Source organism: Tenrec ecaudatus, chromosome 18 (assembly GCF_050624435.1).
Source record: "Tenrec ecaudatus isolate mTenEca1 chromosome 18, mTenEca1.hap1, whole genome shotgun sequence".
NCBI classification, from domain to species: Eukaryota; Metazoa; Chordata; class Mammalia; order Afrosoricida; family Tenrecidae; genus Tenrec; species Tenrec ecaudatus.
Genome location: NC_134547.1, coordinates 22079244 through 22218668, shown reverse-complemented (window position 1 = coordinate 22218668; position 139425 = coordinate 22079244). Strand labels below are relative to the sequence as shown.

General features: G+C 52.3%; 7 protein-coding genes and 1 pseudogene across 8 annotated transcripts in view; 4 read left to right on the top strand and 4 right to left on the bottom strand.

Annotated features, from left to right (window-relative positions):
* Positions 1–5720: 5720 nt before the first annotated feature.
* LOC142432294 (ADP/ATP translocase 2 pseudogene) lies at positions 5721–6571 on the top strand (annotated as a pseudogene).
* Positions 6572–25339: 18768 nt separating this feature from the next.
* On the top strand, positions 25340–26950 carry COX7A1 (cytochrome c oxidase subunit 7A1). Its single transcript, XM_075536986.1, has 4 exons — positions 25340–25451; positions 26307–26393; positions 26529–26613; positions 26819–26950. Exons 1-4 carry the CDS (start codon positions 25437–25439, stop codon positions 26872–26874), a joined length of 243 nt encoding a protein of 80 aa, XP_075393101.1. The 5' UTR covers positions 25340–25436; the 3' UTR covers positions 26875–26950.
* Positions 26951–27543: 593 nt separating this feature from the next.
* Positions 27544–36039, bottom strand: CAPNS1 (calpain small subunit 1). The gene is made up of 11 exons (XM_075536296.1): positions 35907–36039; positions 34939–35197; positions 32902–32935; positions 32584–32673; positions 32356–32413; positions 32197–32261; positions 29782–29850; positions 29585–29663; positions 29321–29437; positions 28431–28489; positions 27544–28043 (listed from the first exon to the last, which is right to left on the bottom strand). Exons 2-11 carry the CDS (start codon positions 35178–35180, stop codon positions 28017–28019), a joined length of 840 nt encoding a protein of 279 aa, XP_075392411.1. The 5' UTR covers positions 35181–35197; positions 35907–36039; the 3' UTR covers positions 27544–28016.
* Positions 36040–51062: 15023 nt separating this feature from the next.
* TBCB (tubulin folding cofactor B) lies at positions 51063–59369 on the bottom strand. Its single transcript, XM_075536337.1, has 6 exons — positions 59001–59369; positions 58542–58685; positions 56703–56799; positions 55886–56077; positions 51744–51816; positions 51063–51605 (listed from the first exon to the last, which is right to left on the bottom strand). Exons 1-6 carry the CDS (start codon positions 59112–59114, stop codon positions 51491–51493), a joined length of 735 nt encoding a protein of 244 aa, XP_075392452.1. The 5' UTR covers positions 59115–59369; the 3' UTR covers positions 51063–51490.
* Positions 59370–59453: 84 nt separating this feature from the next.
* Positions 59454–60895, top strand: POLR2I (RNA polymerase II subunit I). Its single transcript, XM_075536340.1, has 6 exons — positions 59454–59769; positions 59852–59906; positions 60091–60164; positions 60257–60331; positions 60411–60462; positions 60673–60895. The coding sequence occupies exons 1-6, from the start codon at positions 59711–59713 to the stop codon at positions 60733–60735; spliced, it is 378 nt and encodes a 125-aa protein (XP_075392455.1). The 5' UTR covers positions 59454–59710; the 3' UTR covers positions 60736–60895.
* On the bottom strand, positions 60853–62829 carry OVOL3 (ovo like zinc finger 3). Its single transcript, XM_075536339.1, has 4 exons — positions 62736–62829; positions 62579–62655; positions 61537–61738; positions 60853–61061 (listed from the first exon to the last, which is right to left on the bottom strand). The coding sequence occupies exons 1-4, from the start codon at positions 62827–62829 to the stop codon at positions 60853–60855; spliced, it is 582 nt and encodes a 193-aa protein (XP_075392454.1).
* A 5000-nt stretch (positions 62830–67829) lies between these two features.
* On the bottom strand, positions 67830–109921 carry WDR62 (WD repeat domain 62). Of its 2 annotated transcripts, none has more exons than XM_075536596.1 (32): positions 109381–109921; positions 106757–106848; positions 104479–104541; positions 100317–100374; positions 99942–100112; positions 99114–99251; positions 98676–98858; positions 97036–97196; positions 95231–95420; positions 88096–88233; positions 86910–87088; positions 85603–85694; positions 83971–84096; positions 79678–79745; positions 79476–79597; positions 78827–78902; positions 77549–77660; positions 77396–77459; positions 76829–76948; positions 75772–75905; positions 74273–74325; positions 72049–72267; positions 71561–71685; positions 71190–71293; positions 70836–70946; positions 70462–70596; positions 70107–70221; positions 69884–70007; positions 69735–69795; positions 69027–69635; positions 68261–68406; positions 67830–68179 (listed from the first exon to the last, which is right to left on the bottom strand). In XM_075536596.1, the coding sequence occupies exons 1-32, from the start codon at positions 109543–109545 to the stop codon at positions 67907–67909; spliced, it is 4527 nt and encodes a 1508-aa protein (XP_075392711.1). In that variant the 5' UTR covers positions 109546–109921; the 3' UTR covers positions 67830–67906. The 2 variants fall into 2 exon arrangements, with proteins under 2 accessions (XP_075392711.1, XP_075392712.1); XM_075536597.1 differs by having other exon boundaries at positions 69884–69992.
* A 22199-nt stretch (positions 109922–132120) lies between these two features.
* The window catches only part of CLIP3 (CAP-Gly domain containing linker protein 3), an 11022-nt gene continuing 3717 nt past the window's right edge, over positions 132121–139425 (top strand). The window contains exons 1-9 of the mRNA XM_075538057.1: positions 132121–132279; positions 132558–132796; positions 135354–135493; positions 135576–135669; positions 135853–136014; positions 136301–136419; positions 137115–137351; positions 138714–138849; positions 139011–139139. Coding sequence (XP_075394172.1) covers positions 132616–132796; positions 135354–135493; positions 135576–135669; positions 135853–136014; positions 136301–136419; positions 137115–137351; positions 138714–138849; positions 139011–139139 — 1198 coding nt within the window. The 5' untranslated portion in view covers positions 132121–132279; positions 132558–132615. The remainder of the gene's footprint in view (positions 132280–132557; positions 132797–135353; positions 135494–135575; positions 135670–135852; positions 136015–136300; positions 136420–137114; positions 137352–138713; positions 138850–139010; positions 139140–139425) is intronic.

Below are 139425 nucleotides of genomic sequence, written 5' to 3'. Positions count from 1 at the left end.
CAGAATGGCAAGACAGACTGGCCTTTGTGAGCGGTATCCAGGAGAGCAGGTTCTTCTGGTTCTAGAACAGGCCTTTGACAAGATCACCCAGGTGATCCTGATGAGTAGGTCTGGGGGGCTGCTTACGATGGGGAGTCTGATCAGGGTGAAAAGGCAAATTCTCAGTAGGAATGAACCTGTTCCCAAATCACTAGAGCTTTGTCACCCAACGAACCAGCTCAGACAGCTCCACTCTACATGGACCTGCGTCTACCACGGACCCTGCAGGAAATGTAGACGCAGGCTCGTCCAATTACAGGCTTAAGAAGATAATCGCTAATCGTGCTTCAAAAATGCACAATTGTAGTCATGCCAACTTTGCAAAGTCAGTTGAAGATGCCGAAAAGATCACTCCACCAGGGTGTCCACTTCTCAGCTTACCAGAGTTGAACATTTTAAAGGGTTAAACATCATTGATAAAACGGAAACTTTTTGTGTCCCCCATTGGCTCTACTATGAAGGTTCTAGGGGGCCTGCATGAGCAGGCCTGGCGGGATAGTAGGTTACTTGCTTGTCTGTCAAGTGTAAGGTCAGCTGTTCGATATCACCAGCCAGATGAGCTACAGTGTCAGAAACTTATAAAAGTTTCTACCCTGTCCTAGAGGGTCTCCATATGTCAGAATGGATTTCATGACTTTGAGTCTGGTTGGTTGGTTTGGAGATGGCTTACACTTACTTGACTGCTTGTCCTAAGTTGACTGCAACTCTAGCTCACCCAGTTGCTCATGATGATAAGTCTGTAAGTCGGCTTCCATGAAGATAAAAACAAACAAACAAACAACAACAACAAAGTCATCAAGCCAATTCTGAAACTCCTTTGGGTTTCCAAGACTATTTCTGAGACTGTAATTGCTACCAAGACTGTAACTGTTTCTGAAGGAGAACGCCCAGCCTTTCTTCCACTGAAGCTGCTGGTTTTGAACTGCCAACCATGCAGATTGCAGCCCAACGCATAACCACGACACCAGGGCTCCCCTAAATATTAAAGCCAAGAAAACTCTGTGAAGCAGTTCTGCTCTGCACCACTTGGGGTGCTAAAGAGTGTAGATGAAGTCAGTCGGCTACTGACAATGGTGATCCAATACCAGTAACAACGTTGCAATGTCCCCTGATGTCTTGATGTTTCCTTTCTTTATTCCTGTTTTTATCCTCATTCAGCATGCATTTTTTTTTTGATGTTTCAACAACTAAAACTAATTGGGGTTTTTTATGATCACTTTATTGGGGGTTCTTATAACTCTTGTTACAAACCACACACCAGTTGTATCCGACATATTCTTACATATATTCCATTGTTCTTTTCTAGACATTTACTTTCCATTGAGCCCTTGGGATCAGCTCCTCTTTTTTCCCTCCCTCTTCCCCCGCCTCCCACCCTCCTGGCCCCTTGATAGACTGTAGATTGTTAATTGTTTTCTTTTTTTGTTGTTGTTAATTATTTTCAAATGTCACATGTCTCCCTTCTCCTCTGGTTTCTACTGTTCTTCCCCCTGGATAGGGGGTGTGTGGTTATGTGTCATTCATTGTCATCGGTGACCCCCCTCCCTCCCCACCTTTCCCCCCTTCCCCCTGCCCTTTTGTTATCTCCATTCCCATTCCCGTTCCTGGGTTCCAGGTGTTGTGAGTTTGATCTCTTGCCTATACCTATGTACATGCTCCTGTTCAGTCTAGATTGGGAAGTGTTTGTATACTAACCTGCACTGAAGTGCAGTGGTCACGTGCTGGGGCGTGACCTGCAAGGTCAGCAGTTGGAAACCACCCACTGCTCCATTGGAGAAGGACTGGGTTTTCTACTCCTGTAAAGAATTACAGCCGCTCTCACTGGTCGCGCCCTCACTCTCTCTCAGCTCCTCAGCTCCTCTGCCGTCCTCACTCCCCTTTCTCCTTGTCCTCCTTCCCCTCCCCCTCTCCACGTGGACCATCAGGCGGGGCTGAGGTGAGCATGCTGCTAAGAAATGTGTCTGACTCCATTATTGCAATAGCTTTTCTCTCTCTCATGCTCTCGATGACTTCAATATAATATTTATATGTCTCAGAAAAAAGAAACAATTATGGCCTTGGAAGCCCACAGGGACTGCTCTGCATCGTCATGTAGGGTCACTATGAGTCAGCATTGGCTCAATGGCAGTGAGCGTCTCTCATAGTTAAAACACAAATACACATACATCGAGACTGAGAGTGCTCTGTGTCTTTATATAAAGCTTGTCCATAGTTTATCAGGCCTCCTTTTCTTTGCTCAATTCATAGCTTCATACAGATTGAACACTTACGCTTCGGTAAAGTCCTCGCCTTCAGTTTGCATCAGCCTCGCCATTTTGCCTTGGTACTCGCAATGGCATTCACTGCCTCAAGGGCTCCTTTCCCGTGATTGGTTGCACCAGTATCACTTCCCCTGGAAGGTCTCCATTTTATCACTGCACCCACTTTCATCATTTCTATCGCGAAAGTTCACCGTCACCAGGCCATTCCGGCTGCCTTTCTTTAGGGTCCCAAACAGCAACGGGGTGAACAGCCCCACAGTCAGCTGTCTCTTCTGTAGCTTCCTTCTGGTAGATGCAAACTTACTTTCAATGTTTTCATTCCCACGCCCTCAGCCCAGCTCTTCATCTGCGTAGGCCAATGCCCTCTTTTTATTGTCGCTGTTGTGAAATGTCACGTGGTGTTGTCGCTGGGAGGAAAGGAGGCACTACAACGACAAGAAGCGAAAAACAACGGGAGGCACAGGGAATCCAGGGTGGATGATACCTTCAGGACCAGGGGTGTTGAGGGACGATGCTGGGAGAGTGGAGGGTGAGTGGGTTGGAACTGATTACAAGGATCCACATGTGACCTCCTCCCTGGGAGAGGGACAGCAGAGAAGGGGGGGGGAAGGGAGACTCCGGATAGGGCAAGATATGACAAAATAACAATGTATAAATTACCAAGGGCACATGAGGGAGGGGGGAAAGAGGAGGGAGGGGGAAAAAAAAAGAGGACCTGATGCAAAGGGCTTAAGTGGAGAGCAAATGCTTTGAGAATGATTGGGGCAGGGAATGTATGGATGTGCTTTATACAATTGATGTATGTATATGTATGGATTGTGATAAGAGTTGTATGAGTCCCTAATAAAATGTAAAAAAAGAAAAGAGGAGAAAAAAATGATTAGGGAAAAGAATGTACAGACGTGCTTTATACAATTGATGTATGTATATGTATGGACTGTGTTAAGAAATGTATGAGCCCCTAATAAATTGTTTTAAAAAAAAAAAGAAGCGAAAAACAGATGTGCAGCAACCAGTCACTAACAGGCTTGGAAAGTGGTGATGTGATGTGGGGTGGCTATTTGCAGAATGGTTATGGACGACGGGAGAGCTAGCGGTAAAGAATTACTTGATACAATTACTCAAGGTCGATACTCAAGGTCGATACACTGTGTACTTGATTTGAGACATCCCATTAACCTCCCTGGCGGTCTAATTATGTCAGCAATTTTGTATACCCTGTACCGGGGTACATTGTTTTACATAAAATGTGTTGTTTTATATTGTAGGCCTGAAATTCTTAAGACATTACTCATTTTAATCTCACTAGTGGACATTCTAGGTATGATCAACTTTAACCCTATAACACTGAGCGTGATGTTTTTGTAACATTTAATTATAACATTTATTATAAATCCATGGATGAATGGGACCATTTGGTTACATTTTAAAAACATTGGAATTTTTATATTTTTAAAATATATTTTGGTTGTTATATATATTGATAACTATGAAAGTAAAGAATAACAACAATTTTTTTCCTGAAATTAAAAATTCAGGCACTATAGGGTTAATACGCAGTTAACATTTACCCTGGGATTCCGCCAGGGAGGTTAAGGGACCAAAAACCACAGTCTCCTGTCATCAAGTCGATCCACGGCTGTGCATCTTTAGGGGAACAGATTGCCTTTTCTTTCTCCCATGGAGCAGCTGATGGGTTTGAACGGTTGACCCGGGGTTAGCCGCCCAGGGTTACCAGACAGCTCTGCCAGGGCTCCGTATTAGGCAACTAGTAGGAAGAATCCAAGCCTCTGAAATGTGGCGCTGGAGAAAGATAGTGAATGTCTCCTGGACTGCTAGAGGACAAACTGAAATCTGTAAGAAGTAAGGCCAGAGTGCGCCTCAGAGGCGAGCCTGGTAAGAGTTCATCTGACATGCTTTGGACATCTTGTCAGGAGAAGGATGTCAAAAAATTATGTATGTCATTCCAGTCATTTATTTCAAAACAAAGAAGGATTCCTAGTTATGACCTGGCAGGTATTGGGAGTATGGATGAAACTGCCAAGACTTTTGATCTTCCAAGCAACAGAACTGTGGCAAGTTTAGGAGAAAAACCATTTTTCTCAAAACCACAGGAAATGAAAAAAACAAACACTTTACAGTTGTTCTATCATGTTTGGCTAATGGAACTAAGCTGCATCCTGTCATTATTTTTATAAGAAAGACCTTGCCTAAAAAGATCAATTTCCCACCAAGAATTACTGCGTGTGCACATGTTAAAGGCTGGATGGATGAAGACGGAACAAAAAAATGACTGGAAGAAATTTGGAACCGACGACCAGGAGCAGCCTTAAAGAAAAAGCCATCGTTACTTGTTTGGCATATATTCAGAGCCCACCTATCGAATGACATTAAAAAAATGGCAAAATGTAGTAAAGTTACTTTAGCCGTTATTCCAGGTGGGCTTACATCTATACTGCAGCCTCTGGATGTATCTTTGCATAAAGCCTTTTAAAGACCGTGTGCGAAGGATGTGGCATGAATGGATGTCATCTGGACAAGCCCGACTAACAAAAGGAGGAAATCTCATGAAGCCTGACATAGAGGTAATAGCAAAGTGGGTTCGAGATGCTTGGGAAGACATTCCAGAGACATGGTGCCACGTGCCTTCCAGAAATGTAGTATTAGTAATGCTATGGATGGCAGTGAAGACTGCGCTTTGTATGAAAATGACAGCAGTGATGGTGATGACGGCGATCTCAGTGAGGACAGCGTCTATGGTGACCTCACACCAGCTGAAGCTCTGCACTGGGATACGGATGATGATGAGGAATCCAGTTTTGAAGGATTTTAACTACATTTTAGCTTGGTTGCTGATTGAGCTCAGGGAATAGTACTCTTAAGGTATCATTGTTGATACCTTATTGTTTTTGTTGAACCTATTTTCCATTACTGTGCTGGTTTACTAATGTTAGACGACTTGTTGACCTTTTATTTATGTTTTTTATTTAAAATAAATATTTAAATACATTACCCCACTGATGTCTCAACTTTTAGTAATTTTATTTTCATTTGTTTTGATTCTTGAAACTCACTAATGGCTTCTGCATTGTCCACCCTAGGCTTATACTTGAGTCAATCAGTTTTTCTGGTTTCCCAGGTAATAATTAGGTGCCTCGGCTTATACTCGAGTCGGCTTATATTCAAGTGTATACGGTACGTATCCCTAAAAGGCAGTGATGAACATATGAAGCACATCGCTACATAGGAAGAACTGGAGGAAATCATGCTAAGCAAAGTAAGCCAAGCACAAAAGGACAAGTACAAGAGTTCCGCTGAGGTAAGCATTAAAAAAAAATGCAAAAAGGCCCCAGAGCCCCGGAGTCAAAGCCGGTTCCTGTTCCATCTGAGCGGTCGCCCATCGCCTCATTCTCTTCCAACATGACGGGTGCCGCTGTGTCCTTTGCCAAGGACTTCTTGGCAGGTGGAGTGGCCGCAGCCGTCTCCAAGACAGCAGTAGCGCCCATCGAACGGGTCAAGCTGCTGCTGCGGGTACAAGGGCATCGTCGACTGTGTGGTTCGTGTCCCCAAGGAGCAGGGAGTCCTGTCCTTCGGGCGTGGTAACCTGGCCAATGCCATCCGATACTTCCCCGCCCAGGCTCTCCACTTTGCCTTCAAAGATAAATACGAGCAGATCCTCCTGGGTGGTGTGGACAAGAGGACCCAGTTCTGGCGCTACTTTGCAGGGAAGCTGGCATCGGGCGGTGCAGCGGGGGCCACATCTTTGTGCCTTGTGCACCCGCTTGATTTTGCCCGTACCCGTCTAGCAGCTGATGTGGGCAAAGCCGGCGCCGATCGGGAGCTGAAAGGCCTCGGTGACTGCCTGGTTCAGATCCCCAAGTCTGCTGGGATGAGGGGCCTGTCTCAGGGCTTCCCCGTGTCTGTGCAGGGGATGATCACCTACCTGGCTGCGGACTTCGGCACCATGGCACCGCAAAGGGAATGCTTCCGGATCCCAAGAACAGCCACATCTTCGACGGCTGGATGATGGCACGGTCCATGGCTGGGTGACTTCCTACCCATGTGACACCGTTCTCGGCCCAGTGAGGATGCAGTCGGGGCGCAAAGGGACTGATATCATGGACACCGGCCCGCTGGACTGCTGGAGGAAGATCGCTGGGATGAAGGCAGCAAAGTGTTCTTCAAGAGCGCCTGGTCCAATGTGCTCAGAGGCATGGGTGGTGCCTTTGTGCTGGTCTTGTACGATGAAATCAAGAAGTACACATAAGTTATTTCCTGGTGGGTTTCCCCCGTGAATGGGCATGTTGTGTTATATAACATATCTCAGGCATTCTTGGCAGACGGTTGGCAGTCTAGATCAATGGCAACTACCTACTGATTGAAAATGGGAAGCAATAATATTCACCCGACCAGTTTTCTCTTAAAGCCATTTCCACGATGATCATGATGATGATGGGACTCAATTCTATTTTTTATTTCAGTCACTCCTAATAAATAAACAAATTTGAAGAAATAAAAAATATCTGAAACGCCAAAAAAAAAAGGCCAAAAGGGCACAGGGAAAAAACTACTGTACACAAACATTCCTGGGGTGAGGACCAGGTAGTATGGCAGGGGCCAGACCAAATCCAGGGATACATATGATAGCCAACTAAAAAGGAGGGGCAAAAAGGGGGCTGAAAGAAATGGGTAGCAGGGGACAGGGCACTAATCCACCCAAGGGGAGGGTATTGCTTTTATCTCCACAGGGAAAGAGGGACCAGACTTCAAACCAGTGCTCCAAGATGTGAATGCAACATGCAGGCGTGGAGTAGGGAACCAGTGGAGAGGTCTGAGGGGCCACCCCAATCCCAACTATGTGGATACTTGCTCCTGCCCCCAGAAGAATTTATCTCAGAGGACAGCACTGAAGCTGCAGCTCAGAGAGAGGGACATGTCTGATCAGAGCACATGGGAGCAATTGAAGGGGGAGGAAGAGAGAGTGGAGCACATCCTGGCCCACCAAGCCTTGAGGACGATATCTCCACTCAGAGCAGCCAATCCACAGAGAAGATAATATGGCCGGCCCCACTATAGCCACAACATCCCTATCTGATCCATAGCCCTACAGGGGAAAACACTGGAGATACAGTGTGGGAATTTCACCGGATCCGATCCCACCACACTGAGGCAAAACACTAAGGGCGTGCAAGAGAACAGCAAGGGGAACAGAGCAACGAAGTCCCCAAGGAATACCAAAAATAGACTGTGGGGCCAGGGCTTGCCATCCCATCAGACTTGACTAGAAAACACTCCTAAAGACCAACAAACAGTCTTTGAACTAACTACAAGCTTTTCTTTCTTGTTGTTGTTGTGTTGGGGTTTTTTTGCCATTGGATTTTTGTTGTTGTTGTTTTGTTTTCTTTTGTTGCTTGGTTTTGCTTTGTCTTGTTTTTGTGCATGTTATTATCTCTACAGGTCTGTCTAAGTAAGACAGGCTGGATGAACAATCCAGAGGAGAAAACAATGGGACCGACAGTTCTGGGGGGGATATAGGGGGGGGAGATAGGGGGGAAGGAAGTGGTGTTAACAAACCCAGGGACAAGGGAACAACAAGTGATCCAAATTGGCAGTGAGAAGGGTGTAGGAGGCCTGGTACAGTGTAATCAAGGGTAATGTAACCAAGAGGAACCCAAATGAAGGTTGAGCATGATAGTGGGACAAGAGGAAAGTGAAATGAAATAGAGGAAAGAGCTAGGAGGCAAAGGGCATATATAGAGGTCTAAATATATGTACATATGTAAATATACTTACATATATGAGGATGGGGAAATAGATCTATGTGCATATATTTATAGGTTTAGTATTAAGGTAGCAGAAGAACATTGGGCCTCCACTCAAGTACTCCCTCAATGCAAGAATACTTTGTTCTATTAAATTGGCATTCTATGATGCCCACCTTCCCGACACAACCGCTGAAGACAAAGTGGGTACATAAGCAAATGTGGTGAAGAAAGATGATGGTGCCCGTATATCAAAATATATAGCGTCTAGGGTCTAAAAGGCTTGAAGGTAAACAAGTGGCCATTTAGCTGAGAAGCAACTAAGCCCACATGCAAGAAACACACCAGCCTGTGCAATCACGAGGTGTCGAAGGGATCAGGTATCAGGCATCAAAGAACAAAAAATCATATCATTGTGAATGAGGGGGAGTGTGGAGTGGGGACCCAAAGCCCATCTGTAGACCACTGGACATCCCCTTACAGAAGGGTCGCAGGGAGACCAGCCAGTTAGGGTGCAGTGTAGCAACGATGAAACATACAACTTTCCTCTATGCTTCCTCCCCCACTATCATGATCCCAGTTCTACCTTACAAATCCGGCTAGACCAGAGGATGTACACTGGTACAGATAGGAACTGGAAACAGGGAATCCAGGATGGATGATCCCCTTAGGACCAGTGCTGGGAGTGGTGATACCTCAAAGGTGGAGGGAGGTGGGGTAGAAAGTGGGAACCGATTACAAGGATCTACATATAACCTCCTCCCTGGTGAATGAACAACAGAAAAGTGTGTGAAGGGAGATGTCGGACAGTGTAAGATATGACAAAATAAAAATTTATAAATTATCAAGGGCTCATGAGGAGGGGGAAGTGGGGAGGGATGGGGAAATGAGGAGGTGATATCAAGGGCTCAAGTAGAAAGCAAGAAATGTACACATGTGTTTGACACAATGGATGGATGGATTGTGCTAAGAGTTGTACGAGCCCCCAATAAAATGATTTTTTTAAAAGAGTCAACAATGATTGACCCTTAAACTTGCTTAAATTTGTCAGTAATAAATAAATAAAGTTTAGTTATGATGTCAGAAAAAATGATGCGTAAAGAACTCCAAACCCTGCCCCTGCATACAAGCCATGACAATAACTGACCCAAATAGCCAAGCTCTATTTTCAATAAGCAAAAGAGCCCACAATCTAAGTGTTCATCAAGAGATGAATGGACAAATGAAATGTGGTCTATGCATACAGCAGAATATTTTTAAGACATAAAGATGAGTCCTGACAGGGTAGTTGGTTCTGCATTGGGCTGCTAATCACAATGTCAGCAGTTCAAAACCACCAACCCTCTGTGGAAGAAAGATGGGGCTTTCTATTACCATCAAGATGGGCAGTCTCAGAAACCTACAGGGACAGCTCTGGGGTCTCTATACCTATACGTCTTGGTATCAATTTGATGGCAGTAAGTTTTAGAGTGAAAAAAAGAAATGAAGTTTTGCTATAATATATGAGCCAACATGGATAAGCCCTGAAAACTTTATGCTCAGTGACATGTCAGACGCAAAAGGACTTGTCTTGCATACAAGATTGCATACAAGATTCCATTTAGGGGGTCAGAGCAGAGACCCAAAGCCCATCTGTAGACGGTGGAACAATCCCCCACAGAGGAGCTACTGGGAAGGGGTGAGTCAACCAGGATGCAGTAAAGCACCGATGGAACACACAATATTCCTCTGGTTCCTTGAGGCCTCCTCACCCCCCACTACCATGACCCCAGTCCTGCTTCTCAATTGAGACTAGACCAGAGCATGTGCACAGGTATAGAAACGAGACAGGGGCGCACAACACATGAACTCCAGGAGCAGGAGTGGGACTAGTGATAAGGGGGTAGGGAGGGTAGGGATAAGGGGGTAGGGAGGGTAGGGATAAGGGGGTAGGGAGGGTAGGGATAAGGGGGTAGGAGAGGAAGGGAAAAGGGGGAACTGATCGTAATGATTAACCACACACCCCTCTCCAGGGGGGAGAACAACAGAAAACATGGGGGAAGGGAGACCGTGGTCGGTGTGAGATATGAAAATAATACTGATTTATAATCTATCAAGGGGGTATAATGGTGGGGTGGAGGAAATATATGAAAATGATCATTTACAATCTACCAAGGGGTGTGAGGGGAAGTGGGGAAGGGAAGGGGGAAAATGAGGAGCTGACAACTAGGGCTCAATAGAAAGTAAATGTCTAGAAATGAGTGAAGGCAACATGTGTACAAACATGCCTGATGCGATCAGTGTATGGATTGTAGCAAGAGTTGTAAGAATCCCCAATAAAAAGGTCTTTTAATAATAAAGAAAGATTCCATTTATATATAATATCCAGAACAGAGAATGAAATCCACAGAGACAGAATGCAGATTAATGGAGGCGAGGTGTTCAGGGAAAGGAAGTGACTGCTAAGGGGAATCGGGCTTTCCTTTTGAGTCGATGAACATGTTTTCCAACCTTTGTGATAGTGCAGAGCACATCCGGTGAAGTCGTTTCCTTCATGGGGCTCTTTGCCTTGGTCCTTTGGCAAAACGACTTGAGAGATTTTTGCCCTAACCCCTGGGGAGATTTATCCTCGTCCTCATTATTTACATTACGGGATCAGTTATCTATTCACATGTTCTGCATAAGCTGTAAACAGCTTGAGATTGGATGCTTTTTGTCTGGTCCTAGGCCTGTAGCCAGGAACCCTGGTAGGGTAGTGGGTTACATGTTGGGCTGTTCACCTCAAGGTCAGCAGTTCAAAACCAATAGCTGTTCCCTGGGAGAAAAATGAGGCTTTCCACTGCCTTACAGAGTCACCGCCTTGGAAACTGCAAAGACAGTAGTACCCTGTCCTACAGGGGCTGCTATGAGTCAGAATGACCCCATGGCCGGGAGCTGGAGTGTCCCTTTTAGGGCACTTGCCGGTAGAGGTCAATATACTTAATGCTAACCAGGCGACTACAGGCTGCGGCAGTTAGATTTTAGGTCAACCTGCAGTTATCTGTCAGTCAGGTCACAACCTGCTGATGCCTCCTGGGAGGGGTGGCCTTTTGATGAGAGAGACACTGGGGACCCCTCCCCCTCTCTCTGCCCCTTCGTTCCTGCTTGCTGGAACCCTGTGCCTGCCTGTGGCACCCATCCTAAGAGTTGTCAATGCCCTGCCGCGTTTCTACTGGCCTTAGGTCCAATCATCTCGGCATCCGCCAGCCTGTGATCTTCCTGCATCCTGCCTCATCTTTCGGCACGGTTGTCGTGAAATCACATGAATCGGGCGAGGACTCCAGCTAGCACGGGGCCCATGGACTCAAGCTGGACTTGGCTGGGATGCGTTCTTGATAGAAGATGACCCGATAGAAAGCTCTTTCTTATAGACAGATTTGCGTGTCACTGGTTTTGTTTCCCTAGACCACCAGCCTCAGACAATTGCCTACTATGTAAGCAGAGCGTCTATTGCCTACCAAGTGGATGGCCTTTTGTAACTTTAGTTACTCAACTTCAAGGCCATGCCTTGAACTTGACCAGAAGTTTGCTTAACTCCACAGAGGCAGGCAGGCACACACAGAAGACGACAGAGAGAGAAGAAACCGAGAAGGCAAGGAACCTCCGGAAGAGCTCTTAACAAGTTGAGGGCAAAAGGAGCCCTGTGGCTGACTCTGGTGGTGGCTGGGAACGCAGCTGAGCGAGCTGAACGGAATGGCCACACTGACTGTGAGCAGCTGCCTTAGCAGAGGAGAGGCTGGAGCACAGAGACCAAAGACAAGGCCAAGAGGGGCTGTGCACAGCCTGAAAGGAGTCCCGAGGAGGCCGGGAGCAGCGCAGGCCTGCCCAGCTGACTGTGAACTCAACAGCCAAAGGGGCCTGCTTGCGTCCACAACCAAGGGGAGACAGCCTTCCAGGAAGAAGGGAGACTTGGCCCGTGTACTTCCTGGTCCTGATTCGAACTGAGCCTGCTGATCCTGATCCTGAGTTGTACCCTTAACAAGCCATTGAATGGTCAGTGTGGTCTGTGGGTTCGCTGTGGCCATTGCAAAGAGTTATCCACCCCAGTAGAGAAGAGAGACTGGCATGGGGAGAACACTTGAAGTCAGACGTGGTTCAAGAGAGTGGGGGAGGTGAAGAATGTCTGGCTTCCGCTGCATAGAAGTCATTACCCCTCTGGGAGGGACTGGTCTATCCTGACAACGGGTTCAAAGGATGCGCGACTAAGTCTCGCTGTCCTTGTCTCCTCCCCCACCCCCCACCTGCCGTCCTTGCTTCCGAGGAGCATTCTGGTTGTACTTTTGCCAACACCGATCTGTTTGTTCTTCTGGCGGTCCACAGAACTTTCAACATTCTTTACCGGCACCATGACTCAAATGCATTGATTCCTTGCTGGTCTTTTATATTCATGGTCCAACTTGCAATGTGGGATCCTGGCGTGGGGAAAACTCACGCAACGTGAATGTGAACGTAGGCTGGACTTTAGTCAACAGCAATCCAATGTCAGCCAAAGGGGAAATGGAGACGAAGAATTACTACAACCTTTGCAACTTTTAAGTAAGTTTAAAACTAGTCACACCAAGTGTAATTGAAGGGGGTGGGGTGGGGGTGGGCTCTGAGATATTCCTTTTGACATCTCAGTCAGAAAAAAATAAAGCAAAACAGTTGAAAACACACTTGTGTTAGTCTGGGTACTTTAGAGAAACAAATACACAGGAACTCATGTATAAGAGCGAGTTTTATGTAAAGGTTAAGTGCACATCAAGAAAACATCCCAACCCAGTGCTGCCCAAGCCCACAAGTCCAATGTTAACCCATATGTCCAACACCAACCCACAAAGTCCTCCTCCATTTCACAAAACAGAGGCAATGATGTTGACTGCAGGAGGAAAGGCTAGTCAGTGAATGTGTAAGCATCTCAGCACTGCCAAGGGTCTCCTTATGGCACCCAGGGCTGGACCAGGGTAGGTCCATGTGGCTTCTCCTCTGGAATGTCTTGCAGGAAGTGAGCCTTGCAAGCTGAAGGAGGGAACTGGCTAAGGCAGCTGCACCCTGGTCTGACCATCAGAAAGCAAGAGACCCAAGAACTAGAAAGGCAAGGCTCACCGAGCCATTTATCTCTCCGCTCTTCAATGAACCCCACATGTGTTTACTGGCCAGGTTGGCACAATCAACTACCTCAACACTTCATTGCCACAGATATGGGGGTGCCAGCAAATCTGGAAACTCCATATGCTGGGATGCTGTACGCCTCGGAAGGACACACACCTACCAAGAAATGGGGAAGCTGTGCGTTTTATGGACTGGTATGTGAACTCTATGTTGATATCGCTGCCTAACATTAAACCCTCCATCACTGTTAGCTACTGTTATCCCATCAGAATACTCCCCTTCTGAAAGCAGGGATGTTTTCCTCTTTTATTCCCTGATGAAAAGGTGAAGTGTCTAGAACGATGCTTGGTGCATAGTAAGTGCCCAGAAAATGTAATTTTTCACAATGGAAAAAATTCAAAGTACAGAGCAATTTGAATAATGAGCCTCCTCTCAGTTAACTTGCTTCATTTATACTCCCACCTGCTTCCTCCCCCTGATGCATTTTAAATTAAATCCCAGGCATTATATTATTTCTTCCATAAATACTTCATCGTGTATCTCTAAAGAGATCAATATAACTTTATTACCATACCTAAACAACTATCATTCATTCCTTTTTTTTAAGCATTCATTTCTTTTTTTTTTTTTTTTTTTTTTTTTTTTTTTTAAACATTTTATTAGGGGCTCATGCAACACTTATCACAATCCATACATAGACATACATCAATTGTATAAAGCACATCTGTACATATTTTGCCCTAATCATTTTCTTTTTTTTTTTTTCTTTTACATTTTATTAGGGACTCCAACAACTCTTACCACAATCCATACATATACATACATCAATTGTACAAAGCACACCCATACACTCCCTGTCCCAATCACTCTCAAGGCATTTGCTCTTCACCTAAGCCCCTTGCATCAGGTCCTCCTTTTTTTCCCCCCCTCCCTCCCTTTTCCCCCCTCCCACATATGCCCTTGGTAATTTATACCTCGTTATTTTGTCATATCTTGCCCTATTCGGGGTCTCCCTTCCCCCCTTCTCTGCTGTCCCTCTCCCAGGGAAGAGGTCACATGTGGCTCCTTGTAATCAGTTTCCCCTTTCCAACCCACTCACCCTCCACTCTCCCAGCATCGTCCCTCACTCCCTTGGTCCTGGAGGTATCATCCACCCTGGATTCCCTGTCTCTCCAATCCTCCTATGTACCAGTGTACAGCCTCTGTCCTATCCAGCCCTGCAAGGTAGAATTCGGATCATGGTAGTTGGGGGGAGGAAGCATCCAGGATCTGGGGGAAAGCTGTGTTCTTCATCGATACTACCTCACACCCTAATTAACCCATCTCCTCTCCTAAGCCCCTCTATGAGGGGATCTCCATTGGCTGACACTTGGGCCTTGGGTCTCCACTCTGCACGTCCCCCTTCATTTAATATAATATATATATACACATACATATATACATATACACATAAATACACATACATACACACACTTATATTTTTTTTTTTTGCATGATGCCTTATATCTGGTCCCTTGGGCACCTCGTGATCGCACTGGCCGGTGTGCTTCTTCCATGTGGGCTTATTTGTTTCTGAGCGAGATGGCCGCTTGTTCACCTTCAAGCCTTTAAGACCCCAGACACTATCTCTTTTGATAGCCGGGCACCATCAGCTTTCTTCACCACATTTGCTTATGCACCCATTTGTCTTCAGCGATCCTATCATGGAGGTGTGCAGTCAATGATATGATTTTTTGTTCTTTGATGCCTGGTAACTGATCCCTTTGGGACCACTCGATCACACAGGCTGGTGTGTTCTTCCATGTGGACTTTGTTGCTTCTGAGCTAGATGGCCGCTTGTTTATCTTCAAGCCTTTAAGACCCCAGTCACTATCTCTTTTGATAGCCGGGCACCATCAGCTTTCTTCACCACATTTACTTGTTCACCCATGTAAGCATTCATTTCTTAACACAATCAAATATTCAATCAGGGTTTACATTTCTCTACTAGGCCACATGTATTTGCTATATATTATTTTATGAAAATAGTCTTATTAGTTTACAATCCACACATCATACAATTTAACAATTCAATCATGTTGAGAAGAGTTGCATAATCATCAGGGCCACGTGTCTTCTAATAATTTTACGTGCTCATTTTGCTTTGTTTTTACATAGTTTGTTCAAACCAGGATTAAGATATTGTTGAAGAAATTGTTGGAAACAATGTCAAGGGGGGAATTATCTTTATATGACAGGGGATTTGTTTAGATTCTGTTTGGTCTCTATAGACACAAATATCCCTGGAGGCGGCGGGGAGGGGCGGGGTGGGGAAACACAAAAGTGATTGATGCTCCAGACAGAAACTCAGAGTCCCAGAGGGAGGAAGACGCTTCACCCTTGGTGGTGGAGTCAGGGGTTTGCACTGTCTACTCATCTAAAGGTTGCTGACTTAAATCCACCCAGTGGCACCCCGGAAGACAGGCCTGGCTCTCTGCTGCCATCAAGATTACAGGGCGGGCGCAAACAAAGCCCATGGGGCAGGTCTGTTCTGTCACACATGGGGTCTCGGGTGTGGCCACAGGTATAGTTGTCAACTGCACCCTGAATCCTAAACATGTGCATTTATAATCTTTTCCGGTACAAGATGTGGTACAAGTTCCATATCTGCCACAGGGTGGCGACAGAATGACACCAAAAATTGGTTCTGGACCCTGGAAAAATACCTGAAGGCTCTCCTCCCACCACCCATGGCCTTGGTAGTGAGCCTGCAAGGCAGAGTTGAACTGCCCCCGGTGGTAAATCTTTATCTTAGGGGAAAAAAACAAAAATAAACAAAACTCTTTATTGTGGTTTAAATAAAAGTTTCTCAAAAATACCTCAGTGTCATGGAGTCAGTTCCACCTCACAGTGACCCTGTAGGAGAGAGAACAGTCCCCTAAGGCTTCTGAGCATTGGCTTGTAACCTGTATGGTGGGCATTTCCCGGCAACCCACAGGAGGTCACCATGAGTCAGTATTGACTTGAGGGCAGCGAGTTTATTTGGTTTTGAGGTTTCTGAGGCTGTAAAGCCTCATCTTTTCCCTGTGGAGCGGCTGTTGGGTTTGAACCTCTGACCTTGTGGTTAGCAGCCCACAACCCCACCAGAGACCCTCCTATTTACTAGAAAACAACAAAAAAAGAAACACCAAAAAATACACATTGGATGAGTATAACAAATTGCACAAGACCTCCTTAAAGTGTTGAAAAGCAAGGATGTTACTTTGAGGACTGAGGTGCGCCTGACCCGAGCCTTGGTCTTTTCAATTGTCTCGTGCATGTGAAAGTTGGACCTTGAATAAGGAAGACCAAAGCAGCATCGATGCGCTTTAATTGTGGTGCTGACGGAGAATGTTCAAAGTACCATGGGCTGCCAAAAGAACAGACAGATCTGTCTTGGAAGAAGCACAGCCAGAAGGCAAGGGTGGCAAGACTTCGTCTCACATACTTTGGACATGTTGTCAGGAGGGACTAGTCCCTGGAGAAGGACGTCATTCTTGGTAAAGTAGAGGGCTAGTGACAAAGAGGAAGGCGCTTGACCAAATGCATCAACACAGTGGCTGCACCAAGGGGCTCAAAAGTCAGAACAATTGAGAGGATGGCACAGGACAGGGCAGTGTGTCATTCTGTTGCATTTAGGGTCGCTCTAAGTCAGAATGGGCTCAATGGCACCTAATAACAACAAGTGAAATCTAATAGCATGATGGAGCATGAACCTGCCTGCTGTGTGCTCCTGTCTCCCACCACCACCCCTTCACCCTAAGGCAGATCCTCCGCTGCCTGATCTTCCTTCTATGAACATGGGTGTCAGAGAAAGGCGAGGCCGGCACCCATATCCCATAGCCTAAGACACCCTTCCCATATTGACATGCCATGACTGACTCAGTGGTGAGTGTCTGGCAGGTCTTTCCTCCAGGCCCCTGGCTCTTCTTGGCACAGAGGTTGCATGGCCCTGGAAGGCAGACCCCTGGGAAGGAGAGATACCTTGCTCAGCTTGTCTGTCTTTGACCAGGGCACGGTGAGTTGGTCCAGTGGTTGATGAGGTGGAAGTTATGGGAGTCAGCAGCCAGTTGCAGGGAAGGTCTCCTTCGTGGTTGGGACTGTCCTCACCCCATAAGTATCCCTTGCTCAGCATTCAATAGGACAACATTAAACAGCCATTACGTAACTGCCAGACCAGGAAGACTCAGTGGCCCAGCCCAGTTGACCTAGCCGTGTATTTGGGTAACACCAAATTCAATCCATGACAAGGTCCAGGTCAAAGCCTCACTGCCACGGAGTAGCTTCTGACCCATAGTGACCCTTGTTGCGAGGTCCTGCCCATTACGTTAGCTGCTTCTGCTAAGAAGACACTCCTTTGCCTGTCTCCCCCATGCTGGTATCCATTCCTAGCGAGCTTGCTGCTCTCTTCCCTAAGCCTTCCTGGAGCAGATGGAGATGATGACAGGAGACAGGCAGAAGCCTGGGCACATGCAGAGCCCTCCCTGGGGAAGCCCAGCAATATCTAGAAGGTGGTCACCACCAGGAGAAGCACTGCGCATCTACTGTTAGTGATTGGGAGGGGCCCAATCAGAGAATATTAGAGAACATCGTCAGAGAACAAATCTTTATGGAGTCCATCCCTGTGCCAGGTACTAGGAATCCACTGGAATCTAAAGTCAATAGGTAGAGAAAGAGCTACACTGCCTCTCTCCACAGGGTGGAGGTTGATTGTGGAGGTGGGGGTAGACCTGGAGAAGCAAAGACAATTGCTAGGCTGTGGAGTTACTCTGTGTGCGTGTATCCTTTATGCAGAACCAGCTAGGTGGATTAACAATAAACCAAAAGAGATTACTCAGTTACTGCCATTGAGTCGATTCTGAGCCATAGAGACTATAGAGGACAGAGTGGAACTGCCCCCTGTGTGTTCCTTAAGGCTGGAAATATTTCTAGTAGAAGACATCTTTCTCCCCAGGAGCAGCTGATGGGTTTGAATTGCTGACATTATGGTTGAACTGCCAGATTAGCAGTACAAAGTCTCATTCGCACCCCAGCCCTACCAGGACTTACAGATCTTCCAAAAACCCTTTTCCCTTCGTAAATGAGTAACTGAATTGTTTGTCTCTACTGATCAATTAGCAATAAAGTATTTATTACCCGTATTGTGGTGTTTCTGCCCTTCCCCCGAACCCCTGAACTTTGGACTACCCTTAGCCTGAGTCAGCACACTTCCTTTGTTTTGTTTTTTTAATTTAATCACTTTATTGGGGGCTCGTGCAACTCTTATCACAATCCATACATACATTCATTGTGTCAAGCACATTTGCACATTTGTTGCCATCATCAATCTCCAAACATTTGCTTTCTACTTGAGCTCTTGGTATCAGCTCCTCATTTTTCCTCCTCCCTCCCCGCTCCCCCATCCCTCATGAACCCTTGATAATTTATAAATTATTATTTTGTCATATCTTACACTGTCTGACATCTCCCTGGCCTTCACCCACCTTACTGTTGTCCGTCCCCCAGGGAGGAGGTTATATGCAGATCCTTGTCATTGGTTCCCCCCTTTCCACCCCACCCTCCCTCCACCCTCCTGGTATCACCATTCTTATCACTGGTCCTGATGGGATCATCTGCCCTGGATTCCCTGTGTTTCCAGTTCCTATCTGTACCAGTGTACATCCTCTGGTCTAGATGGATTTGTAAAGTGGAATTGGGATCATGATAGTGGGCGGGGGGAGGAAGCATTTAGGAACTAGAGGAAAGTTGTATGTTTCATCATTGCTACCCTGAACCCTGACTGACTCATCTCCTCCCCGCAACCTTTCCATAAGAGGATGTCCAGTTGCCTACAGATGGGATTTGGTCATTCACAATGATATGATTTTTTTGTTCTTTGATGCCTGATACCTTTGACTCCTTGTGATCACACAGGCTGGTGTGCTTCTTGCATGTGGGCTTTGTTTCTTCTCAGCTAGATGGCCGCTTGTTTACTTTCAAGCCTTTAAGACCCCAGACACTATATATTTTGATAGCTGGGCACCATCAGCTTTCTTCACCACATTTGCTTATGTGCCCGCTTAAGTGTGTCGGGACACACTTCCCTTCTTTAAGGGTCTCTTTAGAGAGCCCACCAGCTGTCCCTCGGGAGAAAGATGAGGCAGTAGTTCGTTCCCATAAAGATTTACAGACTCCGACACTCTCTGGGGCAGTTCTACTCTGTCCCATAGGGTGACTATGAGTCAAAATCTACAGGATGGCAGCGGGTTGGCTTTTGATCCCGAGAAAAGGCTGGCCTATGTGGAAAAATGAAGACTGTCACCTTTTCATCCCACTTTTCCCACACCTGACCTTTTATTTCTTTTCCTGTTGTCTATGCTCAGTCTCTGTAAAAGAAAGAAAATTCCCCCAAATTCTTGAGATGCTTACTGAGCTTATGATCTGACTGATTTATAGCCTTGATGTTTATGGCCTATGTCTGGGGCGTCATCTCTTTTAACATGTAGATAATACTCCGGTCTTCCTGGGGTGTGATCTGGAGACTGTATGCACGACGCAAACACTGACCTCTTGTTGAGATCAGAACAATGAATTAGAAATAGCTGCAAATCTATGCAGAGAGACCAGAAAAGAGACTGGTGCAATGGTGTAATGAGGAGAAGATGTGGTGGCTGAGACTAGGTGGTGGGAAGAGAGGGAGGAGTGAGTGGAAGTTAGTGACCCAGAGTTCCCATTGGGAACGGAGACCTAGGGAGCATGCTGAAGTTGGAAGCAATTGCTACACCGAACCTTCCTCTATGAGTGTCAAACTTCAATACTACAAGAACAAGGCTGTCGGAAACTGAGGACTGGGAAAAGAGTGTATGCGGGAAAATTCTTTATTCTCTTAAGAAGCCTGGGTGGAGGGAGGCCTTCACATTTGTGAGATAAGTCCCAATCACATTCTCATAAGATTAATCCACACAGCCTCCCTCCCATAATAGTGCTACCTCTTCCAAGCACATGGCTGATTGCTGTCAGGTTACTCCTCCAATGAACTCAGGGACCTCCAGGGTTAGGGCACAGCCCACCGTGTTACTATATATATGGTTACCTGTAATTAGGGAGGCTTGTATGTACCAAAACTATATAAATTGATGTAAGAATAATTTTTTTCTCTCTCTTGGACCTGCTTCCAGATACCATGGAGGTGAGCACCCCCAAAACTTTTGTCTGCCTCTTAATTTCCTCCCTTTAATTACACAATAGTCCCTTAGGACCCATCCGGATGTGGGCTGGATCCCACACAAAGCTAGGAATGTGATTGAGTGAAATATGTGGTATAAGAGGGATCGGTAGCAATACAAGGACAGATAAATCCCTCAGGATCAATAATGAGAGTAGCAATACCAGGAGGATAGGGAAAGGTAGAAGGAGAAAGGGGGAACCGATCACAATGACCAATATATAACCCCCTCCCAAGGGGACGGACAACAGAAAAATGGATGAAGGGAGCCAGTGGTTGGTGTAAGATATGAAAAATAAATTAGTAAATTATCAAGGAGTCATGAGGAAGGAGGGAGGGGGAAATGAGCTGATACCAAGGGCTCAAGTAGAAAGAGAATGTCTTGTGGGGTGGGGGGATAGGGGGTGTAAGGAAGTGCTGTTAACAAACACAGGGACAAGGGAAAAACATGGGACCCAAAATGGTAGAGAGGGGGGAGTGGCAGGCCTGGTGGGGAATGATCAAGGGTAAGGTTGCGTAGAGAAGAGGTATACTCTAGCCCAGGTGGCGATGAAGCATGGTAGTAGGGCAGGAGGAAAGTCAAGGGAGATGGAGGAAAGAGCTAGGAGTCAAAGGGCATTTATGAAGGTCTAGACAAAGACATGTACATGCAAATATATATAGGAGGTTCGGGAAATAGATCTTTGTGTCTATATTTATAGGTTAAGCATTAAGGTGGCGGAAGAACCTTGAGCTTCTACTCAAACACTCCCTCAATGCATGAATACTTTCTTTTATTAAATTGGAACTCTATGATGCTCACTCTCCCGACACAACGGCTGGAGCCAAAGTGGGTGAACAAGTAAATGTGGTGAAGAAAGCTGATGGTGCCCGGCTATCCAAAGAGATAGTGACTGGGGTCTTAAAGGCTTGAAGATAAACAAGCGGCCATCTAGCTCAGAAGCAACAAAGTCCACATGGAAGAACACACCAGCCTGTGTGATCGAGTGGTCCTGAAGGGATCAGTTACCAGGCATCAAAGAACAAAAAATCATATCATTGACTGCACACCTCCATGATAGGATCGCTGAAGACAAATGGGTGCATAAGCAAATGTGGTGAAGAAAGATGATGGTGCCCGGCTATCAAAAGAGATAGTGTCTGGGGTCTTAAAGGCTTGAAGGTGAACAAGCGGCCATCTAGCTCAGAAGCAAAAAAGCCCACATGGAAGAAGCACACCGGCCAGTGCGATCACGAGGTGCCAAGGGACCAGGTATAAGGCATCATGCAAAAAAAAAAAAGATATATGTGTGTGTATGTATGTGTATATGTATGTATGTATATATATATATATATATATACCATATTAAATGAAGGGGGAAGTGCGGAGTGGAGACCCAAGGCCCAAGTGTCGGCCAATGGAGATCCCCTCATAGAGGGATTTAGGAGAGGAGATGGGTTAATTAGGGTGCAAGGTAGTACTGATGAAGAACACAGCTTTCCCCCAGATCCTGGATGCTTCCTCCCCCCAACTACCATGATCCGATTTCTACCTTGCAGGGCTGGATAGGGCAGAGGTTGTACACTGGTACATATGGGGGCTGGAGGCACAGGGAATCCAGGGTGGATGATACCTTCAGGACCAAGGGTGTGAGGGGCGATGCTGGGAGAGTGGAGGGTGAGTGGGTTGGAAAGGGGGAACTGATTACAAAGGATCCACATGTGACCTCTTCCCTGGGAGAGGGACAGCAGAGAAAGGGGGGAGGGGAGACTCCGGATAGGGCAAGATATGACAAAATAATGATGTATAAATTACCAAGGGCACATGAGGGAGGGGGGAGAGGGGAGGGAGGGGGAAAAAAAAGAGGACCTGATGCAAAGGGCTTAAGTGGAGAGCAAATGCTTTGAGAATGATTGGGGCAGGGAATGTATGGATGTGCTTTATACAATTGATGTATGTATATGTATGGACTGTGTTAAGAGTTGTATGAGCCCCTAATAAATTGTTTTTAAAAAAAAGAAAGAGAATGTTTTGAAAATGATGATGGCAGCAAATGTACAAATGTGATTGACACAAATGGGTATGTGTGTTTTTAAAGAGGGATTGGTAGCCACAGAAATGCACAGCCTTATACCAATTAGCACTTACTGTATAATAAACCAATTAGCATTTACTGTATAATAAACCACCCCAACTTGGTGTCTTAAAATAAGAAACATCTATTATTCTCAGTAGGAGAAAGGCGTGGCTGTCTGCTTCTGTAAAAGATCCACAGCCTTGGAGACACTCTGGGGCAGTTCTTTGTCCTGTAAGGTCCCCACGAGTCAGCTTTGACTCGGTGGCAGTGGGTTTGCGTTGGGTTTTATGATTGCCGGTGAATTGGTGGGTTGGCTGGGTAATTCTTCTGGTCTGACACAGCTGAGCTCGGATCTCCTCGGAGGCTTTCATTCACACGTTCGCGGTTGACATGTTACTTGGAGCAATGGGGAATGCTGGGCCATGTGCCTGGACTTATTTACGCAGTGGGGCCACAGGGTTTCCAAGAGCAGCAAGAGAGGGCAAGCCCCGATGCATTAGCATTTCTAGAGCTATCAGGGTCACATTAGCTAAGTTCCTAATGCTTTTGACCCCAATGAGACATATGGCCAAGTGCAGACTAAAGGGGGGCGGAAGGCAGGCAAGCTGAAAAATCGCATTGCAAAGGAGTGTGGACAATGGGAGAGGAGGTGGCTTGGATCAATTTTGCAATCAGCCACTCCCTAGTTTTAGAAGAGAAGTCGATCTACAGCTCCAGCTCATCATTGTCCTCTAGGAACGACAGTCTAGTGTTTGTTAGTTTGACATTAGTATTTCTCAAGTAAGCAACTGCAAGGTTAGCAGTTGAAACCCACCAGCGGTCGGGTTGAGACGAGCTTCTCCTATAGAGAAATTTAAAGCTTCAGAAGCACTATACTGGATCTCTGCTCATCAGAACAGACTCAATGACTGTGGGCTTGGTTTAACCAAAGGTTAGTGGTTCTAACCCACCCAGAAGAGGCTCGGAAAACTAGTCTGGCCGTGTACTCTGAAAGAAAGACTAGCTGGCCATGTCTCAAGAAAGGGGTTGGAAAGGAGTCAGGCAAGCATTGGACACCTATGGGAAATCCAGAACTGAGCAAGCGCAGACTATGGTCGCTTAGGCACAACCTTTCTCAGGTTGTGAAGGTCAACCTTTCTCAGGTCAATGTCACGGTTGCATGCCTAATGGTGCCCCCTCAGGAGGGTGGGATGGGATAAAAGCAGGGCCCAAGGGCAGGCCTCTTTCAGCACTATGGTTCTGTCCTTCTGTTTGGCACTCCGTTCAAGTGCTTTTTCCAGCTCTCCTGTAGCAGCCTCTTGAGTCTCCAACTCTAGCACCTCACTGCGTGGCTGTGCATGCTTTCCAGAGACAGGTGTACTGTCTGAGACGATAGTACCTGAAATTTTTTCTTCCCTCATAAAAATTACTTGGATTTACAAAAGCGCTTCTGCCACATGAATTCTTTCAGCGTTGAGAAGCAAGGACCAATGTAAACCACCCCAGAAACCTGACCAAACGATACGGCAACTGTGCCTAACCTACTGTGCTCAGCCTTGGTTGCCTTAGAATCACTTGGGGATGGATATATAAATTCCCCAACTCCAATGACAACTACGAATATCCAAGTTTTGAATCAGAGTCTCAGGGGGGTGGGACTCGGGATTTTCTTCTTCTTCAAGCTTCCCAGGTAACTCTCATGTGCTGCCAAGTCTGCGAAGAGCTGCATTCTCACACACCTCCAGCACCCCCTGCTCACTGCCACCCAGTCGCTTCTGCCCGCATAGAACTGGGCAGAGCTACAAGTGTGCGTCTGAGGCCGTCGTAACTCGCTATGAGAGTAGAAAGCCCTGTTTGTCTTCCTCTGAGCCACTCAGAAGTTTTGAACTGCGGAACTTGTGGTTAGGGGCCAAATGGGTAACCCACTACATCATCAGGACTCTTTTTCAGTACAAGTTATCATAATTTGGATATAAAGACTGATATAAAGTTTGATTTCTCGAACCAATAAAAAAAATTTAGTGTTTTTTTTTGCTGTTATGATGCAATTCAGTTGTAGGTTGTTGGATTTTTCTTTGCAAGCCTTGTTAGACGTTAACTAATATGAAATATGAAATGTGGGATACGCTTGAAAGGACACTTGGATACGAGAAGATGAGAAAGATGGAAACAAACACCCTCTAGAATGCTGATGAGTGAAGCAGGTGAGGCACGTGGGTGCCCGTTCTCTCCGCCTTTCCCCGGTTTGAAAATTGTCCACGATAAAACGAAAAGTAAATGGAAACAAATTTAATAATCATTTATAAATTAATGTGTAATTTAGATACATTACAAATTTTATAATGTATATAAAATATAAATTAATAATATGGCCCGTGTCGCTAAAAGGAAAATTACTAAGAAAATTACGGTTCCCCTTCTTCCTCTCCAACCAGTAACTGGGCCAACTCAGCCAGGGCTCTGAGTTCTCAACAAAAGTGTGGGTTCGCTCTGACTCCCCAGGTTACAAATATGGAAACTGCCCCGGTCATCAGGAGTCGGACCTCCTTACTCGGACGCTCGCTCACGCTGTCCCACCCGGGGTGGGGGGGAGAATGGGGAGGGGGCTCAGAGAGAACCGCTGGGGGCCGTTTGGGTGGTTGTGCGCGCGCGCGCGTTCGAGAAATCAAACTTTATATCTAAATGGCAAACTTCATGGGAAGAGAAAGGACACTGGCCAAACCTGGGTGCTCCCGGCCTAACGGCGGGTTTCCCTGGGGAGCAGCCGTTAACGAGCCCCGTGACCGGCCAGCTGCGCAGTTCCCGGGCCGCGGGGCCGGCGGAGGAGCGGCCAGAGGAGTGACAGCCAGACCGGCCGTCCAATGGGGAGGCTCCCTCGTCGCCCCGCCCCCGCCAGGGCCCCGCCCCTGGCCCCGCCCCGCCCCGCCAGCTGTCGCGGCCTGGGATTGCGCGCGCCCTGTGTCCTTGGGAGGAGAGGGGAGGTGACTCCGGCGGAGGAGGACGAGCCATGAGGGTCCTGCGGGTGAGGGAACCCACGGGCCGGTCCAGAGCCCCCCGCCCGCAAGGCTTTGCCCCAATATGAGGCTCCCTAAACACCCCGGGGTCTGGGTTATTGGAATGCGAGTCGCTTTCGGGCCCAGGGCACCCCTTTCTCCTTCTCGAACTTTCTGATACAGCCGCGGAGCCCTATCAGGGCCCAAAGGCATCAGTGGGAACCTGTATCCATTAATCAAGGGGTGCCTTAATAGCAATTTGGGAGCTAGGCAGTGGGCGCTCAATCTCCCCTCCCCCCAGGTTTACTCCCCAAACAAACCTAGGTCATTGCCCGAGTTGATTCTGACCCGGGGCAACCCTGGGACAGAACGGCCCTTTTGGGTTTCTAGGATGGTAAATCTTGGCAGAGCAGAAAACCGAAAGCCCCGATTCCCCCCAAACTTCTGAGGTGGCTGGGATATCCCCTGAGGATTCCAGATCCAGATCCAGTGGCCGTCCGAAAGCCTGCGATCTACTTAATAGACCAGGGGACCCTTTTCTTCAAAACCGGCTGGAGGCTCCAGCACCCCACCCCACCCCAGAACTTGCATCTTCCTTCTCGGTTCGCTGCTCTTACCTGGTAACCTCCAGGCCAGACACTCCAGGCGAGGGTGCCCTTCAAGATGAGCCTTTGTGGCCAGGAGCCCCCTCCCCTCACCTCCTGTGAGCCGTTGGGAACTGGCCCCCAGGAGCCCCCTCCCTCACCTCCTGCGAGCCGTTGGGAACTGGCCCCCAGGAGCCCCCTCCCTCACCACCTGCTAGCCGTTGGTAACTGGCCCCCACTGGCCCCACTTCGGACGCTGCCCCTAGAGCGTCAGCACCCACCCATATTCTCCCTGCGCAGGTCTCCCAAGCGCTGGTTCGCTCCTTTAGCGCCACAGCCCGGAACCGCTTGGAGAACCGAGTGGCCGACAAGCAGAAACTTTTCCAGGTGGGCTGAGGGGATTGATGGAGGAGAGGACCGTCCCCCCCACCCCCCAGTGGTGGGTTAGGGAGGTGAAGGCCACTTTCTGTCTACTGATAACCCTGCCCCTTTCTCATTCCACAACCCCTTCTATGTATGTAGGCAGACAATGACCTCCCAGTGCACTTGAAAGGAGGGGGAACTGACCAAATCCTGTACCGACTGACAATGGCACTGTGCCTGGGGGGTGAGTACAGGCCGACTGGAAGCATGCTGAGGGGCCAGGTGGGGGCTGCCTAGGGCTTGGGCCTGGGTTCTGCAGTTCAACACCAGGTTGGTGCTGGAGAATCATAGTTTGGGGTGGGGGAAAATCCCAAGATGGGGTTCTGGTAGGGGCTTCAGTTCTCACTTCCCATCCTCCTCCCCTGCCCACCTCCTTGCACCCTCCACAGGCACCTGCTACTCCCTGTACTGCCTCGCCTGGGCCGCCTTCCCCCAGAAGAAGTGAGACTGAGCAGCGAGGAGGATCCGAGCGACCTGGGCAGCATCACATCAATAAATATACCCACTTTTTGGGGTCCCTATCCCAGCTCTTGTCTCTGTGTGTGTGTGTGCACGTGCATGCTATGTCCCAAAGGCACCCTCTCACCAGTCCCTCACCCTGTCCCCAAGGAATTGCTGCCTGCCATCCCTCCCTTAGGGGCTATGAACCCCATGGCAGCTCCATAGTGAGTGTGGTGGGGTTCTCCAGTGGACAGTGGGATGGCAGCCCCTCGGTCTCCTGAGGATCATGGGTGGGAAGAGCCAGGTTATGTAAGGTCTAGGTTAAAGGCAGAAACACCAAGAGCAGACAGACTCAAGGACAGCAGCTGAGCAAGACAAGAGTCGGGGGTGGAGGGGGGGCAGGGGCAGAGAGACAGGAGTGGCACCAAGACTTCCTACCAGCCCAGATTCTGGGGGCAGAAGTAGATTGCCTGGCCTGTCCCCATCCCAGACAACCCCAGACCCAGGGTCTCTGAGGGATCTTGCTCAACTGGAATCCAGTAGGAGGGAACAAAGCCTAGGTGAGCAAAGAAAGGGATGTGGAACAGACATGGAGCCAGGTAAAGCCACCCCAACACCCAGGGCCCAGACTCCAAGCCTAGACCAGCCCTGGACTCTCAGAACAGGAGGCAGATTCCACAGAGCAACAAAAGACCTGCTTTATTTCCAAAACCTAGCAGGCTGAGAGCAGAACGCAGATGAAGGCGCAGGGCTGTGGGCGTGGGCATGACGCTGAGTGGTGGTGACGGGGTGGGCAGGGATTCTCCCAGAACTGAGAGAAGGGCCCTTGGGGTGTTTAAGCAACACAGGTGTTGGGCTTGGCACTGGGTGCGTGTGGAGGTTATGGAGTGGGTGTGGCATCGGGCACAGGGGTGGGGAGACTGACCCAGGGGGCAGGGAGTGTCTTAGAACTAGGTAACTCAGGCATGAGGCCCTGGCTGTGGTCTGAGAAGCTGGTGTCAAGGGCTAGGAGGTATGAGGAAGCCGGTGGGTCTCCGGACCCATGGATACGTGACTGCACGCAGGTCAGCCCTGGGAAAGACCCAGGCAGGGGTCCAAGATGGCTCCTCCAGCGAGGCGATGAGGGAGGAGGTCTGGGGTTCCCATTCAGGAATACATAGTCAGCTGCAGCCACTGCAGGGAAGAAGGCAGACAGTGAAGGAGACCCTCCCCAAACAAACTCGCTGGCGTTGAATCGATGGCGACCCTGTTGGGTATTGTAGAACTGCCCCTGTGGGTTTCTGAGACTGTCAATCTGTACAGAAGTAGAAAGCCTCATCTTACTCCCGCAGAGTGACTGGTGGTTTTGAACTGCTGACTTGTGGTTATCAGCTTAACACATAATCCACTATGCCACCAGGGATCCTGTGAAGGATGAGGGACCCTGAAATATCAGAACCCCTTCTCTGCTTTTTCCACCCAGAGGATGTTGGGAATTGGAGTAGAGACAGGGTGGGGCCAAGCCTAGGACAGGGGTGGGGTGCCCGTTAGTCACTGACACCCAGAGAGGAGGGTCCTTACCTCTTGGATGTTCACCTGGATTTGTCCAGTTCCATCTTTGTCAAGAGATTTAAAGGCACCTGGAAAAAAGGGGGAGGAGAGGAAAGACTAGGTTTTTAGGATATGCTTTGAACTGAGCCTTTCTACTCCTATGAAAACGTACCCTCTTGAAAACCCCTGAGGGCAGTTCTACCCTGTCCCAGGGGGTTGCTGTGAGTCTAAGTCAGAATCTAAATGGCAGTGAGTTTGGGATTTGGAGATACTTCCTGGCTTGAGTCATCAGGATCCCTGAGCTATGCTGCCTCCTACCGCTCTCAAAGCTCCAGCTGTTTGCTTTCCTGCCCCATCCCCTCCACCCCTAGGCCAAACAGGTTGCAGGTAGAAGGTTCTGGAGGCCCCTAGCGTCTGACAGGCCCCTTACTCCTGCCCTCAGGTGTCCACACATAGACAGTGGGCCCCGTTGCTGGAACTCAGAACCGCTCCCAGGTCCACAGCTTTCCACCTCACCCTGTCGGCGCTCTTCTTTAAATGCCTTACAGCCCAAGAAAAGCACCACCTCCGCTTTGCCTTCTGGGCCTCGCCGGACCCCTCACTCTGGCTGGAGCATCTCCCAGCACGCAGCCACGAGCTGTCCCCACTAAATGCTGACCACCCCACACCCCAGCCCCAGTCACTGCCTCTAGGCTTCCCCCATCCCATCAAGGACCAGTGACTACCTGCCAGTCACTGTCTGGTGATTTCTCTCCCCTCCACTGGACTGTGAGCTCCATGAGGGAAGGAACTGGGGTTGTCTTGGTCACCCGCAGTGCCCCTAGCCTTGCTCACGTCAGTCTCAGGCTCAGACTCAGGCAAGACCTGGGCCACTGAAGTTGAGCCAACCCCACTGTGGGAAGAGCTAGGGCACCACTCACGGAACATGGCATCCAGTCTGACGAGGCAGCTGATGAAGTTGTCAAAATCCATGTTCCCGGCCTCATCCGAGTAGCGCCGAATGATCATGTTGTAGAGATGTTCGTTCAGATGGAAGCCTGAAAATAGTTCAGCCCTCAGGGAAGGGGGGTGGGGAAGCTGAGGCCCCTACCACTCTTGTTCCCCAGATCCAGGCTCAGACCAGCTCAGTGGGATCTGCTTCCTCAGTCCCAACACCAGCTCCCTCACGTCCCCACCAGCCATACCTGCTGCCTCAAAAGCCCCTGGGAGTTCGCTGCTACAGATGGTCCCTGAGTGGTCGACATCAAAGCGTTTGTATATGGTCTGCAGGGGGCAGGGACAGAGACACAGCAGGGATCAACTAAGCACCGCAGAGCGTGTGAGGTGTCTCTGTGGCTCCTGGGTTTGAGTGCCTGGAGCTTCAGAAGATGCCACCACGCACCTGCCACTTCTTGATGTTGTTCCACAGGTACTTGAATTCCTCGAAGCCCAACTTGCCTGTGGTATCACTCTGGTGGGATGCTGTTAAGAACAATGTGACAACTACAGCCCGATGCGTACACTCCACGGACCACTGCACACACGATGATGGTGAGAGCCTAGCAGGGGAACCTGGGCCAAGAAACACCAGCTCCTGTTCCATCCTCCCCGAGCCACCTGGAGTGCGACTTTATTTTTCATGTGTCCATACACCAAATTCACTGCCACGGAGTCAGTTGTGACTCATAGATGACTCACTATAGGGCAGCCGTCCTTATACTACAGCCTGCGGGCCACATGTGGCCCACCGAGGACATTTATCCGGCCCACCGGGTGTTTTTGCCCCATGTGTTTTTTTACTTCAAAATAAGGTATGTGCAGTATGCATAGGAATTTGTTCATAGTTGTTTTTTTTATAGTCTGGCCCTCCAACGGGTCTGAGGGACAGTGAACTGGCCCCCTGTTTAAAAAGTTTGAGGACCCTGAGATAGGGTTTCTGAGCTGTACATCTTTATGGGAGCAGGGTAGCCTCATCCCTCTTTGGAAGAGCGGCTGGTGGGATTGAACCACCGCCCTTTTGTTTGGCAGTCCAAGGCTTACCCAATAATAAAGGCTCTCTACTTACCAGGCTGAAGTAACTCACTCCTGATTCTAGTCCTTTTGAATTTTTTGTCATTGTGTTTTTCTTTGGATTACAAAAAATAAAAAAGCCCAATAATTCCTCACCTGAAGGGAGCTGCTAATCATTTATAAATTTATTGACAGTGAAAACTCCTGCATTTAAAAACAGCACTTGAGGAGAAAGTAACACAGCACCCCTGTATCTTTCCTTTGGGTCCATGAGAAAATACATATTGGGGAGAGGGGGGCCTCAACAGTTTGTGGATGCACAATCTTCTTAGTATGATTGAACTATTAAATGCACATATTATGAAATGTGAATCATATGCCAATAAAACGATTTGTTTAAAGTTTCCTTTCCTTCCTTTTTTCTACAAACTTTCTGGAGCCCCCCCTTGCTGAGTGCTTCAGGTTAGCTCCCTTTAAAAAATCTTCATTTCAGTAGAAACCTCTTTTCTTTTTAAAACACGTTCCTCACAATCTCAATTTCATAAATGTTGGAACACATGGCAGTCTTAGAACTCTACAGAGAAACAAAAAAGGGGCTTCTTTTAAAAAAATTCATTTTTCAAATGCCTTCACCTTTTCAATTCATGTTTACAGGAACTTTGTGGAGGCCTGCCCCCACCCCCAAGGTGACCGTAAGGACTTGCTGGGTGTGTGATAAAAATGAAATAAGATGGTGGCAGAAAGTCCTTGGCTCGGGGGCTGCCACTTGCGAAGTTCTCAATAAACAGAAAAAAAACAATGGCCAAGTACAATGTGCTAAGCTCCTTAGGAACATCGCCTACCCTACCTACCTTTATTTCTCACGGAGAAAGAAACAGAGTCAGAGATGACCCGTCTGCCTAAGAGCAAAGCAACAGTGCGTGGGAAGAGCGCAAGTTACTATCTGCACGGTGCGGCAGGAGCCCCGGCAGCGGTCATGGCCTGGGCTGTGAGCCCAAAGATCAGCGGCTGAAAACATTAGCTGCTCTTCGCGGGAAAGATGATCCTTCTAGGCCATAAACTCACCGGGGCAGTTCTATCCTATGGGGGCGCTAGGAGTCGGCACTGACTCGATGGCAGCAGAGTTTGGTTTACGCCCTGTGCTGCAGGAGCCCCAGCAGCGTAGTGAGTGATGCGCGGGGCTCTTCACAGGGAGCCCCAGCTCAGGATCGCCAATATTAGCTCCATTTCAGCAAGGTACAGAAAGGTCAGGGGCCTTGATTTAGGAGACCAGCTGAGGTTATTTAGACCTACGCAGCGCACGTGTGGGCACATGACAGCTATGTCTGAGAATATTGGCCCGTGTGCTGCGTGTGTGCCCCAGACCAGCCGGTGTGCACATGCCTCCGTCCACCTACGGTCATGACTGTGGGCGACTTGGGTGGTTGAATCCGTGGACATGCGTGCATGTGGCCACATTCATGGAATCTACCCGATTGAATTCGCAGCCCCGAAACACCTCAGTCCTCCAAATTCCTATCGTGTCACTTAATCTTTATAAGCTTGGGACACACGACTGCCTCTCTGAGCCTTTCTTCATATACAAACGGACTATCATAAAGGTACACGACAGGCTCGCTGTAAAAGCAAAGCTAATGGAAGACATGCCCAGCAGTGACAGATGTTATTTCGTGTCACCACGCCCGCAGTTCTGAGGGACGAATGACCAAGTCTGAAAGCGTGACAGCTGTACCCTTATCTGTCACGGTCCCTCTTAGAAAACCCCCTCTTCACCCGGGGCCTCCTCCGTACTGCCCCCCAAGGATACATCCATCACGGCCACCATGCTGCGACACGTGTCAAGGCCAAATCCATCCGTCTTCAGATCGGGATCTGTAAGGGACCAGGTGAAGGTCAGAGCCAGCGGCGGCAGCCACCACGGGCCCCCAGCCCCGAGCAGCCCTTTGCCTCCACTCCGGCCACTCACGGCGGGTCACAATTTTGTTGAGAATGTTCATGAGCTCGGTGGCGCTGACCTCCATGTCCTGAGAAGAGACGTTCAGATCAGGGGGGACGAAAAGCGGTCGTGGGGCCAAGGCGGTCAGGAGCGAGGACGGGCACTTTGAGGGTTACAGGTGCGCACACCTGCGCGCAAGGGGCAGCCCACAGAAGGCCTGGGAGGGTTTGGGGAGGGACCGGCCGCTGGGCTACTTACATCTCCAGCCAACTGGTTAAACAGTCTCCGGAACTGGCGGACCTCCTCGCTCTCATTGGCCTCAATGTTGGAGTAATGGGTGCGCGGGGGCTGAGGAGGGGCGGAAAAATCCCTCAGAACAAGCGGGGTGGGGGAGGCCCAGGCTCCAGGGTGGGTGGGGAAGTGAGGCTGGGCGGGCGGCAGGGTGATAGAAGATAGGGGGAGATGGCCAATGTATGGGGGGCAAGGGGACCCGACAAGAACTTTTCATGGAAGCGAGTTTTTAAGAGGGGGGGCGGGCTTTTCCAACGGGGCACAGATGGAGCTGGGGGAGCTCACCGGAGGTTCCGGGTTGTACTGCGCAGCCGCATCGCTGAGGAGAAACACGCGGGTTAGTGCCAGGGGGTGGGGCTCCCAACGGGCAGCGCCCGCAGAACCGCCAGCGCCCGGAATCTCAACCCCCAACCCAGGCTAGCAGCCATCCTAACGGGGTTCTCTGCCCATCTCAGTCGTCCTTGTCCTCACCTGTCCTTGTCCTTGCTACTGTGACCACCGTCCTTCTTTCCTTCCATCAGGTCAACCCCATCCAACAGGATGCCACCTCCCACGCCCACCGAGAGCCTCACTCCTTCCCCGGCGCACCTCCCAATGGTAGATTCCAGAATCACTTAGGCCCCACCCAATTCTCAGCCCAGAATCCTGCCCAGACGCAATAGACCCCGCCCCCTTAAGAGACTTGGGGCCCCAACCTCCTTAGGTCCTATCTGCCGAGCATCCTTCCTTAATATTGTCCACCTCAGCTCCATAAAGTAGCGCTCACAGTCCATGGTGTAACCCACTGCCGAGGAGTGGATTCTCACCCAGTGATGGCCAACCTGTATAGGAGCAGACTGGTGTGCGGTGCCGCTGAGTTGGTTCGACCCACTGCCACCCGCTAGGCACAACAGAAGGAAACACCGCCGGGTCCGGCGCATCTTCCCAATTGTGCCTAAACTTGAGCCCATTCTTGCAGCCACTGTGTCTCCATCTCATCTCTTTTTCACATCACATGATGTCCTTCTCCAGGGGCTGGTCTCTCCTAACGACATGTCCAAAGTGTGTAAGATGAAGTCTCGCCATCCTTGCCTCTGAGGCGCCCTCTGACCATACTTCTTACGAGGCAGATCGGTTTGTCCTTTTCGCAGTCCGTGGTCCTTTGAGCATTCTTCACTGGCACCACGATTCAAAAGCATCGATTCTTCTCCGATCTTCCTAACTCAATGTCCAGCTTTAGCAAGCGTGGGACCCGGTCAAAAACTGGGTCACATCCTTGCTGCGACTTCAGTACGCTAAAGAGGTCTTAAGCAGCAGATCTACTTAATCTCATGAGTCTCTTGTTCTCTGACTTGCTTCCATGAGCACTGATGGTGGATCCAAGCAAGGCAAAATCCTTGACAACGTCAACCTTTTCTCCATTTACCATGATGTTCCCTATGGGTCCAGCTGTGAGGATTTGGGTCCTCTTTTATATTGAGTTGTCATCCATTCTGAAGGCCGCTCTTCATCAGCAAGTACTTCAAGTCCTCCTCACTTCCCAGCAAGCAAGGTTGTGTCATCCAGCATCACACCGCATTCTTCTTCAGATCGCCTCATCTTTTTCCCATGGAGAGACTGCTGGGTTTGAACCACCAACCTTGCCGCCAGCACCCTAACGCCAAACCCACAAATGAGGGGCAAAGGTTCATTATTGGGGCTTTGCCGACAACCTGCCAGAAGGAGTCCCGATGGCCTTGTCGGGTAAGCACTGCTCTGGTTCAAACCCACTAGTTGCCCTGTGGGAGAAAAACGAGGTTGTCGGTTCTGTAAAGATTACAGCAGTGGCCGCAGGATGTTTGAGGCCATCGACTGGATGGCAGTGGGCTTTTGTGAAGACAGCCTGCCCAACCCACACCAGGGCGTTGCTTCTCTTTAATCCAGGTGATTTCCAGCTAGCCCCTGCCTCTTCAAGATCCATTTCCACTATCTGTAGCAGTCCTTGGGCGCCTTAATGCCATGATGCTTAGTGCCATGCAAAGTGGTTAGAAGAAAGAAGGACTTTCTACTCCCGTAGTGAGTTACTGCCTCGGAAACGCTGTGAGTCGGAATCTCTCGCTCAGTGGCGGTGCGTTTGGTTTGTTTTATCAGGCTTTGGCCTCTCCAGGAGCCCAACTAACTCCTCCAGGATCGGCCCCCCTAGGAATGCAGGGCGGTGCCCACTCCAAGCCCCGCCCACTCCAAGCCCCGCCCCAGCCCCTCTGGGGCCAGCGCCCGGGCCAGGCTCCGCCCCCGGCGTCCAGCCCCGGAGTGTGAGCCACCCGGCCTTGAAATTTGGGTTCCCCCTCCCAGGCCCAGTGTTACCTGATGGCGCTTATGACCCCGCCCAGGATACGCATGGCCGTTCCTCCGCCGCCGCCGCCGCCTCCTCCGCCGCCGCCGCCGGCCCCGCTGATCAGCCCCCCGAGCACGTTGCCCAGGCCGCCCCCGCCGCCGCCGCCCCCGCCGCCGGCCCCGCTGACCAGGCCTCCCAGCACGTTGCCCAGGCCCCCGCCGCCCCCGCCGCCGCCGCCGCCGCCCTTCAGGAACGAGTTGACCAGGAACATGGCTGCGCCTTGGACTCCTGAGGAGGAAAGAGGCTCAAGTGGCCGCTCGCCCCGGAATCCACCGGCCCCCCCCATTTCCCCCCCAAGAAAAGCACTTCCGGAAACTGGCACTAGGGGCGCGGGTGGCCCTGGGCCTGGGACTTGGGAGACCCGCTGGGATGGGTCTGGGCTCGTGGGGAGAAAGTGACAGGGCCGGAGGGATGAGGTTTGAAGCCCTCTCGGATCTAAGGGGCCCCTGCGTGGATCTGAGGGTCCTGGATCGAGGCCACGCACGGACATCATTAAGGGCCCGCGTCCGGAGTCGGTGGGGGCGTCCCTGGCTTCTCTGACCGCTTGACACTTGAGCTCAACTCTCCGGAAGTCCCCGGCCCGCAGGCCCCCAAAGCGCAGGGGCGAAGTTCGTCCGGGATCTCGGGTCTAAGCTCCTCAGTGGGAGCCTCGGGGCTCAGGATAACGGGATCCCCAGTGCAACGGGAGGCACGGATCTAGGACCGTGATCCCGAGGCTCCGGGGCAGAATTTTCCAGGAACCGCTCGTATCTACGGGCTTTAGTGTGTGATCCTGAGATCGGGGATCCCGGGGGTCAGTATAACGGGGTCCCGCCTGGGAATCCTGAGAACCGAAAGTGCTGGGTCTGGGGACCCCTGGGGCCAGTAGGGTCTAGTCCGGCCTGAGGACCTTGGGGACCGGGATTAGAGTGCGGGGGAGGGCTGGCTGGGCGCTCACCGCCTGGTTCTCGCGTCCGACGGTCAGTCCGTCTGCTGCTCCCGGGCCTCCCGCAGCCTGGGCTCCCGAGGGCGGGGCCCGTGACTCAGGGGCTCCCGGGGCTCCGGCTCCTGGCCCAGCGGGCATTCGCGCGGTCCTAGTGCCGGCTCGGCCCCTGCGCCTGCGCACTCCGGGTCGGCTCCAATAACAGGATGCGGATCCTGCGACTCCACCCTGCCGGTTTCCTTAGCCCTAGGTTGCAGCCCTGTCTGGGCTTGATCGGGCGTGCGGTCTTTCCCGGTCTCCACTGACGGAGTAGGGCTCCGAGGAGACCTGGGGAATCACGAGACCACCAAGCCGCGGTGCAGTCGTGTGATGTTCTTTTTAAGCACAGGTGTGTCTCAGATGAGATTTGGGGTCTATTTGTAAAGGCACACGGTCCCTAAGCCGGCCTGGACAGGACATTTAGAGACCCCGACCTCTATGTGACTCACACACTGGGGTGAAGCGCTGGCATTTGTGGCTTATTTGGATTTCCTGGGCTGTTGCGACACGTTGGGTTGCTGACCGTAAGAGTAGCAGTTCAAAACCACCAGCTGCTAAATGAGAAAAACTCAGGCTGTCTACACGCCCGTAAAGATGGGGGCAATTCTCTGCTGCCCTGTAGGGTCGCAATCCACAGTGAGGTTTTTTGTTTTATCTTGTTTCCCTTGCTCTGCTTCCTGTTTTCAGCAGGTGCGTCCCCAGCACTTTGTCAGGGCTCCTCCGTGAAAGTGCACTCTGACCCCCCTGGAGGTCTGACTCTGGGCCTCTACCCTGGAAGAGTTTGAATTCTGCTCCACCCCTCCCTATCTGTGCCATCCCCAAACTGCCATGCAATCTTTGAGCGGTGTTCTCATCTGTAAAGTGGGAGTTTGCCTTGTCCCTCCAATGCCACACCGCCCCAGACCCTTCTGGAATTAAGCCTCGCTGTCTGCAACCCACTGGATTCCTCAGCCAATGGACTTGCATCAGTACCAGGAAAAGTAATGTCAAAAACCTCGTCAACACCTTACGCGGCATCATCTCATTTGCTCTCATAACTTCACCCCATTTTAGAGAGACGGTAACGGACAGACTTCTCGCCTGTGCCTTTCACCACGCCCCTGATGCATTAAATCCATTCATGTGGCTAACAGGATAGCAACTCCAGAAGCAAGGTCATAAGGAGGCAGATCTGCGGGGCAGCGAATGCCTCCAGAGGGCTTGTTTGGGTGGAGCTGGGCCAGGGCCATTAGTTCCGGAAAGCCCTGTGTCTCTGAGGCAGGAACTCACAGGAGAGAAAATGGATGCTCCGAAAGGCAGATTCATTGGCCTGAGGTCACAGAGGGTGGCAGAACCTGGGCTTGGGTGATGACAAATCTTTCGGTGGTGACTCATCTGGATGCCCTCTCACCACACCCTCCCTGTCATTGTTTCCCTTTCAGAGCAGCTTCTGTTCCCTGCCCTCTCTTTCGGCTCACAGGCCTTTGCTGCATCGGTGTCTCCACCTGGCACACCTGCCTTTGGTAGCTACTCAGGCTCTGGGAATCAGTTCGAGGTCGCCTCTTCCAGGAAGCCACCCCTGACCTCCACTCCAGTGCACTCGAGGTGAGGCTTCCAGTTATACACTCTCCTTGTTAAGGCACTCATAGCTGATGGGCCCAAGAACACTCTCTCCCTGGCCAGCCCCAATTCTCAGGCCTTGGTCCTCCTGTGCCTCACTCAAGCTATTGGGGATATGTCTGTCTGTTTCTCTCGCTCTCTCTCTCTCTCTCTCTCTCTCTCACACACACACACACACAAATTCTAGCTCTCTCTCACACACACAAATTCCAGCACACACACACACACACACACACACACACACATTCCAGCTCTAAGCTCTCAGTATCCAAATTAGTATCTTCGGCCTTGACATTTCCCCTGAACTCTAGTCTCCGTACATCCTGCTCCCTAGCTTTAGCCTCTCTCAATCTCCAGGCATTCTAATCGAAGCTCCCAACCTTCTCCCTCCCTAACTCACCTCAACAGGGCAGCTCTGTCCTGTTGTGTTTAGCAGCGATCACGTTGGTTCCGACTCACAGGGATCCTACACCATTCCCTTAATTACTCTTATGTCTGTGTCCACTGTTACAGCTACCCTCATTCCACCCTGTTGGGGATCTTCTTTTTGCTGCCCCTCGTCCAAGCATCATGCCCTTTTCAAAGGACTGGTCTTTCTTAGTAACATGTCCAAAGTACAGGAGATAAATGAGAGGTAAACTGAGGCACGAGGACAAAGAAAGAAAGAAAAAAGTTAAGAGACTGTAACAGCTCCTTCCGGACGAGGTTCTGTGGTCTAGCAAGTAGCCCAGGAAAGTCCTGCCCAGTGAGGAGAGTGGTGGGTTTTTAAAGGAGGGACAGAGGGTCCCGTTGGGGAGGGGTTGGGGATTTTCCACTGCTGCCCTGTTTTTCCTCAGTCTAATTGTCCAGCCGTTGTAGGTGCGGAGGAAAGACGGTTATTCCTGGAGCCAGTTGGGATTCCTGGTACGTGTAGGGAGAAGGGTGGAGGCCCTGACAGCCTGTCCCTGACCCATCAATAAACTCGCCATCCTTGCCTCTAGTGAGCACGCCGGCTGAACTTCTTCCAGACAGATTTGTTTGTTCCTTTGCCGGTCCTTTCAATAGTCCTCACCAGCACCCCAATCCAAATGCACGGAGTCTTCTTCAGTCTTCCGCATCCAGTGTCCCACTTTCACGTGCATCAGAGGGGACTCAAAGCACCTAGCTCTGAATGACAAGCCAAGCCCCGGGGTTTGCAGGACTGCCTGCTTTTACACCCACTCTAGCTTGGCAGCAAACTCTGCTACCTCTACTTCGAACTCTTCTCCGCTGCCTACGTCTTCTCCCCCCACAGCAACGTGTGTAGGTCTCTGTCCTCACGTCCAGGCTCCCCACGTCACACAGCCAGATGGAGCCTGGCAGCACCTGGGTCAGGCTGGGGTCCTGCTGGCTGAGCCCTCCCCAAGCTGCACCTCCACCTAGTGATCAGGTTCTGTCACCGCTCTACCCTCATCACCTCTCCCTGGGAAAAGTGAGAAGAGGCCCTTCTAACCATGTGAACGCAGACAAAGCTCAGACAAAACTCACACGTATTGCCATCAAGTCACTGCTGATTCACAGCAACTCTGTCGAGTAGGGTCGAACTGCCCCTGTGGGTTTCCCACACGGTCACCTTTCGCAGGAGTAGACAGTCCGGTCTTTTTCCTCTGGAGTGTATGGTAGCTGTTGGTTTCAAACTGCTAACCTTTTGGATCATAGGCCAACAAGTAACCTACCCCACTGCCATCACATGGACTCTGATTCACCATAATGCCCCAACAGGCCCTCTTCTTTACTAAGGGGAGGGCCATTACTGCACTACCATCGAGGTCCCGCCCGTCCCCATGGTCCCCATGGTCCCCATGGTCCTGCCTCACTGTCTAGTGCACTCAGGAGCATCCTCTCACATCGCTGGCTTACCACCTCGCTATTCCTACCCTGTTCTTCCCATTTATCACCTGCAACACACTACTAACAGACTGTTTATCTTATGTCTAAGGTGACTCTAAATGTTACCCTTCCTGCGAGTTCTTTTGTCGTATTCAATGCTGTCAATCCAGTCCCTAAAACAGTGCCCAGCGCAGAGGAACCACAAAACCAAGTCCACTGCTTCAGACTCCATTTGGACTCACAGTGGCCCTCCTGGTCAGGGTAGACCTGCTTCTGAGGATTTCTGCGGCTTTGAACCTTTACAGGAGCCGAGAGCCTCATCTTTCTCTCAAAAGATGCACAATAAATGTGCCTGGAATGAAGACGTTCTTTTAATTTTTATTTTTTACATTTTATTAGGGGCTCATACAACTCATCACAATCCATACAGATGCATACATCAATTGTATAAAGCACATCCGTACATTCTTTACCCTAATCATTCTCAAAGCATTTGCTCTCCACTTAAGCCCTCTGCATCAGGTCCTCTTTTTTTCCCCTCCCTCCCCGCTCCCCCCTCCCTCATAAGCCCTTGATAATTTATAGATTGTTATTTTGTCATATCTTGCCCTGTCCGGAGTCTCCCTTCCCCCCTTCTCTGCCGCCCGTCTCCCAGGGAGGAGGTCACATGTGGATCCTTGTAATCAGTTCCCCCTTTCCAACCCACTCACCCTCCACTCTCCCAGCATCACCCATCACACCCCTGGTCCTGAAGGTATCGTCCACCCTGGATTCCCTGTGCCTCCAGCTCCCATATGCACCAGTGTACATCCTCTGCCCTATCCAGTCCTGCAAGGTAGAATTCGGATCATGGTAGCTGGGTGGGAGGAAGCATCCAGGATCTGGGGGAAAGCTGTGTTCTTCATTGGTACTACATCGCACCCTGACTGACCCATCTCCTCTCCTAAATCCCTCTATGAGGGGATCTCCAGTGGCCGACAAATGGGCTTTGGGTCTCCACTCTGCACTTCCCCCTTCATTCACTATGGTATATATATATATATATTGCATGATGCCTTATACCTGGTCCCTTTGGTACCTCGTGATCACACAGGCTGGTGAACTTCTTCCATGTGGGCTTTATTGCTTCTGAGCTTGATGGCCGCTTGTTCACCTTCAAGCCTTTTAAGACCCCAGACACTATCTCTTTCGATAGCCGGGCACCATCAGCTTTCTTCGCCACATTTGCTTATGCACCCGTTTGTCTTCGGCGATCGTATCATGGAGGTGTGCAGCCAATGATATGATTGTTGGTTCTTTGATGCCTGATAACTGATCCCTTCGGGACCACGCAATCACACAGGCTGGTGTGTTCTTCCATGTGGGCTTCGTTGCTTCTGAGCTAGATGACCGCTTGTTTATCTTCAACCCTTTAAGACCCCAGACACTATCTCTTTTGATAGCTGGGCACCATCAGCTTTCAATGAACACGTTCTTGTGACCATTCTGACTGAATTTTCGGCACTACCAGTGACCACAGCACACCTAGCCTGTTCTGGCTGATATACATAGTGGAGTTATTGTACACAGCTCGTAAGTGCCAGATTCAGGACTTGAACCCAGGAAGGCTGGCTTTATAGCTGACCTCCCCCTTTAAAATATTTTAATAGAAATTTTTGTTATTATTTTTCCCTTTGGTCCATTTTTTATAATCATGTGACTTTCTTATGTTAAAAATACTATACATATGAAATAAAAGGAACAAGTAGAAAGGTGCATGATCGTCATGGTGATACAGCTATCTGAGTCTTTGCCCAGTTCTCTTTGCACATACATGTTTATATTATTGGGGCTCTTACAGTGCTTATCACAATCCATACATAGATCCATGTGTCAGGCACATCTGTACATATGTTGCCATCATCTTTTCCAAAACGTTTTCTACTTGTGCCCTTGGTATCAGCTCATTTTTCCCCTCCCTCCCCATGAACACTTGATCATTTATATATATATATTTTTTCATGTCTTGCATCGACTGCTGTCTCCCTTCACCCACTTTTCTGTTGTCTGTCCCCCTGGGAGGGTGGCCACACATCGATTATTATGACCAGTTCCCCCTTACTCCCCTGCCCCCTTCCCTTGCCCTCCTAGTGTCGATACTCCCCTCAATGATCCTGAGGGGTTTATCTGACCTGGATTCTGTGTGGCTTGAGCTCTTATCTGTACCAGTGTACCTGTCTGCTCCTGTAGAGATGGACAGAGTCACAGAGACCCCACCCAGGGTCACGATGAGTTGGAATTGACTTGATGGTGGTGGTTTTTGCCCATAGTTTTGCATTACCTAGTTGGAGTCCTAAAAAGGGACTTCAAAAAGTTCATGGAAAAAACATCATGGAAAGATAAGAGCATGAATCCTTTTTAGACTGGCTTCTTTCACTTAGCATACATGCTTAAGAGCCTTCCGTGTCTTTGTGTCTTAATATTGCGGTTCTTTGTATAACGTCCATATATGTACCACAGCTTATTTCCAGTAACCTATTGAAGAATAGCTTGATTAGTTCCAAGTTGAGGCTGCTGAAAGTTAAGCTACACATGCCAACATTTGTGTGCGGGCTTTTGTGGGGACATGAGTTTTCCATTCATGGGGGTAAAATCATGGAGACGCACAAATGCTGGATTGTATGCAACGCTTTGTAAGAAATGACCAGATTGTTTTCCAAAGTGACTGTACCACCTGCACTGCCACCAGCAGCACCCGTGGGCTCCGGCCGCTCTCCAGCTTGCGGTGTTTGATGGGCTCGTGTTTGGGGTCTGAGCTATTCTAGCAGGGGGAGTGGTATCTCAGTTGTTAGCGTTTGCAATTCTCTAGTGAACTACGATGTTGAAGGTTGTTTCATCCACTTATTTGTCCTCTGTCTTTTGGGGTCACAGTGTTTGGTTAAGGTTATCTGGCACCCAAGATTCATTTGTGAGCTCCACAGAGGAAGTCAACCTTCTGTCCCTTAATTTCCCTGTGTCCTTAATAGAGGAACAGAGAGAAACTGGTTACCAGAGTGTGGTGGAGAGGTCATTGGCGTGCATAGGAGAGCAAAGCGATCAGCTCCACTTGCAGGGTTAAAACCTTGTCAGTTGATGCCCCTCTGATGCATGTTGGGCCTGATCCGGTTTTCAACAGTTCCTGTGTTTTGTTCCATATTGGGGCTATCTGAGCTATATTTTGTCATTGAGGCTAACCCTCTTGAATTTGTGTTATATGTTTTTCAGTATGTGAAACCGAGGATTGATGAACCTATAGCGGCAGCAAGTAGAATAAGGGTTCCTGGGGGAGCGCAGTGGGGGGGGTGAGGGTATAAAAGGGAGCTGATCTCAAGGAGTCAAGAAGGGAGAGAATGTTTAGAAACTGACTGTGGTGGCCACTGGAGAACACTGCTTCGTGGGGTTCAACTATGGAATGCTATCTGAATTAGCTCCCAATACAATGATTTTGGGGGGGTGAAAAAATACTATTTGGCCAGTTTTTAAACAGCTCACCCTTTTAATCTTTACAATTTGCTAGTTATCCAATTCCCTTGAGGAATCCTCAGCACGTCCTGCTTGCATCCCCTACCAGTCACTGGGTGGGAATACAAAGACTAAGAGCTAAAGAGCCCCAGGCACTTCACTGCACCCACGCGGACCACTGCCTGAGCTGTCCTCTTGAACCTTGAGCTTTGCAAAGCTGGTCCCTAAAAGCCACTTTTGAGTAAATCTGGGCTGTTTGTCAGTTAAGCTACACAGGCCTACAGAAATCGGTAGGACCCGTTTGCTCTGGATGTTAGGCTCTTTTGAAAAGTTTAATCTGTTTACAGAGATACACTCCTTTCAGTTCATTTCTATAACCACTCCAAAAATCAGGCTGAGCGCTTTGGGCAGATCAAGAATTATTTTATGAATCAAGAGAAAATTGTATACACCATGCTTATAATCAAACTGCCAACTCCCACCCCACTTGCTATCAAGAAAATCTTTTTAGAAACTAGGTTCTCAGAGGAGACTGATCTCACCTTGAGTTAGGTTAGCCTTTGGGGAAACCAACGATTTCTCCAGTGTGGCCTTTCCCTGCACTTCCACTGATTGAAGATCACAGACGCAGGTGTTGGAGCAGAAGACACGCTGTGTCAGTCTGGGCACATTCGAGAAACAAATCCACAGAAACACATGTATAAGAGAAAGGTTTATATAAAGGGTAAGTGCACATCAAGAAAACATCCCAACCCAGTGCTGTCCAAGCCCACAAATCCAACATTAGCCCATATGTCCGACACCAATTCTCAAAGTCCTCCTCCATCTCACAAAACACACGTTGACGGTGACTGCTGGGAGGAAAGCTGAGTCAGTGAATGTGTAAGCATCTCAGCGCTGGCAGGGGTCTCCACACGGCTGCTCCAGCACCCAGGGCTGCATCGGGGTAGGTCCATGTGGCTTCTCCTCAGGGAAGTCTTGCAGGAAGTGAGCTTGCCAGCTGAAGCAGGGAACTGGCTAAGGCAGCTGCACGCTGGTGCGACCATCAGAAAGCAAGAGACCCGAGAACTAGAAAGGCGAGACTCACTGAGCCATTTATCCCTCCGCTCTCCAATTAACCCCACCTGTGTTTATCGGCCAGGTTGGCACAATAACTAACTACCTCACACACCTATGAAGTTGATCAGAGGATTTCTGTGAAAATTTATGATCAGAAGAGAAAAGATGAGGGCATCCTAAGACCTTAAGTGGCTGACACCTGTCTTTCTGAGAAACTGAAGTGAATCATGACTATTGGTGGGAGGGCCGTGTGCCTTTGGGAAGAAGCCTTAGCATGGCCTACACAGATCTCCAACAGCAGAGGTGCAACCTGTAGTATATTGCTACTCATGTATCTCTTAGAAACCTCAACTGAATTTTTCTTCTGTATTTGGTCTTTCAGGAGTTTGTCCTCAGGAAGAGAGTGGATGAGTGTGCAGAAAGATACACACAGAACCGGGGAACCCAAATGGGTGTTTACCAAAAGTAGCCAATCAGACGCGTTACCCGTTTAAGTTAAAGGTGAGGGTCACACAGTAGCACCACCATGTAAAAATCCCGGAACCAATCCATCACCTTTTACAACCTGCGATTTTGGATGTGCACATTCCAATCACGGGCCTTTGCCTGCTTTTACAGAGCTGCCTGCCACAGGGATGAACTGACACGCGGCCAATCTCGGTTCACACTTCCCTTTGTTCTCCATCACATGTAAGGAGCCCCTCCTCCAGGATGATGGTCTTTGTTTTGCCTTTGTCCCATTTAACAGAAGTGTCTTTATAAAAGGTTGACTCTTGGGTCTTTTTTTAAAAAATCACTCTCAGACACGATAAACTTGGTTTTCATGGCATTAGTGTGTGGGTGGAGTAGGATGGGGAAGTCGGAGGCTCGATACGTATTGTGTGGGTTGTCTTTTCATATCGTAACAATGGTATGGAGGTCCTCTGGCTTTGTCAGGGAGACCGAGGAGCATCATTGTCTGCATCCGCCCAAGGCCAGTTCCTCTGAGGGCAGAGCAGACAGGCCTCCACTCTCCTGTTGGCTTGTTCTCCCAATTCTGATACTGAAAGTTCCTCCCACAGCACTTTTGTTTTGTGGCCTAACATTTGTGCTTCGTTTGTGTCTACATGTTTGTGCTGAGGTCGGGTTGGTCGATTGTGTTATTTAACTCTTATGTGTGCTGATTTCCCCCCCTAGTAGTTCTTTAAGAACCGTGGTATATTAAAGCCTCCCACTGTTATTGTACAGTCATTGATTTCTGTCTTCAATTCTGTTTATCTATTTTGAGGAGCCTTAATGGCACTGTTGTGTACATGCTGGATCACAAGGTCAGTAGTTCAAAGCCACTGGCTTCTCTCTGTTCCTGTTGAGGCTTACAGCCTTGGACATCCCATATAGGGCTCCTATGAATTAGAATATACTCAATGTACACACACACAATTTTCTTGTTCAATTGACTCTACTCATTATATAATATCCTTGTCTCTTTTGTTAATTCATCATTTTATTAGGGGCTCATACAACTCTTATCACAATCCATACATACATCAATTGTGTAAAGTACATTTGGACATTCATTGTCCTCATCATTCGCAAAACATTTGCTCTCCACTTAAGCCCTGGCATCAGGTCCTCATTTTCCCCCTCCATCCCCGCTCCCCCCTCCCTCATGAACCCTTGATAATTTATAAATTATTTTGTCATATCTTGCCCTGTCCGACGTCTCCCTTTATCCACTTTTCTGTTGTCCATCGCCCAGGGAGGAGGTCACATGTAGATCCTTGTAATCGGTTCCCCCTTTCCAATCCACCCTCCCTCCAAGTTCCCAGTATCGCCACTCACAGCACTGGTCCTGAAGGTATCATCCACCCTGGATTCCCTGTGTTTCCAGTTCCTATCTCTACTAGTGTCCGCCCTCTGGTTTAGCCAGACTTGCGAGGTAGATTTGGGATCATGATAGTTGGGGAGGAGGAAGCATTTAGGAAGTAGAGGAAAGTTGTATTTTTCTGGGATTTTTTATAGGTATTTGTGTGTATACACATTAACACATCCTCAAGCTATTGTAGGGCAGGAAAGTACTTGTACATCTCACCAGCAGGCTGAAAACTCAAGGATGACTTAACTTGATGTTCCACAATCTTTTTTTTTTTTAAACATTTTATTAGGGGCTCATACGACTCTTATCACAATCCATACATACATCAATTGTATAAAGCACATCTGTACATTCTTTGCCCTCATCATTTTCAAAGCATTTGCTCGCCACTTAAGCCCTTTGCATCAGGTCCTCTTCACCCCGCCCTCCCCACTCCCTCATGGGCCCTTGATAAATTATCAATTATTTTGTCATGTCTTGCCCTGTCCAACATCTCCCTTTTTGTATTTTTCATTGTTGCTACACTGCACCCTGACTGGCTCGTCTCCTTCCTGAGACCCTTCTGTGAGGGGATCTCCAGTGGCCTACATATGGGCCTTGGGTCTCCACTCCGCACCCCCCTTCATTCACTATGGTAAGATGTTTTGTTCCCTTCATTGTCTCTTAGCCCTTAGCTCTCTCACTACTTTTCTGAGTCCAATAGCCACACAGAATTCACAATATTCACATTTATAGGACTTATTAGGAACGTTACTAGTTAGAGTTTAGGATCAGAAATACTCAGGATGTAGTTCTTCAATCCAGGCAGCCTCTTCTCAGCCATGACAGCAGGCACATCTCTCGGGTCCTGGGCTCCTGCTGGGTTAGTGACAAAGTTCTACGTTCTGCTCTTAAATCTCCACCAGAGGCAACTCGCTCTGTCAGTAAGCTTGGGGCCAAAACCTCAGCTCTGGTTCCAGGGGTCAGCAAACCTAGCTCTCCTGGTTCAGAGTCCAGGCGGCATCCCACCCTGACAGCACGGCCCTTGCCTGAAGGAACTCCACTCATGCAGGGTGAGGGCCGGGAGGCCGCCCTCACGAGTGCGCTTCTGTCTCTGTTGCCATTGCGGGGTCACAATTCTGTCTCTGGGATTGCTGTCCATCCAGGGATTTCAGGTCCGGAGAACATATGCCTCTCCTGGCGTTCTTTCCTGGTGGCGCTGGCATACCCACTTCTGTCTCAGGTGGCAAGTCAACCGCCCCCTTAAGTGTGGTCCTACTCTACAAGGAGAGCGTGCCCCCTGGTGGATATTACCAACCAGCCAGCCAAGCCCCTTTGTGGGCCATAAGCACCGCACGTTTGCATAATGCTACTCCGTCATCTTGCTGAAATTACAGACTATGACTAGCAGGCCCATATCCAGCAATGCACTGCACTGCACGTTCTTTGCTAATTTCCCTTTGGCGGATTGGTTTTTCGTGTTAATTTCACTATATTTTGCTATCTTCATTCATTACAGACAGTAGCCATTAGCAAAATGTCTGATGCAAATATACTTCTCTAGTACACGTTGAATTTTGTCCGGGGTCTTTTAGACATAAAACATACTCAGCTCCATTTACAGCTAAACTCAGTCTTGGCCTTTGTAATTTGTCCCCTACTTTGAGCTTCAGAACGCTGTTTCCCGTGAAGCTAAAGCCAGCCAACCCCACTGCCAGCTAGTCCGTCGACTCGTCACGACAGAGTAGAGCTGCCCGTTTCCAAGGCTCTAGATCTCGACAGAGTAGGAGACCTCAACTTTGGAACCCCCAGTCCAACTCGCACCCCACTGTGCCTCCAAGGCTCCTGGTTCCCCCGGAGAGGCTGTTAAATGTCTTCCAGTGAAAACCTTTCGCTTTACGGTAGCAGAATTCCCCTATGGCATGCATGCTTTACTATCCCCCATCTGAAGTTTATGTGCTCTATCGAGGGGAGTTGTGCATTCAGTCATCGATACGGTGAGCAGTTTGAAGCCCCTGGCCGTTCTGTGGGGAAAAGACGAGGCTTTCCGCTCCGGAAAAATTTACCACCGCAGACACCCCCTGGGTTATCTCTGCTCCGTCCTAAAGGGTCTCTGAGTTAGGGACAAAAACCCTTTCTCCTTTGGAAATACATAACACTGTGGTGGGTTTGTTTATTCTTTTTTAAGACCAGGCTGTGAAGAGAGACAAGGAGGGGTCTTTCCCCTGTAAGATGGGAGTGCCGAGTTGAAAAAAGGTGAGGTGGTCAAGCCAGTTCAGGGGCACAAAATGAGGTAATTTCACCTCTTTTACTTGGCCCAGGTGTGGTCCCCACCCGTTAGGGAGCCTAGGGGTAGGGGGTGGGGGCGCGTGCACCTGCACCTGCCCAGCAGTGCTCTCTGTGGGGTTGGAAGCCACATTCTTGCCCCACAGGGGAAGCGATCCAACCCTCCCCCGCCCCCCTGCCGCCCAGTGTGGCAAACAAAGGTTCTCTCTCTAGGAAATAATGATCCAGGTTGGCGACAGTGCCCAACCCGCCAGCTACTAAGTCCTGCTGGGGCAGCAGCTCCACATTCAGCTGCGGCCTCCGCTAGGCCACCTGAGAGTGTGGAGACATGGGAAGCCAGCTGGCTCGGGCATGAACTGTAGAGAGGGTGGCCCCAGACGGGGCCCAGTAAGAGTAGGCCGGGGAAAGGGCAGGTGGTGGCAGGGCTTGCTGGGCTGGGAGCGTCTAATGTGGGCAACGCAGGACAGAGAGGAGTGGTATAGAATTTTTGTAAGCATGGCTGGCAAGCCGAGCAGGGACTTCCCCATGTGCCTGGCACAGACCCCGGGCATGGGCAGACTTGGTGCCCACCACAAGCGTTCACAGCAGGAACCACGATCAGCACACCCTTTACAGGAATGGGGCAGGGACCCAGAGCAGGCAGCACTTACACGTGCACTCAGCTGGTCTGCGACAGGTGGAATCTGATGCTTCTTCCCCACCAAAACCGGGACACCTTCCTCAACCTACGGAGCTAACCTGTTGGTGAGTAACACGTGAATCAACTCTGATGGAGCCTAGCTCCCGGGGAAGAGCTGGATTCTGCATGTTTGTATTCAGCACCAAACCAAAAACCACACCCACTGCCATTGATCGAGTGGATTCCGACTCATTGTGACCGTATAGGGCAGGGTAGAACTGCCTGTGGGTTTCCTAGACTGTAACTTCACAGGGGTAGAAAGCCTCACCTTTCTTCCGAGACGCGGCTGGTGGTTTCAAACTGCTGACCTTTCAGATAGCAGGCCAACATGTGACCACTACGCCGCCAGGGCTCACCAAGTGGATTCCGAGGCTGTAAATCTTTCTCCCAAGCAGTGCTTATGGGCTTCAGCAGCCGACCTTTAGGTAAACAGCTTAGCACTTAACTCACTGAACCACCAGGGGTGCTTATGCACGGCTTACACCTCTTCTAACAGAGTCCCCCACGATCCCTTCCTTGATGACTTCCCACCCTAATGGAATACCAGTTAGAAACACTTCCAGTTAGAAACAGGAAGGTTCAGTAGTTATCTTTTCACTTGTGCTTTAGACTCCTGCATAGTAGTGTGTTGTTTGTGGGCCTGTCCCAGCAATGAGCTGATGTATAACGGAAGCTTGAAGAACGTGGGGCAAGGCTGTTGGACATTTCATCACTTGGAGGCTGCACTGACCTGGGGATTCATCAAATCCAGGATTGCTCACATTGCCCTCAATGGGTTAAATTCTGGGCAGTTTGGGAGGGGACAAGAGGCAGGAGGATTTCATGGGCCCATCGGCTGCCAATGAGTGGCCTTCAGGCAACCTCTCTGTCATAGGACAGAGTAGAACTGCCCCTTAGGATTTCTGAGACTTTACAAACAGCCAGCCTCACCAACAAGTGGCTGGTGGGCTTGAACTGCTGACCTTGCAGTTAGCAGCCCAATGCTTAACCCATGACAATTTCAGGGCTCCTTCATTTAATGTCCCAGTGGAAGGAAATCCGGAGAGCCTCTTTTCACTCCCTCCCGAGGTTATGGACTTGGGGGCCAGGAGGTGATCGATTCAGGGCAGCCAAGTCCAAGCGTAGGAGGCAGGGTGAGAGGCAGCGTGCCTGGCAGGGTCAGCACCGTATGAAGAACACCTCCCAGACAGGCTTTAAAGACTCTTTAGTGTCAAACGGCGGAGAATCTAGTGTCAGAGTAAGATGTCTTTAAAGGTTTTCTTATCCACAAAATCAAAATCCTAAACAAAAATCCCTGTCCCCAAATTCATCCTGCCAGTGGGGTTTTCCTCCTCCCGCCCAAAGTTGCTAGATCTTTCCCTTCGTTAAGTCGCTTACTGAATTTCAAGACAGTGGCTGCAGGTGGGTGGAGGCCAGAGGCCGTCCTGTGGCTTTGTGAGTGGATTCAGCGAAAGGGGGACGGTCGGAGTTCAATCAATTCACGTGTATATGTGTGGCTCCTCTGTACATATGTGAATGTGTGCACTGACCCCATCTCTGCACTCGCGATCTCTAGACTCTGGGTTTCGGGTATGTCGCTTATGTTAAGAGTGTGTCTGAACGCCTCCATGTCCATTGTGGTGAGTATCAGAGTCCGTGCATCTTGTTCCGGCTCTAAGAAGGGGCTTCCGAGAGCTCATGGAAAAATGGGACAAAAGGCGAGTGGAGTTTTCCAAGAACCTCTGAACGCCCCCTGGCATTTGGGTGTGGCAGTGCTCTCTGGCAGTTCCCGCTCACGTCTCCTCCAGGTCTTCCAACGACGTAACTGGAGCAGTAAAGCAAGACCCCCAATAGTCACCCGTCACAGCCCCGTGCCCCTCCTCCCCCGGAGCTAAGGGAGGACGGAATTATGGCCTATGCAGACACCTTCACGCTCCCCAGGCTGCATGTCCACTTCATAGCCCGAAACCCTTGCCCGTCGATAAATGCCACGCGGAATGATTCAGTGCTGCTTCGGCAGTTGCTGTTGTTTGGACATTTCTTTTATCTTTGACAAGTTCTTTTTCTTAATGCCTTCCCCCCTCCCCCCCACAAAGGTGGCGGCAGAAATGCTTGTTCACAGCCGAATATCGCCCCCCGCCCCCAGGTAAGGTAGTCACCCAGAAACGGACTGTACTTCCTAGCCTCCTTCGCAGCGGCACGTGGCCATGTTGAATACACCCCTTAAATGCAAAGGGTACCCCACTTCTTCCTTCCTCCGGTGGCAGGAATGGATGAAATGGGGCCTGGGAGGAGGAAGAGGAGGAGACTGGTCCCTGACACTGAGGCGTCACGCCATTGGCACTTAATGATCACACGAGACTTCACATGAGAGAAGAATAAACGTTCATCTTGTTGAAGCCACTGTTATCTGGGGCCTCTCTGTAGCAGCAGCAGCAGATTACACGAACTGATAGCAGGACAAACAACTGTTGGTTTGGACCTCCAGCTACGAGCTGGGAGCCAGAGCAGCACTCCGCCCCCCTCTACAACGCCCAGCCTCCCGTTTTGCCCTCACTTACCTAGCTGCTCCCACCTCCTCCCATAATCCTCTCTAAACATTTCCCAAGTGTTCACATATCTAATGCATGTGTCTTAAGAGCTGGGGGCCAGGGAAAAGTAAATAAAATAGAATTGGGATCAGGGAAAAAGGGCTCTTGACACAAACATTGGGGTGGGGGGGTGAGGGGGGGGCGGGACACAGAGGATAAGGAGGCGAGTCAGGAGCTGGAGCTGAGAGGTGACCTTCCTTGGGGGTCACATCTCGTCCAACCCGTAGTCCTCCTCAGGGAAGTCTCCCACCGTCACAGATGATGGCTTCACGAAGGCGCCGTACTTGGCCTGACACTCAAAGTAGCGCTTCCCATTCACGCTGTGGGGCAGTGGAGGGAGCAACGGTCAGCGAGCCTCACACGGTTTTAACCCCCTGACGCTAGGATGGGCAGGCTCACGGCACACAACACAGGTGTACACATACACACACGCACGCTGGGGTGGGAATGGTTGTTACCTGCCATCATTTTTCCCTAGTGGCTCGTCATAGCGGACACCAACCCAGTAGCCAGGCTTGAAATCGGTGAGTCCTGCCCAGGAGAGAAAGCGGAGTGAAACTTCCAGATGCAGACCGTCTCGGGAAATCACCGCTCCTACTTCCTCTGCCAGCACGCAGGGCACTTCCGTGTCCAGCCTCTTCAATGGCCTCGGTGCCCACCCTACCCCCCTTTATCTCCTGAACATCCTCGGCCAGAGGGGTCTTTGTAAAGTCCTAAGGGAGAAAGGGGGACCACTGTCTTGCCCCTAATCTTCCAAAGGTTGTCCATCCCACTCAGCATAAAATCCACAGCATTTACATTCAAAGGGTTTTAGACAAAGGCACCAACACAATTCAGTGATGAAAGAATAGTCTCTTCAATAAATGATCCTGGAACAACTGAGGATGCAAAAGAATGAGATTTACACAAAAGAATGACAATGGATTCCTACCTCACACCACAGGCCTAGAAAGAACCAAAGCTAGAAAGCGCTCAGAAGAAAACAAAGGAGCAGATGCTCAAGACCTTGGACGAGACAATGGCTTCTGAGCTAGGACACCAAAGACCCTAAGCAACGGGAAATACAGGTAGACTGGACTTCCTCGAGCCTAACCGTGGGGCTTCATGGACGTTACAGGAAAATGAAGGCAGCTCCAGAGTGGGAGAAATAGCCGATGAGACATATCCAGAAGGTCCAAAGGACTAGTAGAAATCAACAGTTTATGGCATTCCATGATGCCCACCTTCCCGACACAATCGCTGAAGACAAAGTGGGTGCATAAGCAAATGTGGTGAAGAAAGCTGATGGTGCCTGGCTATCAAAAGATATAGCATCTGGCGTCTTAAAGGCTTGAAGATAAACAAGTGGCCATCTAGCTCAGAAGCAACAAAGCCCACATGGAAGAAGCACACCAGCCTGTGTGATCACGAGGTGTTGATGGGACCAGGTAGCAGGCATCAAAGAACAAAAAATCATATTGTGAATAAGGGGGAGTGCGGGGTGGGGACCCAAAGCTCATCTGTAGGCCACTGGGCATTCCCTTATGGAAGGGTTGCAGGGAGGAGACGAGCCAGTCAGGGTGCAATGTAGCAATGATGAAACATACAACTTTCCTCTAGTTAATGCTTCCTTCCCCCACTATCATGATCCCAAGGGAGGGGAAAAATGAGAAGCTGATACCAAGGGCTCAAGTAGAAAGAATATGTTTTGAGAATGATGATGGTAACAAATGTACAAAAGTGCTGACACAATGGATGGATGGATTGTGATAAGAGTTGTATGAGCTGGGGCAGGGAATGTGTGGATGTGCTTTATACAATTGATGTATGTATATGAATGGCTTGTGACAAGAGTTGTATGAGCCCCTAATAAAATGTAAAAAATGAAAGGGAAAAAAAAAAGAAAATGATTAGGGCAAAGAATGTACAGATGTGCTTTATACAATTGATGTATGTATATGTATGGATTGTGATAAAGAGTTGTATGAGCCCCTAATGTTTAAAAAAAAAGAAAAAAAAAAGAGTTGTATGAGCCCCTCGTAAAATGAAAAAGAAAAAAATCAACAGTTTAAAAAACACACACAAATAATCCCATTTAAAGTAAGGGATATGAGTAAGCATTTCTCCAAAGAAAATCTACAAATAATCCACCAGCATATGAAAAGATGCACAACCTTAGTCATGAGAGTAATGGAAATCAAAACCACAAGGGGTCACCACTTCACAACTTACACACCAAATAGCCCCAAACAAACCAAACCCAACCCCCGGTGTGCAGTCAACTACGCCACAGTGACCCCCCAGGGCAGAAGAGAGCGGCCCCACAGGGTTTCCAGGGCGAATCTTGATGGAAACAGAACGAGGCCCCATCGGCCCCTGGTGGGCTCACCCTGCCATCCCTGGGCAGTCGAGTGCAGCACTTCACCCCTGCACTAGAGGGTTCGCCAGCAGCCATCGCATGGCTGGAAGGTCTGGAGAGCCAATGAGGACAATAGCGGCCACCTCCGGTGCTGGGGGAATGCAGAGTGGGACCACTGCTTCAGAAAACAAGGTCAGAGGGTTACCGTGTGACACAAGGATTTAGCTTCTTAATAAAAAGCCCCCGCCAGGGAGAGTCCATGGCAGCCCTGCAGGAGAGCTGCTCCCTCAAGGTGCCAAGGCTACACAACTTGACAGGAGGGGACGGGTGACAGCCTTTGCTCTCCCTCTCCGCTGAGGAATGAACGGCTGGTGGGCTGGAGCTGCTGAGTCCATGGACAGTAACTCACTCTACCTTTCTCATTTTGGGGGGCACAGAGCGCACACTCACAGCCGCCGGAGTCATCTGAGCCCCCGACAGGAACCACCCAAAGGGCCACCAACTGAGGCCTGAAAATGTGGCCCATCGATTCAATGGGACGCGACTCGGCTCTGAGCACTGACAGGTATTACAACATGCAAGAACCTTGAAAACGGCACACTGAATGACGGGAGTTCGTCACAAAAGGCCACGTCCCGTCATGTATGGTGCTCCATCCGTATGACATGACTAGAACAGGCACGCCCCTCGAGACAGAAAGCAGACTAGTGACTTCCTAGCATTGAGAGAGTTGGCAGGAGGCCTAGTGGTGCTGTTGGGTGAGCAATGCTAACTTATCAAGGTGGAGAGTTCAAACGTAGTTTACGAAGCTACCTGCTCCCGTAAAGATGTACATGAGGTGGCACCAACCTGGTGGCAGTGGGTTTGGTTTGGGTTTCTGGTTGATGGGGGTTGGGGGGGGGGCAAGTAGGAAGTAACAGCTGATGTGTCCAGAGCTTATTTTGGGGGTGATTAAAAAGTGTTTGTAAACTGATTGTGAGGCTGGGTACACCATTCTATGAAAATACTAAAAATTGGATCTACATGTGACCTCCTCCCTGGGGAACAGACAACAGAAAAGTTGGTGAAGGGAGACGCGGGACAGGGCAAGATATGACAAAATGATAATTTATAAATTATCAAAGGCTCATGAGGGAGGGGGGAGCGGAGAGGGAGGGGGAAAAAAAAGAAGACCTGATGCAAAGGGCTTAAGTGAAGAGCAAATGCTTAGAAAATGATGAGGGCAGTGAATGTACATGTACAGATGTGCTTTACACAATTGATGTAGGTATGGATTGTGATCAGTTATATGAGTAATAAAATGTTTTTTAAAAATACTAAAAAAATTAATGAACTGTACACTTTACGTGAGCTGTGTGATCTGTGAATTGTATCTCGATAAAGTTCTTCCCACAAAAAACCCCCAAACCAACAACATTCTACAAGGTCCCCCACTGACTGAAGGGCCCTTCATGGTCTGGCCCTACCCATGTCACCCATCTCAACCCTTGCATCCCTCACCCCCACTAGTCACACTGGCCTCCTTTCCTGGGACCGAACACCCCACCCTTGGTCCTGCCTCCCTCCCAGCTCACATACTTGTGACTCCTTCTGATTGGAACACACTTTCCTATCTTTCTTTTGGTCTACTACTTCTTTTCCTTCAGAGAATACCTCCACTAGATAGTCTGCCTGAGCAGTCACAGGAGGGTCTGATAAACAAACAAACAGAAATCAAACTCCCTGCCAGTGGGTGGATGCCGACTCAGAGCAACCCTGGGGGGCAGGGCAGAGATGATGCTCCTGAGAGTCTCTGAAACAGTAGCTGTGAAAGGGCGTGAGCAAGCCTTGGCCTTGGCTCCAGGAGTGGCTGGTGGTTTCCCACATGGCTGACCTTGAGGACCGCAGGCCAATGTGTAACTACTATGTCACCAGGGCTCCAACTTGCTCTCCTTTCACACATCCACTGGGTGTCCCTCCCCTCTGGCCGTGCTGGCTCCATCCCAGCTCTGATAGCTGTGTGCTGTGCTCTCTCCTCATCAAAGTTCTGATCCAATGAGCCTCAGGTTCCCCACCCAGACCTGCACCCTCTGCTTGTCACCCCCTCCCCAAACCACTCTGCCTGTGCCTCCCGTCTCTGTCCTGAACATTCTAGGCTGGCCCTGCCATCTGGACCCGGATCGCCTTGAAAGCTGGGGCCTTTCAGGACAGGGCACAGTGTGTCTTTGGAACGAATGCATGGGTGGCATCCCGTCTCTACCTTGGGCCCGTGGGGTCACGTACCGACATACATGACCGTGCCCCGGCGAGAGGGCTGGCTGGGCGCCCGCACCTCACAGCGGCTGCCCACACTGATGGCATCAGCCTGGAGCCTCTCCTCTTCCAGGCTCTGGGTGGCCTCGGCCTCCCGCTGGGCCCGCTCCTCTTCATTGTAGCGGCCCAGTTTGCTGCGCTTCAGGAAGGAACGGACAGAGTCTGCGGCAGGGAAGGGGAGAGGGGGTTAGACATGGTCCCTGGCTCCGGCACTGTGGCCTAATGACATCCTGGCCCACCCATTCCTAATGAAACTCTTCAATTCAAGGGTCAGAGAGCTTGCCTAGTGCTCCCGCCATTGCCCCAGGCCGACCTGGGATTCCTTCCCAGAACATGGATTCCAAAGGGCTGAGGGGTGACAACTGCCCCTCCTGTCTTGAAGCGCCCTTCATCTAGCCTCTGAATCCCACTGTCCCAGCTACTCCCCATACACGTGATCTGTCCCCGCATGCCAACACTGGTTACCTGTCTGCTCCACATACCCTACCATCCACCACACGCCATCCCCCAGGTCCTAGACCGCCGCACCCCTCCTCTGCTCTCTCATGCTCCAACATACCCCAATGGCAACATTAGCATCGTGTGCTCAGTCTACGCAAGCCTCCTCCCTGAGACCCCCATCAGTTCATCCCTGTCCCCAAATCCCACCCCACCCATCCTCCCATGCCCGTCTGCCTCAGCTATCCAATCACTAACCTTCCCAACATGCTAGTCTGCTCCCATACAGCCACATGACCACATGCCCTCTGGTCTCCACAAACCCCACCCTTCCCCCTGCACCCTGTACCTTGTCTCTGGTCATAGGCTTCTTGTGAGATCTTGTATTTCTCCACCTTGGACACATCCTCATACTCCCCAAGGCGGGCCCCGCTGTGGTCGATGACCTGTGGTGAAGGGAGGAGAGGTCACTGGGGATGAGGTCTTGCAACTCGGGGAGCAACTCCTGCAGGGCCCTCACTGCCACGTTTCCCACGGGCTTATGAACTCGCCCACATCTATTCCACACAGGCAACAGGGGCTCTTCAGACTCGGCTCAGAGCTATGTCCCTGGCACAACACAGATGCCCAACTCGTCATCCATCGCCGCCAAGCGGCCAGAACTCAGAGCAACCTGAGGGGACAGCGCAGAACGGCTCCCTCTGCTTTCCAAGACTGTCACTCTTGATGGAAGCAGACAGTTTCATGTCTCTCTCTCTCTGAGAGGCTGGTGGGCTGGAATCACCAGCTTTGTGACTGCTGTTGAATCCACTGCACCAACAGGGTTCTTCAGAGGCTCGATCGTTATCCAAAATACGAGAGAGAAAAGAACCCATTCTTCGGGCACACTGGTTCCCAGAGTCAGGCCAACTGAAGTCAAAATGATCGCTTAAGCTGGCCTTCAGGAACATGAATTTGCTCCTGAGGCTGCTTTCTCCAAAATGGGCTTCTTTCTAGGCTTATTGACAGGTTCAACTCATCAATCAGCCAAGCTTCAGAGTTTTCTTTCCATTGGGGGCTGTTCCAAGTGCTGGGGATCTACTCTGGTGTGTGGGTGTTGGAGAGGTCGTTGGGGGGGGGGGAGATCGACAGTACAGCAGTCCAAGGGGAAAATTCATGAGCTCAGGTGGCACAGTCGGTTAGGCATTGGGCTGCTAACTACAAGGTCAGGGGATCAAACACACCAGCTGCTCTGAGGGTGAAAGATGAAGCTTCCTGTTCCCATAACGATTTACAGTCTGGGAAACCCACAGCAGGAATTTCCTGCCCTACAGGGATCCTAAAAGTCAGCACTGACATGAGAGCAAGGAGTTTAAGGAGAAAAAGGCAGAAGGTGTCTTCAGTCTCACAGAACTCGGGGCAAAAATCCCTTAACGTAAAGCTGGGGGCGGGGGAGAACCAGAGGGTAAATATTATCAGTGCTTGGCTTGGAAAATGGCACTAGGATGAGTGGAACGGAGGGGTGAGTGAGGTGGGATAGAAAAAGGAACCATCGTCAACTGACAGAGCCTACCCAACTCATTTTAAAGGTGAGTTACTCATGGGGGTGGGGTGCTCTGAAACGGTATGATCACGATTGTGCAACTCTCCTGGGTATGATCGAACGACTGAATTAGATGCCAGTGATGTGCCAATAAAACTTAAAGAAAAGAACCACCTGGGCTGAGGTAAGAAGAACACAGGCAAAAACCCGGAGGCAGAGGCTGCTGGGATGTCTGAACAGCAGTGCAGCTGGCTGGCTTGCATTGTGAGTACAGAGGCGATATGGGGAACTGACATAAGTGTGCTCCAGTGCATCCCAGCTGCTCCCACCTCAATGCTCCCCTAATCCTCCTCCCACTCTGTTCCCTCCGTGGGGCATGCCCTTCCTGTCACTTCTACCAGAGGTCCCCAGTCCTCACATCTCAGCTCAGACATCCACCCTCCAGGAAGTCCTCCTGGCCTAAGAGCTTCCAGGTGGGGCAGCACTTTCTCTGGGCACCCAGAGCTCCTGGGTTCCCCCAGCTCACTGGGGGCTGTAGCTACCTGGTGATGAGCCTGTCTCTCTCCCTGTGGGCCTGGGGCTCCAAGGGGGCAGGGCCTATCTTGGTTCTAGGGCAGTAAGCATGCGTTGGCTCAATAAGTGAATGGCCAGCAGGTATAGGCTCACGTGGATGCGACACCCATCGTCCACAGGGTAGGAGCCCAAGAGTGCGTCTTCCTGGTCCAGCTTGCTGTAGAACTTGTCGTCAGCGCCATAGAGCTCCAGTTCCATGCACGACGCCGGGGTGCCCACCACCAGCTCCAGTTTACACTGTGGGGCGGGGACTGTGTTAACGGCAGGCCTGGACCAAGTCCTGGCCTAGTACTCCACCCCTCAGGTTCCACCGGGTTCTTTCGGGTTCCCGGTACCTGGCCTCCTGCTCCAATTCTCAGTCACGTCGCCTTCTTCCCGGCCCCACCCCGACTCTCAGTGACTCTGAGTGACCCGGGAGCGGCCCGATTCCCCATTTCGGGAACCTTAGGTTACCTGTGGGCCTCGCACACTTCCCGCATCTCCATCGCCTCTTTGTCCCACCCCTCCAGGCCATGTGCCCCGCCCCCGCCGGGCCCGCCCCCGCGGCCACACCTTGAACTCCGCGATGGTGAGGCTACGACTGTACCGCTTCTCAGAGCGGAAGCTGTTGAGGGTGCTGCTGATGAATACAGTCACCGTGGGCGCCGAGATCCCCGTCACCTCCATCTCTCGCGCCTCCCGGGGCTCCCAGCCCAGCTTAGCCGCCTCACCCCGGCTCCGCAGCTGCAGGCCGTCGCTTCCAGACCGTCAGCCCCGCCCCCTGGCCAGTCTGGCCAATCCGCGCTCTCCCGCGAGGATGCTCAGCCAATCGCCGCCGCCCGGAAGAGCGCCCTGCCGTTTTCGGGGGTGGGCCCAGCCAATCCCGGAGGCCTTCCACGGCTCGCTCTTCTCCAATCGCAACCCTGGAAGGACCTGGGCCGGCGGAGGCTGGAACCCGGCGGGGGGACTGGCCCGCGCGCTCCTCGCCCTTCCCGGTTAGCTTGACGCATGTGCACCCCTGGCGCCAAGTCCACGGCTTCCTCCGCGCGTTACGTCGTAGGGCCGGCTTTGGGAGGCATGCTGTTCCATACACTGGGCATGTGAGGCCGAGGAATTAGTATGCCAAGAGGCCGAAGCAAGTAATTAATTAATTAACCTCCGCTGGGAGCTTGCTCGGGAGGCTCCGCCCCCTTTTGGCGAAGGCACGGGGGCTGCGCCTTCCCGCGACCCGTAGCGCGTCAGAGCCGGCGCAGAAGGGCGGGGCGGGCAGCGCGCGCGTTACTATGGAGCCGGATGGCACTTACGAGCCGGGTTTCGTGGGCATTCGGTTCTGTCAGGAATGGTAAGGCCGGCGGGGGGGGATGGTAACGGGAAGGGAGCCGGAACGGCCCCAGGTCTGAACTTTGACCTCCCCCCCCGCGCAGTAACAACATGCTGTATCCCAAGGAAGACAAAGAGAATCGCATCCTGCTTTACGCGGTTAGTGCGAGCCCTCGGACGGCCCCGCTCCCCGCTCCCCGCCCCGCCCCGCCCCCGCACGGGTGGCCCTCCCCCACGGGAAGCCGATGCCCCGGCCTCGCCCATCCCGAGGGGACCTGCACGCACGGGGCCTCGCTTCCGCCCGCCGTCGGTCACCGCCCCCTCCCCGCCACTCTCCCCCCAGTGCCGCAACTGTGACTACCAGCAAGAGGCCGACAACAGCTGCATCTACGTCAACAAGATCACGCACGAAGTGGAGTGAGTGGCACACGGGGGCGCACGTGGGGGCCGGGAGCGGCGTCGCTGGGAGGCTGGGGAACCTGAGCCTGACCCCCACCCTGCTTGCACAGTGAACTGACCCAGATCATCGCCGACGTGTCCCAGGACCCGACGCTGCCACGGACCGAGGACCACCCGTGCCAGAAGTGAGGGAGGGCCGGGCTTGGGATGGGGCGTGGAGGCTGGGGAGGGCGCCGGCGCTGAAAGGTATCCCTGTGCCTCCAGGTGCGGCCACAAGGAGGCGGTGTTTTTCCAGTCGCACAGCGCCCGGGCCGAGGTGAGTGGCATCTGCCCAGGGCTTGCCCGTCACACCCCTCCCCCCCTCCATCCCCGGTGGGATACCAGGGTTGGTACCCTGTCCTTTCAACTCAAGCCCCCTGGTCCCGCCTCTGCCCAGTATGAAAGGCCCTGCTTCTGACGTTTGGAGGAGGGAAGGGTCGTGGGGGAGGACTTCCCAGTGGGGTGCTAACTGAACCCCGCCCTCCAGGACGCCATGCGACTCTACTACGTGTGCACAGCCCCACACTGTGGTCACCGCTGGACTGAGTGAGCCTTGCCACCTCCACTACCCCCTCCCCGTGTGTTAGATAATAGAGCCGGTTTCTGTGAGTACGTTTCTTGTGTTTATTTATTTGCCCCTGTTGCAGCGGCCCGCAGGCGCACTGGCTCATGCCAGGCGGTGCAGGCCGAGGTGCTGGGCATAGGCGTCGGGTCTCGAGCTGGTGAAGCCGCAGTCCTCACACACGTGCAGCTTCTCGCGGCGCTCGCGGTAGGCGTAGCTGGCCGGCTGCCCGTGCACCTTGGACAGATGGGCCTCCAGCGAGCAGCGCTGTGTAAATGCTTTCCCACAGGCACCACAGCGGAATGGCCGGATCCCTGTCCAGTGGGGCAGGTGGTGACAGGACAGTCAGGAACTGCCTCCAATTCCAAGCTGCCCCACCTTGCTAACCTAAGTCAGGCGGCCAAATATTCTTAGTACCCTCTCAGATGAGTCTGAATCGACTTGGTGGCAGTGCTTTTTATTTTTTGCGCCCACCTGCTACCTGAAGAAACCTGTGTCCCAGCCCCTGCCCCATGGCAGGTCTCCCTCCTACCTGGAAATCTGGATCTGAAGCCAATGGCTAGCAGTCTCAACACTTCCCTCCCTCCTCAGGCCAAGCTCTGCCTCTGCCCTGGGGGCCTCCTTACACCACCAGCTGGGCGTTCGTGGGATACCGGGTCCCACAGCTCATGTTGGCTGTATCTGTGCCCTGTGTACGACAACTCTGGAAACTCCGTGTCCCCCAGCACTCCCCCTCCGTTTGAGTCCGTCCCACCTGGGGCTTTGCTGCCCTTCTTTGCGCCCGCTCACCTGTGTGCGTCCTCATGTGGCGCTTGAGATCGAAGGCATCGTGGAAGCCCTTGCTGCAGTAGTGACACAGGTGGCGGCGTGCCGGGCTGTGGCACTTGAGGTGCCGCGTCAGCATGCGCTGCAGCGGGAAAGCCTTGGGGCACAGCGGACAGCCAAGGGCCCGCGGGGCCCTGGGAGGCGGAGTCATAGTGCCCTGTGTGGGCTGTCGGGGGAGGGACATGCCGGTCAGCCCCTCTGCTGCCCCTGGCCCCCACCCTTTCCGGTACTCCACAGATCAGGGCAGTCTGGGGAGGCTCTTAGTGTGCAGTGCCACCTATAGGGCTTCCCGGACTGTCCCGCCCCCCTGGCCATTGCGCTTTGTTCTCTCTTATCCTCACTAGAGTGTCGTTCAAGAAAGGCGGGGGTGGGGGGGTGGGGAGGGTTTGTCTGCTAAGTACCCAGTCAATAAACAGTGTCATGATGGCAGGCACCGGTGTGCTGGATTGACTCGTTCTTTCTAGCATGCGCACAGCTGACACAGCCCTCCCCCTCTCACACCTGCCCCCTCATCAGGTCTTCTGACAAGCCAGTCACTGGGCTTGAATCCCGTTCTTCTGCCCCGCGGGGCACAACAGTCCACAGCCTCCAACCCTGGGGAAATGGTGCTTGGGAAGGGGCCTCAGACCTCCGTGTGTGCTCACTACTCAGAACGGGAAGGCAGAGGGGCTCATGGGTGGAAAGACCCTGAGGCAGCGGTTCTCAACCTGAGGGTCTCGACCCTTTGGGGGGGGGTACGAATGGCCCTTTCACAGAGGTCGCCTAATACATCCTGCATCTCAGATAGTTATGATTCATAACTAGCAAACTTAGAGTTATGAAGTTGCAACGAGAATAATTTGATGGCTGGGGGTCACCACAACATGAGGAACTGCATTAGGGCCACGGCATTAGGAAGGTTGAGAACCACTGCCCCCAAGGCAAGAGGGCATGCCCCAATCAATCCTAAGAGCATAGGGTGGCCCACTGTGAGCCGAGGGTGAAGCAGCGGGGTGCTACGGGCCACTTGCAGACTCACCGCTGCCCAGGAGTCCCCACAGCTGGAAGCCTGGTGTGCTGGTGGTCCTCCAAGGCTGCTGCAGTCTGAGGAGAGAAGCCAGGTCATGATCGTGAGACTGGGCATGGCCCCAGGCCCACACGCCCTGGCCCAGCGAGGGACCCACCTGGGACATAGGCATCTCCCCGGAGCTGGTCAGGCAGGTGACTCCAGTTGGGTGGCTGTGGACGCCGACTCCTGACCAGAAAGGCACGGGGCATCGCCTCCAGGAAGGGTGAGCTGGCTCCCAGCACACATGGGCTCCTGCCACCACCTGCTACTGGACCTCAGCCCTGGACAGCTACTCCTGCTGGTGAGGGGGGTGCATGGAAGAGCCTCCTTCCCTATGCAAATCCGGTGACAAGCCGGGAAGCCAACTTAACTGGCTCCCCTCACCTTGTGGTGGGGCCCATCCTTTACCCCTCCTGCCCCAGTGGTCTGAGGACAGCCCTTGCTGCCCCTCCCGGCCAGGATGGCAAGGACGTCTGGACAAAAGGGGCTTCAGCAGCTTTTGGAGGGTGAGGCCAGGAGCCTGGGCCCTCTAGGAGCCCCCGTTGACCCCATGTAACTGGCAAGGCAGAGGGGCTGCGTGTTTGGCAGGCAAATGAGGCCACCTGACATCCAACGGCCGGGGAGTGTGCAGGCCGGCCTGCCTGTTTATTCAAATCACAGCAGCTGTCTGGAAGCCAGAGTGGCGGGAGTGGCAGTGATTGCCCTGGTCAGTGTGGCGGGAGCTCTGGGGCCGACAGAGCCAGGTTTCCGGCTGTGCAGCCTTGGGCTGCTCTGGTCTTCAGAAACCTGAGTGCATTGTTCAGGTGTGGTGGGCACTCAAACTCTTGCTAATACCTACTGGCTGCCTGGAGGTCCCCCACACCCTCCTATCCTACTGTGGTCCAGAAACCGTAGGGGGTCCTAGGACCCTGCCCCAGCACTCTGGCCGGGCACAGGGTCCAGACACAGAAGCCAAAAATATCCAAAAGTTGCAGCAGGTCTTGTTTCTACCAACTCTAGGGCAGGAAATAGATGTATGGGCTAGCCAGGTGATAGGACCTCCCCCCTTTTTTTTAACTTTTGGATTGTGAGTTGGGGTGAAGTTTACTGAACAAATCGGTTTTCCACTCAGCAATTTCACATCCTTGATCGTTGATTGCAAGCCCCACAATGTAGCCTCACTGATTCCACTTTCTTCACTTTCTCCTTTACTAACCCTGTCCCCTTCTGAGCACAAATGCTGGATCTATAAGGGTTCGTCCCCCTTAGAGACCTGTGTGCTATGGGACTGAAGGGTGAGCTATGGAGGTGAGTTCATGTCCCTACATGAAGGGTCACTCAGGACTGTACTCTGAGTTCCACCAGGCTTTTTTATTTTATCTTTTAACTGTATGCAGGTTTATTAGAGAAGCGATCGAGTTACAGACCAGCAAGGATAGCGGTTTTCTTCACAGCTATGCTTCTCGGGCTCTTGAGCGTGTGATGTTGCCCCCCGGCCTCAGCCTTTGTGAACCAAGAAGCCAGTTCGCCACTTTGCCTTACAGTTCCAGTGCTGTTCCTCCGCTCTCTCCCATGGTCTCGGTGCTGCCTCCAAGTTCTTCCAGTGACCCACAGGTCCAGTTATTGACCATTATCTTGATAGCTTCAGGTTGTGCAGGGTGGTGAGGTTTTCCCTTTAGAACGGTGCATCCAGTTGGTTGTTCCTGGGACCCTTCCCTATGCCATTAACATGCTTCATTTATTCACCTGACAAATTTTCTGAACTCCAGCTGTGGGCCAGGCATAGGCTCGAAGTGACAAGATGTACAGTGGCCACCTCCGGGTCCTGGGTGGCTTCCCAGGGGTGAGCCTTGAAGCGTGGAGGCACGGGAGGATGTATTCCAGGCCGAGAGCATAGTTTCTACCAAGGCTTGGTGGTGGTGTAAGAATAGTCATTTATTCATCCCCCGAGTGCCCTTGGGAAGCCACAGGCTCTAGTGCCCCGGGCATCTTGCCCAAGAAGCTTGGCTTGTCGTTTTACTTCAGCAGGAGGGCCTGGGCACTTTTACTCACTGAGCCTCAGTTTCTTCATCTGGAAAATAAGTGGGCATGTGGTCTGGGGTGGTTAGGAAGTCTTAAGGGGCAGGCCACTTAGACTAGCAGCTGAGCCTCCTTGGCCCATCTGTAATGGGGCGCTCCAACAGCGCCAGCCCCCAAGGTGGTTGGATTTCACAAGGTCCTAAAGCGTAGTCATGGGCAGGACCTTGCACGCAGGCAGGCACTGGGAAGAAACGGCGTACACGCAGGTTATGAGCCAGCTGCTCTTCTCCAGTGCCCAGTTCTCCCTGCCCACCCTGCACCATCTCTTCTTAGGTGCGGGCTGCTGAAAACACGCCAGGGGAGAGATTGGGTGCTGGGTGTTCCTGTGGCCTGCCCTGCCAGGCTCAGGCAGGTGGCCTGGCACCGGGGCCCTTTGGGAACTCCACAGCCATGGAGGGTGGAAGGGGCATAGGTCAGGGTTTTGAGTCCCCCAATGCCCTCCATGTGCGGTAGCCAGGGGCTGGCTGTTTGCTTCATGAGGGCATAGCTTTCCACAGGGCAACCTTCTCAGAGCTTGCTCCCGTGGGCGCGCCAGCAAGGCCGTCAGGGGCGTGCCCCAGCCCTTGCAGTGTCCCTCTTCCTGCCCCACCAGTGCAGAAGGATCCCTTTGTTCAGCCTGTCCTGAGATAATGTGAGCAACCATTTTTCCCTGGGTCCCTCCACACCAGCAGGAGTTTCCCTACTAACCGGTTTGCATAAAGAGTCTGGTCCTTCCAAGGCTGAATGAAGAAGAGGGAGACAATTTTGTTGGAGCTGTAACGTGTCCAGGACAGGGACGGAAAGTTAGTCTATGCTCCTGTTGCCGGAGACTGAGCAGAAGGATTTGCACCCCCATTTCCTGGTGGTGGCCTTTGCCCCGGGACAACTGCTGGGTGCTGCAACAGCCAGTGCTACAGCTGTGAGGGCACCACTCAGTGACCTTCCCTTCCGGGGAGCCCTGTGGTGTCCTGGGCTAGACTGGCCTGCAGGTCATACCCACCAGCTGCTCCCCAGGAAGACGGGCTTTCTGCTTTGGAGTTAGAGCCTTGGAGAGCAGGTCTCTCTCCGGCACGTCGCGGTGAAGTTGCCTTTGACTGAATGGCAGTGGGTTTGGGTTTTAGAAGACAGGTGTTCGCCATTTGGAGATGAAGTTTTATGACACAGGTCAGAAGTCCAAGGTTGGTCCCTAGGGTGTCCTAGGTACCAGACAACACATCCTGCCTTTGGGGGGGCCTTTCTTGGACAAGGTAGCTTCAATGCATCTAATTAATATGGCCCTTCTAGCCATGGTCTTTTATGGTTCCTAAATAATGATTGGGGGTGACTATGCAAATAAGGTGCTTATAGCCCACCACAAGGATTGGACCATTGGCTGCTACTACAAATGAAACGGACCCACGATGGTGAAAGGCCTGGGTCGTGATTGTGACTGGGCTGTGACTCAGTGGCTTCAGGTCCATCACGCTCCTCCACTTTGCCGGGGGTTATGGCCCCTTTGGGGAGTGAATGGTCCCCTACATGAGGCAGGATTAGGGTGGGATGTGTCTGGGTGTGACTCAGGTCACTATCCTTATTGCAGGTACGCCCTTGCCTTCCTCCTTCAGGGCACACCTGCAGTATGGGAGATCCCCTCAAGGACGTGTGCCACCTGTGCCCAGCAGAGGGCAGAACTTCAAAGAATGGGGTTCAAAGGTAACAGGTGACGCCCACGCAGCCTTTGCAGCTTCCCTGCATGAGTGCTCTGACAAAATTCACGTTCCTGCTTTACATTCAGCAACTGGCTCCGCTTCGTCTGACCTGGTGCTCGGGCCAGCAAGCAGCCCGTTACCCGAGGCACTAGCCCCCACAGCCGTGGGGGACAGCAGCCTCTTGCCGCATCTGCCGAATCCAGTTCCTCGGCCTTGCATCGTTCTGAGTCAGCAGAAGCCACGAGGTGGATGCCTGACCCACAGATTTGGGACCAACCACCTCCACAGCCACACGAACAGTTCCTAGTTCTGAGATGTGGCAGCAGATCACGGAGACAGACAGGAGGGCGCGCACCGAGGAGATGACGATGAGCTGGCCTTCAAGATAGATGGTCAGCAGGACGGCAGGTTGGGAGAGTGGGACACTGAGGATCCCTTTAGCTCCAGACTCAGGCCTCACAGGAGTGTCTTAGAAGGAGGTGTTTAGTGGCCAAACTAGGAGTGGGGCTTCAGGATTGACCTGGGGTGGTGGTTGAAGATGGAGAGCCTCCCAGCAGAGGCTCAACCATTCTGGACTCTCCGGGCTTCCCGAGGCAGAGTGAAGGAGCCTTGAGAATCAACTAACAGAGGTCAAATACCAAGAGATTTCATTTTATAGAAGAAATAGTTCTTGTGAATTTTGTTGGACTTGTCATGAAAGATTCTGCTCTTTGTGGCTCCTCCTATTGCCCTTTCCTCTCCCCATTCCTGTCTTTCCGCCTAACCGTGTTGATTTCCCCCACAGCTCGATGGGGCCATGAGCAAGACACTGTGTTTCTTTGGGACCTGTTTCTGATGGAACTGGAGGCATGGGGGGGTCTAGGTCAAAGCACGCCTTGTGGTAGGGCTGTACTTGTGGCCACAATGGTGCCTTCTTTTTCATAGGACTTGGAATAATGGGGGCTTTTGTGGTCCTGAGGACCCTACTTTGCCCAGGAGCACTGGGTCCCGGCTGGCAGGTTCTGAATCTTGTCTCAGGCACAGTTCTGAGGAGGTTATTCCAGTGGGCTAGACAGCACAGTGGGCGAGCCTGTCTGTCTTCCCTATTTACTCCTGATGCAGCGAGGAGAGCAATAACCTGGGTCACGTAGCATTCAGCAGGGGCCCTGTGCCAGTGCTACGGTGCATTGCGTCACCCGCTGGGTGAGGTCTGGCACAGTGATGACTTGTCTCTGTGGGCTCTTAGGCCTTAGGGGTGGGGAAGTAGGGCCAAGCCCCTCCCTAGAACAGAGCGGAACTTCACTGGGTAAGGCCCCCAATGGCCCTCCATGATTCCCTCGCTGGGCCGGCGATCAGGAATTTGGGAGCCACAGCCCTGGGGTTGTTGCTCCAGCCCCCCAACTTCTTGGGGCAGTTGGTCCCACCTTAGCCACTCTGGAGTCCTGGAATAGGGACAGACCTGGGCACATCACCCACCCTGAATCCACCACCAGGGACGGTTCCCCTAAGCTGTCCATTTATTTGTGGAAAATACATCATCTCATCAGGGGCCAGGGCTGCAGGGGCAGGGCACTGCCAGCCCTCAGTCCGCCCCTGCCCCTGCTCTCCTCCGCACAGCCTGCACCAACAGCTCCGAGTAGTGTTCCAGCAGGGCCTGCAGGTGGGGGCTGGCCAGCGGGCAGAGTGTAGGTGGGGAGGCGGAGGCTGGGCTGGCCAGGGGCAGGGCCTGTGGGGGGGGCATCTCTGGCCCGCCGAGCCAGCTGGCCTCCAGCTGCTGTTGGATCCAGAGGAAGGTGGATGCCAGTGCCGTCTGGGCCTGCTGCTGCTCAGGGCTGACCTGGCCACTGGAGACCACCTGCGAGGGATGCCGGCACTGTCAGGGGCCACCCAGGCCGGGCCCACCCAGCCCAGGTCCGGACCTCCAGGCTCTGCTTACCACGAGGTAGAGGTCCAGGGCCTCTTGAAAGGCAGTCTGCAGCCTGTGCACGACGGGCCCCACACTGCTCAGCTCAAGGGAGGCTGGAGGCAGGCTTCCCGCTGACACTTCACCCTCCTCCCAGGGTCCAGGGCTGCTGAGCGCCTCTGGGGCAAAGAGAGGGGGCTGTGAGGGGCCGCCACATGCCACCTGGTCTGCAAGACCCCAGCTTCCCTCTGCCTGGAGCACCTCACACAGCTCCAAGGCCCCTCCCCAGCCCTCCCTCTGCTCCCGTAGGGCTCGGCTCCTCAGGTCCACGATCCCCCAAGCCTTTTCTCACACGGTCCGTTACAGGGCGGCAGCCACTGCCCCACCTCTCAGCCTGCAGCCTCGTTGCCCTCCGCTTTCTCTCCTTTCTGGCCGGATTTTTGTCTGGGTGTCAGCCCCAACTAAAGACAGCAACCCCGGGGGTGGGGGGAAGGTGGCACACACTTCGGGGCTCTTGTTCACCACCTAGTCCGCCCCATGTCTGGAGGGCCTAGAAGTAAGCCCAGCGTGCACAAAACCCAGGCCCACTGCCATCGAGCCCATTCCAGAGGGCAGGGCAGAACTGGCCCGGTGGGTTCCGGAGGCTGTGCACCTTGATGGACGTGTAACCACCGGGCTGCCTCACTGGACTGTTCAAGGGCACATTTGTTCAGGACAAGTGGCCCGAGTGGTGTATGATACAAGCTTAGAGGACAGTGTCCGGGTGGCGGGGGAGGTAGATGAGAAGGGGGTAACTCACCAGGGGCGGACTCCGGGAGGGAGGCAGGAGTTCCAGGGATTCCCGGCCTGGTCTCTGGAAGCTGGGAGCTACTGGGGTGAGGGGGAAGGTCGAGGGGCTCAGGGGCAGGGATTCTGGGGAGAAAGGAGGCATCCTGAAGCCTGAGGGCACACATGTTCACAGGGCTGGGGGGCAGGACGCTGGCTGCCGGGGCTGCAGCGCAGGGTGGGGTGGATGTCTCCAGTGGAGGTGAGGGCAGCAGGAACCTGTCGCAGATGCTGGAGGACAGGGTCAGTCTCAGGCTGGCACGGGCCTCGTGGTTGCCCCAGGAGTGCTCTTGGCACTCGCTGCCAGCACTGGGTGCTACTGTAGTGGTGAGGCCCTGGAGCTCGTGGCCCAGGGATGCCAGCTCCCCTGTGGAGGGGGGACTTGGCTGTTCCCGGAGGGAAGGGCTGTGCGACATCTTGGCAGGGCAGCTGGCTGTGGCTTCCAGGTACGAGTGAGTACAGGGAACGCAGACACCTTGAGCCAGGACCGGGGTAGGTACAGAAGAGGGCGATAGGGGCTTCTTGTCTGTGGGCAGCACTGATGAGGCGGGGACACAGGGCCCCAGGCCCAAGGGGCACAGGGCTGTAAAGAAAGGAAACAGCTCGGTCGTCTCACACTCCGGGCAGGTGGGGTGGGGGCACTGCCCAGCTGGACACCAAGAGCCCCTGCTGTGTGACTCACTCAGAGGATGCCAGGCCTCCAGGGTCTCTTGGAGCCCTTCCGTCTCCTCCCCTGGGGGGACCTGCAAGCACAAGGCTGAGGTGAGGAGGAGGCCTCCGGGCCAGCAGCCCTGTCCGGAGGAGGGCAGCCCGATTCGATCCGATACTCACGTTAGTCTGCTCTGGGGACGTGTAGCTGGTACCTGCTCTCAGGAATGCTGTGCCAGGTAGGCTGCCCTCCTGGCGCAGGGGCAGCCGGGGAGGAAAGGTGTGGGTGAACCTGTGAGGAGAGAGCCTGCAGGGGAGGGACGCTTGCTCAGCCAGCCCCGGGCGTGGCTAGGAGACGCAGCCCCCCCACCCCCCTCGGGGAACAAGAAGGGCTTCGTAGACCCACCTGGGCGTCTTCTGCAGGCGTGAGAGGAACTGGGCCGAGATGCTCAGCCGGGGATTCAGGAAGAAGTCTTCAGCCTCCGAAGCCTTCACGTCTCTCAGGGGCCTGTGGAAGAGTTCTAGGGGAAGACGAGGGGGCCATCAGAGCCTCCCAACAGCCTGCCCAAGCCTCACGCTGGCCACCAGGCAGGCTCCCAGAAGCCCTCTGCCACAGACAGACAGTGGGGAACCGTGCAGCTGGGTCCAGAAGGCAGAGAGGTGTGCCCTTCCACCCTCACTTGTCTGCCGGGGAGTCACGTGACCCCAGGGATGCCCACGCTGTGTCGCCTGGGCTGAGCCCAGAGAGGAGCAGGGCGTACCCTCAGGGTGGCCGTCGGCCAGTGTCTCGAAGTGGTGCCGGAGGAACTTCTCCTGCTCGGGGGTCTGGGGCAGGGAGCTGTGGGGCAGGCCTGGCGCTTCGGGCAGGGACAGCTCTTCTGCCATGCCCTGGCGTCCTGTGGGTGGAGGAGGGAGGGGAGGACAGGAGAGAAGCTGCCAACTCCATGAGTCACGGAGATGCCACTCTCGACGGTGGCGAGAGCTGGGCCCGCCTGCCCCACACCCTGAGGACAGGCTGGGCTTCCAGAAGTAGGGGTGCTCAGTGGTGAAGGCCAAGCTGGGGTTGACGTGCACCAAGCCTGCGGTTAGAAATGCGGGTTGCCCCCCGACCCTCCGCCATGCATGTGGGGTTCACCTGCTGTGTGGGGCGGCCTCACGTTACATCGAGGGCCTGGGTCAAGCCGAGGAGGGGAGGCGGTGATGTTGGCACTGCTGCCCTCCATGTCCATCCCGGATGCCCCCGAGTCTGGAGGAGCAGAGCAGGGCGCTCACGGGTCCGTAGCTGGGTGCTTCTCGGGTCCCCATTTGGAGTACCGAGATGGTAACAGCACCCCCACTTGCAGGGGTGGAGGCCCCACAATGGAAAACGGTAGTGGTAGTAGGCACTATGTTTCCTGAGCTCCAGGGGACAGTTGACGACCCAGGCTGTCCCAGTGCTCAGGTCGGGGCCTGGCTGGGTGACCACAGGGCCCTGTCCACCCTCACTCACCCTCAGGCAGGCTGTGATCCTGGGAGCCCAGGGAGGAGATTCTGAGATAGGCGTCATCTTGTGGGTCGTCAGGCTCGCCGTCGGCCTCTTTCCCGCAGCGCTTGCTGCAGTAGGGTGGGATACAAAGAGAAACAACACCTCACTGGCTGGCACACAACTGTCACCCCCTCAGAAGTCCCGGGCGCTGCCCACCTCAGCTCTCCTAGCTCCTGGGAAGGAGGCAAACTGAGCCTGCAGCAGGGCCCACGGGGCTGGGCTCCTGCCCTGGCCACACCTCACCACACTGGGGCAAGAGAGCGGTTCTCCCAGGGGCCCCTACCAGCCGACGCTCTCTCCTACTGGGGCTCCCCTGGGTGCACAAAGCCACCCACCTGTCTGTCTCTGTGACCGTCACGGCCGCTTCCAGGGAGCAGACGGTGAGTCCACGGGCCTCACCGTCCCTCTCCAGGGGCAGGAAGGGAGGGCGCTCGCAGCCATTCTCCTGGGGACTCTTGGACTGTCAGTGAAGAAAGCATGGCCACTCTGAGCTGCCAGGGCTTCCAGGTGAGTGCCCGAGACAGTGACCATCACTGTGGACCAGGGCCTGTGCCAGGTGGTTGTGCCACAAGCTCATCTTGTAACCCCCGGCCCTCCAGTTCCCACCCTGAGTTACAAATCAGCAGTGAGTGGGGCTCCCAAACCAGGGGCCAGGCTATCTACTCCCAACTGACTCCCAGATTTTCCCAAAGCTCCCTGTCGTGCTGGGCTCCTGCCCTCCCACCATTGCCTGTAGTCCTCTCTGCGCCCCACACGGAGCCTCCAGCCCTCGGTGGGCAGTATGCAGGGCTGCAGGCCAGGCCGCCCACCCGCCCGCCCGTACCTCGTCCAGCAGGCCCGCCAGGTTCTGTGGCTCCACTACATCCAGGACCGAGTCCCCCAAGCTCTCCGGCTTCATGGGGGTGAAGTAGCAGTCCAGGTCCCGCGCGTCCAGGATAGTCTTGAGGGGCTCCTGGTCAGCCCGCTCTGCCCAGCGGCCGTGGGGCTGGTAGCTGCGCTTGGCATGGAAGGTTGAACCATCGGCCACGTCGTCGTCTCCTAGCTGAGGGAGACTGGGCGGTCAGGGAGTCAGCCAAGCCCTCATCACCTCCAGCAGGGCCAGGGCCCGGCTCAGGCCTCACTCAGTCCGTGGGCTTTACAGGCCCGTGACAGACAAACAGCTCCCACGTCTCGCTCCAGCCCAGACCTGGCCCCGCAGCCAGGCCAGCACATGCGATAACGCCCTCTCTCGGAGGGGCCTGGAGCAGCTGGTGCAGTGTCCCCCCCCCCCGCCCTCAGCCACCCCTTCCCGTTATGCTGACTGCAAACTCAGGATGGTCTTCCATCTCTCTCCCCTCCCCTCTGTCTCTGGTACTTGTCACACATTTCAACAGCATGACCCCCGGGGCGGCCACTCCTCTGCGTCTTCCACCCACTCCTGCCTGGCCCTGCCTCCCACCACGCCTGCTGCTCGAGCCGGTGATCAGCGAGCGTGGCTGGGGAGCACACCCGCCTCCCTTGGAGCCACGTGCCAACTCCTGGCTGGGGACCAGGGCAAAGTACTTCTCTCTCTGGGCCTCGGTGGCCTGAGCTACAAAATGGGGGCCAGAGAAGCCCCTCCACCTTAACAGGGGGTTAAACCCAAACCCACTGCCATCGGGCCCACTGACTCAGAGCGCCCCTCTAAGACGGGGAAGCAGCCAGCCTCTTCTCCCGGCTGCGGAGGGACTGGTGAGTTCCACCTGCTGACCTTGGGCTTAGCATCTCCACGGCAACCCGCCTGCCACCAAGGGTCAGTGGAGCTGGTTGCTGCTAGGTGCCATCGAGTCATAGGGACCATCCTCACAACTGCTCCCATGTCTGAGCCCAGTGTGGCCGCCACTCTGTCTGTCTGTTCATCATCCATCTGGCCATGGGCCTTCCTCTTTCCCACTGCCCCTCTACTTCAGAGTTAGCAAGAGTAAACAAGGACACAGCCTGCAGGGGTGAGGGCTGCTCTCCCCACTGAAGCTAGCTGCATTTTTGAGGCCCGCTGCATGCAGAGGTGGGGGCCCTAGGGTGCACTCCCGGCCCTAAGCTGGGCTGTAGGGGAGGGCATGTCTGATGCCCTTCCTTGAGGAGCTGACATTGAAACGCTAACTTGAGTGTGAGTGCGGATGACTGGGGCAGCATCATGGTGACCACCCACCCAAGGCTTCTCCTGCACGGGAAGCAGGGGTGGTGGGGTGGTCTTTTCTAAGGGACGAGGTCTGACATGGTTCTGGAAACAGACCCTCGAAGCTCGGGCTCGGCATCCTGCTGCCGACCTCACCCACGGGCCCTTGGTCTGCCGTGCCTCTCCGTCACTGTCAGGCCACCATGGTGTCACCTTGGCCTCTTTCCCTCAAGGGGCCATGGTCTCTGAGATCCAACTACCACATTTCCCCGAGGTCCAGCTGCCGCCACCACCTGTCCTGCCTGGATTACCACACAGCCAGTCTCCCTGCTCCCACGTTGTCCCTCGCGGTCAGCAGCCACGGGGGCCTGCTGTCCCCGGGTTAGATCCTCACTCATCCCCGTGGAGGCCCCTCGGCATCCTGCTCTTCCTGAACATGCTAACACTCGGCCTCGGAGGCTGTGCTCAGAGGCTGGCTGGTTGGCCGGGACCCTTCTTGCCCAGGTCTGTAGGCCTCGCTTGCTTGGGCATTCGGTTCAAAGATTCCCCCCAGGAACCTTTTCCCATTCCTTGAGTGCTTTCTTGCCTACCCCCCACTTTCCCCACCCCTCCTTACCCCATCCCACCATAACGCTTGTCAGCTCTCAGTGTACTGAGGGGTTTGCTCACTGAAGGCTGAGGGTCCGCCTTCCTCACTAGCACGTGAGCCTGAAGACGGACGGAGCTGTCTGTCTGCCTTGCTGCCTGCTGCTTCCTCCCAAGGCTACAAGGGCTGGCTTAGACAATGCGCGTGCGGAGAATGACAGGCTGGGGGTGGGGGTGAGCCCAGAGGCAGGGGGTCCTAGGGAGAGCACTAGGGTAGGCATCCCCACACAGCCAGCCCCTGGGTGTCCCGCACTCCTGGCAGACTCACCAGCCGCTTGGCCCACAGGGGCAGCTTGCCATTGGTCAGCAGGCACCGAGGATCTGGGGAGACATACAAAGTCCATGCAAAGGGAACCAACACCTCCCCAACAGGCACCCAGACAATAGGCAGTTCTTCCGAGCGGTAACGCCAGACCTGCCCGAGACCTGCAGAGATGCCTGCCTAGCCTCCCTCGTTCTCCGGGGAAAGTTTAAACCACGGGATCCAATGCTTTAGTCTAGGTCTGGCCACAATTCAAATGAAAATGCTCAGTAATGCCTGATGTCAGCAAAGGTGTGTGGGAGCAGAGAGGCCACTGGGCTAGGCTGTCCCTCGATTTGGGGAGCTTGGTGGATTCTCTTCTAGAAGATGCTCGGACCCCCTGGCCAAGCCATTCACCTCAGCCTCTATCCTGGAGAAATCCCCCACAAACCCCCCACCCCCCCGGAGGAGAGGGGGGCAGAGACGGCACAGCACCGCCATGGGGCTTAGCCCCAACAGTGGGAAAGGAGGGAGGGGGGGCACCCAGCAAGAAATGGTTTACATAAATGACTCTACTGTGTTCCTGGGTAAAAGACGCCTCTGCTTTACACCCACTGCGGAGGAGAGGACTTGGGGCGGGGCAGGAAACTTGAAGATGGGTTCTAGTCTGGCCTCCGGTGCTCCCTGGTTCGCAGAGCCGACCGCTCATCCCAGAGCTGCCCGTGTGCGTCACCGTCCCCATCTCACCCAGCTGAGCTGCCTTGGCAGCAGGACCCACAGGAAGCCGCCAAGGCAAAGTGTCCTCTTGAAGAGAGATTTTCAGAAGAGAGTGTCCCTCCCTTCCACCACGTTCTGGATGCCTGGCGCCTCAAGGGGCAGGCATTTCTAGTGGGGCTGGCCGGGGTTGACTCCCCCGTGCCTGAACAACAGAATCTGCGCTGTCCTCTTGTACTGCACCCTGCTCTCTTAGGGGACACTCCCTCAGGTCAGGCAGCTTGAGAGAAGTGGACTACAGCCTCTTCCTTCAGAGGCGAGCGGACTCAGGCCCAGCCAGAGCGACTGGTTCAGGAAAGGGCGCACAGCTCACCCCAGGAGCATGGGTCACCACTCCAACGCCTTGCTAGAGCCCCTCAGAAAGTGGCATTCCCTTTTCTATGGCATTTCATAAACCCAGAGTGGGGGCCTGGGCGGGGGAACGGGCTTTCTGGGGCCCCAGTAAAGGGAGGGTCTGACTGAGAAAGAAGCTGAGATACAGAAAAGCAGAGCCCAGCAATGGAGAAAACCATACTGCCTCTCCTGGATCCAGCCATGCCTGAAACTGGTCCTTTCAAACTTTAGCTGCATAAACCAATAAAGTCTGGTTCTAGCTTAATCCACTTAGAGTCTGACGACTATGACACTGAAAAGAGTCCTGACTGCTAAGATTATTGAGCTTCCATAGAGGCAAGGCCCAGAATGCAGAACAGGGGGCAAACTCCAGCACGGATCCCTTCCTCAGTGGAAGGCCTGGGTGGGCCCCTTCCCACCTGGATACAAGCTCTCTTTCGATGGTGTCTTCAGCAACGCCTCAGCTTCATACTCTTCCTCCAGGTCATCCTCAGTTGGCTCCCCAGGGCTCAGGGAATGGACATCGCTGGGCATGGAGGTGTATATCTCCTGCCTGAAGCCAAGTCAGGTAAGAAGAGACAGTCAGAGGAGACATGGAGGGACAGGGGTGGGCTCTGGGAGGAGTGAGGGGTGCCGTGGATCGAGTCCTGTTCTGAAACACATTCTTGGCTTCTGTTCAAGACAGTGCTGGCAGGTCTCACCGGCCACAGCCCCATCACCAGAAACACGGTGCAGGAGATGCGGCTCCCTCTCGAGGCACAGCAGGGGGACAGAAAGCACAGCAGAGTAGGGCATGGCCCGGGCTTCTGGGTTCTCGTCCCCAAAGGAGGTGGTAATGTGCCCCGTGGGGGTGCAGGACGCTACAACATGCTTATCATGGGGTGGGGATGGGAGCTGGGCCTGCCTGGAGCCGCAGGGGTGTCCCACTCCCTTGGTGCCTTCGGGTGTGAGACCCCCAATACCACCGCAGGCATGCTGAGTGGCAGGCTGGGCGCCCAGGGAGAGGGGACAGATTCAAAGGCAAGGGAGAAAGAGAAAAACCTAACCCCTCCCCCACACAAAGTCTCTTAGACCCAGTGCCCTGACTGAAACCGCAACTTGAGTTCCATCCACAAGAAACTGGATTTGTGGCGGGTTGGCTTTCAACATTGCTTTCAGTTTGTTTAGAAGACTTAAGGAAAGTCTCTCATTTAAAGAGTAAAAATGTAGAAACCAAGAAATCTCCCCTGTGAAAGAGTGTACCTCTGTGGGGCTCAGGGGGCCCTCTGACCTCGTGGCCCCAGAACCCCAACCCCAACCCCCAAAGTTCACTCAGAGGCTCTCCAGGTCCTTCATGTTCCCGAGTCCAAACCCCATCCTGTGTATAGTCTAAGTCTGTGCCCGGCCCCTCCTCCCACGGCCACCAGTTGGTCAGCTCTGTCCCCTCACACTCTTGGTACGTGGCCAGATGGAGGCGTGGGGGTGGGCTGCCAGGACCTGGGGGCGCTGCTCCACTTGCGGTCCTTCCCGCTCTGCTGCTCGTGGTGGTCTATCTCCAGCAGGTGCTGCTTCATGCAGTTGGTGATCTCTGTGCCCAGGTGCCAGATGAACACGCAGCTGTGGCCCAAAGAGGTGCAGAAGGGCGAGGGGTATGGCGGACATGGCTCGCCCAGGGCACACCTCACTCCCTCCCCAAGGGTGCACTCCCTTCCCTGGTTCAGTGTGGGGACAATAGACGGTGCCATCCTGCACCCCGGGTCTGGGGCCTGGGCCCCCCCTCCACAAACCAGGGCCTGTTCTGGAGGCCACAAGACCCAAGGGGGGGACTGTTGGAAAGGCCGGGGCACACTGGAGGGAGGGGGATTTGCAGGTCACCTCCTGCTCCGACTCCCGCCACACCCTTTTCACAAGAGGCGCAAAGGAAGGCTGACTGTGAGGGGAAATGACTGGCAGCTCTGGACTCTCAGCTCTGGGCTGGGTGTGGCTGCTTCCCAAGGTGGGAGTGGCTTGGAAGCCTCCAGAGAGTTCTCTGCTCAGGGAGGCGGTGCGGCAGGCCTGGCTCACCTGTCCCCAGACGCTGTGATGAGATGGCGACAGTCGTAGGTGAACTTCATGCCGGTGACGATTTCTGAAAGGAGAGGGGAAGCTGCCTGAGTCTGGAGGCAGTGGAGCAGGGCGGGAAGGGCCCAGGCCCAGGCCCGGCAGAGGTCCACCCACCTGAGTGGCCAAACATCTTGGCCACGCACTCGCCGGAGTAAAAGTCAATCATGGAGATGCTTTTGTCCGAGCAGCTGGTGGCCAGGAAGGTGCCTGAAGGGTCCACATGGACCTGTCGGAAGAAGCCCCATGTGGCCTCCCTGGTGCCAGCGGCCTGGCACGGAAGGGACCCGACACCCACCTTCCCCAGGCCACAGCAACTCTAGCCCAGCCTGAATGCTGTGCTGCCCCAGGAACACCTTGGGAAGAGACAGGCTTTAGCTGCACATTATTTGAACAGCTGATGAACCAGGCCGGCCAGCCCAAGGCTGGAGACTGAGCTTGTAACCCCCCCACCCCCCGCCCTGAGGGCGGGGTCCCAAGCCCTCCCCACCTTGTCTGGGGCCACACCAGATGGGGAGTGGTTGGAAGGCGGGGCGGGGGGGTCCAGGCCTCTCTAATTCTTTTCACTTTTAGCCCTCTCCAACCCTTCCCACGACAGCCCACTGCCACTTACAAACGGCAGCCACAGACATCTCCCTGAGGGAGGGAGGGAGGGAGGGAGGGCTTCATAAAGAAAGGTCCTCCCGGCCGGCCGGCCGGCCCCCGGTCTGGCCTTGCTGAGACAGCCTGAGGGGCTGGCCAGTGTGTGTGCCTTTCAGGGCTGTGATCGCTTTTTGTGCCAACATGGCTCCCAGAAAAACATGTGGGCAGAGTGAGCATGTCACTCAGGTCACAGGGCTACAGAGATACATGGCTCTCCTCTTTCTCCGTGGTGACTGGACCAGCACGCTGCTGCCTGAGTTAGCTGCTCTGCGCTCCCTGGGGGCCCAGCCAACCTACGGATCCCGGCAGATCCTGTCACCTTGCTGCGTGTCCCTACATGCCTCTGCTACGCCCCGACATCTCATCTTCCTGCTGTGGCTGCCCCATCTTGTTATGTCTGCCGCTGGCAAACAGACTCCACACCTCCCAGCAGCCACTTTGCTGTCTGCTTCCTTGACCTTGAACCAGCATGCGTTGGCAGGGCCCTCAGTATATTAACTGTCCCACAAGTGAGTTGGACTGAGCCCTGTACTGCTGTGTGGACTAACTAGCAGTTGCATTCTTCCTCGCTGTATAAACCTATCCTCTTATATATATAAAATCTTAAGTGCTCTGGTTTTGTTTCTCTGGAGAACTCTGTCTAACACAAGGGCCAAGTGGCCCGGCAGCTGGGTGCCGAGGACCAAGGTTTGGGGCAGCCAGCGGACCGGGTGGGGGCTCAGTGTGGGGTTCACCCGGGGCCCGGCACCTCACCTTCAACAGCGACCCCTCGTCCCCCTGCGAGCCCTTGTAGCATTTCTTCTGCTTCCCGTTAACAGTGTTGTAGACTCTGCGGAGGGGAGTGCATCATGTGGCCCACGGGGTCCTGACCCACTGCCCTCTTCTCCCCTGGAAGCTCTGGATATCTGTTGGTGCCCCAAGCCTGGCCTGCAACACTGCCTCAGGGTCGGAAGCCCACTGCCTGTCCTCCCCACACCGCGAACTTGCTGCCTGGAGCCCAACAGGAATGCGAGAGGACCGTGACCAGCTTCCCAGTCTCAGCTCACAGGTCTGTTCCTCCAGAAAGATCACTTGATCCCACATGGGTGGCATCAGCTGCCTCCACAGGGCCCCTTAATTCTGAGCTTTCCCCACCCTAGCCTGGCTAGCACCATCTGCTGACCAGATTCGCACCCAGGAAAGGCGGGTGGACTGGCTGAGCTTAGTAGTCACACCTGCTCCTCTCCGTCACCTCATACAGGTTCCCACGGGAGTGGGGAGTCCTCTGCCGACCTCTGGAAGCCTAGAAAGCCGAACTCCCAGGAGACACCCAACTGGGCCCCTCCACCCGCTGGGTCAATTAGACAGATCAGGGGAGGTGGCACCCGCCCCCAGACCAGCCTGGGCCAGGGCACTTCCTCACCTCACGTTACGGTCCTGGCAGGCCACGGCCACGTACTTCTGGGTGATGTCAATGTCCATGTCATACAAAGTGGTCTTCTCGGCCACGTGGTGGGTGCGGACAAAGTGGAGTCCATCCGAGGCCTGATGGGGCAGATGGGGGCTTCAGAGGGCACCCCTGACAGGCTCCCACCTCAGCTCTCAAGTCAGCTGTCCCATCTTACCTGCTGGGCGCTGCGGAAGTAGATGCTCTTGTCTGCCCCGCAGCTGATCATCTGGATGTCCCTGTGGCCTGGGGGAGGAGCACAGGCTGGGGCAGTGGGGCCACTGCAAGGACAACCCCCCAGCTCTCCTGGGAGCCAGGAAGGCCAGGTGAACTATGCGTGAGAGGAGGGTGCCTATGGAGCCTCTGCAGGGCCGCAGAGAAAAGCGAGGGCAGGATCGGGAAGGGGGACTCAAACAGAGCAAGTGGAGCCAGGCAACGGTCAGAGTGGCTGATGGTGCCGCGAGCAATCAGAGCACCCACACACCCTCACCCGGGGCTAGGCCCCAGGCTGGGGGCTACCGGACCACAGCCTCCTCGAGGCTCAGGACCCACCCCCCTGTAAAAGCTTGAACGCAGGCAGACACGCTGGCCTTGTTCCCTGGGGGACAGGGAGCTGGGACTGAGCTCAGCTTGGAGCACACTCTCACTGAAGCTGTTAGATGGCTCTGTGCCTGGCCTTCCCGCCTGAGCGCCTTGATTGCAGTTGTGGTCGGAAGCCCTTGGCCCTGTGGCTGCCATGCGGTAAGTGCTGTCAGCATTCTTGCTTGTGTTATTTGTACTTCTTTATAGAGGAAGAGAACCAGTGTCTTGCAGGGTTGAGGTGAGGGTGAAGCCAGAAGGACGGGCAGACATAGTTTTGGATGTCCCTCCAGCAGGACCCGGCTAGTCTATACCACGCAGAGGCTCGCAGGGAGGGGGTGGCCCGGCGGGGCGAGCAGGCAGCAGTGTTAAAGTTGTCCTGCAGGGTTGGGTGAAAATCTGGCTGCACAGCCTGGGGTAGGAGTTACTGTCCTGGTCTGTCTCTGTGGACGTGGCTCCGGCTTGGGCCCTCACAGAATGATCCTGGAAGTGCTATGCACGCCCTGTGTTGACTTGTTTGGCTGTGTCCCAGGGGTACTCAGGGAAAAAAACTGGAATTTCTTTTCAAAGCTATGTATTTAATTTTTTTTTATAAAACAACCTTTTCACCTTCAAAGTACTCTCCATGACACTTAATGTACATGGCAATTCTGCAATTATAATCTTGGAAATGCTTTTCACACTCATCTGTTTGGATGGCTGAGAGCACTTCCCTCAATGTTTCTTCACCTCTTCTGTTGTCCAATCGCTGTCCTTTCATGTACCTCTGCGTTCTCGGAACGAAAAAGAAGGCCCATGGAATGAGGTCAGGTGAGTAAGGTGTGTGGGGCAGGAGAGGCATGCTGGTTTTTGCCAAAAACTGGTGCCCTGAGATGAGATGGCTGCATGAGGTGGCAGAACCAGTCCCGTCTGCCACAAATGGGGCCTTTTTTTGTTGCACACTGTTACGCAGTCTTTTCAGAACCTCTAACTAGAGCTTGATTAACAGTCTGACCTGGTGGAACGAACTCCAAATGCACTATGTCCCTCACATCCAAAAAACAAATGAGCATCACCTTGATCTTAGATTTCACTTGATGAGCTTGTTTTTGGGGGAGGTGACAATGGCTTCGTTCATGTTTTTGCTTTCAGGGTTGGAAGAACAGCACCATGTCTTGTCACCAGTAATGACCTTGGAAAAGAGTCAGGGTCACTTCAGAGCTGTTCTTTCAAAGCACGGCATGTTTCCCATAGATGCTCTTTTTCCTGGTCCGTCGGAACCCGGCACAAACTTTGAAGCGACCCCTATCATTCCCAAATCTTCCATTAAAATTCACTGAACCGAGCTCCCAGAGAGTCCAGGTAGCTTCCTCAGCTCTGCCATGCTTCATCACTCTTTGAGCAAAACGCATACGTTTGCCAACGTTTTCGCCTGTTCATGAAGTTGACGAACATCCACACAAGGTGTGTCGTGTCTTCAATTGACATCTCACCTCTTTCGACATGAGAAAACCACTTGTACAGTTGAGTGTTTCCCACAGCGCTGTCCTTGTAAGCTGTGTTCAACATCACCACAGTTTCTGCAGCATTTTTCCTGAGCAGGAAACAAAATTGCACAGCCACATGCTGTTCTTTTAAATTGGCCATCACCAAAAATGAGGTTCGATTGAAACTGCTTTTATGAAAAAATTCACTGTGAACAGAGAGAACATTCCCAGGAGACGCCACTGGGTGCACTCGGAGTGAGTTGCTCAATGCTCACCTAGCGGGAAAAATGTGTGCTGTGAACACTCCACCCAGGGGAGCTTTTCCCCATTTTTTTAGGGGGGGTACCCCCTGTATATCACAGAAAAGGGTTGAAGGAGGCTCAGACAGGGTCCGATAGGTCCACGTGTTAAGGACAGCACCAGGGTGAGGCTACACAGCTCCCAGCACGGGCTCAGAGGAGCTGAGCTTAGGCTCTGTACCTCCGACTGGCCGGGGTCTCCATGAAGGGACCGTGCCCTTCAGAAGGTGGCCTGAAGTATCGACTTGTGGACTAACCTCTGCTGGATCGAGACCATTCATTACAGGTGAGAGCCTTGCTGGCTAAATTGCTCGGTGTGAGATCCAGGACTTGATGACCCAAATCCCAGGGAACGGGATCCCTTCAAGAACGTCTGGGAAGTGTTAGCTGACTGGCTGCTGGGCCTTCTCTCACGGCAACATTTCAAACCCAGTGAGCTCACTACCATCTCAGTTAGACAGTAGGAAAGACCCAAGGACATGACACATTCCCACCCACAAGACGACAGGAGACCACTCCCCATGGTCAACAATGTACCGTCAGTGGACGCATCGGGTCCATGAGAAATTCTTGAATTTGGTTTTGACCCCATTCTTGTGCTTTATCGGTGGGCCTTCCCTCCCCTCCCTGCCCCCATCTCCAAATCCTCTCAGGCCAGGGAACAGAATCTTTCCCGTGCTGTGGGGAGCCCTCTGGTTTCCTGGTTGAGCCTGGGCTTCAGAGAAGAACAGTCTTTCGCAAGAGCCTGGGCTCCGCACCTACTGACCGCGTGACTCTGGGCCAGTAGTGCTGCTTCCCTGAGCCTGTTTTTTGGTGGGGTAATAGTTGTTAGCTGGACTGCTAACCCCAAGATCAGCAGTTCAAAACCACCAGCCAGCTCCTCGGGAGAAAGACAAGGTTTTCTACACCTTTAAAGAGTTACGGCCTCACTGGCCACCAGTGGTCCTTCTCCCCCTACGATGCTGTGGAAAACAGGTGGAGGAGAACGTGGAAACAAAGATCAACAAGTACACAGACCTCCTAAAGACCCATGGACCCATGAGCCCAAGAACGACTTAGCCCCTCACTGGCCTGGCTTGCCTTCCTCCTTCACCATCCTGGGACATGGGGACCCAGGTAGTGCAGAAAGTGCCCAGATCAAATGCAGGCCCACAGCGCCCACCTGTGAGGCCTTTCCGTGAAGTTTGCAGCTACTGGCTGGTTAGCTTTTACACAAACAGCCGGAGGAGCCAAACACTACCGCGGCCAGGTCTGCCGGGAACTGAGCTAGAAGACACGGGCAGAACAAGCAAGTGCGCCGGGCACTGCTGTAAGCACTGGCTCAACATCGTGCTTTGCAGCTGTCAGAACAGGCCTGGCGCCGTGCTTCGCCAGGTGCTCCCAGGGCAGAGAGGGGGTGGGGCTCACACGGGCAGGGCCCCAAGCGCCGCCCTCATCGCTCCCCTGTCTGCAATTTAAAACGAATGACCCGAGAAGCAGACAAACAAAAGGAGGAGCAATCTTGGAAACGCAGAGGCAGTTCTACCCCATCCTAGAGCTCGCCATGAGTCAGCTCGATGGCGCTGCCAAAGCAGCTTCCTCCGAAGTCCCCCAGCGGTAAAGTGAGGCAAAGCAGGGCTCTCTGCTGGGAAGAATCCACATCTGGTTACACGGTGCCTGGCACAGAATGGGCCTTCTGCTCAGCCTGGCTCTCTCCAACTGTCCTGTGCCTCTGCCCCTTCACCCCCGACACTCTTGGTGAGGCAGCATCCGAGTGAGGCAGGTGGGAGCGGAAGGCCTGTGAGCTAGCCCTGGCCCCAAAGAACACCAGAAGCCTTGTCATTGTGTCGGCTTCTGGCAAGAGCAGACACTTCACACCAGGACAAGAAGGGCCAGCTTCACCAGGGCTGCCCACACTGGTTGGCAGGGGGGAGCTCTCTGCCTGGGGCCCAGTGGCAACCAAGATTCTGCTGGCCTGAAAAAGGCAGAGCTGAGAGGGGAGACTTCTGAGTTTGAAAAATGTCCATCTTTGGGTCCAGTTGGGCCTGAACCCAGAGCTTGCTCGCACTCCCCTCCTTCCTTGGAGTTGGAGGGCAGGCTTGCTATTGCTCCCTCCGTCCGATCCTCCCAAGAGAGGCCAGGGCTCACCTGCAAACTTGATGGCCGTGATGGAGGAGGAGTGGTCGTCCAGGGTCTGCTCCAGGTTGTAGTTCTTCTCCACATTCAGCACGTGGATCAGTCGGTCACGACTGGCGGAGGCCAGCAAGGTCAGCCCTGCGATGGAGAAGCAGGGCCTGGGTGCCTGGGTGCCCAGAAGTGGCTGCCTTGACCACCACAAGAGCTGCGCCACCAGGCTTTCCTGCCCCAGGAACGACAGCCACCTTGTCCCTGCGCCTGCTCTACAAGGTCTTTCCCTGCATTCTGGGAGGACAGCCTTGGCATTTATAGGGATGCCCCTTACCCACTCACCACCCCCACAGCAGGCATTCTCTAGGGTCCTGCCGAGAAGTCCTAGGCATGCCATGTGAATTCAGCCCCAACAACCTCAGGGTCTCTCCTGAAGCCACTGCCCCTCACTATGTGCTTCTTCCCTGGGCCGGGGTCAAGCTCTGCCAGGGCTCTGCTGACCGCCCACTGGCCTGGACTGTTTCCTTCTGCTGCTGGACTTTCCTGCTGGTGCCCCCAGATGGCGCCCACCCTCTGGCAGGCTCCCGGAAGGGAGGAGCTCAGCAAGGCGCCCTGAACTCGGAGAGTGAGAGAGAAGGCGGCGGGTGGAAGATGAGAAGGAAAAAGGAATGTGGGAGAAGGTCCCTGTTCACTCGTTACCTTCTCCAGGACACAACCCCACATATCCTGCCCCCACGGGACTGTCCAAAGGAAAACCGACGGCAGTCCCACGCCGAGGGAGATTCCACAGAAGGGCGGGCCTGGCTCCTACAGCAGGCCCAAAGCATCCGACATACGCACAGGCTCTGGGGACTACAGAGCCAGGGCAATTCAACGGTGAGCGTGAATTGGGGAAACGGCGGTGGGTGAGAGGGCAACAACACTGGAACGTGGGCCACAGGACGGGTGACCGTGGAGGGCAAAAGTGAAATCCCAACAAAGTTAGATGTGAACAGACGTCCCCGACCCCAGACACACCCACTGACGCTGAGGCGGCATCACCCTGGCAACCTGCTCTTGAATAAACCAGCAAAAGAAAATAAATGGTCGTCCTTGTGCTATCACATATGCACAGGGGCTTCCCTAGTTCATGGAAACATGAAAAGAGAAATGGAATTTTCTTATCAACCTTTTGAAGCCTCCTCGTAGCGTCACAGAGTCTGAGCGGATGTAAATGACAGGAGATTAGAATAAAAAGCTGGAGGACAGGTGACGCGTATGGATGTCCATGGTCGCGGTCTTGCAGCTTCAAACGTTTTCAAAGGGACACCTCTCCTAAACACTGATTATCTAGCCTCCCGGGGGAGCTCAGCTGGCTCATGCACGCCATCCATTTGCCACTGACTTCTGAATCCTCTCGGGCCGGGCATGGAGTTGTTCCAGTTTCTCGGGGATCCTGCCGGTTTCCTGGTGGAGCCTGGACATGGCTTGGGGTGCTGAGGGCCAGCAAGGAGCAGTCCTGCCAAGTGCCTTGCTTTTTGGGGTCCCAGAGCCCACCCCTAGGGACCCTAATTAAACACAGGACTCCCCCACTGTGACCCACAGCCCCACTGGATGCTGTCCACCCCACTCTACCTGGTGTCTTTGCTGGGGGGCCACCTGGCGGAGCCTCACCTGTCTCCGGCTTGGAGTACTCCAGGCACAGCACCTCAGCATCGTGCGCCTCCACCTTGAGCAGCTCATCCATGAAGTGCAGCTCGTGGATCCTGGAGACAGACACTGGCTGCTGCACCCTGTCCACAGCCCACCCCAGCCCTGGGGAGAGGTCCAACCGCTACGGAGGGGACACGGGGACGCCCTGATCCCTGGTGCACTCGTCCGAGGATGCCCAAGCCTATCTTCTCATCAGGAAACCTGCCACCTGAAGGGAGTAGTGCTGAGCCTGGGGGAACCTCCTGACTCCCAGGCCAGAAGCACTCCCAGGGAAGCGCCATCACAGGGAGCGAGAGCTGCCCTCAGGGGAATGAGGACGAGAGCAGGCTGCGCCTGAGATAGGCCCAGGGGCTGAGTGAGGGGTCAGGGGTCAGGCTCAAGGATAGGACCCATGGGTGGGAACATTTGATTCTGATCTCTCTTCCAAAAAAAAGGAAAAAATTCTTAATAAAAAAAGAAAGTCTCAAATCCAGACTTCATTCCCTCCCTGGGATGTCACACACAGGCAACAGGTCAACCAGGGTTTTAACAAGAGATCATGGCCCCCCCTGCTCCTCCACTCTCGGCTTGTGAGATCTTCTTTGCCACTTGACCTCTCGCCTCAGTTAACCCACCAGAAAGTGGAGCTGAGGCGGGGTTCACCCCACAGCACCGTGAGAGGGCAGAGCTCCAGCTGCCCAGCTGGTGGCGCTCAGGGCTGAGCCTGTCAGCATGAGCAGCCTGCGTCACCTCCCACCAGGGCTCTGCCGCGGCTGGGAAACAGCCCAGGCAAAGGCCCAGGGCAGAGGCAGCCCTCTGCTCTTCTCCGACCACGGACCGCGTGGCGACTCGACTCGGCGCCTGCCCCACTGTGGGGCACATACTCTGCAGTCTGCCAGTCCCTCCCTCTCCTAACAGCCCCTACACTATGGGGACCATCGTGCACTTTCATCCTTCCAAACCTCGTCCCTGTGACGGGGCTTAGGCCCGGCCAGCATGTGACATCTCGCGGGCGTCTCTGAAGGCTCGGGAACAGTGGTGCCGCACGGCTAGCAAACACTAGCACGTGCGCTTGCTAGTCCCTTATGTGACCCCACTTTAGTGTCTGCATGCAACAGCCATGGTCTCGGCCCTTCTGGAAGCCCCTCTCAGCTTATGTTCCCAAGGTGGCCGGTTCCTAGACTGTGGCAATCCTGGTGGGCCGCCGGAGGCACCAAAGCTTCCCACCCCCGGAGTGCCCATCCCCAGGCTGGGAGGCACACACTAGACCCCCGCCAAGGCCCACTTGCCTCAGATTGCCGCTTCGGTCGCCTGAAGCCAGGTGCTGGCCATCAGGACTGACCTGCATAACTCGCACCCCGGCTTTCACATCCACAGGCGCCCCGTTCTCGATGCCGCGGTCTGGGAAGTGGGACATGTCTTGCAGGTGCTGGGTGTCATTCTCCACATACAGCACCTTCAGGAGCGTCTGCAGGAAGGAGAGGGCTGTGGTCGGTGCTGCAAGGGGCCTGGACCCTCGGCATGTCCGAGGCTCCCCGGGAGCCAGCCTCCCCTTCTTCACAAGCAACAGAGGGCCAACTGCCAGCTGGGAGCTTCACCATGCAGACAGCCGTTGTTACCCGCTGGCCCTGACAGCGAGTGAAGCCGCGCAATGAGCCAAGCTCTTTCCCACCTCAGCCCCTCTGCACGGGTTGTTCCCTTGGTCGTGAACGTCCTCCCTGGACCAGGCTCTGTATTTCAGCATCACTGCCTCTGGGAAGTTGCCCTGATGTTCACAGGCCCCCGTTTTATCCTCCACTGGCACCCTGCAATGTTCCCCCATGGCACTTATCACACTTATGATGATGCCCAACTTGGACAGTTATCCGTTCACTGTCTGCCTCCCTCGACCCGTGTGTGGAAACCACAAAGGCAGAAGGGTCTTGGTCACGGCCGTATCCCCGGCCTCCTGCACAGCAGAGCACAGCAGAGCAGCTTCCCGCCCTTGGTAAAGCTGTGTGTGGCTAAATGAGTGAGTCAGGCCTCAGTTCCCCAGAGGAGCTCAATCACTGCCCTAGTGACAGCAGCCGTTTCTTCCGCAGTTTTCCACCCAGTTCCCTATTAGAGCTCCTTGGTCAACAGCCCTGCTGTGTGGCAGCTCCCCAGATAGGGACGGTCCCCGCGTGTGGGCCCATGGGATGGTCTCTACAGGAGTTCTGACTTAGACTGGGGGGAACACATCTCTGCTGACAGGGTCAGGCTGCCTGGGTTGGCCTCATCCACCTGTGCCTGGAGCACAATGGAGAGAATGTGGGAGAAGGAGGGAGAGTGGGAGAGGGAAGGAGAAGGAAGCGGTTCACTTTCATTCTGGCTCCTGCCCCTCCGGCAGTTTCACACCTAGGCTCCGTAAGCCGCTCGCTGGGCCCCATTCCTAGTTCAAAGTAGGCTCTCTTGCCTCCTCAGGGAGAGTTCAGAGTTCATGCTGAAGCCACTTACGTTGCTGAAGATGTTTCTCTTCCAGTGAGAATCAGGGCTGGTGTCCATATTCCAGAAACGAATGGTGTTGTCTGAAGAACAAGTCAGAAAAGATCCTGATGGCAGACAAGCCCTCTGATCTTCAAACTCGGGATACACCTACGGTTCCCAGAGAACAAGGCAAAGAGTAGACCATCACAACCACATCAGTGAGCACGACTTGACAGACCGCTGCCGTATGTGGGGGCAGAGGAGGTAAAACGGCAGGGCAGCAGATATAGTATGACATCTATCTTAAGGATACACCCCCAAACCCCACCGATTACTACCATGTATTATCCATGCCCCATTGTTAGAGCAGATTTTAAAACATCCCCACACACACAAATTTTTAAAGGGGAAAGAAAGTTCACTCAAAAATCACTAAGCAATAAAATAAAATAACCTGACGAAGCGCAGCAGAAGGAAAAGAAAGCAGCAGAAATAGCAACGAGACTAGTGAAGAGTTCAAATACTGGCTTTTTCAAAGAAGTAACATCAACTGTTTGGTTTTAAACATGGTGCAAGAGCTAAAGCAGACCAGAAGAACAAAGGCTTACCACATGGAGAACATAAATCAAGAGAGAAAAACTCTAAAAGTAAAAACATTGTGGCTGGAGAGCACAATAAATTGAAATGAAAAAAATTCCCTGGAACAGTTCAATAGCAGATTTGGGCAGACCTGGAGAGCCATCCGCCCCTCCTCGCGCTGAGTGCATTCCACCTCCTCAGGACGCGAGACCCATCAGCCTTGCTCCCTAGGGCCTCCCAGACGGAGCAGACAGCTTCACCTTTCTCTCTCCGCGTGGCTGCTGGGCTTAAACTGCCACCCGTGAGTCACAGAATGAGCCCACAGCGTCTCCGACCACCAGAGTAGCTGGAATGGTTCCATGTCAGGGCCAGGGAAACAACACCAAAGAGAATGAGGAGCGAGCAGAGAGCAAAGCGCCTGTGGTGCTCCACCACGCACAGCGGCCTATGCATTAGGTGTCCCAAGGGGAAGAGTAACTTAAGACATAATGAATGAAAAGTTTCTATAGTAGAATAAACTCAGAGATCCACACCAAGTCATCTTATAACCAAACCACTGAGAGCCAAAGACAGTGAACTTAAAACAGTGAGGAAGAGAGAACTCATCACATACCAAAAAAATCCTCGGCAAGATCAACAGATCCCATGTCGGCCTGGTGGAAATAACGACATACTAGAACCTAACTATGAGGAAATAAAGTTCGCCAGTAAACGCAGCTACATGGGAAAATATAAAAGGGAGTATTACAGTACTTTTGACTTGTAACTCCCAATTCCCTACATGGCTTAAATGGCAAAAACAAAAATAAATTATAAATCTGTGCAACTGCCTAATATATAGAAGTGTAATCTATGGCATCAACAACATCAAGGAGGATAGCAGCAGAGCTTTTGTGTGTTATTGAAGTTAAGTTGGTATCAATTTCAACTAGTTTGCCACAAATTCAGGAGGTCAAATATATTCTCTGTGGGAACTATAAGACAACTTAAAAATACTCAAAAAGGAAGCAAGAAGGGAGCCAAAATAATCAACTACACACAAGGCGGCAGCAATAACAGCAAATGAAGGGTGAAAAACAAAGAAGAAATACAGACACAAATAGCAAACTCGCAGAATTAAGTTTTTCACTGTGAACAATTACTTCAAAAGTAAATGTATTAAATCCCCCAATAAAAAGTCAGAGGACAGCAGATGGATAAAAAGACACATGATCCAATTATATGCGATCTAAAAGAAACTTACGTTAGGATCAAGGAAGTATAAATAAGGGGAAAGAAACCCAATAAAATGATTTGAAAAAAAAGAAAAAGATCCCGCCCTCACCCTCAAAACCCCCCCAAAAACCCCTCAACAAAACTCACTTCCATTGAGTTGACTGACTCATAGCAGCCCTACACAACACGGTGCACTGCACCTGTGGGCTTCCAGACTGGAAATCAGAAGCAGGAAGCCTCCTCTTTCTCCTGTGGAGCAGTTGGTGGTATTGAACCGCTGACCTTGCAGTGAGCAGCCCAATGCATTATCCACCGCACCCACAGCACTCCTCAGAAAAAGCCAGTCCATGCAAACTGCAGGCAAGAGAGAGCTGCGGTCGCTATACTAATATGAGAGACGTATGCAGTATATTGATAAGAAAGGGTCAATTCATCCAACAATAACAACTGTAAGCATTATGCACCATCAACAGAGACTCAAAGTAGATAAACATTGACAAAGGAGGAAATAGACAATTCTACAACAAAAATGAGTTCATATGCCATTTTCAATAATGGACAGAACCAGACAAATCCGTAAGAAAAGAGTTGGCTGATACTGTCAGGAGACCTGGGGGCCCAGCGGTGATATAGTCAGCACTTTACGCCCATCGGTGGCTCCAAGGGAAATGACGAGACTTTCTGCTCCTGCAAAGATGTACCGCCACAGACACCCACTGGGACGGGTTTACTTAGCCCTAGAGGGTGGCTAGGAGTTGGAATCGACTCGATGGCAGTGAGTTGTTTTTCCGGCCATGGAACATAGAACCAACTAGAACTGATCAACATATATAAAACAGGCCAACTCAACAGCAGCAGAATGCACGCTCTTCTCAGGTGCCTACAGAACATCCTCAGGATAGACGATATGTTGGGCCACAAAACACGTCTCTACATGTAAAGAGACTGACATTACACCAAAGATCTTCCCCAACCACAACGAAAGGGAAATCAAAATAAGAAGAGAAAAATTGGAAAATTCACATTTGTGGAAATTAAGCAGCATGCTTTTAAACTGTCAGTGGGTCAAAGGATAAACCACATGACAATTAAAAAAGACTTGGAGAGAAATACAAAAGAAAACACAACATACCAAGATTTATGAGATGTAGTGAAAACAGTGGTCAGAGGAAAATTTACAGCTGTAAATACGTAAAAGCGAAATATATCAAATCAACAACTTCACACCTTATGGAACTAGAAAAAGATGAGCAAATTAAATCCAAAGCTAAGAGAAAAAGGATATAGTAAAAATCAGAGCAGATAAATAAAAGTAGTAGAAAACCAATCGAGACAATGAACGAAGACACAATCACAACTCTTTAGCTAGACTAAGAAACCAACTCAGAATCATAAAGGAGACCAGGCTTATAGGTTTGGCCAGACACATGGGACCCCTGAAGCTATTGCCCTTACCCTTCATGTGTGACTGTCAGACTAAACACCACTTAAGGCCAAAGGGTATCGTCTGTGCAAGGACCATGTTCAGAGGGTTAAAGAACGTAGAGGAGAAGCAGGCACTCGGGGACGAAGTGGGATAGTTGAGGGTACACTGGAGGGCTCGCAACGGCTGACTCCCATCAGATGAACTGTTGCAAAGCGACGAGGGGTTCTGTAAGTAATCCTGTACCTAAGTTGAAGGCGGGAAAGAAGCTTCCTGAAAAAATGGACCAAAGACCTCAATTAAATGTGAGCACTGAGCCATACCGTGCACGAGCGCAACGCTTCACACCCTCGGGTTTGGCCATGATTTCCTACGTGGCAGCAAAGGCACACACGAGACAAGAGCAAATAAGCAGAAACCCGTCAAAATGAAAGGCTTGTGTGGTGGATGGGCATTACCAAGAAAGTGAGAAGATAATCTACAGACTGGGAAAATACATTTGCAAGTCATTTATGAGGGCCTAGTATCCAGAATCTGTTTAAGATCTCTTACATCAAAATGCAGACAATCCCATTAAAAAAAGGACCCCACCAAAAAGGGAATTGCATTTCTCCAAAGATAAATGGAGCTCCAAACACATGTGGAGAATTCCATTATTTTTAAATTCGGTTTTCTACCAATTTTTGAAGGCTTCCCCACCCCCAGGTAGCTACAAAGAAAGCCAACGGGCAAATGAAAAGATGCTTAGTCATTAGTAATTAGGGAGATGCTAATCAAAACCACACTGAAGTTCCACTTCATGCCAACTAGGATACCTTTCATGTTTAAATGGAAAATAAAAAGTGCTGGCCAAAATGCAAACAGTTGGCTCCCTCATCTAGTGCCGGTGGGAATGGAAAGTGGTGCCCTCACTGAGCAAGTCTGAAGTGAGGAAGATGTTCTGGAAGCAGCAGGGACAACTGCCCAACATCATCAATGCACCACGTGCCACTGAATTCTGGACTTTGTGTGCTGTTTTTTAAAAATGAATTTCTTTTAAAACCAGAATTTTAAGTGAAACGCCACAGTAGACGGGACCAAGGAAGGCTATTCCTTGGTGAGATCCAGTGACATCTACAATAGTTTTACAGCACCCTTCAGCATTCTAGGGCCGTATGTCTCCACCTGCCTTCCATTTCTACACTGCTTCTTATAAAACTCCAATTAAGACGATCGGGGCAACCAAAAACCTAGTTCTCAATTTTTATGCCAGGGGAAAATAAAGACAACACTCCAAATTTGTCTATTAATATTTCATAGCCTTAATTAAGAATCTTTTGTTTAAAGCATAATGCCCATTTGAATGGCAAAAAAAGAGAGCAGTAACACATAATTATACGTAATCGTTTACGGGAGAAATCTTTTTTAGGACGATGCCTGGAATGTACTTGTTCAATTGTATGCTTTTGTAACGTGTGTTTTCCCCCCAGTTAAAGGGGACTTCAAAAAGTTCACAGAAAAAATGGACGAAAAGATGGTGGCGTTTTCCCAGGGTCTTTTTTCAGCTCCCTCATCTAAACCTGTGTCCCTCCCCAAAACCGCTACTCAAAGGGCGAGGAATGGCTACACGATCAGCTCACGTAGATCAGGTACCGTCTTCAACAGCGGAGAGAACATATGGAAACAACCATTCTGACTATTTCCAGAATTCAACAATTATCTTCATTCTTATGTGATGAAGAAAAACAAATGAAGAATTGGGCATACTGTAGTTCCATCATCCCCTGCGGCCTTGAGAGCTACAGCAATATGGTTAAAATTATGTGAGTTTACCAGAATATGCCATAAAGCAACGGATTACTTATTATCTGTAGAACCTGTCAACAGAGGAAGAGGATCAAGCACGGATCCTGGCTTTCCTATAGAAGTTGTACCCGTTGGGGATCCAATGGAGGACTACATCATGATGACGGAATGTCTCCTGGGAGACGATGTGACAGAATATCACCACACGACAATCTCCAACACACAGATGGACCTGCTCACCAAGCACCGAGAGCTGCTCATCATAATTGATAACCTGCCCACGCCTTTCTGTGACTGTTCTAGACTTCTTGGTTTTATGGTCTAAAAACTTTTTAAAACGGCATCAGAGTTACAAGAGGAAGAGAATGGGGTAGAAGCGGTCATTGTCGAGTAAGATGCTCCAGAACTGATCAAAAGGCCCACCAGCAGATATTTTTGTTGCTATGGATATACTTATACACACACAAGGGGCTTCAAAAAGTTCGTGGACCTCGTCTAATTCACAAGTAAAAAAGAAAAAAAATCATGGAGAAAGTGAATTGACTAAAAAACGAGGAACCAATACCAAGGGCTCAAGTAGAAAGCAAATGTTTTGAGAATGATGAGGGCAACAAATATACAAATGTGCTTGACACACAATGGACGTATGTATCGATTGTGCTAAGAATTGTACAAGCCCCCAATAAAATGATTAAAAAATGAACTGACTTTTAAATCCATTTTCACACACTTTTGGAAAACCCTCATGTATATATATATATACACACACCTATACACATATGCACGCACTTACTTTTCAAAATTTTAATAAGTCATTTTATTGGGGCTCTTACAACTCTTCTAACAATCCAAATACCAATTGTATCAAGCACATTTGTACATATGTTGCTATCATCATTTTCAAAATATTTTCTTTCTATTTGAGCCCTTGGTATCAGCTCCTCTTTTTCCCCTCCCTCCCCCACCCTCATGAACCCAAGGCATAACAAACTGAAAATAATAGGTGAGTATTGGAGTAGGGTGGCAGGGCGAGAAGGTGCTCAAGATAGGGGAGGGATGGGGTGACAGGGAGGAAACGTAGGGTTTAATGCGAAAAAAAAAATTGCTTCATGAAAACAAAAAACCCTCCAGATTCCTTAACTCGCAGATCTACATATTGGTTTGAGGGGCCAAAAAAGTAACACTGAAGTGGTCTTGGGGTCTTTAATGACATATGAGCTCAGGTGAAACGTTAAAACAGATTTCAGTTGAACATTTTTTAAAAAACCAAAACAACCAAATATACTGCCCATTCTGACTCATGCAACGGGTAGGGTTTCCGAGGCTGTAAATCTTTTATGGGAGCAGACAGCCTCTACTCTCTGCCTTGGAGTGGTGAGTGGGTTTGAACTGCCAACCCAATGGTTAATCCAACACAAACCCAACAGAGTCTCCCGAGAGATGACGGTTTTCCCAAGGAGAATGCATTCCCATATAAGAAGAGAGTTCTTGAACACATTCTTGTTTCAGGAAAGTGTTATCGACAGAAACATCAGCTGCGTAGAAGCAGGGGGGTTATCGCAGTCAGAGGCCTGACACGATGCCCGTGCAATGGGCTCGATGGGCGTTCACCTCCTAGAACTGCTCCCCGAGAACCTAGCTTCTCCAGGACACACATTCCCACAAACACATTTTGGCTAAGAGAAACCAATAGGATAAAATCCTTTCTCCATCAGTTGTTTTTAAGACAGGTTAGAGGATGGGAATTCAAAATTCACCCTCAGAAAATAAAAACGTCAATGCTTTCCTCCACAGCCAGTTCTCTGAGGTGTGCACAGGGCCCCCCATAGGCCCTTTCTGCTCTTCTCAGTTGTCGCCTGCTCCACCCTCGCTTCCTACAATCTCCACTCAAATCTCACCTCCTCAGAGACCTCTCTTCCCCTCCTTTCCAAGCCTCTCTCCCCCTGCCTGCACTCTGCATGGATGGCTTCCTGTCTGATTCCCCCACCGTCAGCTGCTGGGGACTGGACTGTCTGTCCGTTTTCCTTCCAGCTGTGTCTCCAGACTCTAAAGCAGAGCCCAGAACAAAGTCCACTAAGCACCTGCTGAAGGGGAGCTTGACTGGGTCTTCCCAAATTCTGCAGGGGACTGAGCAGGGCGGAGGGAGGGCGAGGGAGGGCTCACCTCCACGTTCCAGACGTAGGAGCTGTGGAACAGCTCTGACCACACCTTGCTCACGTTGTGGATGTCCGTGACATCCCAGATGTAGATGCTGTGGTCTTTGTACACGCAAGACAGCCACTGGTGGGTGGGGTCAAAGGTCAGCGCCACCGTATCTGGGTAAATTACTTCAGCCTTCCTGCGGAAGAGGAAGCTAACAAGGCCACAAAGGGTCAGCAGAAACCATCCAGGTCCCTGGGAGGGGTGACATCCAGGTCTGATGACCCACCAACTGCCCCCTGACTGGCAATGCCATCTCTCATGCTATTTGCAGTCCGTCGTGTCTCCCGCTCCCAGGCCACTTCTCCGGCTGCCTTTGCTATGTCCCCAACAGGGAGATGGAAAACTAGAAGCTTCTCTCTGGCATCAGACAGGGGGCAGGCACTTGAGCTTCTCGCTCCAGTTAAGTTTTCCCCTCCCCTCAGCCCACCCAGCCCCAGGTCCCACTCCCCCTCTGAACGGGGGAGAGTGGCGGGCAGGATCTCAGGCCTGGTTTCTCCTTGGCTCCACCAGCACAGGACCCAAGCCCAGCGGAAGTGTCACACACCAACCATTGGTAAAGAGGGTCCCACGCACCCCAAATGCCCTGGTCAGACATCCTCCTTCGACTGAGAACAAAGGGGAAGGGTGCCACCACTTAGCATGCCCCCGTTCCCAGCTTGACAGCCAGAGAGACCTAACCCACAGGCCTGCTTCCTCTAACACCAGTGCCCATGGCCTCAGCTCAGACTACAAGCTCCTAGGGGAACTCCAGGCTGGGTGGATAGACTTCCTCTCCTACCAGCCTCTCAGCACACAGGCCTGGGCTGCACAGCCCCTGGCTATTCCTGGAACCTGCCAGGCTCAGCAGGGAGCTGGGTCCCTTAAAGCTAGTACACTCACCCCCGCTGTCTAGGACCCAGCTCTGAGCGCCTTTTCACCAGACGCTTCCCCTCCACAGGGCCCCCACCCACCCCAGGCCCTTTCCTTCGACTCCTGCTGGGCTCCTGCAGCGCAAGCACAGGACACCATCGCTGACCAGCGGGAGCGACGCTATCTGGTTACTGGCTCAGCAGCGCGCACACTTGCAGCCTTCCTGCAGAGCTCGGGCTGCAGCCTGCTGGAAGTCCAGCCAGCGCCGGCACCCTGCGACCATTGCAGCCACGTTTCCCACATGGATGGAGATAGCCATTTGTGCTCCAGGAGGGTTTTCCCCTTCGCAGCACGTATCTGAGGCGATTTGGTTCCCTACCTCCCCCCCGTTTCCAGAGCCTTTGTGGCACAGTGGTTCAGCCTGCTCACCTCTCGAGAGCTTGGCAAGCTGCCCCCGCCTGGCGGGTCTGTCTGTAGGTGAAAGATCTACCCGGCTCAAGATTAAACCAAAACCAAACCAAACTTCGGGCCATCAAGTCGATGTCGACTCATGGCAACCCTATAGGACAGGGCAGAACTGCCCCTCTGCGTTTACGGGGGTAGAAAGCCCTGTCCTTCTCCCGTGGAGCAGCTAACGGTTTCCAACAGCCACCATCACCACTAGCCACCAGGGCTCCCACAGCTGAAAAACACCCGCTAGAACACCCTATGGGGGATTCTGCTCCACCCCACGGAGTCACCATGCACTTAACAATGACCGCAGCACCCCTTTTGTTCCTCAGTCCCCCTTGCCTAGCCTCACCCAGGGCCTTGCCTTGTCGGCTCTGCGCATTGCTGGAATGCCCAGCAGGCTCTAAGAGAATCCCTCGTGCTTGCAGGACGGACAGATGCCCGCGGCGGACAGACTCGGGCAGTACCTGGGCTCCAGGCCCTGGGCCACATCCACCCCGAGGTAGTGGGGCTTGGGCAGGTTGGCGAGGTAGTGCAGGCTGTCGGCCTGGAAGATGCGGACGATCCCGTCTGTGCAGCCGCAGAAGATGAGCTCCTCGCTGACACAGAGGCATGAGGACAGGGACACCTGTGGGGGCAAGGGGGCCCAAAGTAAGCTGGGTGCTTGGTGTGGCCCAGCCCAGGAGCCGAGGGAGGGCCTCAAGAGACGCCCAGTGGAGCACATTCCACAAGGTCAGGAATCGGACACTTGTCGCTCCGGAAGGCAGAGGCGGGGGCTGTGCGATCACTGGCAGGAGCCCTGTTTAATGCTGCCTGGAAATGTGATTGCCAGTCGCTTACAGAAGACTTCGGAAAGATGACATTTCAAAGCTAGACAGAAAGCAGGACACCCGGTAAGAGCTTCCCACCCCATCAGGGAATGCAGGCCGACAGGGCCGGAAGGGCCGGACTTTAGAGCAGTGGTTCCCAGCCTTCCGAAGGCCATGGCCCTTTTAATGCAGTTCCTCATGTGGTGGGGACCCCCAACCATCCAATTACTTTTGTTGCTACCTCCATCACTGTCATTTTGCTACTGTTATGAACGGATGACCCCTGTGAAAGGGTTGTTTGACCCCCAAAGCGGTCACGACTCACAGGTTGAGAACCACTGCTTTAGGGGAGATTTGAGGAGCTCTCCCCAAATGAGTGGAATTGAACTCATCAGTCATTGGAGATATCTGACAGGCACTAAACCCCCGTGTGTCCAAAGCTGCTGACTTGCTTAAAACAGTATCAGGTCTAGGATGGGAAGTGAAGGAAGGGAAAAAAAACAAAAACAAAATGGGAGAGTTGAACTGACAACACTCAGGATGCTTCTATAGGGCCCATGATGCCATCAACCTTGCAGGAGACCCCAGGGCATTCCCAGAAAAGCAGCAGGAAGTGTGCTGCTCCTGCGCCTCCAGCAGGCGGCCCGAGGAACAGCGTGGGCACAGCCCCGTAGACGAGGAAGCACGGAGTCGTATCAATGTTGAGAATTCACACGGCATGAATTTTGAGCAGTCTTTTGTAATGGAAAAAGCATTAAGCCAATGCAAAGTTAGATTTCATAACACAACAAACAAAGCAGTCTGCCCACAAGCCGGTCCAGGGCCCTCAGGGAAAAAGAGACACATCTCAATTATCTCAAGTAAACTCACTGCCCTGGAGTTGAGGCCGACTCACAGTGACCCCACAGGGCTGGGTGGAACTGTGCCTGGGGGTTCCGAGAGTGGAACCCCTATGGAAGGAGAAAGCCTCTTCTCGCTCCAGTAGAGCTGCTGGTGGTTTCAAACTGCTGACCTTGTGGTTAGCAGCCCAACGTGTAGCGAACACCACCAGGACTCCTGAGGAGACGTGTGGACCGACTTCAAGCACGCTGCAGAATTCACTGTAAGCAGGTGTCTTGGTGGGCTCGGGGCCCGGGGCCAAGTGCCCACTCTGGGTGACTGGCCTGGAACTACCACACCAGCCCTGGCAGGAGCTTGGCCACCTCCCCAATCCATGCAGAGAGGGAATCGCTCACCCAGAATAAAGTCACACCCAGGCCCGGCGCAGAGAGGGGCGGGAGAGGTGGGTGGAGCAGTACCTTCAGGTTGATCCACTTCTCCAGCACCCTCTTCTCGCTGAACTGGCAGAGGAGGCCCGAGTAGGACACACAGAAGGTGTGGCCTGCCATCCGGCCCTGGCCACAGGCCACGCCGCAGAAGACGTTGTTGTGCAGCTCACCCAGGATCCCGGAGCGCCCTATCAGGGGCACCGTCCCTGTCACCTGGAGGCGCGACAGGACACAGGGAGAGGCCGGCTGTGGCCAGAGACTGCAACACAGCCAAACAGAAAAGCAAAGGAAGTCAAAAACCCGAACACTCCCTTCTGGGCCAGCGACCCGGGCACTGGGCCAGACTCCTGGCTGGGGGGCCCTGGCGGTCAGCACTGAGGAAGCGGCCTCAGACACAGCAGAGACCACTGCCTCCAAATCTGCAGGAGAAACGGGGGCCCAAGGGTTATTCCCAGAGCAGAAACCTACCTTAGCTTCAGTGGAGACTTCCAAAAACCAGAACCTCACATGCCGGTTCCCGACAGTGACAAAGTAGCTGCTGTCCTCTGAGAAGGACAGGGCGATGACCCTGCAAGACACCTTGTTCGAGGCCACCACGATGTCCTTCTGGAAGAAGCAGTACAGATAAGTTCACACCAACACCCAGGTCTCCTTGCTGTCCCCACTCCAAGCTGCTGCCCTGCGCCCTCCGGGAAGCTGCGTTAGGGACTCCTATTACCCACAGTGGCAGGGAAGGAGGCGGAGGCTTAGAGGGGGTCCACGGGAAAGTGAACTCCGGAGCTTTCCCCGAGAGCCCAAGCACTGCACGGCCCCCAGGGGGCTGAGGACACCACCGGGCCGCAGCTGCCATACATGCAGCTGGATGTCCAGGGGTCTCCTGGGGTGGACCCTTCCCAGGGTCCCGCAGTGACTCCCTGAGTCTATGACGGAGGGAGAGCGCAGAGGGCACATGACAGTCTCATGGTCACATAGTTCAAAGCAGAGCCAGGACATGACGCCACTTCTGTGCACTCGACACCCTCCCCCAGCTAGCCCCAAACTCGTGGATTCCTCGCGATTTCCAGATGAAAAAACAGGTCCACTTGCCCACGTCCAAGTCCATAACGCAACCATTCCACTGGCTGAGAACTTGTGCCGTGCCCAGTGACACGCACCTCAGACGGATCTGCACGTAGCATGGGCGCCAGATGAACGAGCACTTTAACCCAGCATCTCATTTACTCCTCCAAGCCCCCGACCCAGGGTCGTCCAGATATGACTGGCTGCAGGCCCGCCCGCCAGCCTGCCGCCCCTCACCTTCCAGTCCCAGACATTGAGCACCATGTCATGCTGGTAGCCCATGGACACGATGTGCTTCATGTTGGGCGAGAAGGACACACAGGCGACGCCATACTTGTGGCCCAGCATCTCTGCCACCTGGCTCTTCTCGTCCACATCCCAGATGCGCACAGCGGGCCGGTGCCCATTCTGGGAAAGGCAGGTCATTACTGCTGGGGGCTCCGTGGCAGGAGGGGCTGGCAAGGGTCATGGGCTTTGGCTCGGCAGGGTAGCTCTCTTCCCCATCTGCCGAGGGAGCTCTCTGGCTGAGGAAGGAGCTATTTCAGGGACCCCCCCACCCCCCGGCCTGCTGGGGGCCCTTCCTCCCACACTCAGTCGGGCCTGTGGACTCACCTCCCCCGTCACTATGTACTTGCCATCAGGTGAGAATGCCAATGCGCTCAGAGACTTCCTGGGGACAAGGGGAAGGGCAGGTCACTGTTTCTGCTAAGGGTGGGCTGCCAGACCTTGCCAGGCCAGGCCCAGCACTCTGCCATACCCCCACATCACCCCTCAGACAAGGCTGGGAGAACATGATTTGAGGGGGGCCCACAGAGGCCATGTGCCCAGCCCTGGGCACAATGGGCTCCCTGCAGCCTTTCGCTGGTCCCCCCAAGGTGTACAGTGTGAGAAACGCTGCCGAAACCCAGACAGCGTATTGGCTCCTCTTGGTAACTGGCAGATCAGCATAAACCCCTAATCTCTGGCTGTGCCCCGATGGGTCTCTCTTGAGGGAAAACCAGCGGCCTTGTCCCACATGAATTTACCAAGGGCCCATCACAGGGTTTGAACCGACGGACAAACACTCAAGTATCCAATCTGTACTCACTTTAGTGAGAGAGAGGCCTTTATGGTTCCATTTTGCAAAATCGGGCAGGCAAGCCAAGACCAGTCCGGCCAAGGGGGAGGTAGGTGGTAACTTAAGAGCCCTCTGCAAGCATGTTATCCCCCAGTGCAGCGCTTCCCCACCTTCCTCAGGCCGCGACCCTCTCACACAGCTCCTCATGCTGCGGTGACCCCAACCCTAACATTATGTCCATTGCTACTTCGTCACTGTCATTTTGCTGTTATGAACCATAATGTAAATATCTGATATGTAGGGCGTATTGTCATTGTTACAAATTGAACATAAACATAAAGCATAGTGATTAATCACAAAACAATATGTAATTATATATTGTGAAATATTTATTTCTAATGAATAATAAGTTTCATTTCCCAGTAAATGAAATGTTGTCTTGAAGCATGGTGTAGCATGGGTAAGTCTTCAGACTGGGTACTTGGGTCCTCGTAGGTGGGCAGATCTGCATATGGGCAGACCCTGCCTGGAGACGGGTAAAGGAGTGGTATCTCAGTTCCTAAGACCATCGAAAAGAGGTGTTTTCCAATGGTCTTAAGCGACCCCTGTGAAAGGGTCATTTGACCTCCAAAGGGGTCGCAACCCACAGGCTGAGAACCGCTGCCCTAATTCGAAAGCCCCCTCATCCAGTCCATCATGGGGTTAACAATTTTCCCAGAACATCACCTAAGAGTTTCCTCCCACCCACCTCTTCTTCATTCATCCAGCTCCCATGTTCCACAGCGCAGGTGCCTGAGCTCTGGGGGTTGTCCTAACATCAATTGGTGCCCTGGTCACTTAGAAACTACCTGACTCTTGCTGAACATGGACCAGCCTGGTGACTTCTTTCTCACAACAGGGCCCTCCTTCCCTCTCCCTGTGCAGGACTGGCAGCCTTAAGAAATCTCTGGATCCCTGAGAAATTTGAGGGCTCCCGCAAAGGGGACAGAGTGGGCTTAACAAAGGAGGTGGTACTGACAGAAGGGCTGTGGCAGACACGCCTCCACCCCCCACCCTGGGAGGGCTCATCACGGGGCTGAGCAGTGAACCGCTCCAGGGGACTGGGAGCTAGCAGACAACCAGAATGTGTGTCTCTGACATGCACTGGGGCGGCAGGACCGCAGCCCCTCTTGGCTAGGTGGCCCTGTTTGTGGCAGCAAGCCACCCTTCACAGACACTGGGCATCCCTCGCTCCCCACTCTCCTGCCTGCTCTCCCGAGGGAGTAAATTAGACTCCGGGTGAGTCACTGACGAACTCTAGAACATGTGTCATCATGGAACTTCCCAGGGCTTCCCCTTGCTCCTCCCTGCAGCTGGTGTGGGGGAGAGTGGGGGTGCTGCCTACAGCACACATCCTCTCGGCCCTCCTTCCCCCAGTGTTACCTGGGAGGCACTGTGCAGAGAGGGTGCTTCCTCCCTGCCCTGTGGCTCTCCAGATGCGGCTGGTTACCTGGGGGGCTTTGCTGCACGTTCTGTGCTTGGCGGTAAAGGGGTACGAAGTGTGTAGCTTATTCTCAAGGAGTTAGGAAGAAAATGAATCTTTAAAGATGAGAAGGCAAATGTGCTCAAATACATTTGGGCAAAGTGGGCGAAAAGTACATAGGCGTCATTTGTACTGCGCTTGTAAACTTGAAATCATGTCAATATAAAACACGTCTTTTAAGTGACCATGCTCCAGCCTCACCTGAACCAACTGACTCCGCCTTTCCTGGCAGTGAGGCCAAAGGGTCAGGTGACTGACGTGGAGCCAGGGTGACAACCCCCTCTTGGGTCGCACCACCTCTTAAGATGGGCCCAGGAAGGCTACCTCAGAGGTCAGGGTTAGTGCCAACCCACAGCCTACAGGCATCATCAGGAGGCCACGGGACAAGAGGGGCTCTGAAAAATGCCACCAAGCTCCAGCCCATGGAGGCCACAGGGGTTTGCAGGCCCCAGCGGCGAGGTCTCTCATTTTCCAAAATAAGAGTGGCATCGGGATCTTTGTGGAGGGGAGGGGGGGAAGAGTTCACGATTGTCGACTAGTTCCTACCTTTAAAAAACACACTGTGCGGGGAGAGGGGAGGGAGGGGGGTAAAAAAGAGGACCAGATGCAAAGGGCTTAAGGGGAGAGCAAATGCTTGGAAAATGATTAGAGCAAAGAATGTATGGATGTGCTTTATACAATTGATGTATGTATATGTATGGATTGTGATAAGAGTTGTATGAGCCCCTAATAAAATGTTAAAAAAAAAGAACTATATGCACCCCCAATAAAATGATTTTTTTAAGTAAAAAAAAAAATAATAAAATTAAATTAAAAAAATAAACACACTGTGCTGGCCACACCACAGTGTGTGGGCCTCTAGTTTGCACGTGGGTGAAGGACATTCTCATCACGGAAGGTAGCTACTACATGTCAGAAGAGGCCACAGCAAGGGAGAAGGGTCTTGGCTGGTTTCACCATTAAGAAATGCTTGGGACGGGACTAGAAACTGGCTCGGCCTTCACACCAGGCTGGACTCCACAGGAGCCAAGGGCCCGGAAGCCCCTTGTAAGAGGGCCTCTGGCCCCTTCCTGTGACATCTTAGTAACCATGAAAACCCACGCCTTCTCTGTCCGCCTGGAGAACAGGGATTGTGGGGGCTGGGCCTGAGTTACGCCAAGGAGATGGAGTGCCTCCTGAGGTTGGATGGTCGGCATCCTCTGGGGACCACACCCCAGGTGACACAGGGACCGATCCATGTCAAGGCGGCCTTCCCAGCCAAGGGCCTTCCGCAGTCACCTGGGAGACTGCGAGGGGCTCTGGATTGGGCAACAGAGGCTGGCTCCACAGCTGTGCCTGATCCTCCAGCAAATGCAGGGCAGCTGGCCTGGTGCCCACCAACTTCTTGCCTCCTTGCTGCTCCTCTGAGCTGTACTCTTACCAAAAGGCAAGTAGCTGCAGCTGGCCTTTAAAAACCCTTTCCACGCCTTCATTTAGGAAACCGGAAGTGCCATCAGGATGCTGGACACTGAAGTCCCCCGCCCTCAAAGAGCTCACGCTGGAGGAGGGTGACGGACTGAATGTCATCCACTAGGAAGCACAGCACATGAGAAAGAACCAGCTTCGGAGGCGGGAGCTGTGGGGCGTGGAGAGCACATGGCTGGGCCGGCACGCCCTCTAGGGGCTTGGCTTTGAACTGTGTGCTCCCCAACTCCCTCTGCAGCCCCTAAGGTCCAAGGGGGACCAGCCTCATCCCTGGGTCCTGCTCTCCTATTGCAGGAACACAAATCCTCGGCCATTCCTTAAGCCACTCAAAGTCCCTCACCACCACAGGGCCTTTGCCCTTGCTGTTGCCCACATCTGCCGATGGATCTGACCAAACCTGGGACCTGACAGGGCTTTCTCCTCACCCTCAGTCCACAGAGCCGCCCTGACACAACCCCATTGTTTCCTCCACAGCTAGTAACCTGCCTACTGGTTTGCCATCTGCCTCCCCCTTGGTCAGTTTTAGGAGAGCAGGAACTCTGGTCCCGTGTCCACTGTGGTGCCCTCACCACCCAAAGGAGGACCTGACACAAAACAGGCTCTGGGAAACATCACTGAATGGCGGGTGAGTTGCGTGACTGAGCCATGAAGCCAGAGCCCTCTAGGCTAGGTGGGGAAGGAGGTGTATGGGGCCCCGGCCCACCCTGATCCCTGCCCAGGCCCCAGCCTACCTGGCAGTATTAAAGATGTGCTGCTGCTTGTTCTCCTTGGGGTCCAAAACCACCACCACACAGCTGTCAAGAAAGAGCAAAGTGAGCCCAAATTTGGGGCAGCACGCGGGGGTCAGGGGAGGCTTCTGGTCCCTGCAGCAGAGCCCGCACACAGAAAAAGCTTCCTCTCAACACAAGCTTCTCTCTCTGTTGCTTCCAGTGTTCACACTAAAGATTCCAGGACACTGATCAATAGGATTACACTCTTTTTTTAAAATGATTATATATATTTATTAAAAGATCACTTCAACTGGGGTTCTTATAGCTCTTATAATAACCCATACATCAATTGTATCAACCATATTTGTATATATGTTGCCATCTTTATTTTCTAAACATTTACTTTCTATTGAGCCCTGAGCAGTTCCTCCCCGCCCCCCATCCTCATGACCCTTTGATAAACTATAAATGATTATTTTCACCTTACACCAACCACTGTCTTCCTATCCCCTGGTTTCTGTAGTTCGTCCCCCTGGGGGGGGTGTGATGGTGGTTATGTGTTGATCATTGCGATCGGTTCCCCCTTCCTCCCCTCCTTTCCTCACCTTCTCCCTACCCTCCTGGTATTGCTACTCCCATTCCTGTTCCTGGACTCCATTTGTCTCCAGCTCTTATCCCTATCTGTACTTGTGCACATGCTCCGGTATAGCCTACAGTGGAAGGCAGGACTGGGGACATGATAGTGGGGGGTGAGGAAGCCTCAAGAAACCAGAGGAATATTGTGTTTCATCAGGGCTATACTGCACCCTGGTGGACTCGTAACTCATCCCTTGTTTGTGACCCTTCTGTGAGGGGATGTCCCACTGTCTACAGATGGATTTGGGTCTCTGCTCTGACCCCCTCATTCTCAATAAATGTTTTTGTTTTTTTGTTTGTTTTGGGTCTTCTGGTGCCTGTTACCCAATACCATTGAATGATATTTTTAAGGAGAAACAAAAAAATTTTTTTAAATAAAAAATAATAATAATTTTAAAAAGGAGAAACCAATACACCCACTCCTCACTTAACCATCTTGTTACCTGACGTTTCACATTCATGTTCTAGCAGAGAATCCACTACCTGACAACTCTGCGCCTTCATCTGGGTTTCTTCCCCCATCCAAATCCTGGCCCCATTGTCCATCAGGCTCAGGTTCAGGCCTCTTGCCACCCCACCCACCCACCTGCCAGAGCCACAGGGGCAGCCCACCGTGTGAAAGAATGACTGAGAAGCGGACAGAGGGGCTCAGGAGGAGGCGGGGACAGGAGAGGTGGCTGCTGATCCTCCCCTCTACTGAAAAAGCTGCCTGGATGGATCAAGTCCTACAGCAGAAAGAGCCTTGGGGGAAATCAGGGCCTGGGGGCTGCAGCAGAAGGCAGCCTCACTAATAACATTAACTTCTGGTCTCCCCCAAGGTCACCAACTGGGCCTCTGGTGCAGCTGCCAGGCCCGGGGTCCACTCAAGTGCCAGCCCTAGCAGCAGGGCCTTATGACCCAGGGCCAAACCCAGGGCCTTATGATCTGAGGGCCCAGGCACCTCCGTGCCTTCCTCCTCCTCACAACGACCTGGCCTTTGGGACCTAACCATGTCACCCAGTGAGGAGTGGGTGTGCTTCTTGGTGGTCACTAGTCTACTGGGCCCTGGGTTAATAAAGCTTATGTTCTTAAACCTTCACAACTGCCAGGTGAGGCTGGCCTCCTCAGGCCATTTTAGAGAGGAAGGAACTGAAGGCCGGGAGAGGAAGTCCTCTGGCCAGGGTCACTAAGCAGGTCAGGGGCAGAGCAGGGTCCTCTATGCTGGACTGCTCCCAGACAGACACTGGTCAATGAGAATGGCTATGGGCCAGCAGGGAGCCCCTTCAGCGAATGCCAGGCTAACACAGCATGCCAGGCGGACATGCTGTAGGGGCGCCTGCCTTCTTGCAATCACCAAGACAGGGCTTCACCAGCTTCGCGTACAGAGACAGCCGCATGTGTGGCAGGGCTGGGACCTGGATTCAGGCTCCCAGACACCACAGCTTGGGTCTAAACCACCTGTCTTTCCCCAAACCACTGCGATCTCCCACCTGCGGTCACCATTAAGGACTTCCTAGCCCTCCGTATGTGCCAAGTACTGTTCCAGACACTGATGGGCCTGGGGGCTTCTCTCCTCAGACCTCAGAAGTGGGCAGCAGATAGGGAAGACGGTGCCCAGAGAGATTAGGCCTGAGTCCACATTCCCCAGCAGTTACTAGAAGGGGAGGGGTGCCCATTCGCTCACCCTGCCAGGTAGGCCACATGGCCAGTGCCAGGGTCACAGGTTAGGCCGCTGCTGTTCTGGGCTGTGATGCCAAGCACCTTCTCGAGTGACACCTGTGGAGAAAAGGCCAGGTCAGAAGCATTCGGTCCTAGCAGTTCAGTTCCCGGGTTCAACAGAGTCTGGCCAAGCTTCAGGGGTCATGCTCCCAGGAACAAGGGTTGCTCCTCCAGATTCCTTTGACAACAACACACCAACAGAGTGGGAAGGAAGATGGACCAAATCCCTGTCCTCCGGAAGCTTCCATTCTGATAGGGTTGAGCGGAAGACACAAAGTAAAAAAGACAAATGTTTAAAATACAGGTCAGGTGAGCATGTAGCAATGGTGTGGGGCATGGCATCTGATCTCCTCTGGCTTTATGAGTGGGCCGAAAACCGCCACTCTCGGCAGCCCAAGGCCAAGTCCCGAGCACACTGTGGAGGGGCAGCTGGCGTCAGAATTGGGGGAAAGGTTGGCAGTTGCCACGTGCCTTACTCTTCAACCTTTTTACCAATCCTGACAATAAATGCCCCTCCCTCCCCACTATGGCATTCTTCTGGGAAGAAGTCCCGCCACCCTTGCCTCTAGGAAACATTGTGGCCGGACTTCTTCCATGACAGACTTGGTCTTTTGGCAGTCCGTGGCGCTTCCAATAGTCTTCACCAGCACCATTAATTCAAACACATGGAGTCTTCTTCGGCCTTCCTGATTCAGTGTCCGACTTTCACATGCGTATGAGGTGATTGAAAATACCATGGTTGCGGGCAGGAGCGCCTTAGTTCTCAAAGTAACCTCCCTGCTTTTCAACACTCTGTAGAGGTCTTCTGCAGCAGACTGACCCAGTGCAAGCCGCCCTTTGATTTCCTGACTGCTGCGTCCATGAGCATTGATTGAGGAAGCGAGCAAGATGAAAGACCACCAGCAGGGCCAAAGGACTGCTAAAGTACATATAGCTGTATTAACTGACCCACTGCTCCCAATAAGCCCTCAATTCAGCCACTATCATTATTCCATCCTCAACTGAAATAGCAGCTGGAGGGGTAACTTTAGCCCCAGGGAGACTAATCAGGCAGCCTGGCAGTAGGGTCCTCCCCCCGCCCCCCCCCCACCCCCATTGCAGGACTGATTGATCACTTTAGTGACTGGGTCATTTTTAGATGCCATCTTTTGCAACCCAGAGAGACTCCGTGTACCCAGACAAGAAAAAGAATTGAACCTCTATGATTCAAAATACACACTGACAGCAGCAGCAGACAGGGATGCCAATAGAGTAATTGCCACGTGCCAGGCCCTGCGAGCTCATCGAATCCTTGCAAAGGCCCTAGGAGACAGAGTGCACAGCACGATCCTCGCTGTGCACAGGTAGAACTGCAGGAAGCGGGAAGTGCACAACTTGACAGGCAGGACAGACTTAGAGAGCAAGCCCAGGCAGTCTGGGGCTGGAGGTCTGCTCTCGCTAGTCCCCTCCATTTCCAGGCAGGTAGTGTAAGAGCTCACAAGGTATTTTCAGGAACTTCCGAGAGAGCAGTCTCTGGAGAACGCCGGCACGCTCGGGAAAGTAGAGGGGTAGTTAAGAAGAGGAAGACCCTGAAAGATGGATGGACACAGGGGCTGCACAATGGACTCAAGCACAACCACCGTGAAGCCGGCCTAGGACTAAACCGTGTTTCGTGCTGTAGTATGTCAGGTCACCATGAACTCGAACTGACTCGATGGTACCTAACAACTATAACAACAACAACATGGTAAGGGCGGTGAAGAGCAAGGCGATGGATGAGAGATTAAGGAGGGTGCCTGCTTTAGCTAGGAGACAGCTTCTCAGCAGAGGGATATCAGGCTGATCCTGGAAGAATGAGAACAAACCAGTCAAGTGGACGGTGGCAAAAAGCCCAGGCAGAGGACTCCCCCCAACACAAAGGCCAGGAAGCAAAGAGATGCTTAGAGCCTCAGGGAGACAGAAAGAAGATGGGCAGAGTGGCAGGGCCTTAGTGAGAGCCAGGTGCAACAACCAGCTCGGGCTAGAGGGGCCACTGGCCGGGGCTCTGTGGGTACAAGTGAGGTGGGGCTACATTCAGCAGTTAGATTACATACAGCAGGAAGGGGCTGATAGGAACACAGAACAATTCATACACATTGTATATTTCGTGTCATGGACTGCATCCCCACAATGTAACGCCACGCACCCATCACTTTCTCCCCGTGCTTCCTGTTTGCACCCAACCCGTGGTGGGTTTGAACTGCCAACTCCTGGTTGGCAGCCCTGGGCTTAACCAGCCGCGCCACCAGTGCTCCTGAACTCTGGCTCCTAAAGATTCAGCAGGGTGAGGCCCACAACAGTGCAAAGGGAGAAAACTTCTAAAGGTGAGTGGGGGGCGCTGGAGGGGAAAAAGATTCTCAGCGGTAACTGTTCCGTGGGGAACACTCTGCGAAGGGGTGGGCTCTGGGGTTGAGGCGGGCCCAGGAATGACGGACCAGCTTCGAAAAGGAAAGTGGGCGGGACCTAGGAAACAAGGCGGGGCCGGGAAGCAGCTGGAGGGGAGGAGCCCGCGACACCGGGGGACGGGGGGAGGTCCTGGAACTGGGGTGCGGAGGGCGGTTAGCTTCTCACCCGGCTCTGCACGGTGTCCTCCGGCGCCCCCGTGAGCCGCGTCCGCCGCCGAAGGCAGAGCGGTGGGGCGGGGGGCGGAGAGGACTGGCCCCTTCGCGCCGGAATCCCCGCCGTGGCAGATGACAGTTTCTCGGCCGCGTAGCCTCCGGTGCCCAAGGCCGCCATTGCCGCACCCGGACCGGGCGCCCGTTGCACCCCTCAACTGCCGCAGTCGCCGCCGCGACCCACTGGAACAGCAAACGGCCGCGGGAAAGCCGGCGCCTCCACTCATTGGATACAGCGGGCCGCCGGGCTGGCCAATCGCAGGGCTGCCCGGGGGCGCTTCTGACCAATGAGGGGCAGGGGGCGGGGTGGCGTCTCCAGGAAGGTGGAGCCTCAGTGCCTGCGTCCTTCCCGCTCGCGTCTGTGGTGCTTTTCCTCGTTCGTGTTTTTATCTTTTCAATTTTCGAGGGAAGGCCATAACCTTCGTCCTAACGCCTTGGGCAGCCACTCCGGCCGCCCAATCGCCCCGGGACAGCCAGCCGGATGTAAGTGGATGTAAGAACCGGAAGAGATTGGCAAGGCAAGGCATTCGGTTGGCGCAAGCGCAGAAGTGCCGTGATGCCCCTGCCCTCACACGTGAGGCAAGTCAGGACCCGGCGGAGGCCGCTTTGCAGATACAGCATTGACTTTCCTCCTCATTCACCTCGTCACGGACTGCGGGGGCACGTGCCGGGGCGCCTGGTACGCAGGCATCCTCCTCCCTATTCCCGCACTTAACGAGGCCCAGGGCGGATCCGGGGACCCCAGGGAAGACTCAAGTGTGGCCGCTAACCCCAGCTGGGCGGGAGTGCAGGGCCCAGGTGCCGCCGGCCCCGAACGCCTCGGCCGCCGCGGCCACTTGGGCGTGGGAAGTGCCTCCGCTAGGGGGCGCTAGTGCGCGGTGAAGCTCGCCGGGGGCGTGGTCCCGGGGGCGGGGCTGAGCTTCAGTACCGCGAGCGATGCACCTGGAGCCCCATGCGAGTGCCAAGCAAAAGTAGCGGTTCACGAAGAGAAGGTGTTCCCTGTAGCCAGTACCGCACACGCGGAAGGGCAGAGGCGTGGAAGAGCAGCGGTCCAGATAATGAAGGGGCGAGCGCTCTGGGTACGTACGTAAGTCACGGTGCGTGTGGTCCAGGCGCTGCTAAGGCGCAGCCCGCAGGTATCTGAAACAAGCCATCCAAAGATGAGCGCCTAATCCTGCCTCCCCGAACCCTTCCAGAGCTTTCTTTATCTCGGTTAATAGCTTACTCTGTCCTTCCAGATGCTCAGAGTAGATACCTTTTTATTTTTATAAATCACTAGGGCCTCATACAACTCTTATCACAATCCATACATACATCCATTGTGTAAAACACATCTGTACATTCACTGCCCTCATCATTCTCAAAACGTTTGCTCTCCGGATTAGAAACCTTACGACTTAGCTTTACCTCTTCTCTTTCCTCACAGAGAAGAAGAATTTAAAATAAAATTTAGAAAATAAAATTGAGCTGCAATAACAAATTGTCCCCAAATCTCAGAGGGCTTACCACAACAAAAGTTTATTTTTCCGCTCGCACTTTGTCTTTACAGATCATTGTGGCTCTACTGTCCACTGATGGGCGATGTAGGCTGAAGGAGCCGCCCTTTCTGAGAATGTTGCTAGTCTTCTGGGAAGATACAAAGAAAAGGCAGAGGAAGGAGGCAGTAGTAGGTTCTAGAAAATTTGACATTCAGAAGTGACGCAGGTCACCTTCACTCAACTTCATTTCACTTCACAGGGGGAAGGGCAGTGGCTACTTTAAAAATAATACGCTCTACCATCAGGCTGATTTTGTTCTTCATAAATAATACAGAGGTTGGCAGATCAGCGGTGGCATGGCAGCTTCACCATCATCCAGGATGAGGCTCCTTCTGTCTGTCTTCTGCTCCATCCTTAGCATGCAGCTTCCACAAGTCAGCACCCTGTAGTCTTCATACCCACATTTCAAGGAGAAAGAAGGCAGAGCAACATGGGCGACTTCCAAACCCAATCTGTCCTCTTTACAAAACTTTCCCCACGCAGTGGCTTCTTTAAATTTTGAAGGAGCCCTGGTGGCATCCTGGGTTATGAGTTTGGCTACTAACTGCAAGGTCAGCAGTTTGAAACTGCCAGCCCTTACGAGGTAGAAAGATGAGGCTTTCTACTCGTTAAGATGAAGCGTTTTGTGAGCCCCTAGTAAAATGATTAAAAAATAATAAAACCAACAACAACAAAAAAAAAGATGAAGAGTTTTAGGGACCCACAGGGGCAGTTCTACCCTATCCTATAAGGTGCCTGTGAATCGAACTCGACCAATGAGTTGGGAAGAAATTTAGAGTTGTTCTCATATACTGTTAGTGGGACCGTTAAACTGGTTGCCCACTGTGGAAAGTGGTATGACGCTTCCTCAAACAATTGGGAATAGATGTACCATATGACCCAGCAATCATGCTACTTGGTGTATACTCTACGGAATAAGGAGCACAACACAACAGTTGTATGTATAGCCCTGTTGTCGCACTATTCACAATAGCAAGCTAGAAGCAACCACCAGTGGGATAATGGGAAAATACACTTTGGTATACACACACAGTGGAATACTATACTACACGGCACTAAAGAATAGCAAGGAAATGGAAACACCTGATGACATGGATTTGGAGGACATTTTGCTGAGTGAAATTCGTCAATCACAAAAGAACAAATTTTATGGGATTACTGATATCAAAAAATGTTTTAAGAAAAGGGTTTAAAAAAGGTTTTCATACAATAAGAAACCAACTTTGTTGGTTATCAGAGGGTTGGGGGTGGGCAGGTGGGGTGCAGTGAGAGTAGATGGCAGGTAAGTATGAACCTAGGTATAAGGGAGGACAATATCCTAAGAGAAGATGAGGAAACAAAGGGAAGGTGTGAATTAAGGCATGGGGAGGATTGATAGGTTTTGATTGTTGGATGCAAAAATGATCTGATATGTAAACTCACCTAATTCATAATAAAAAATGAAAAGCTTTATTTTTCAACTTAAGAAAAAAGAAATTTTGTCTTCTGTTATTAAGGAAGAAATTAAGAACTAGCAGTGTATGCCACTTCATGTTGGACTGCTAATCACAAGGTCAGCAGTTCAAAACCACTAGCTCTTCCTGGGAGAAAGAGGAAGCTTTCTATTCCTGTAAAGTGTTAGCAGTGGTTCTCAACCTTCCTAATGCCTGCACCCTTTAATACAGTTCATGTTGTGGTAACCCCCAACCAAAAAATTATTTTTGTAATCCACCCAAGGGGAGGGTATTGTTTATATCTCCACAGGGAAAGTGGGACCAGACTTCAACCCAGTGCCGCAAGGTGTGAATGCAATATCCCGGCGTGGAGTAGGGAACCAGTGGAGAGGTCTGTGAGGCTGGCCCCAGCACCATAAATTAAGTGGATTCCTGCTCCTCCCCCAAAAAGAATTTGTTCCAAAGGACGACATTGACTCTGCAGCTCCGGGAGATGAACATATCTGATCAGAGCACACGGGAGCAGATGAAGGGGCAGGAGGAGAGAGTGGAGCACAGCCTGGCTCACCAGGCCGTGAGGATGATGTTCCTGAGTAGAGCAGCCAGTCCACAGAAAGAACAACATGGCTGGCCACACTATGAGAAATGATGCCAATCAGTGACTAAGGGCGATACAGGGGACTGCACCGGAGACACAGTGTGGGAATTGCACCTGACCTGATCCCACCACACCGAGGCAAATCACTGGTGGAGTGCAGCTGAACAGCAAGGGAATGGAGTGGCATGGTCCCCAGGGAATGCTGAAAGTGGACTTTGGGGCCAGGGCGTGGTGCCCCAACAGACTGGACTGGAAAACGCCTCTAAGGGCCAGCAAACGATCCCTGAACTAACTGCAAGCTTTTCTCTTGTGAACTGTTTTGTTCTGTTCTTTGGCAGTGGTTTGTTTTTGTTGTTTTGTTGTCTGGTTGTATACTGTTGCTTTGTTTTCCTCTGTCTTGTTTTCGTGCATGTTAGTGTCTCCACAGGTCTGTCTGAATAGGACAGGCTGGATGAACTATCTGGAGGAAAAACAACGGGACCGACAGTTCCGGGGGGACTTGGGGTGGGGGGGTAGGGGGGGTAAGGAAGTGGTGTTAACAAACACAGGGACAAGGGAAAAACACGGGACCCCAAATGGTAGAGAGGGGGGAGTGGCAGGCCTGGTGGGAAATGATCAAGGGTAAGGTTGCTTAGAGAAGAGGTATACTCTAGCCCAGGTGGCGACAAAGCATGGTAGTAGGGCAGGAGGAAAGTCAAGGGAGATGGAGGAAAGAGCTAGGAGTCAAAGGGCATTCATGGAGGTCTAGACAAAGACATGTACATGCAAATATATATATATGAGGATGGGGAAATAGATCTATGTGTCTATATTTATAGGTTAAGTATTAAGGCGGCGGAAGGACCTTGGGCCTCTACTCAAACACTCCCTCAATGCATGAACACCTTCTTTTATTAAATTGGAACTCTATGATGCTCACTCTCCCGACACAACTGCTGGAGCCAAAGTGGGTGAGCAAGTAAATGTGGTGAAGAAAGCTGATGGTGCCCGGCTATCAAAAGAGATAGTGACTGGGGTCTTAAAGGCTTGAAGATAAACAAGCGGCCATCTAGCTCAGAAGCAACAAAGTCCACATGGAAGAACACACCAGCCTGTGTGATCGAGTGGTCCCGAAGGGATCAGTTACCAGGCATCAAAGAACAAAAAATCATATCATTGACTGCACACCTCCATGATAGGATCGCTGAAGACAAATGGGTGCATAAGCAAATGTGGTGAAGAAAGCTGATGGTGCCCGGCTATCAAAAGAGATATTGTCTGGGGTCTTAAAGGCTTGAAGGTGAACAAGCGACCATCTAGCTCAGAAGCAAAAAAGCCCACATGGAAGAAGCACACCGGCCAGTGCGATCACGAGGTGCCAAGGGACCAGGTATAAGGCATCATGCAAAAAAAAAAAAAAAAAGATATAAGTGTGCGTATGTATATATGTGTGTGTGTATGTATGTATGTGTGTGTGTATATATATATACACACCATATTAAATGAAGGGGGAAGTGCAGAGTGGAGACCCAAGGCCCAAGTGTCGGCTAATGGAGATCCCCTCATAGAGGGGTTTAGGAGAGGAGATGGGTTAATTAGGGTGCGAGGTAGTACTGATGAAGAACACAGCTTTCCCCCAGATCCTGGATGCTTCCTCCCCCCAACTACCATGATCCGAATTCTACCTTGCAGGGCTGGATAGGGCAGAGGCTGTACACTGGTACATATGAGGGCTGGAGGTACAGGGAAACCAGGGTGGATGATACCTTCAGGACCAAGGGTGTGAGGGACGATGCTGGGAGAGTGGAGGGTGAGTGGGTTGGAAAGGGGGAACTGATTACAAGGATCCACATGTGACCTCTTCCCTGGGAGAGGGACAGCAGAGAAGGGGGGGAAGGGAGACTCCAGATAGGGCAAGATATGACAAAATAACGATGTATGAATTACCAAGGGCACATGAGGGAGGGGGGAAAGGGGAGGGAGGGGAAAAAAAAGAGGACCTGATGCAAAGGCCTTAAGTGGAGAGCAAATGCTTTGAGAATGATTGGGGCAGGGAATGTATGGATGTGCTTTATACAATTCATGTATGTATAAGTATGGATTGTGATAAGAGTTGTATGAGTCCCTAATAAAATGTAAAAGAAGAAAAAAAAATATTTTTGTTGCTACTTCATAACTAATTTTGCTACTGTTACGAATTGGTAACCCCTGTGAAAGTGTCATTCCACCCCCAAAGGGGTCAAGACCCACAGGTTGAGAACCGTTGTGTTACAGTCTCAGAAACCCACAAGGTTTGTAGGGTCACTGTGAGCCAGCATTGACTTGATGGCAGCTAGTTTGATTTGGGTTAGAGTTTGAACCAAACTAAAATATTCTACAAAAGGGGGGGAAAGGTGGGTTTTTTAATGAGGGTTAAATCAAAATTAAGCCAGTTGAATTAATTTTTTTCTTGAATATTACCAGGTCTCCTTTCTGAGAGAACCTTTGGGTAGACTCAACTACCAACCCTTCAGTTGGCAACCAAACACACGAACCACTTGACCACCCAGCATCTCCTAAAGAGGCGTATTCACTTCAGAAGTATCGCCAACAAGAGGGACAAATAGGGGTAAAAACAGGAACAAATTTGTAAGAGGTTTATGTGATACTTTGCCCGTTGGGCTGCTGTGATTCCATTTGAGAACCCCCACCTACTTATAGCATCATCCTTGGGTGTCCCTCCTGTCCCCAAAGCGTTCATTGACCAGAAAACTGAGTACCATGGTCCCACGTAGCTGCAAAAGAGACCTGAACGGCTAGTCTTTTAGCAGGGCACATTGTGTCTCCATTATAGCCGATTGAATAGTCATTTGGCAATCCCTGCCAGGAAGGGGGTGGTGGGGAGTGCTGCTGTAAGGGACTCCGAAAGAACCGGGCTGATGGGAGCATTTGGATTCCAGACAGAGGCTGCAGTGACTGCAGCCCTCAGAATAGACCCTCTGGCCCTGTGCCTTGAGGTTCTGCTCTCTGAGTGCCTCAGCACTTCTCAGAGTTGTCATTGGTAACTTCTTTAGTTGGTTTCCTGGTGTGTATAGCCCAGTGTCTTTATTATGCAAATGTGCCCCTATCTGCAACAGAACAAAACACTACTCAGTCCAGAGCCACCCTCCTAATTATTCTGTCTCTGCCCAGTGAGGCAGCCAGTTTGTCAATCCCTCTTGTCAAAGGTCTTCCTCTTTTTCAATGACCCTCCACTTCAGGGGTTTTCAACCTTCCTAACGCTGTGACCCTTTCATACAGTTCCTCATGTGGTGGTGACCCCCCAGCCATCAAATTATTTTCGTTGCTACTTCATCACTGTCATTTTGCTACTGTTATGAATCATCATGTAAATATCTGATATGCAGGATGTATTTTCATTGTTACAAATTGAACATAATTGAACATAATTACAGCATAGTGATTAGTCACAAAACATTATGTAATTATATATTGAGAAATATGTATGTGTTTTCCGATGGTCTTAGGCGACCCCTGTGAAAGAGTCATTCGACTGCCAAAGGGGTCGGGAAACGTTGCTGCACTTTACCAAGCTTGGGGTCCTGATCCAAGGACCAGTCTTTCTGGGTAACATGGGAGACAAAGTTCTAACATCCTTGCTTCTAAGGAGCATTCGGGCACTCGGAGACAGATGTGTGTGTTCCTGGGCTGGTTCCCGGTCCTTCGAGGATGCTTTGTCAACACCATCATTCAAATGCAGTGGTTCTTCTCTGGGCTTCCTTCCTCAGAAGAGATGGTATTCTCCCTTTTCTTCCTGTATTACTTTCCCGAGGCTGCAGTAACACTTTGGTGTCTTAGAACAGCAGACATCTAAGCTTTCACATTTGCACAGGCGAGAAATCCAAATCACTGTACTGACATGAGGTTGCTGTCAGGGCCACACTCCCTGGATGCCTGCCTCTAAGGACGAATCTGTTTCTTCTTCCGGCTTCTGATGGCTGCAGGCTTCTCTGTCTTGGTGATCACATTGCCTTAACCTCTTCTGTCTCTGCTAATACATAGCTCCCTAATACATATTTCCCTCTGCCTGTTTTAGGCATAGTTGTAGCGGTATTTAGGACGCACCCAGAGAATCCAGAGTGATCTCAAAAATCCGTAATTTACTCACATCTTTCATCAGGTACATTGATGTCAGGGGAAGCCAGCCCCTAACACATCATTACAGGTCCGGTAGGCTCAATTGTACAACCATAATAAGTAAGGATCATAGTAAAGTCATAGAAAGCATGAGAGATAGAATAGAAGTATTGAAACAAATGGGAGTCTGTCACAATTCATGGTAGCATGCTCACAGCTCCACTCGATGGTCCACGTGGAGGGAGAGAGTGTTTCCTTAATGTTAGTCCACGCTTTTTATATTCTCTAGGGACGTGTAAGTCCCCTAATCACAGGTGAGGACATACATCACAGGAAGGGGTTGTGCTGTAGGTGATACAGTAATGAGATGGGGTGGTCTAGGGACATACATGCAACAGTAAGAGGAGGAATTGGGGTTATACATGTGATAAGATGGACGTATAACTTAACTTTGGATGTCACAGTCAGTTTGGCCTATTCCCTGACTCAGTTGATAGAGATCATTATTGGTAGGGTGAGAACGCTTGGCCACAGGCCTCAAGGAGGAACAGTTTATTGTCCCTAGTAGCAGGGAGTGAGGCCTGCCATATAGTCTGGTTGACTAACTGCCCTAGAGGCCTACCCTGTACTCTGGTGACTAACTACCCTGGGGAGGATGTCTGTAAGGGTTTGACCTCTCCCCACACATTGACAGGTTCAAAAAATTAGGATATTGGCGGTGGGGCTATTTTTCAGCCTACCGTAGTTACTAAAAGCCGCTAATACTCTATTTAGAACCTCATGACTTTTCACATAATATATGTCCAACAGTAGCACGTCAGCTTACATTCAGTATTGTTGTTAGGTGCCATCAAGCTGGTTCCGACCCATAGCAACCTTTGCAAAATAGAATGAAACGCTGCAGGGTCTTGCTCCATCCTTATCATTGTTCCTGTGCCTGAGCCCATTGTTGTAGCCACTGGGTCCAGGGACTGGTCTCTCCTGACATCATGCCCAAAGTACATGAAGCAAAGCCTTGCCATCCTTGCCTCTAAGAAGCATCTGGTCATACTTCTTCCAAGACAGGTTGGTTTGTCCTTTTATCAGCCCATGATACTTTCAATATTCTTTGCCAGCACCAAGATTCAAACACATCAATCCTTCTTCAGTCTTCCTTATTCGAGCTCCACCTTTCACATGCATATGGGCCAATTGAAAATACCACAGCTGGGGTCAGAGGAACCTTAGCCCTCAGAGTAACATCCTTGCTTTCCAGTACTCTAAAGAGGTCCCGTGCAACAGATGTGGTAGTTACATAATCTGGTGTCAATTTGAGGATTAAGAGTGTAGGGGTGGAGTCTAGCCTGTCGACCAGGATATAACTAAGAGGCCTCTGTGTGGGCATGGCCTTCTTCTGAGGATTCTGGGAACTCCTGTATTTCCTTCTTGGAGGTGGGAGACACTCTTTCGGCTCACTCCCTGCAAGACATTTCTGAGGAGAAGCCACATGAAACTACCCTGAGGCAGTCAGAGTTTCAGAGCTGAAGTGTCAGAGTAAACCAGCCTCTAACAACTGCAGGGTCCGTAGTCACGATTGTATGGTTATAATATATCAAGATGATAGTAAAGTCATAGAAGAGTAAAATAAAGGAGTCAGACACATTTCATAGTAGCATATTCACCTCTGGGCAGCCATGATTCCAGCATCTAGGTCCAAGCAGAGAGAAGAGGGTCTTTAAATACTATCTTGGGATATTCATAGGTAGCCATATGACATGCATATGCAGTAGTTACACATGTCACAAGGTGTGTGGTGACTACAGTAAGGTTCCTGAGCTCACGGATGAGGAAACCTAATACCTGCATTGGGGAATGGCATGAGGGGGGATGGGTGCCGTGGTGGAGGAGATTAGAATGTCTGCTTCTGTGGGGAGATAGAATCAACCCTGGGTTCACTTTAAGGCAGCATAGCTGCTTGGGGAGAATCTGAGGGAATGATATTGAAAGCAGGATAATGTACTGGTACTTTAACTTACCAAAGTGGTGGCTTTCCTACCATGGAATACTAGCTTCCCAGATTCCCTCTGTTCTGAGTTAGGGAATAGAGTACTCATCATATTCCCCTCGGTGTTAGTTTCCCACACTGAAGGAACCATGTGGAGACCCCTGCCAGTGCTGAGATGCTTACAAATGCCACTGGATCCACAGGATTTCCAACCCACTGACCTGTGATCTTCCTGCATTCAGCGTTATTGCATGTGTTTTGTGAGTCTGAAGAGGACGTTATAGATTGGTATTGGACATATGGGCTAATATCGGACTTTTGAACTTGATCTGGACTGGGCTGGGATGTTCTCTCAATATTCAATTGCTCTTGTATTCAAAGCTCTTTCTTATACACATCTGAGTGTCTGTGAATGTGTTCCTCTAGTCTACCCAGACTAACACATCACACTTGCACAATGCAACTCATCTTTTGATCTCTTGACTGCTGCTTCCATGATCATTAATTGTGGATTCAAGTAAGACCAAATCCTTGACAATTTCAGCCTTTTCTGCATTTATCATGATGTTACCTAATGGCACAGTTGTGAGGATTTTGATCTTCCTTACATTGAGTTGTAATCCATACTGAGGGCTACAATCTTTGATCTGTATTATAGCTGTGTATTGAACTGTATTACAGCTGTGGAATATTTCTGAGTGTGGGTTTGCTTATCTTTATTTGCCCTTTCCCCTATAGATGGCATTTCTCCCAGTCTCTAACATTCATTGAGCCCAATTTTGGTCAGGCCAACACCATTGGTAAAGCTAGTGTTCTGTGAAGTTTCCAGGGGCTGATTTTTCAGTTTATTACTCTTTGTTTTTAACAGAACAGAAAGCAGCCTCAGACACACAGCTCTGGTATCTTGACAGGTTTTGATAACAATCCTTTTTGATTTTATGGTTGACTACTGTCTGTTGTATTAAGTAGCATTCTCTATTTTATGTTTAGGATTTCATATCCATTGCAATGGCTACACAGAACTCACAAATTTTATAATCAAAAGATTTATTATGGAAGTTAACAGGTTGTTGTGGGAAACAGAAAGATTATTCTCCAGCTTCCCCCCCCCTCCATATTATATGCCAAACCTAAGGTGCTGCTTGCTAACACATGGTCAATGACTATGCACTTGGAGGTCAAGTGCTTAAAGGGTATCTGCCTGAAGGGTATCAGTCATTTATGGGGGGTTATAAAGAGACTTTTGTCCCATTTTTGTCTCCCTCAAATATATGCCAAACATTAGAGGCTATTTGCCAGCACATGGTGGGAGCTCAGATGCATGTCTACCTTCAGACTACTGTCTGGTCCTACCCCAAATGGCGCCCAACGTGGAGCAGTAAGAAGAGAACTCTTTTGGCTTATACCCCGTGTAACAATTGTGTGGTCCCACCAGACAGTAGCGTGAATTGGAAAACTGTGAATTGAGCATCCGATGTGGGGATTAGCAGATAAGTAGTGGATACAGTGAATGAGTATATTAAAGAGGATGAGGTAGTTAGCTTATTGTACCAACCTGACCGATAAACACATGTGGGGTTACTTGAAGGGCAGAGGGATAAATAGCTCGGTGAGCCTCACCTTTTGAGTTCTTGGGTCTCTTGCTTTGTGATGCTCGCACCAGAGTCCACCTGCCTTACCAGTTCCCTGCTTCAGCTTGCAAGGCTGACTTCCTGTAAGACATCCCCAAGGAGAAGTCACATAGACCTACCCTGATGCAGCCCTGGGTGCTGGAACAGCCGTGTGGAGACCCCTGCCAGAGCTGAGATGCTTACACACTTACTGACTGTTTTCCTCCTGCAGTCAGCATCATAGTGTGTGTTTTGTGAGATGGAGGAGGACTTTGTGGATTGGTGTTGGACATATGGATTAATGGGTTATTGTTGGTCTTGTGGGCTTGAGCAGCACTGAATTGGGATGTTTTCTTGGTATACACTTAACCTTTATATAAAATTCTCTCTCTCTTATGCATGACTTTCTGTGGATTTGTTTCTCTAAAGTACCCAGACTGACATAGAGTACAATGGGGCAAGGTAAAAGTAAACCTGAAACTTAGGGTACTATGCTCATCCACTTACTGAAAAGACAGGGTGTAAAAGTAAGGAAGAAAAAGATGAAATGTTTTCTACAAGTAGTAAAAAAGTACAATCCATGGTTCCCAGAGGAAGGAACTTTTGATCTAGAGACCTGGGAGGAAGTCCTTGTAAACTTAAAGAAAGCACACAGAGAATATCCCCGTGGAGACATGGTCTCTGTGAGTTCAAGTTAAGATGGTTTTAAAACCTTGGCAAAGCAAGCTAAAAGTCTCTTTGAATGAGCATGAATTGGTTGATGAAACTTTAGGAAAAACTGAAGAAGCAGGGACTGATTTGTTATGTAAGGCCTCCGATTCTAAAGGGAAACTCATGGCCAAAGCCTATATGCCCTCGGCGACTGCAGCCTCCGAAGGTTTAAAGATGATAAAGCACTAGAGGAAGCGAATTCCAAGACCCAAAGCAAGGCTATTTATCCAAGGGTATTCAGCTCCGTGGGTCAGCAAGCCCAACTTCCTGCATTGTGCCCAGAGGCACCCCACTCCACAAGCCAGCCTCCTGCCCCAAAGCATCCAGGTTTCCTTGCTCAATGGGCTGGGAAGTCCACCATTCTATTTCATGCTCTGCTTCCTGGTACTGTGGCTGCCACTCCTCTGCTGTCTTCTAGATCCGGGACAGCCATTATGCAGGGACCTCAGGTCCAGAGAATGTGCTTCAGTCCTGACTCAGCTTCCTGTTTCCCAGAGGGCACATTTCAAATGCAGCAGGATGGCATTCCCTGGAATCTTGTTCAAGATTACTCCTATCAATCTTATCAAGGCAATTCCTATCCATTTCTTCCCTACCTTCTTACCAGACCCATGCAGGAAAGACTGTTTAGTGGGAGTTTAAGACACTACAAAGGCCACATAAAATAATTCACTGTTCCTGCATACTGTATGTGAAATTTATATCGCTTTGCTGCTTTCCATGGGGGGAGGGGGGGAGCTTCTCTTTTGGAGATCTTCATTTAATAGATGATAATGGTCAATTGTAAGATGAACATTAAGGAATCATGGAATAGACTGACTATGTTAGTCACCTGCATAACAAAATAGTCCAAATGTCCAAATTTAAAACAACAACCCCTTGTCTGACTGTTTCTGGAGCTGTCACAGGACAAATGAGACAAAGCTTAAGGATGTCACCCCCTCCCCCTACCCCCACCACCACATGCTGCAAATGAGGCTGGGAAAAGAAATCTTCATTGTGGGCACGGTTTGAGCCAGGTCTGGACCATGCAGCCCCTTCCCCCCAGCCGCTCAGAAGCTCAGAAAGAGTGATCTGCTGGACTTCGCAGGCCCTGCCTCCAGCATTGCAAGGAGCTTATCTCTCCGGGCAGGGTCCACACAGCCCCTCCCCCCACCCCTCAAGGCCAGAGTTGAACTGTGCAACCTCTTCCCTGAAATTCCAAGAAGCTGTCTGTTAAGGAGTCAGACTCCGCAGCTGGAGCACCAGGAAGCCTCCCTTCTCCTTATTGGAGGAAGCACCAGCAGCTCTCTTCACCTCATTTGCATATTTCTCTGACCCAAATCCTACAACTATCCCACTGCCAAACCATTAGGCGTGATTTCCCTGACCTAACTTGGTGGGTCTCAGAACTGCCTGGGAGCTCAAGATGCTTCTGTCCCTTTCTCTGCTCTCCCTTCTCTCCCGGGAGCTCTTTCCCTACCTTAATAGAGCTGCTCTAAACCTCATGCTCTGTTCTCAGTTCTATCTCTGTTCCATGTCTGTGTTGACCTCTCAGGCACCGTTGGGCTCAACTCCAAACAAACAACTGTTTTACTCTGTACCCAAACCCAACCCAACTCCCTGCCATTGAATCCGACTGACTCACAGCGGCCCCACAGGACAGGGTAGAACTGCCTCTGTCAGTTTCTGTAGCTACCACTCTTTTTTGGGGGTTTAAACAGTTTTACTAGCACTTCATCCACACGTCATAATTCAATAATTCAATCATATCGAGAAGAGGGGTACAATAGTCACCACATTCAATTCTAGATCAGTGTCTTTTTCCTTTGTAGTCACCATTATTCAGGTAATTCCTTTTTTTCTAATTGTGGCAAAAATACACACAACAAAGCATTCTCCAATTCTACAACTTCTACTTATATAATTCAGTGCCATGGATTGTACTCTTCGTGTTGTACAACCATTATCGATGTCCTTTTTCTGAATCATCCCACCACCATTGACATAGACTCAATGCTCCCGAAGCAACAACTCTTTCCCCTTCACCCATAGGAACTGTTGGTCAAGTTCGGTGGGTCTTTTAGTAGTTTTCTTGATATAGTATTCACACATCATTCACTTCCATGGTTTTGTTAGATCTCTCTCGTGGGAGACTCGGTCCTTGGCTTTGCATGAGAAAGAATTCACGCCAAAGCCTGCTTTGTGATCCAAGTGAGTTTCTAGAGGATAGAAGCGGAATAAATGCATAGGACCACAGCCCAGCTGCTCGGAATGGCCAAGCTGCACTGTGTGTTGGACTGCTGAGAGAGGTACCAGAGCAAACTTCTGGCTTTTCAGGGCCCCATTGGGAGGCATGGTTAATCCCATTGGCTGAATTAAATTCCCCTGGCCCAGATGGGCCAATCCAGGTGTAACGCCCATCTAGGTGTACAACCCCTTCCTGTATGGAAGTGGAAACCTCTGAGTATGCGTAATGGACACCCCAGTCCCTATGCTAGCCACCTAACAGTTTAATCGCTTTTAAAAAGAATTGTCAGGTAAACAAGTGGCCATCTAGCTCAGAAGCAACAAAGCCCACATGGAAGAAGCACACCAGCCTGTGCGATCACGAGGTGTCGAAGGGATCAGGTATAAGGCATCATCAGAAAAAAAAAATCTTACCATAGTGAATGAAGGGGGAAGTGCAGAGTGGAGACCCAAAGCCCATTTGTCGGCTGCTGGAGATCCCCTCACTAAGAGGTCTAGGGGAGGAGATGAGTCAGTCAGGGAGCGATGTAGCACCAATGAAGAATACAGCTTTCCTCCAGTTCCTACATGCTTCCCCCGCCCCCCCCAACTACCATGATCCGAATTCTACCTTGCAAGTCTGGATAGAGCAGAGGATGTACACTGGTGCAGATAGGAGCTGGAGGCACAGGGAATCCAGGGCGGATGATACCTTCAGGACCAGGGGTGTGAGGGGCGATACTGGGAGGGTAGAGGGTGAGTGGGTTGGAAAGAGGGAACCGATTACAAGGATCTACATGTGACCTCCTCCCTGGGGGACAGACAACAGAAAAGGGGGTGAAGGGAGATGCCGTACAGGGCAAGATATGACAAAATAATAATTTATAAATTATCAAGGGCTCATGAGGAAGGGGGGAGCGGGGAGGGAGGGGGAAAAAGAGGACCTGATGCAAAGGGCTTAAGTGGAGAGCAAATGCTTTGAAAATTATGAGGGCAAAGAATGTACAGATGTGCTTTATACAATTGATGTATGTATGGATTGTGATAAGAGTTGTATGAGTCCCTAATAAAATGTTTTTAGAAAATAAAAGAATTGCCTATACGGTACCTCATCATGATCAGTTCTAGGCTCCCTTCCCGCTGTAACTCTTCAGAAGAGGGTAAAAACAGATGTGGAGGGCAAGTGGCCCTGTGGGATACAAAAAGGCTTTCCCCCAGGTTGTTCCCCATTTTGTATACCCAGCCTAAGACCTGCTTGCTAGAAGGGCTTTGTGAGGTCAGCTGCTTCGAGGTTATCTCCCGAAGGCATCAGCTAGTTAGAGCAATCATACACTATCGTCTGCACGCACACCCTGCTGATAAGGGTAGGGATTGTTTCCCTGAAGGAGAGCCCAGAGACAAGGTCAAGCCAACTCAAGGAGGATCAAGGTTAGGCTGTCATCTTGAATCTCGGATCTGCCCATCTTGTCACATGGGTACCCCAAGCCTAGTCCCTCCCCCTTCCTACTGCGTGTACACCCCCAAATCGTCCCCATCCCATTGCTTGTATTGCCTATGGTACAACCCCTTCCTGTTACATATGTGGTTACCTGTGATCAGGGGGGCTTGCTCGCCCCCTAAGTGGATATAAGCCTTGGTTAGAAATATGCTCTCACCTCCCACCTTCATGTGGACCATCGAGAGGGTCTGAGGTGAGCATGCTATCATAAAATGTGTCTTGATTCCTTTATTTTATCCTCTCTCCTGCCTCTCCTATCTTCCATGACTTTACTATGATCCTTATAGATTATAACCGGACAATTGCACCTACGGACCCCTCAGTTGTTAGAGACTGGTTGACTCTGACGTGGCCCCAGGAATCAATTAGGAGCACTGGTGCATCTTTAGATGAGGCTTGATTGGATTCATCTCTATCCCTTCCAACTAGGGAAGCTCTTCCTTGGCTCTTTGTTTAATGACTTCTTGAATAGACGTTTTTAAGCAAACACAAACGATAGAATTGCATAATGCGTTCTCATATACCCATTAATCCGGTTCACCTGCTGTAAATATTTTGCTAGGCTTGTTTCACCGCTGTCCCCTCCCCCCCTACACATGCACACATACCTTGGATGCATTTTGTTGTCCAGTATTTCTAAACAAATGGCAGGTATCAGGTCTTCTGCCCATGAATATTTCAGAGGGTCTCTTTCTTTTAGAAGCTTTCATTGTCAGGTGCCGTGGAATTGATTCCAACTCACAGTGACGCCATGTGACAGACGGGGTTCTATCCCTCACCCCCACAGAACAGCTATGCTTTGGTGAACATATCACTCGCACACTCGCCTAGCCAGTTTGCCCATGCTATTTGTTGTTGTTGTTGTTGTTGTTGTTGTTGAAAAACACACAGCAAGGCACACACCCACTCAACCGTGTCTGCACAGACCACCTGGTGGCCTCAGCCACTTTCCTTGACTTGCACAGCCATTCTTACCCGTCTTTTCGGAATTGTTCCTCCCCCATTTTTGACAACTCACTATCCCCCAAGGTTCTTTTCTCACCTTTCCACTCCTCAGTGCGATCCCAAACGAGTACAGCTAGTTCTTCAGAGTGTGATGTTCAAGGCAGACATTTGATTTTCACTACTTAACGCTAAATTGTGGCCCGGTTTTGAGAAGACTTCATGGGGCATTTCTGATGTTAGGTTTCAAGATGATCTCAAGGCAATCGTTTTGCGGGTTCACTTAGCCTCCATAGCTCTAAAAACATCTGGATTCCATGATTATTTGAATTTTATTTCTGCATGTTTCCTCTTTTGACCAGGATTTTCAAAAAACAGTTTTATTGGCACCGAATTCAAGATCACACTGCTCAATAGTGCAAGTGTATCAAGAAGAGTTGTACAATCATCACTACCATCAATTTTGGAATGTATTCTTTTTTTATTTAATAAATCATTTTATTGGGGCTCATACAACTCTTATCACAATCCATCATGCATCAATTGAGTAAAGCCCCCTATACATTCGTTGCCCTCGTCATTCTCAAAATTCACCTTCCACTTGGGTTCCTGGAATCAGCTCATTTTCCTTTTATCCCCTCCCCATCCCTCCCTCCCCCTCCTTTCTTTTTTCTTATACTCAGTTATTAGTTCCCCATTTCCCTCCAATTTCCCCTGCCACACCCCCAAGAAACCATGAATCCAGGTACTTTCTCTCTAGATTCACCCATCCTTGATTTCACATATTGATCAGAATTCTCTCTTAGCAGACGTTCAGTCACAGTAGCCGGGCACCCTCCCATTCTTCTGGCAGGGGAGGCAGATGTTCACAGGGGCAGTCACTCACACATCTGGTTCCTGAGCCCCTTCCTGACTCCTCCTCTTTCTGTTGTTCCAGAAACCAAGAGACCAAGGGTTGAGCCTCCAAAGGCTGCTTGCAAGCTTGCAAGACTGTAGGAGCTTCTCCATGACCCAGGAAATAGAAGTGACTAGCACCAAATAAGTTCATTGGGCCAATTAACCGGGATGCCCCATGAAACCATGATCCTCAACCTCCGAACCCACGACCCAAAGCTCACGAGGTATTTGGTTCTAAATAGGTCTAGTCACAACTTTTCTTAAGCTAACTTGTTACAGGTCTACAGCTTGTCGCCAACACGTACACCTATGGGCTATGTGTCTTTGCCTCAGCTGCCATCTTCCGAAGAAGCGAAGGCTGAGTTGGGGGTGATGCCCTCCCTTTATATGGCAACCAGCACCGTACCCGACAGCTACCAGCAGCTGCCAGCCCCGCACGTCCACACCTGGCCTCTGCCTCAAGAGCGCCTGCATCTGGGTCCTCATCCTGTTGGATCTTCAGAGGATAAGATCAAAGCCCTCCTGAAGCCAGCAGGGTGAATGTTGGCACTATCTGGCCTGGCTTATTCACAAAGGCCTTGGCCAATGTCAATGTCGGGAGCCTTGTCTGCACTGTAGGGGCTGGTGGGTCTATCCCAGCAGCTGGCACCACCCAGCAAGAGGGCCTGCCCCCTCCCCTATCGCCACCTCAACAGAGTGGAGGCAAAGACAGGAGAGTTGGCAGCGGGCGATGATGACACGGGATTTGGTCTTTTTGATGAGACCTCTTTTTGTACCATGTTCAAGAACCAGCCGGACTCCTAAAGAATAAGTAAGTAAATAAATAAATAAAGGCTGTGTAACCCTACCCTTAATCAATGCATTTTTTTTGTGTGGACTATAATCAGAATTCAGTACCCATAAGCAATAGCCAGCCCCTTTCCTCCCCTCCCACCCCCCCCACCCCCGTTGCGATACACTTATCTTTTTATTAAGTGATCCAGATGGCTTTGCACTGTCATCTTTCCGGAAGTAAATGCACAGTTCCCTGTGGAGCTGCTGGCGGGGGGTTCAATGGCTGACCTTTCAGTGAGCGGGCCCCATGGCGGCTACCTTTTAGACGCAAAGCCATCACCATGGCTGTCACAATTAATTGCATATAGATCTCAGAGAACCTGTGTTCAAATTTGCCCTCACTCAAAACTTACTCCCTTCAAGTGGCTTCTGACTGCTAGGACCCCTGCAGGACAGGATCGAACTGCCCTGTGAGTTTCCGAGACTGTGACTTGGCAGGAGTAGAAAGCCCCTTCTTTCTCCCAAAGAAGCAGCTGGTGGTTTCGAACTGCTGACCTTGTGGTTAGTGGCCCACTTCATAACCCACTATGCCACCAGTGTTCCTTAACTTCAAGGTCCCTTCGTGCAGAAGGGTCTGTTACAAACCTGCATTGGCCTCTTTGTCCCTCTTATGCCTGTTTGTGGGAGAAACTTTGGCACTTGATTGTAGGATTTCTTAAGGGGCCCTGGGGGTGTAGAGGGTTATGGGTTGGGCTGCTAACTACAAGGTCAGGAATTCGAAACCACCAGCTGCTCCCCAGGAGAAAGATGAAGCTGTCTGCTCCGGTAAAGAGGGACAGTCTGGGACACTCACAGGGGCAGGCCACCCCTGTTCTACAGGGTCACAGGGAGTCAGAACGAACTGGGTGGCAGTGAATTTCGTCCCTAGAACACCTGCCATCCCCATTCTCCTGGGTCCTAGGCCCTGCCACCCTCAGCTTGAATGTACTCAGTTAAACAAGGATTTGTGTAGGGAGACTTGTACTTGACTCAGAAGGGACACCCACACGAGGGCTTTGAACCGGTTCGTCCTGGCTCAGCCATGGTTGAGGAACCAACATCACAAGGGACTGGAGTTTTTAAAATGTTAACTGGAATAGGTTGAGGAACCAACATCACAAGGGACTGGAGTTTTTAAAATGTTAACTGGAATAGGAGGAAAAAATTACATATGTCGAATTAATGTGAGAAACCGAGCCCTCTCTCAGAAAACAAGGGCAGTGTGCACAGTGCATTATAGCCAATCTCCTGATCGAAGGAGCCCGAAACACAAGTCCCCAACCCAAAGATGGCTGCCAGCTGAAAGGCAGCTATGACTCCATGCCATGCTCTCTCCGTCCACGCCAGCCCACTGCCACCGAGTCAGGCATCCGTTCTGACTCCGAGGAACTTCAGGTAAAGTTTCTGAGGCTGTTAAATGTTTATGAGAACAGACGCCTCATTTCTCCTTTGGAGTGGCAGGTGAGTTTGAACTGCCGATCTTGCCGTCCGCAGTTCAGTGCCACCTTAACAGCATCACCTGGACCCGACCCTGGGCTCTGCTCAAAAACCAAACACATGCTCTCCAGTCTGTTCCAACTCATTGTGATCCTAGAGGACAGGGTAGAACTGCCCCTGTGGGTTTCTGAGGCTCTTAATCTTTCTTGAAGCAGAAAGCCTTGTCTTTCTCCCACAGAGAGGCTGGTGATTTTGAACTGCTGACCTTTTGGTTAGCCCAACACATAACCACTATGCCACCAGGGCCCCTTAGGGCTCCCTGCTCCTGACCATAAGCCAATGTCATACACCAGGTTCCAGGAAGGGCTCCTATGCCTCTTCCAAGTCTCCTATTCCAGGGTTAAACATTGGGATCTGTTCTGATTTTGCTCTATTGGTCACAACTGAACCCATGGCCCAACCTGGTGCTTAGCTGGGATACAGTGGTACATCAAGATGCCAACTCACTGCCTTTGAGTAGAGTCGGTGCTGACTCATAGCAACCCTGTGGGACAGGGTCAAACTGCCTCTCTAGGTTTCTAAGACTGTAACTCTTGATGGGGGTAGAAGGTCCTGGTTTTCTCCCAAAGAGCCGTTGGTGGTTTCAAACTACAGACCTTGCAGTTAGCAGCCCACCTTGTGAGCACTCCGCCACTGGGATTCTGAGCCTAAAACCCAGCTGACAAAAATCCCTGCCCTCCTGTGGCTTCCCATGTAACACGAGAAGAAGTCATCAGGTTAAAAGAAAATATCACTGAGAGGAAATGAGCCTTGGATGGGGGGCTTATCTAGGGAGGAGCCTGTGAGCCGAGACATGGATGATGAGTTGGCCAGTAGTGTTCTAAGAAAAACCAAAAGTCCCAGTCTCGAGGGTGACAAGTCAAGGAGGGCACTGTGGCTGTGAATGAAATTAAAATGGGGGAGAGAGAGAGAAAGAGATGTGTGTGTGTGTGTGTGTGTGTGTGTGTGTGTGTGTGTGTGTGTGTATGGAGGCTTGGAGTACAATTAGAAGATAGGAGAGCAGAGAAGGTCTATGGACCAGACACTTGTAGGTAACAGCCTAAATGAGAGACCACGTAGGTATCTGGTGGTGAGCATTTCAGGAAGGAGCAGCGTGAAGGGGGGTTGGGGTGAGGAAGAGCAGGGGACCAGTAGAGCCAAGGTAGAGTGAGTGAGGGGACCTGCAGGTAAAGGTGAGCCCTTGACCTTGGAACGACGGCAGGGGCCAGTTCCCACATGGTCCAGCGTGGTGAAGACATTGGCTTTTCCCTGGAACGAGGGGCAGCAACAGGAAGCCTCCTGTTGGACCCTGATCTGATTACTCTTAGGAGCCCTCCTTTGGAGGGAGCCCTGGTGGCATAGTGGTTATGCATTAGGCTGCCACCTGAAAGGTCAGCAATTCAAAACCACCAGTCCCTCTGAGGGAGAAAGGGACTCTCAGTATGTACAGCCTTGGGTACTCACAGGGGCAGTTCTGTCTTGTCTTACAGGGCTGCCGTGAGTTTGGCTTTTGGTTTTGTAGCTGCAATGTAAGGAACCAAATCTCGGAACCGATGGAGTCTTGTGGCAGAGTGGACTCTGAGTTGGGCTGCTAACCTCAAGGTCAGTGGTTTGAACCCAGCAGCCACTTTGAGGGACAAAGATGAGGTTTTCTGCTCCTGGAAAGATTTACAGCCTCAGGAATCCACAGGGGGCACTGTTACTCGGTCTTCGAGTGTTGCTCTGGGTCACAATTGATTCCATGGCAGTGGGTTCAGTTTTTTGTTTGGTAGGTGCATGTAAGAAGCCCTGATAGTGCTGTGGGTTAGACAGTGAACTACTAACTCGGAAAGGTTGGCAGTTCAAACCCACCAGTTGCCCCAAAAGATGAGAAAAACGAGGCTGGCTGCTCCTGCAGAGATGTACCGTCTCAGGAAGCCGACATAAGGTTGCTGTGCGTTGAAAATAACTATGAGCTGGAATACGAAGCCCTGGTGGTGCAGTGATTAAGCGCTGGGCTGCAATCTGGATGGTTGACAGTTCAAACACACCAGCAGCTGTCTCCGAACCCACAGGGGATTACCATGAGTCAGCATTGCCCGGAGGCAGTGAGCTTGAGCTGGAATTGGCTACCTGGAGGGGGGTGTCTTGTAGCTGCCTGCAGAGAACAGACTGCAGGGAGTGGGGGAGAGGAAGAGGTCAGAAGATGGACTGAGGTGCAGTCCTGGGGGTGGAGGGGCTCATCAGAGGCTGGGACTGCTCATTAGACAGATGAGGGGTGGAGGACAAAGCCACCCAGTCCTGTGCGGCCCCAGTGATTATTGGTCGTATGGGGACACATCCTAGCAGACAGCTGAGCCCAGTTCAATGGCCAAGCCAGCCCAATGGTTAGGGAGGCCGGGGCCCTGTGGGGCTTCTAGAGAATAGGTTCTGAGAGCTGTTCCCCAGACCCCCCTGAGGGTGTAGACGCAGCTGCTGCCTCACTGCCCGGTTAACGTCCTAGCTCCTCCACTAACCTGCTGTGGGCCCTTGGGTCAGGGCCTTGCCTCCCCGGGTCTCGCAAGTGCTGTATGAACATTGCATGATCACGTTCCTTCGCAGAGAAATACCTCCAACCACCACCACGTACAAAGACCCTGCCCTTACTGGTCAGGTTTTCAGGTCTGGAGGAAGGGTGGACAAGACAACCTGGGGTGGGGGCCCTCCTGCCCGCCCCTCGTTTTCTGTCCTTGCGTCTCCTTCGAGCCTCTCTGTCTGCGTGCCTCCCATCCGTCTCCGTGGACGTCTGTCCCCCGTGTCTATCTCCTTCCCGTCGTCGTGGTCCTGGTCATCGCTGCCTCCCGCCTCTCCATCAATGCAAGCGACTCCCAGGATCTCCGCCCCCGCGCCTGGTTGGGGGTAACAGGCGCATGCGCAGTAGCCGCCTCTCCCTCGCCACCCCCATCTCCTCCAGGCGTCGGGGCCTCGTCCCCTTCTCTCTGTCTCCCTCTCCTCCCGCATCGCACCCCTGGAGCCCCGTGGTTCCCACGGACTGCCCAGTCTCGGCTCTGCCCTGCAGCCCCGGCTGCCAGAGGTAAGGTGCGGCGCCCAGCATCGCACGGAGAAGGGGAGGGGCGAAGCATCCTGCATCTGAGATAAACAAACCGGGGAGCGGGCGGAGAAGAATGGGGGGCTGGGCCCACATACCCGGGCCTCCGGTGGGGAGTGGGAGCCCACGACGGGAGCCCCTTGGGGTGCTCTGGATGCACGGCTGGGGGGCAGATGCCCGGGGGAGGGGTGGGGGGCGGAGCTTCTGGGAGCTGAGACCCCGGAGCTCCGGGACTGCCTTCTCTAGTCCGTCTCTGCCGCCAGGGTTTGCCTGCAGGCCGCCCCAGCTGGACCCCCGCCCCGCCAGGGGCCACGCAAGACCATGACGAAGACTGATCCTGCCCCCATGGTCCCACCGCCCCGAGAAGAGGAGGAAGAGGAGGAGGAGGAGGAGGAGGAGGAGGAAGAAGAGACCGTCCCGGAGATCCCCAGCCCCACCCAGGAGCGCAGGCAGAAGCCGGTGGTGCACCCCTCGGCGCCCGCCCCGCTCCCCAAGGATTACGGTAACCGTTCTCCACACCCATGAATCTGGCCTGGAGCCCTGCGTGTCAGGGAGGCCGGACTGGGGGTGATGGAGGAAGGCTTCTGGGGCCGGGAAGGGTGAACGCCCTTCATGAATTCACCTACTGGGGCGTGGGGGGCTGGAATTGGGATAACTAATCTTTGAGTCATGACAGGGCATTCGATCTTATAGTCATGCAGCAAACAGTAGTTGAAAGCCAGCTGTGACGTCCAGCTCTGGGCCAGGAGCAGGGGCCATAACATGGCGACAGAGGGACCCCGTTTTTGTCCTTCTGAGAACTCATAGGCTTTCATAACACACAGACACAAATAAACATAAAAAGATCAATCTTTAATTACAAGGCGCGAGGAGTCTCATGTTTACCAAGAACAGGAGTCTGGAGGGTAGTTTTTCTTCTTCTTTTAATTAGGACATGGTCTCCCTGAGGCAGTAACATTTGAAGAGGGTCTGAGGCTGAACTGGGAGGTAGCCTGGGTAAAGGTGAGGGAGCAAGGGGATTTCAGGAGCCGGAGCCCTGGAGCAAGGGCCCTGAGGTGGGAGGGCGTGGGAGGTGGAAAATGTCCAATCATGCTGTGTTTACCGAGTACCACTTTGTGAAAAGCTTTCTGCTGGGTGATGGGCATTGTTTCATCGTGAGTGCGTGATCCCGGCAGGATCCCTGCTTTCAGGAGAGAAGGCGAGACGGAGGAGAAGCAGGTGAACAGAAACAGCAGCTGCGTTTGGATGGGGCGAGCTGAGAAAGAAAGGAAAGGTGTACACAGGCTTGCACACGGTTGGTGGGCAGCTGCTGGAGACCCCGTGCTCCGGCCTGGCCACTCTGAGGAGGTGGTGCGTTCACGGAGACCTAGATACACTGGTAACAGCTCCCTCTGGCTACTGAGTAGAGAGAGCCCTAGAACGCAACCAGAGTTGGGTACAGGAGGAAGTTTTAGAAGACCTTGGCTAAGGGTTTCCAATCATGGCGAGGCTCGGAGAGGAAGCACCTGCCAGGGTGGGGCAGGGAAGATGCCATCTGTGGACACTTTACCCAACAGAGGTGGCTGAAAGAGTCCACACATTGATGTCAGTCTGATGGAGAGAAATGAGAAAAATATTTCAGGAGCTCAGGATGGGGGAATCCACCCCCAGGAAACTGGAAAATCTTCCACTGGATGTGACTGAGGTCTGTGGTCCAATGGGAAGAAGGTCTAGGCTCGGGCATCCCTCTTCCCATCCAAGGATTTTTGTTTGAAGAGCAAAAAGGGTTTGATCACCGTGTGAAGGAATCTGGAAGTGTGGCTTAGGACATGGGGAGGGCTACGGTCATGTGTCCGTTTGTACGACGCCACAGTAGAAATTGAGCCAGTCTAACAGACCTAAAGGCCCTCTCTGCTGGGGAATGGGAGTCCCTTGCCGTTAGCCAGGACCCAGGGCTGGGGGCCAGAGGCCCACGGGGACCTGGGAACTTCTAGACATTGGAGATGAGGCAGTGAAGAGGGCAGAAAAGAAACATGGTGTTCACATTTGAATGAGGGAGTAAAGTACGGAAGGAGAAAGTGGGAGAGAAAGGGGGAGTGGGGGGAGGAAGAGAGGAAGGGACAAAGGGGTGAGGAGTCAACCAGTTAGATTAAGCAGAGCTGTGCGAAGGTGGGTGAGCAAAGGCCTGCCCAGCCTTGTGAAGACCTGGAGGAAGATCCCACGGCTCCTCGTGCAGTGGGGGTTAGCGAGGGCAGAGGCTGGCCAGCGTGGAACTTGCTCGGCACATCGGAGGGACAGAGGGCCCGGTGAGGCAGGAGGGGAGTGCTTGTGGTGGGCCGGTGCGCGCTGGGAAGGACGCTCCTTTGTATTCTGAGTGCAGTGGACTCCCCGAGGCAGATGGTGGCATGAGTTGGGTTTTACAGGGAGCACGTGGACTGATCCCTGGGCACCCTGCCTACCTGGCACGCCCCTGAGCTCTGTGATCCAGCTGTCACCCGTCCTCACTTAGCACCCCCTGTGCCCCTGCCGCACGCCGCAGAGAGCAACCACACCCATCCCTGCTCCCACCCGTCTGGTCTGGTCTCTCCAGGGGAGAGGGCAGCCCCTCTGGGTGCGGCTTTCACTGGCCACGGGCTGGATCCTGCTCACAAGGACATTTTCTGTGGACTGCCAAGAATCTAGAAAACCGGGAGGCTTTTCTGGAAAGCCAAGATGTCTGGCATTGTCAGGTTTCCTTTATCGCTTCGGACCAACGGGGCCCACACTCTGAGAGGGCAGCGGTGGGCCCGAGCTGTGGCAGCTCCCTTTGGTATTCAGAATCCGGGCTCCTTGTTGCGGTCTGTGTCGAGGGGTGGGGCCTGCTCTCCGGGGATTGTCTGGCCCTCCTGCTCTTCATGACACATGTGAAGATGTGTCCAGCTATGTATGTGAAGCGCCCCGATGCTCAAACCTTATCCCTGCCACGCACCTGGCCCCAGGGGCCACCCTGTGTAAGAAGGCACCAAAGGCAAAACCCTCCAGCCCCCTTGCCTCAGGATGGTCAACTTTCCGGAAGTGACTTTTGGCTCTCGTCACCCCAGCCTTCACCTTCTTCGACCCCAACGACCCGGCGTGCCAGGAGATTCTGTTTGACCCCCAGACCACCGTCCCCGAGCTGTTCGCCATTGTGCGCCAGTGGGTGCCCCAAGTCCAGCACAAGATTGATGTCATTGGCAATGAGGTAAGAGCCCTGGGCAAGCCCAGGAGGGTAGGGGAGGGCCCCCCAAGTGTCTGGCTAACCCTGTGTCTCCTGGAACGCCCAGATTCTGCGTCGTGGCTGCCACGTGAATGACCGGGATGGGCTAACAGACATGACGCTGCTCCATTACGCCTGCAAGGCGGGGGCCCATGGAGTTGGTGAGGGCCCCCATTCCCAGATCCCCACTCCTCTGACCCAACACCCTGCAAACCCACATCCTAAATTCCCATTCGGAACCTGCGCCCCCAGAATGCCACCCCCGAGGCCTGGGCCCTCCCCATATTCTGGGGCCCAAGTTCTGAGCGAGGGGCCTCCAGTTGACCCGGAGGACCATCACACAGGGGACCCCGCGGCGGCCGTGCGCCTGTCACAGCAGCTGCTGGCGCTGGGAGCCGACGTGACCCTGCGCAGCCGCTGGACTAACATGAACGCCCTTCACTACGCGGCCTATTTCGACGTGCCGGACCTGGTGCGCGTGCTCCTCAAGGGGGCCAGGCCACGAGGTGGGGCGCCCCGGAGGGAGAAGGGCTGATGGAGCGGAGGGGCACGCAGCACGGGAGCAGGCAGGATGGGGGGGGGGGTTGTGAAGGAGGCAGGGCAAGGGCTGATGGGCAGAACTGAAGCCTGGTGGGGGGGGGGGCTGAGGGGGGGCACCGCGCCACCACGTGCCTCAGGGGTCGCCCGGCTAGGGGAACAGCAGAGAAGGGGAGGGGGAGGTGGGGCCCTGGGGTGGGTGGGGCGCTGCATCCCCAGCGTCATTGCTTAGCCCTTCTGTTGCCTCCCACCCAGTGGTGAACTCCACGTGCAGCGACTTCAACCATGGCTCAGCCTTGCACATCGCCGCCTCCAACCTGTGCCTGGGCGCCGCCAAGTGTCTGCTGGAGCATGGTGCCAACCCCGCACTTAGGGTACTGCGTCCTGGCCTTGCCCCGTTGCCCGTAGCAAGGTTCAACCGAGGGGTGGGGGGTGGAGGGGAGAGGGCCGCCCAGGATGGTCCCTTAAAGCTCGCTGTGCTAACATCCCTGTAGAACAGATTTTACAGAGGGCAAAGAGAGGTCAAGGGACTTGCCCAGAATTCATCGAGAAATAGGAATTTGACTCCGATCCAGGTACCACAAAGCTCATCTCCCTGACCAATCAGCCTGTGTTCCAGGCCTGGGCATTTTGTAGTGACATGCTGTTCCCCCAGAGCCCTTATTACCCAGAGGCCCAGAGCTTGACCCCTGACCCTGTAGCACACCAGCCCACGCTCAGAACTTGTTTCTCCAGTGATACCATTTTTGCCTTGGAGTCTGGGGGCGTGGCCTCCCTGAGGGCCTGACCTGCTGCGTGAGATGTGTCCCCCCAATTCCCTAATAGATTCCCTGCTGTCTGTCCCACCCTCAGTTCCCGGACACACATCCCCAGTCAAGGGCTCAAGTATGCACTCCTCCAGGGATGTGGTCTGGACCTCCGTGACTGGTCCCTTTTGATTCCCACAGTGGCCACCTTGTCTCCTCTCAGCTTCCTCCCAGATGCCAGCTCTCTAGGCAGAGCTGGGCCTCCCTGGAGGTACTGCCTGTGGGATTCAGTCTCCAACCTTTTCTCTTCCCACGGGCCCCAGAACCGGAAGGGACAGGTCCCGGCCGAGGTGGTCCCAGATCCGATGGATATGTCCCTGGACAAGGCAGAAGCAGCGCTGGTGGCCAAGGAGCTGCGGACCCTGCTGGAGGAGGCCGTGCCGCTGTCCTGTGCCCTCCCCAAGGTTACGCTGCCCAACTACGACAATGTCCCGGGCAACCTCATGCTCAGTGCACTGGGCCTGCGCCTGGGGGACCGCGTGCTGCTCGATGGCCAGAAGGTCAGTGCCTGAGGGACAGGGTGGGGGGTGGGTGGGGAGGATTCACCCCCCTCACCCCTCAGAGCTGGGTTCCTTTTCGTCTGCCCTCCCACCACCATCCCTCATCTCCGTGGCGCTGGGAGTGCCCGGACTGGTCATGGCAAGGAGCACCTCTGGGCACCTGGCTCTTGGCATGGCCCCTCCTCCAGTCCCAGAGTGTGGGGACGTATAGGTTGGAAGGATGGATGAGGGTGGGATGGAGCACCCACCCACGTTAAAGATGAGGCGTGAACCAGGGGAAGGGAAGGAGAGAGGGGTCTCAGGTAGGCATGAGGCAGGTGCCATAGCCTTGAAGTCAGAGAGATCTTATTCTAATGGTCGTTCACTTACCTGGTGTCCCCCGGGCTATGCCAGACCCAGCCCTGCTCCCCTGGAGCTCCCTTACTACAGGGAGGCCATGTTTAAGGTCACCCCTGGTGGTAGAGAGGTTTTAGGCAGGCTGATCCACAAGGCCCTTTCTGAGGAGGAGATTTCCAGACAAAACAGGGAGGAGCTCACTCTACAAGATTAAGGAGGCCGAGGAAACCACAGGCCCCAGCGCCCACAGGTGGGGAAGGGCAGTGGGATGGAGGGGAGTCTATCAGTGGGGGAGAGTTGGAGAGGTTGCCAAGGGCTGGATCACACCAGACCTGCAGGCCACCAAGAGGACTTTGGATTTTGTTTCCGATTCAAGAGCCCTCCAGGTGTAGCCCAATCTCAGAAGCTTCCCTTCCATGATCTAACCAAATCCACGTGATCTCATACTGAGAAGAGACTGGGGACTTGCCCCATTTTACAACCCAGGAGACGGCCGCAGGCTCCGAGAGGCAAAACCCTTTCTGGAAGACCTGCGATGGCAGTCGCCGCCCTGCAGAGACACAGCATGGCACAGTGGCTACTGGCCCAGGCCCGGGGTCTTGTCCATGTAAATCTCTGTTTTGCCACAAGACCCAGGCTCCGTGGTCTCACCTCTCTGGGTGGGAGTTTTCTGGTCGGCAGAGTGAGGATGATGAGAGGACTGGGTGAGACTTAAATGAGTTCAGACGTTTACACCCTTTAAACGTGGTGAGGATGGATCTGTGATGCCCTGATCATTCGGGGGTCGCACCGTGTCTGTTGTCATGCCTTGCTGGATTGGATAGGGAAGGTCTGTCACCATCTGATTTCTGGCGGTTGCTCATTCTCGGCCCGTTTCACAGCGGAGGACATTCAGAGGGGTCGACTCCTGGAAGCAGCAAGCTGACATAGGAACCCCAGGCCCCTCACCATACCGCATGTCTGCCAGTCCACTCTGCGCCCCAGCCCCTTCCCCCTGCCAAGCCATGTCCTCCTTTGCCTCCCCAGAGGGGCACCCTGCGGTTCTGCGGGACCACGGAGTTCGCCAGCGGCCAGTGGGTGGGCGTGGAGCTGGATGAACCCGAGGGCAAGAATGATGGCAGTGTTGGGGGTGTCCGGTACTTCATCTGCCCCCCCAAGCAGGGTCAGTTCCAGTAGGGGCCCAAGGGATGTGGGCGAGGCTGGGGGGCCCTCCCAGCAGCTCTGGCGCTGGGAGTTGGGAGGGGGTGGCGGGATAGAGGGCGGAGGCACAGTGGATAGAAGCTTGGACAACTACAAGCCAGGCTCTCCACCCGCACCCCCCAGGTCTCTTTGCTTCTGTGTCCAAGATCTCCAAAGCAGTGGATGCACTGCCCTCATCCGTCACCTCCACACCCCGGACTCCCCGGATGGACTTCTCCCGTGTCACTGGCAAAGGCCGTCGGGAGCACAAAGGTCAGCGAGGGAAGCTCTAGAGGGTGGGGAGATGTGGGGAGGTACACTCTTGGGGGGCAGTCTGTGGCGACCCCAGTTTCTGTGACTTGGATTGAGGTCCTGACATCCTGTGTTGCTGTTTCTCCTTCGGCCACTAGCCCCCGCTCACTGCTTAGAAGGGCCTGCAGGTTCCCGGCCCGGCCTCCAGTGACTTCATTTCCCTCCAGGCCCAAAGGCCTGTAGGTTTCCTGATCCTTGTAACTTGATTGGCCCTCCTCTGGCTCAAACCCTCCTTTATTTTAAAAAG

Coding starts and splice junctions, on each gene's coding strand:
- COX7A1 (XM_075536986.1), top strand. Junction 26,394..26,528: donor ACAAGCAGAAACTTTTCCAG/GTGGGCTGAGGG, acceptor CTATGTATGTAG/GCAGACAATGACCTCCCAGT. Junction 26,614..26,818: donor AATGGCACTGTGCCTGGGGG/GTGAGTACAGGC, acceptor CACCCTCCACAG/GCACCTGCTACTCCCTGTAC.
- CAPNS1 (XM_075536296.1), bottom strand. CDS start 35,180: ATGTTCCTGGTCAACTCGTTCCTGAAGGGCGGCGGCGGCGGCGGCGGG. Junction 32,414..32,583: donor TTAACCAGTTGGCTGGAGAT/GTAAGTAGCCCA, acceptor GTCTCTTCTCAG/GACATGGAGGTCAGCGCCAC. Junction 28,044..28,430: donor TCCAGGTGAACATCCAAGAG/GTAAGGACCCTC, acceptor TCTTCCCTGCAG/TGGCTGCAGCTGACTATGTA.
- TBCB (XM_075536337.1), bottom strand. CDS start 59,114: ATGGAGGTGACGGGGATCTCGGCGCCCACGGTGACTGTATTCATCAGC. Junction 56,800..58,541: donor ACGATGGGTGTCGCATCCAC/GTGAGCCTATAC, acceptor CCTTCACCACAG/GTCATCGACCACAGCGGGGC. Junction 51,817..55,885: donor GGGCACGGTCATGTATGTCG/GTACGTGACCCC, acceptor TCTCCTGGGCAG/GACTCACCGATTTCAAGCCT.
- POLR2I (XM_075536340.1), top strand. CDS start 59,711: ATGGAGCCGGATGGCACTTACGAGCCGGGTTTCGTGGGCATTCGGTTC. Junction 60,165..60,256: donor AAGATCACGCACGAAGTGGA/GTGAGTGGCACA, acceptor CTGCTTGCACAG/TGAACTGACCCAGATCATCG. Junction 60,332..60,410: donor GAGGACCACCCGTGCCAGAA/GTGAGGGAGGGC, acceptor CTGTGCCTCCAG/GTGCGGCCACAAGGAGGCGG.
- OVOL3 (XM_075536339.1), bottom strand. CDS start 62,829: ATGCCCCGTGCCTTTCTGGTCAGGAGTCGGCGTCCACAGCCACCCAAC. Junction 62,656..62,735: donor GGGAGATGCCTATGTCCCAG/GTGGGTCCCTCG, acceptor TTCTCTCCTCAG/ACTGCAGCAGCCTTGGAGGA. Junction 61,062..61,536: donor CCACATGAGGACGCACACAG/GTGAGCGGGCGC, acceptor CCCACTGGACAG/GGATCCGGCCATTCCGCTGT.
- WDR62 (XM_075536596.1), bottom strand. CDS start 109,545: ATGGCGGCCTTGGGCACCGGAGGCTACGCGGCCGAGAAACTGTCATCT. Junction 79,598..79,677: donor ACTTCCGCAGCGCCCAGCAG/GTAAGATGGGAC, acceptor CTGCCCCATCAG/GCCTCGGATGGACTCCACTT. Junction 68,407..69,026: donor CCTCCCGGAGTCCGCCCCTG/GTGAGTTACCCC, acceptor TCTTTGCCCCAG/AGGCGCTCAGCAGCCCTGGA.